Source organism: Myzus persicae, unplaced genomic scaffold (genome assembly GCF_001856785.1).
Source record: "Myzus persicae strain clone G006 unplaced genomic scaffold, MPER_G0061.0, whole genome shotgun sequence".
In the NCBI taxonomy this organism is placed as follows: Eukaryota; Metazoa; Arthropoda; class Insecta; order Hemiptera; family Aphididae; genus Myzus; species Myzus persicae.
In genome coordinates this window covers 71,029-175,043 of record NW_019103036.1, presented here as the reverse complement: position 1 = coordinate 175,043, position 104,015 = coordinate 71,029, and the positions used below count along the sequence as shown (strand labels likewise).

Here is a 104,015-nt window from a genome sequence, read left to right as displayed (position 1 = left end):
GGATTTTGAGTTGCGTCCTTTAATAACTCGGCTGACACCTAGTATGGCGTCTGAATATGATCAACCGCTATAGCATAGAGTTTGTAGGTAATACAATTATAATTTAATTTAAAAATGATTTTTTATTATCACAATAAAATTGGATGAGAAATACATTTTTAATTATTAAAATTATAAACAACAGCATAATATAATAACAGGAGTTATATTATAACATTAAAAAAATTCAATAGGTAATGAAAAATAAATACTTTATATTTTACTAAAATATGGAATATTAATAGGTTTAAACTTTAATTCCTTTCTAGGCGAATATGGAATATCATCAGATCCTTAAAATATATCAATATAAAATACTTAAATACTTTATAATATATTGGTGAGGCGATAATAAATTATAAATACTTGAGCCAATTATAAATTGCTTATGGTTATAAAACTATCATTAATTAATTAATTAACCAGTGATTTCTTTTCTTGAGCTGCTTGTCGCCGCAAGTCAGATGGTATCATGGCAGTGAGAAAGGTTCCTATGACGAGAGTTGCGGCCAAAAATAAATTGGCTTTCTTGTCTCCGGCAGCATTATTTATCCATCCATAAATCAAGGTGAAAACGATGCCGAATATTTGCACCACTGCATTTAGCATTCCGCTGGATGTTCCTTCGGACTCCGGATAGGTCAGTTCAGCAGCTAATTCGTATCCGACTGCTAAATAACCATTCATAAAAAACCTGGAAATGTATAAACACAAAGTTATATTTTGTGATTTGTTTAAAACAAATAACAATCATATCATGATGACCAATATTTTTTTTTCACTTATGTACCTACCCAAGTAGGATTGCAGATAGGTACACAACTGATATATATCCGCAAGACAACGTGAACGAGTAGACTATCATGCCGACCAACGAACAAGCATACACCACTAAAGTCGTTTCTCTAAATGTTTAAAATATTTCACATTAGCATAATTTTACTGCGATATTAAGTAAAATAAAAATATCTTTGCAACACTCACTTGAAAAGATGAGTTCTGTCCAAAACAAAACCACACACCACTGAACCCACCATTCCTGCAACGACGATTGTGAGACCTATCCTGCCGACATCCACCGCGTTATCCTACAATATGATAATAATATTGTTATTTGTTGTATACATATAGATACATGAATGCAAGCATTAATTGGTGTATACGATTATCGTCTAAGCGAAATCGAATAAAAGTGTTCTGAATACTTACAGGAAAATGTTCCAATATAATTTGGTTTAAGAGCGTGGAAATGGCATAAAACGAACCGACATTCATGCCGTATGACAGTAATAACAAGAGGAACCCGTAGTTGTAAACTAGTCTCCACAAAGACTTAATGAAGTTTTTGGGGTCGTTACTACTGGTCGACCTCTGGTTCGCTTGTGCCAAACTCGGTGGTAATGGCGGGGACGGCTTGACGACTGTCAACAGATGAAAATATGATTGTGAGATATTGTGCTGGCGTTAATACAAATATTATTCATACAGTGGTAATCTAGCTTGGAGCCTGGAGGTGTTAACCTACTGGTGTAGTAGTGAGGGACACATTTTTAGAAAATTAACGACGTATCTAGTAAGAGTGGTTTTTTTTTTTTAAATTATTTTTTATAACTCAAAAAATGGTATTATTGTTTGGGCTCAAGATGTCTAAAAAGGTACTTATACAGCATGACAACTCCTGAAAAAACTTGTAAAAATCATAATCAACTTTACATGCACAAAGCAATATAAATACTATAAATAAATAATTGACACTCTTCTTCGATGCACTATGTGTTTATGATAAAACATTATGTTATTATTTAATTTATTTAACCCACACTGTCCACACCAGTTAAAAGTATAATAATATTATTTTGTGAGGTACTTATTATAAACGTCACAAATGTTATCAATTGTTTTTAAACTTACAGCAATATATTAATATAAACACTAGTGTTGAACTTATGGCTGTGGCGTAAAACATTCGTGACAATCCAGCGGATATAGCGTACAAATCGCCGCTGTCTTGAACTAGTAGCGGTGGCAACAAGAAGCCGAGAGCTACACCGAACTGAAAAACAAAACACGTTACTACTTACTAGTATATACTATTGTTAATTAATCATTACGGTGTGTGAAAACTTGCATATATTTACAGCCATATAATACCAGATGGTACAGAATAAATTAAGAATTACTAGCTTTACTTAATATAGTACCTACAGTACATAGAGGTTTACCTGATTTCCAAACACTCCGATTGAACACGCCGTAGACACTTCAGACGGGCCAAACCACACTGCTGCCAGGCGAGCCGGCAGGTTCAAAATGAAAACTTGCGAACTAGCCGCAATCGTTTGACCTAACATTGTCATATAAAATCTGTCTGGACTGGAAGAAGCAACTTTAAACCAGGCACCGAGCATCGTGCCGAACGAGCCGGCTACCATAGCCACGCGAAGACCCTATATAAATATATAATACGGACATAATAATAGTATGCATAGACAATTAATTACATCAACCATCAGGGAGTCAAGACGCATTCAAAACTGCATGTTATGTCAATAAAAAGAAAAAACACAAAAAAGAAAATAACGTTTTACCAGACCCGAGATCCAAAACCAGACTTTTTTAAGGGGTGTTTACTGTTTATGTTTAAGGAGTTAATCACATTTATGTATAATCTATAACTAATATATTAAATACATCATTTATGCTATAATATAATATTGTACCAATGAACAACAGCTCTAGCAGCTGCTCATTTTTTAATCAGTACATTTATACATTTAAAAAAAGAAGTATGAAATGTGCAATATATATTATAATTTATATTCCTAAAGAATATACGTAAGCTAACTATATATGTAATACTTTTTGAGGTCTTATGCCTAAGAACTTTGCGCGCCTAATTGTTTTAAATTGTATTATTGTTATTAAGTTATTTACTTTAATGAGTACCTATTATGTGTGTACAATACTATAATTAAGGAAGAACAAAATTATTAAATAATTTTTTTAATTCTACTATGTGAACAAGAACAAATAGGTCACTATTTGAAAATCGAGTGTTGAGTAATATGATTTACACAAACAATTAATATAGATAAAGGTATTTATAAAAATATTTATTTATGAATCCTAAAACATTTAATTTCATAAAAAAAACATATTATTCGGATATGTATAAATATTATAGACCATTAAAATTGATCCAAGGTGGAGAATAGCCAGGCAAACTCTAGGACTCTATACGTTGTCTGGATTTTTCGTTATTTATTTTTTTTTTTGGTGACTGAAGCGTTGTAAGTAAGTGTACTCATTATTATTTATACATATTAAATTTAACCTATTTATATATATATTTATGTTGTCAATTAGGCTTAAAATAGGTATAGTCGTATGGAATATGGATTATAATATTTACCATCTTTTCTAATATCCACGACGCCGGGAATATCAGTGGTATGTAGGTGACCATATATACGATGGATGTGAAATCCACAGCAAAACTTGATACATCATAAAATTTAATAACCACGTTTGAAATAATGCTGTACTGTATCCATTGTACAGCGTTGATCATCGAACACAGGACAAATAGCACCAACATAAGCCATCGTCTTTTGTAAAGTTTACATTCTGTGATCGTCGGCTGTACGTTATGAGCCCCGGTGACTCCGCTATCCGTTGTGCCGGACATGATTTCTGTTCCTCAAGACCGTTTATCTCGATGTCATAATTTGATCACAACAATATATTAAACTGTTAACAAATTTTCAAATTTTTGTTTTAGTCATTTTGTACTTGACATAAGTATTCTATGTATTATGATGTTACTTTTTGTCAACATTACAGTAACCAATTTTGTCTCTGTAATTATTTAATATTCAAAATTGAGTCAATGTTCTTATGACGTAGTTCAATGGATTATATTATAAATATTTCAAATATGAATGGTGATATGTTAATTTATTTTAAAAATATATATCCAAGTATTCCATCGAAGTATTAAAAAATAAAATGTAGTTAAAATCAGACATATAAGTTGTTTGAATCAAATTAATAATAAAAATCCAGATCATTAAAATAATAATATACAAAAAAAGCGAGAAAGCTATATTATAAATTATATTTTTTTTCGTGAAAATCAGCAGGTGTGCTCTCTAGTAAAAGATTAATTACAATGAAAATAATTAATACGAATTATTTTTATTAGAGGGTACAAAAGAAAATAATAATACTAAATAAAGAAATGTGTGGAATCGATTAAAGAAAGCACCTATTAAATGCAACACGCAACTACATGATACACATACAATATTATACTCCTGTTTTATGTTCACGTTTGTTATTAGAAAACGTTTCTTGTTATTAGGTAACTAACTTATTGTTATTAAATTACTCGTTAACTCTCGATGATATCTGCAATAAGTTAATTGAACTATATAGAAGGCTGCATGTCATAGACTTTTGACCACTGTGTTTGATGTTTAATTACTGACCAATATATTATACAATATAATTTATATTGTCATCACAATCATCGCAAACTGCAGAGAACACAGCGTCGATAAAATGATTATTCTATTTAGGATTCACATAACTACTTAATAAAGTGAATAATAAAGGTGTGAAGTACTAATTGGATAACAATAGCCAATAAGCTCACTGCAAAAACCAATATAATATTATACCCCTAATATTGTGTTCCATTTTTTTTTTCGTTTATTTATATGTAGTAGGTACCAATAATAAAATATGAAAACAAACAATCTTACTATGAAAGATTACCTCTTCACAATTTTATAATTATCTTTCTTAAATAAAATATGTTTTTTTTATTGAAAAAATATAAACAATCTGTACATAAATCTGTTGCTTATTAATTAATATAAATGTGTTGAATTACTTGGATACTTATAAGATAAATAAAAAATATTTAAAAATTGAGACATACATTCATGAAATAACGATATTGAAAAAAACCAATACCATTTACAAAATTCCGGAATTTAATTCGAAGTATTTAAAAAATAATTTAGTTGAAGGAATATAATTAATATGATACTACTTTTAGAGATCTTGGGGGAAATTTTAAATAACTATAGTCTATAGAAGTTGCGTTGATTTCATAGTATAGTGTATACATATTATGTGGCTATTATATTTCTGTGAAGCTTGTGCAGTTTATTATAATTATCACTTATACAAAATGTCAAAAAGAAGACGTTTGGTGATAATTTATTTTCATAGCATACTTGAATAAAGAAAATATATCTAAACTCTCGTAAATCAGCCTAAGAAATATACCAGTTTTAGATGATATTCGATTTTGAAATAAATCTATACATTAGCATTGGAATTTGGTAGTTTCATAATACCCTACCCATCATTCCCTACATTATGTATATTGATCCCTACATTTCATTAATTATCGTATTGTACACCTAACTTGATATTAGATAGCAAGAGACCATTAATCGTATGTTAAGTTAATGTTCATTTTGTGTTGGATTTATGACAGTAAGGTAGTTGGAGTTGTTTAATCAGTTATCAGTATACAATTAAAAATATACACTTTATATTACATTCCCCCACTGAAATGTCCATGATTTCATAAAAGGCATCAACCATTTATTTAAATTAGTGTAACATATATGACAAATCACATACCTATTAAATGTTTGAAAAAAAATTATTTTTAAAGTGAATTATACGTAGGTACCTGGTACCTAATGATAGAATGGTGTACGCTCCACATGGTTGCGTGCAAGTCTACGCAGCTGCAAGCATATGTACGCGCATTATTGAACACTCATTAAAGCTTATGCACAGATAGGTACATTTAAAATGTTTAAACATCATTTAAATGATTTACCAGGATTGTTACCTATTTGTATTAATTTTTTTATTCAAGATACAATTTAGGTACTTTAAAAGTATTATATAATTTATAATATTAAATGCGTTTAAGATACCTAATCAAGTGCAATGTTGAAATGTAAATATTAAGTGAGCCAATTGCAACGGCCAACTGCAATTTGTAAACCAAAACTTTGAGTGATGGATGCTTCTTGTAATTTTCAATTGTAAGCTGTTGACCTCGAAGTTCATACTCTTATAATTAGATTATTTTATTGACTTTTGAGAGTTAGTGTAAGTGTGATGTTAGGCGTTTAGCTGATAATATTTAGTTGTACCGTACATCATGTCATTGTGTGTTTTGATATAATGGAGTACAAGTACCTACTTTAACATTTTGAGTAGGTAGTTAATTATTTAAATTTAAAAACTATCTCCTGCAGTGTCGAATTTAATTCAAACAAATTAAGAAGTAAAATAACTTTTCAATTACAAAAAAAAAAACAAGTATAGTATTAAGTAAATAATCAAAAAATAGGTTTGAAAAATTGCCATGACCAGTAGAGTGGTTAACATACATGTAGAATTGACAAACTGTGAAAAGCCATTAATGTTTTCAGGGGATATATTTTACAATAATAATATTATTTCACATAGACGGAAATCTCTAATGTCATTATAACACTAACAGTAACACTGAGTTGCAAATTTTAAATTGAGATTTAAATTTCTACGGAAGCAAACACTTCAAATTTGAATGTGGGTTGTGGCAAAACGTGGACAATTTATGAATTATTATCATATGCATTATAAAAAAGACCTTCATCTAATTCAACATCTATGGGAGGAGTTTCCGTGCAGTTAAAAGTAATACAATTTATTATTTACTGTAAAATTATCAGAAAACTAAATTATGAATTTCCATTTATTTAATAAATATTGATTTTTAATACCTATAATTTATATTGTATAAATGGTATTTGATTATTTTTACCAAACAGATAAATATTACATCGAATATCATATTATATGTTAATAGATATTTACATACATTGATAACGGTTGTAAACAAATGTTGACAGTAAATAGATATACGATTGCGGAAATCATATTAAAAGTACCTATAGATAATTTATCTAAGCACATCAATTTAAATTCTCACAGAACTAGTAAAATGATAAAATACTAATTAAATATAATAGGTACTATAGTACAATTTCAATCTAATAAAAAACAAAAAAATATAATGATGTGTGGGATATATATTAATTTTTATTTACTTACCAAATATATATATATATATATTTGAAAAATCTTAAAAACTTCCTATTTCATATTCATTATTTGCTAAGACGAAAAAGTGGTTTTATGGTTTAGTATAAGTTTATGTGATTAAACAATTCGTTTTGTGCTTTATTTGATTTAAACAATCAATACATACTTTGAATTATTGTATAACAAGTTTGAGTGTTTTAAAAAGTTACAGCCAGAAGATATGGCGGAGAAGTCGTTGGTGAGTGGGACACTCCTGGCGTGGGGATTAAAAATTAAAATAAATAAAAAGCTATCACTTAGATAATGCATGTGTAACTATGATGTGTTGGTAAATCAGCATGACTACAATCATATAGATGAAACATATCAATATATTCCACCATATGATTTCATAACCTCACATGGTCACGGGTTATACTTTATCCAACGATTTTCAATTCTTAATTTTAAAGATTTTCTTATCAAACTCTTAGGGTTTGGGAATTGTTCTAAATATATTAATTTGATTGATTTTTATAGCAAACATAAGATATACCTAGGTACATCGTACATGCAATTAATTATAATGTTCAACTATCTATACCTTTAATATTTACATGAAATGTGATGATAGCAATCTATTAAATACCTATTGTTTTTTTATATTTAAAACTATAATATAAATGCATAGATTTTTGTACTTGCCATACCTTAGAAATCACACGTATAAAAAACAAAAACAAAGGATCTTGAAGATGTTCAACTCCGTGGCTGTACTGTTAGTGTAGAACAGGGTTCTTCTAACCTTTTTAGGTAGCGAGCCACCTAATATTTTTTTTAAACCTAGCAGACCGCATGCACAATTGTAATACAAACATGTATTAATAAATTATTAAAAAAGTATTAAAAAATACATCCTATGCTCATGTCTCTCGAGACTCAAATAAAGGCGAGACAGGCCGCGGGTTGAAGACACCTGATATAGAATATTAAGATAAAGAAAATATCGGTTATAAATGATAAATAGTTAATACTACATTACTAGGTACCTAATAAAAATTAAATTTTTCACTACATTTATTAACAAATTATTCGTCCTACGATTCAAAATTATAAAATATAGGACAGACAATATATGTTATAGGCCTAACATAAACTATAGTTGAAATAATAATAAAAAAAAAAACATAGACTATAGTTCTTTCGTTGTCAGTTCACAGTTGTCACTATATATATATTGATTTAATAATATAATATATAAAAGAAGGTGTATTCATTGTTCAAAAATGTTTGAATAATCAATAAAATAATATAATATACAAACTACAAAGACAATAACAGTGAAACGTTTGGTAAAATACAAGCTGTTGAGCACTTAATTGTTTAAATATTTGTAGGTTTTTCATTAACTAATACGTTTTGATTTATATTTAGGATTTCTGATAAATTTTCGTAATACGGTGAGGACTGAGTTTATAAGCTGTATTCCATTAAATAGATTTTAATTTTAATTTTATGACTCGGAAATTCATTAAAAATAAGTACCATTATCTCGGAGTGAATGAAACAAAATATAGTTAAATGATAATTTATATTATCTTTTGGATAATTACCACGTCCAGTATTATAATAAATTATACATTGATAGTTAAATTAATAATTTGTACCTATAACTATACAGGAATTCCATTTGTAGATAATTTATTAAATACAATTAGCGAATAGCGATTGGACTGTGTAAAGTATGTTGTTAATTAATTTTTTTGTAGCTTGTTGATCTTGTCATCCTGACAGATAAGCTTCATAGTCTATTGATAACAGTAATAAAAAAAACACACGCATGCTTATTAAAAAGATTATTATTCGTCCCGCGATAATTTAAAAACAAGAGAAAACCTGCATTAATGAAGTTTTTCGTAAGTTTGCAAATATTTATGGAAAACAATTCAAAATCCAAAGGATTAAGGAAACGATAGTCAAATTATTCATAATCGAAACTGTTTAAGAAATATAAGGTATAGCAAATTACCTTCGAAAATCAACATTATTAACAGTTACCATCACCACCGTATAACGAATAATGACTATCATGTACTGAGTAATATATACTATATAATAATATACTGTATGAAAAAAAAGAACAGCATTTAATGATATTGTAATTATTTTAAATACAGTTATGATCAAGCTACCCGTTAAATTACGCGAGCTACGAGTCATAGGTAACACCTAATATCACGTATAATTATGTCTGTTCATCATAATATGTTTAAACTGGTTAGTTGGTACACAATATAAGATAATTTTATGCTCACACAGTAATCGGATTGTTTTGCGTAATTAATACGAACTTTTTATAGGAAGTCATTTTTTTTTTTTTTTGGCGATAATGCATCAATTAAAGGTGGTAGGTAGTAGGTACGGTAGTTTGGTTGTTTATACATTCCGTCTTTCGCGCGAGAAAACATTTGAATATTTCGCAAGTAAAAAAGCACACGGGACGGACGAGACGACGGCGACTACGTTAGACTTCGGATCGGGAGAGCAATTTACACAGTGATTTCACCGCGACGGTAGACGACAATATTAATAACACCGATAAAAATTACAATAAATCGTTATTGGAGGTTTTAAGAGCACGAATATAATATTAATGTTTTGACAGAGACGTAGGTATTTTAAACACATATTCTCGCGGTGTTTCGAAAATCTCCGTGCGCGCGCATCGTGGACATAATAATATTATACGCTAGCACAACAATATATTATTATGCCTGCCGAGAGCAGTGCGGTGGCGTGGTAGGTATATGACACAGTAAGTCGTACTCCGAATGCTAAAAATAATTTCGCGCCTGTTCTGTGGCGCAGCGTCTTGCCCGAAATCTGCCACCGCCACCACCACCAAGCGAGCATTATTACTATTTACTATTTAGTATTTTACTATTATCATTTATAATCATTATTATCATCATCTATACACTCGCGCGTTTCATTTAAGCACCGAATTCGTCACATATTCTTATTATTTATAGAATAGATAAATATATTTAAATGTATATCTACTATTCTCAATACGAGCTGTGAATTGTATTATTGTTACAATTTTAAAATAGGTTTTATATAATTTATAGTGTATATAATACTGAATACAATACGAATCAAAAGTTCCTTATCGCCATACAAATGGTTTTCTCAACAGTAATTGAGTAATTCTTAACAAATGTATGCCGTTAAATTTAAATTATCACAGGAAACTGTCGAAAAAACAACATTTGAACATATAAATACTGTAGAGATAAAGAGATATTATATTCGGGGAGCGACATGGGACTTTTGGAACACGTAGATAATGTTTAAAATATTATTGTGTACATAACAGTTAAAATAATGAAAGGTGTTATAGATTCTTTAACAATTACTCAAAGAGAAGAACCGAATCCAAAATATATGACATATAGTCATAGTCCATAGATTAATCACATGTAATTAAATTAACTTAAGCCATTCATGTATCATACTAAAATATTTAGTATAAATCTTTAAAAATATGTATTGTACTCCAGAAATGCCAATAACCTTAGCAGTTGAGGGGTATATATAAAAAAAAAAAATAAAAGATATTAATTTTCAAATATTTGTTTACCTTCTTATGATTTATCACATATGGTATATGGATGTATCTGTCTAGTCCAAGTCCGCGAGTGTACGTCTACAGGTGCGCGACGGAATACTGAATACTGAATAGTAAACAGATGAACGACCGGCGTAACGCACGAGGACGGCGATATTATTATGATAATAATGTAAACACTAACAATAATTTTATATCATATTATATAATTATTATTACAATTTGATGTAATACCGGTTCTTCGTTGCACTTGGAGGTGGCTGCTTGACCGATGCAGGCTGAAGGTGCTCCACTGGTGGCGTGCGTTTGCCGACTCCCGTACTCCGGCGACGGCGGCAACACTGAAACCGGTTCGGCGGCGACACGGCGGCATAATCGATGACGTCGCGCGTTAGCTGATCGGTACCACGTCTCGGGATTGGACGGACATCGGTGGGATGCGCGCGCTACTCGCCCGGCCGCCCTACAGGTAGACTATTGACTCTCCCGTAGTCCCGTCTGCACTCGTTGGTTCACGCGACTTGTTGATTAAAATAAATAGTATTTTGTTTAAATTTACTGCGGTACACGTTACACTCATTATTTGTATCGTAATTCATCAGGATCAATAATAATATGTATGAAATAGTCATCAGTCATATCTGACTACTTTAATATCAGAATGTGTGTTTGGAAAATATCGGAAAACTATATTACAATTCATAACTTATGAATAATGATGATAGACGATAGTAGTATCTAAGTACCAACTCGTACGGTGTACGCAGCTATGAAATCAAATGTATGTAACAGTTACATATTTACGTCAATAAATTGATATAACAATATAACATAATATTATATACTCATCAACGATCAGACTAACCTACTGGTAGTAAATGCAATAGAATTGAAAGAAATTACAAAAAACGATGTTTGGGCATACTGCAGAATGCAGAGGTATTATATTATACAGAAATGCGGAATGCACACAGCATTTTAGTTGGTTTGTTCTTCGATAATTTATGGTCAGTGGAGGGGTAGAAAGGATCGGCATGATATATATTATAAAAACACTCATTTTTGTCGTATCGGAGCAGATAGGTATATACCTACCGCCTACCTAATGTTTCGTATGAATTTAATTCTTTTATGACAATATTTAAAGTAACAATAAAGATAATAGTAATAATATAACGCCATACCATTATATAGTATCATTCTACCTACGCAATACGCAGTACGCACTGCGACGGCTGTACAGGGGTTCCTGTCGCACACGGATACGGTTCCTATGCCCGTTTCGAAATCACGTCGTTGGGTAATGGTACCCATGCAAGTACGCAACAAGCATATTTTTTTGTGTTACGAAATTAAATATTTCATTCGACATGTGACGGAGCTTTGCAGCTATACCTACCTATGTCATGACCATCGCACGAGACCACGTGGCTACAAAGTATATATGTTTTGTAAGACTGTAATTTAATACTTATAGAAATAGGTATGTATACGAAATGGCTATGACATTGTATTCTTAATAATTCTGGTCTGGTCTCTGACCGATTACAGAGGAACGTGTTCATCACACGAGCTGCAATTTCTATGATAAGTGCAACCTGTAGTGATTTTATACTTAGTACAGAGTCCATAGGCGGAGCTTGATAAATTTATTTGGGGGGGGGGGCTCAAGTTCTAGATTACTTAAAGAAAATAATTTTTAAGAACTTCCTATTTGCTTAAAAATAATCTTGTATATGTTATGTAAAAACAAAGAAATACATTTTAAAAATAAAAACCGTCCAGTGTTCAGTGTGTTGCAGCAAATTATACTTCGATATATATATGAACAAATAAACTAAAATTTATTGATGTATTTGCATAATATTTCAATATTACCTACTACAAATTCAAAAACAATTACTTTCGTTTTCAGAATTATTTCTTTGATTATCTCTGTCAACGTCCTGTACTATTTACAGCGGCTGATTGAAAGGAATAGAGGCCCTGTGAACTATTTACTTTGGAGCGCTTTTTAATCAAAAATATTGGTAAAAATTAAAAACAGGCAAACTTCAAAAGTGAAGATAGCTGACTACAAAATACAAGTTTAATCCTTAAATCCTAACGATTTGATCAAAGTTAATTACAATATTCTGCATTTTTTCTTGTATTTGCAAATTCAGCAATAATATCTTTAAACGTTGATATTTTTTTTGTAACATCATGATCGATTTAAAATTATGTAAATGAATCCAGTCTTTTGTATGAAAGAAGAGCGCATGTGAGTTTTTATAATATGATTACCTCAGTTTAAGTATCTATACACTTTTTTGGTATAGAGTTGTAATAGCCAAGAGGGGTCTTAGAAATTCGGGGGGCATGTGCTCGTGTACCGCGTGCGTATATGTGTAAATTATTCTCTGCTTATATAGGTATTAAGCTAGGTACCAGTAACTCATAAGTCATAACTGATTGATATATTTTAATTTTTTATAATTTTCAACGCCCAAGGGGCAGAAAGTACAATTTTAGTTATATACACAATGATATAAACAATTTAACAACGCATTCAACAATGCATTCATAATGTTTTAAAAGGTTAATAATATTTATATATCTACTAAATCTTAATATATTGTTCATAGGGCTATATATAACAAAATAACGAATTCAAGTTAACAATTAATAACAAATGTTATAGTAGAATGGGTATTTGTGGTATTCTAAAACTAATTGTGTTCAACAGTTCAGGCTCACTATTTTACTCGTTTGTACTTTGTATAGAAACGAGACATCATTATAATTTCTCCACGATGATAAACATTAAAGACATTATTTTTTTCATTTTTCTTTCTGTATCAGATATTGGTTGACCCTATAAATTTAGTTTTTAATCGATACTATACTCGTTTAAATCGTCTTTGAAGTTTTAATACCTTATCAATTTTGTTAACTATACCTATTTAAGCTATTTTTTTAGGGTTCCATATAATATACCTAGTGAATTATATGCACTTGACTTTTGCCGATAACTGAAACGATAAGCGTTTATATTCCGGTTCAGAACCGATTTTATGGCGCCGAATAATTAAATTTGTTCCATCTCATAATAGACGCAGAATTCTATATCATATACCTATAGTGTATCATACAACACTATAGTACAGTTTTACTACAATATCTGTATATTAATACAGATTTAAAATACTCAACACACGTGTGTTTTTTTTATAGCTGCTAACTATATAGGAATTTAGGAAACAAAAAATGCCACGTCAGAAAATATTGAAATTGAAATGTACGAAATATGTCCGATTATGATAAAAACACCTAAAAAACAGTGAGACTTAATATATTATTGATATATCCCAGTTTAAAGTAATACGATAATGTAGTTATTTATAAACATCCACCAATACACCACATCACTATCACACGAAATATTATTATAGACTGTTGCAAAATTATATTGTATTATATTTTTATCATATGCACTTAAATAATATTATAAGCGCTTTGCGCTTACGTAGAGCACACAACAGAGACGATAATAATAGATATCTAATCATGTTTAGGTAAACAAATTATTATGTATTAACATTGTATATAGGGCACCTAATGCATCAATTATTATTATAATATTATACTCGTAGGTATCATACAATTTTTAACTATATTAATGCAAATATCTGCAATTAAATTTGTCATAGACATTTGCTATATTTTATACTTGAAACTGTACTTCTGAAATCTGAATACTATTTTGAATTTTATCTTTTAGTTATTAGCGACTACGCTATATCATTTTGTAGTTGGTAGAAAATATTTAGTATTTATGTATATTATTTGGTATTTCCATTGTTAAAATATTAGAGGGCATTAGCAACAATTTTAAATAGTCAATTGCTACATTTTTGTATTGCATACATCTAATAAATTTATTAGTATTTATAATTTTGAGAGTTGCTGTTTATTTCATTTTACTTTTTGTTATTTATCTATAAGTATTTACTATTTAACATTTGTTATTAAACTATTAATTACGCTACATATTATGCGGGATATATTGACTCCACCGGCTGTGTTTATAATATACATAAAATATTGATTCCACTATTGATTCCATATTGTAGTGTTCATAGTAAGTACTTATTGATTCTACCTAACCCTAATTTTTGAATAAACACAATAAAAAAATAATAATAAGAATAAAAATATTAAAAAATGAATTTGTTTTAGATAATTTTATTTTTTTACTACTTCCAATTTAAAAAAATTAATATTTTCATAAGCATTAATAGTTTTTAAAATATAATGATTGATTAATCGTTCACCATAAAAAATCACTGAATATTAATATTTGTCACCAAGTTTTCAATTTTTTTCTTCATATTTAAAAATATTTAAGTCCGTGGAATCAATCATTAAGTACTTAATAGTTAATAATATGAACAGTATCTGGCGGGATAAAAATCCAGTAGAATCGATATGTAGATATTATAAACAGTAGCCGGTAGAAACAATATATAATCCTTTTTCCAAAGCAGTTATATTGAACTGACGAAATCAATAAGTCCCCGTAAGTGGAGTATAGTCATATGTCCGGGTTTGGCATAGACTGTACCTTCAAATTTTGAAATTTGAATTAAAAAAGGTGATTTTGAGGATAACCGGTATATGCCCATTAGGACACCGAGACGCTAATGAAAACTGGTACAGACCAATTAATTGCTCGGCACCACTGATTGTCCCGGAATTAAACTTTATCATTTATGTTACCAATTTATCTTTATTTTACAATTTTAGACAAAAACGATATTGTTACTTTTAATAAATGATAATATATAGCCAAGTTGATTATGAGTACTTGATTGACTGGCGAAATCTATTTTTAAAATATTTTCGGCCCTGGCGATTGCAATATTATTGTCTATTGACGAATGCTTTCATTGTTTTTCTTTTTTTCACAACAATCTTTGTTGCCGTTATAATCAATTATTTTGTGAAACCTTCGTTATTTTTTAAAAATTATTTAACAATCCGTAGTAGGTTATCATTTATTTAAACATAGTTCATAAATAATAAATCAGTATAGTATCATTTAAAATGTATTGCATACCTTTATACCTTAACCTGCAAGGAATTACGTTTATTTATTTGTACATATGTAACTTTTTTTTGGAAAGGGCGGTATGATAAAACAATTTTAATTTATATATTTGACACACCAAAGTATCAATAACATACAATTTGAACATTTTTGCAAATAATAGTGTTGGTACACATTTTTACTCCATGCACAGGAGCGGTTCCAGGAGGGCTAGGGGGCGCGGCCTCTCCTAAGCCTGTATTTCTAAAAAATTGAATATTTTTTAAATCAAAATAACAAAAAAACATGCTATAATATCGAAAGTTTTCTGAAAATTATGACTTAGCTCTCCCCCCTATGTCTCTGGAGCCGCCCCTGTCCATGCCTTACAGTTTGCAGGTAACCACTGGTCCAAAACAATAAAATACGAGTTATTTTCAGGTTACGATGACATACATCCTTGAAATTTTGTTTCAGTTTATTACCAGAAACGTTCGTCAAAAAAATACAGAGCAGCGCATATGACATACGGTTTAGAAACTGAAACAGATATATTGATACATGCACTAAGTATGTGTGTATAAAATGGCATTTTGATAATGATTTTTTTTTGAGCTATGTACAAATAAAATTTGATCTAGATAAAATTAGGAATTTAAATGTATGTTTTTTGTAACAAGCGGGTTGAAATCGGAACAGATATTTTTGTTTTTCTATAAATCAAACCTACACCGTAAAAATGTATTGTACCTACAATGTAAATAAGCATAATATTATCCATATATTAATAATAATTACGTACAATTGTGGAGATGTTTGTAATGTTTTGTAACTGGTGAGATACACTCGTAGGTAATTAGTGATAATTTCTGATAAACGCCAGCTCAAAAAAAAGAAAAATTAGTGAAGTGTGGCATGGTTCACGAGTTCATGATATTCCTTCAATATGCATCATTATTATTATGCATTTATGCAGTTACAGTAATTATCACTAATCAGTAAAATATCTTTTTATTCGTTTTAGAACCACTTCATGGAGACTGTAATGTTTTCACAAGGCTATTGCCCAAGCTAAACATTGTACAACATCCACACTCTGCAGCTGTATATTTGCATTTATATACATCAGTATGTATAGCATTTATCGTGGATTATATTTAATAGCTGATAATAGTATACGTTATTATTACTGGTTAGTTGTTACAATGTTACCTACGTATAAGTTACAACAAATAATTTAATTAAAACCTCTTAAACTGTGATTTATGAATTATTGATACTTTGTAAACTCTTAATTTTGTACAGATTTTAAACAAAATCAGATTTAAAAAAAAATATTTGCAAGTCGCTATACATTTATTAATTTGTTTTTAGTTAAGTGAATACCTACGTATGCCTACGTGAATACGACACAATAGGTACTATTTAGTGTACAGAATACAGTAACTTGCCAAAAACCCAAGAATTTCATCGATTTTTAACGAATGTTTAAACAATGGATGAATTAAAATAGAATGCTGATATGCCAAATGCTGATAAACATATTAACAAATTGGCACTTTGGCAGCTACTAAATAATCGATTTTTAAGAACAACTATTTTTATAAATTGTCATCATTTTTATTGCATTATTGCATTGAACATTGAATAATTGTAAGAAAGAAATAACTAAACTAACAAAAGAAATGTTTAATAATTATTATTATGGTTGTACCTTGTATAAGTTATGTAACTGATCTTTAATTAAGTAATGAAGTTGTTTCATACGATATGAGTAAAATTCCACTATCGAAGGGGTATAAAGGGAATTGGTAACGACGTACAATCATTAAGTTATCTAAAGACCAAAGGTGTTGAGAAGTATATATAGCATAATAAAATGTCATTAGTGAATTTTCTGATGTACAAATTAATATCATAAATTATTATTTAGTATAATATTCACTAATATTTTTATTTTTAATACTATTACTTACAGAATATACTTAAAAAATATTATTTGTTATATTATTAATTAATACAAACAAATGCACCTATAAAATGTATTACCTAATTAAACTAAATAGGCTATATTAATTATAGACATTTATAGTTTATGTACCTACTATTTAATCTGTACCTACTTTAGAGAAACAGAGTAGGTAGTGCAGTAAAAATATAATTTAATGTATAACTATTTTATTATTTTATATATTATTTTCTCTAAAATTTAAATAATTTGCTTTGATTATTAGTAAGGTATTACTTAGGTATTAATTGGATAAGCCCAAATTAGTTACTATTACATATGATATAAAACAATATACTTTACTCATATTTTAATTAGATTTAATATTATATAATAAAATAGACACTAACTTCATAAAAAATGTGTACCTACTTTGTAACATTTTAAAGCAGTGTTTATTGAAACAATCAAAAATACATCTATATTTTGTTGTATGAATTACTGGGTTTATTATTGTATGTATTTAAGTATACATTAGACATAATATTGCTTATAACAATTTATGCATGAGTTTTTCTGATAACTGATTAAATTACAATTGTCAATTTTACAAGTAAGGATAAACGTAACTTAAATATGATGACTATCATTAATTTTACAAAGTACAAATTAAAGTGAATAATTAAGTATATTAACTATATTATAAATATTGTATACATCAGTTATGCTTCTTAATATCGAAATAACATCAGACTTAAACATAACACGACTAGAACCAAAACAATCTATAGCTGTGGATAGTTTTTTAAAAAGGCTCAATACATTTTTCAATAGAAAGAAATGAAAAATAAATAATTTGTTCTGAAATAGTTTTCCTAACCTTTCTATAAGATCGTAAATTTGGACATTCAACAAAAGCATTGCATTTAATAGATCATTTATAAATAAAATAACAGAGAGCTGTCTTCTTACTTCTATAGACTTCAAACCAATTAACAATTGACAGCCAAGAATGACTAGATATAGGAGTATTAGTGACAGCAATTCTTTTAAACAATCTATATTGGGCTAATTCAATATCTTGTAATGTTGTAACAGTTGTAAGTATGTAGACAAGTTCTGAGACCAAATTATGGATCCAAATTCTACTGTAGATCGGACGAGCGAACAATATAACGATTTTAAGCTTAATATCTGTTTAACATTTTTGGTATTCCTATTAATATAGCCTAGGGTTCAATGCGATTTATTCAAAATTATTTTATGGTTGATCTTAAATGAAAGGTCCGAATCTTAATGTATACATGCATCTTTAATTAATGATACTCTGCTTAATTCATTATTATAAAGTTTATAAATTAACATAATTGGGTTTTTAGAATGGGTATATGAAATAATTTTGCATTTGTCAATGTTCTAATTTGTTCCAAGCACATAATTTTTTAAGTGATCCTGTAGTATCTCAGAGTCCGATGATGATTGAGCTGTACAAAATAATTTAGTATCATCTGAAAAAGTTAAAATGTTATAAAGTTATTAGATCCTAGTGTCAAATCATAAATAAAAATTAGAAAAAACAAAGGCATTAAATGTGAACCTTGAAGAACACCGGCAGACGATACATGGAAATCATTAGAAACAAGAGATGAAAGTTTAACTGTTTGGGAACGGGTTTTGTAGGTAGGAAGTGATCCATGACCAAAATGAACCATTAACATCAAATGCCTTTAACTTATTTAATAAAATACCTTGGTTAACCTTATCGAAGACCTTTTGGAAGTCTACATATATTGTATCAACTTGACAATTTCGATCATATACGATTATAAAAGATATGTTTGATGGGTTAAAAGATTCGTTAGAATGGAATGCCCTGGTAAAAAACCATGTTGGTTTGGGTTTATGTAATTAGGTAATAGCGTTGTTAATTATTTGTAATGATTGCCTCAAATAATTTAGGGATAATCGAATATTTAGAAATAGAACGATAGTTACATATATTACTTCTGTCTCCAGATTTATAAATTGATGTAATAAATTATGTTTTCCAAATATCGGAAAATTACCATTAGTAAGTGAAAAAATTAAATAACAATAATAAAGGTATAATTAATGATTATTTACAAGCTTTTAAAAATGATGGAGACATTTCATCTGGTTCTGTACCAGTTTGTACTCTTAATGAACTTAGAATATCAGTTGAAATCTCAGTCTCCGAAATAAACCAAGAGTTCAAATTAAGATCATAATTATTTAACAAAAAATCATCATATACATCAGTATTTTTGGAATAATAAACATAAACTAAGGATTACTTGATTTAAATCGTGAAAGTGCTAGTTCTTAAATGAATACGATTTTGAAGGATGGCATTTTTCCAGGTAAGATTTATTATATCATCATTACACCATACAATTAAATTTAGAGTAACAGCAAGAACATATTATATACATATTCTCACTATTTTTTGATCGAGTCAAAAACCCTACATTAACCCACCATAGAATCCAATTTATGTTAATAAACTGCTAAGACTTGTAAACCAATATTCTAGCTATTATTATTTAATTAAAAATACACATTATAGCTTACATTTTTCCAGTTTACAAAATATCTTTTACACTCTGAATACATGTTTGAAGATTAGAAAGTTAACAATTCGAAGAATTTCAGAATTTGGGGATACTAGGTAAATCAGAGGTCAGGTAAACGAGTTTATGGTTAGTGTGATAACGACTTAAAATGTTATTATGGTCACAGTGTTATCTTGTAGCCTGTAGGACGATGCAGAGTGAAAGGAAAGACGGGTGCAACTGGAAACGAAACGATGCCTATATATATTCTATAGTATAGATACCGGTTCTGTATGAAATATATCTATCATCTATACCAACATTAGTGCACTACGGTATTTTAATATGATTTGAATTCCAAAAATTCGGAGCAGGAAACCGAGGTGGTTGTCCATGACCTCTGGCCAGCTTGTATCTTTAGTTGTATGTATATGTTTATTTGTCATGATACTAAACTAATAATGGTTTATTATATATAATCTAGAATCTACACAGTGTTATAGTATAATAATGAAATATGAACAAAATTAATTTTTTTTTAATAGAATACATCAACGAATTAATACGTATACGTATTACGGTATACGACGAAGATAGTAATAAAATATTTTTTGTCACGACGAAAGTTTAGTTTTCAACGGCAATAGAAGTGTTGGAAAGCTTTATTTTTCCGTCCAGTGGTTGGACAAGTGAGAATCCCCATAAAAACAGAAATCCCAAAAAGATGGTTGGTGTATCCCCTAGACAACCAAACACTGAAATCTATACCACGGTCCTTACAAAACATAAACCTCTGGTTTTATCTAATAACCTTCTTGCAGAACGCGTAAACATTTTTGAAGCGTATAACTTCCTTGAGAATGGTAGAGTAAATCAGATTCAAGGAGCGTTTAAATACAGGAATACACGGCTCATGGTGCGCATGAGCAATACAGTATCGTCCGCACAACGCAGATATTAGTAACTGATAAGAGCTAACTATAATAACAATAAATAATAATATATATTATTTTATTGTGTCTCAGTGATATTATACCTATTGAACATTAATTAATAATTATTAATATTTAATATTGCAATTTGCAAATTTAGTATATTTAAACTGAGTTATATAATTTGGTACATTTAGTCAATGGTAGGTACAATATTTTTCTTCTAATTCGTGCATAATTTTCCAGTTATAAAATTCTAAAAATAATAATTTTTCATCTAATTTAATTCAAAGTCAATTAAATTTGAATTCAATGATATAATATCATTGTACCTATACAACAAACGATTCTGATTGGAGAGGTTTTTGCTTAAAATTGTTTTGCTTTTGACCACCCAAAAGTACCAACTTGATTCACTTTCTTATCAGAAAAGATGATGAAGAAAATCAAAGCATTTTTATTGTATTAAAAAAAAAAAACATTGTAAAATCAATACATTCATCGCTTTACTCAGAATCTAGAATACATTAGTTACTTTTAATATTTGAAATAATTATTACTTCGAAATACGAATAAATGTGTGACTTAAACAAATATTATTTTAGTGAAAAAACTTAAATAAATACCTGTAATATTATTAAATTGTAAAATGTCTTTATTGATTGACATGCCATGCTCAAAATTTAAATGATCAATCAATTGAGTTTTCTTTTTAAAACTAAGATTACTGTAACTATTACATTTTGAAAAATATGATTTTTCAAAAATAATATTTTCTATCTTGTGGACATTTTTTTATGTCTCTCTAGTGAGTATTTCATTGTAAAAGTTTTATTACAAATATCACAAACAAAATACATTTGTATAAAGAAATAATATATCGTGAAGTACAAAAAAGTTATACACTAGCTACTATAGATCGGATTTTAGTATATCATATTCAGGAATTCCCGCCTATTACATTTTTATAATCTTGCTTCAATCAATATGTTAGAAATAGAAGATGTCTAAATACTCTAAATTCCTATGTCATAAGTGTGTTAATGTGTCAGGTAAAATGTGTTTTACTAGTGACCTTAAATGAAATAGCACCATAAAGATAGCTAAAAAAAGTAGCTTACTATTTATTAAACATTTTAGTTTGCCGCTTAAATTACTGATAACTGATAATCAACATACTATCTAATATCTACATTATGCGCAAGATAGCAAATGCGCAAGCGCACCATGAGCGGTGTATTCCTGTATTTAAACGCTCCTCAGATTCATGGTCTCCACCGTTGCGACTAAAAAGTGTCACGGCCGTTGCTTACTGGATACGAAGGGTCCAATCAGACGATCGGATTTTGCCGGCTGGCAATTAATTTTGATTAATTAATTATTTATTTATAATTGCATAACCATTATAATGAAAATTTTATAAAAAAATAAATATTTAAAAAATGTATATATCTTAAAAGATAGGATACAGGATTTTATACCGTATAAAATGTGTATAATACTATATAATAGAAAAACTATTATACCATACAATACAAAGTTTCATAGACGTATAAATGTATAATACAAAACAATAAATAAAATACCGTACTTTAACATCAAATATCAATAGACTGATATCTGATTTCCCAACTGGTAAAAATGCGACTAGTAACTTCGCTCATGCGCATATCGAGCACATAATCAAGAGACTCGTCGATAATATCGGCAACTAAATAATACACCGTGGCTCCATCCATGATAGTATATGATCTAAGGGTTGCCGTGTTTCTCCTATCATAGTAAATGTGTGATAAGGACATATATTCTTATGTGTATTTATCAATATATTTTTGTTGTAAAAAAAAAAGAGGCATGTGTGATAAGGACATATATTGATAATTCACTTTTTATAGGTTATGTTATAATATAGAAAATAATGTGATTTTATATTATTAAGTAATTAAGTAATAAAAGTAATAAAATACATATTTAATACAATTATAAGTTGTTATACTTAAACAAACAGTAAATAAACCAGAGTCGGCGAACTGATCGGTCGGTGAAAAACGCCACTGTCTGTTTACTACAATCTAATTGTGTATGTAAAAAAACCGAACGGCAGACGCCAGCCGGCAAAATCTAGTCATATTTTATGTTTCTATCATAATAAATAATAATCTATTGGTCTTATATTTGTACCTATAATAATAAATTAATTTCAATTGAACATTTTATTTTTTTATTTTTCCATTAAAAACTTAATATTTTATCAAATTTTTTTCTCGTACCCTTTTGATAAAGTAGTTTTATTTCATCTGCTAATATTATTGTAACACACTACACCCACGATTTTCTTTTTCATGAAATGGTTTTCGAAGAATAGTCTAGTTTTTACATAGATCCCTGTACCTATTACCTTTCCCGTGATCGATGAACCCAAATGAATGATAAAAAAATGGTATATGTGGTTCGTGCAGAAAGGTAATTTCAGTCTTGGACGAAATGCAGTTCTCGACTGGGACTAAAATAGCTCACTTCCTGCCCTTGCCACACAATATAATATTACGAATAGTATAATAATTTGAATTAATTTATATAATAAAATATTATATTATTTTCAAAGTTCAAATCCCAATTTTTATTTATCGTCCATCACTTTGTGTGAGGCCTCTTCAGGTCTGCAGTCAGCATTAATATTGTCAGCAACCCGACCATCATCATGTTGGCCGCCAAATCACACATGATGTTGAATACCCAGCTGTAAATCGACGTCAGGATGAAACCGATCAGTTGTGTGCCGCCGTTTAATAGTCCGCTGGACGTGCCTTTGGGTATTAGGTACGTCAATTCAATGGCTATCTCGAGCCGGCGTTCAGATATTCACTCATGACAGCCTATCTATTGCACGCACTGCCATTTAGATTATATTTTATAATATGTAACTAAATAATACATAAATTGTATATGTATATTAAACAAATATTTTATTTTTATATACTATGAAAAATTATCACACACATGATTGTATACCAGATTGGCCTCAATGTCTTACCTACATTTTTGAACAAGGACCGAAATATTAAAATTTTTCATCAAGCCCCAACCAACTTGAAAAAATTCCAAAAACGTTAACAATTATTATGACGAAATATGATGAAAACATTTTTTTTTATGTATTCAAATACACTAGGTACATATCATAGCGTTTGTATTGAATGTAAAAAAAAATAATAGTAACAATGAAACAAACATTTAACAAACAAATAATATGTGGATTGTGCGTTTGTGCACTGCAGAATATTTCAATGTTACAAAGTCAAAATATTTATGATAAATGAACTTACGTTATTACTTATTAAATTAAAACTGAATAATGTTAAATAAGCTATGATAAAATCCACGTGGTGATTATCACAACGATTAAACCACTGAGTAACACATGTTGAAACGGTGATATTATATGTATAGGTAGTATATCTACTTGCTGTAGTTATGTCTATCGTCTATTAAACAAACTAAATACATAAGGCATAACACGTCATGCTTTGAACCGAATTCCTTATACATATATTTAAACATCTGATTAAAGATTTACAAAATCAATAATATTATTATATACAATTTAAACACCGTAATGATTCACATTTACCTATTAATTAATATTTATTTTGGTACCAATATAATAACGTTGCTCTTTTATTTAAAAATATAATTTTAATTGAATACCATAACGTAGTTATACCATCTAATTAAAAAAAAAAATTGATTTAAAAAAATGAAAAAAATGTATATTTTAATTTTTATATTTCCGGAAACGATTCGACTCTATACAGCCTTAAATACCATATTATATTTACATTATGGTTTCAATTTTTCCAGTTTACAAAAAATCTTTTACACTCTTATCGGACTACCAAAAACATGTTTGAAGATTACAGTAATTTTATGCATAAAAATCATGATTCTAAATCAGAGGTTGTACAAACGAGTATTGTGATATGTAATGTTATTAATTTACTATAGTCGTAGTGCTGTCGTGTAGGAAGATGCAGAGTGAAAGGAAGGATGAGTGCAACCGAAAACGAAACGAAGTCTATATAGTAGATACCAGCTCTGTATAAAATATGTCTACCGCTTTATTCATTATACCCACGTTAGTAAACTACAGTATTTTAATATTATCTAAATTCCACGAATTCGGTGCAGGAAACCGAGATGGTTGTCTGTGACCGCGGGCGCGTTTGTATATTTGTATGCATATTTTTATTTGCTATAGACTCTTAATAATAATATATCATATATTATGTACACAGTATAATAATAGTATAATAATAAAATATTACCAAAACGAATTAGAAAAAAAATAGAATACATCAATAAATGAATCCGGTAACAATAGAAGATACGACGATGATTGTAATAAAATATTTTACGTATAATATAATAATTTATATAATAATATATTATATTATTCAAAGTCCAAATCCCAATTTTTGTTTTTCGTCGATCGCTTTATGCGCGGCCTGCCTCTTCAGGTCAGTCGGTATGAATATTGTCAACAAGAACCCGAAAGTCAGCAACCCGACAATCATCATGTTGGCCGCCAAATCACCCATGGTGCTGAATACCCAGCTGTAAATCGACGTCAGGATGAAACCGATCAGTTGGGTGCCGCCGTTTAATAGTCCGCTGGACGTGCCTTCGGGTATTGGGTACGTCAATTCGATGGCTAATTCGTAGCCGACTGGTAGATATCCAGTCATGAACAGCCTATATCATGTATGACCATATAGGTTTAATTTTATAATAAGTAAATAATATAATATATACATAGTACATGTTTATTATACAAATAATATGAAAAATTATTATACATAATATTATGATTTTATATCTCTTAAGCTACAGTCTTTTACCAACATTTTTGAACTATGGTACAGGCTTTGTTTTTTGAACACGAACCGAAATATCCAAATTTTACAATGAACCTGAACCAAACTTAAAAAAATGCTCAAACCAAATGTATAAGATGACGTTTGTATTAATAGTAAAAATAAATTTTAATAAAAATGAAATAAACAAATAATATGTGGATTGTGTATTTGAACACTGCACGTTCGAATGTTATTATGTCGAAATATTTATGATAAATTAACCAAGTTAAGAATAATTTTAAATGAACTATGATAAAATCCACATGGCGATTATCACAACGGTTATTATACTACTGAATAACACACTTTGAAACAGTGATGTAGCTGTAGCTATTGCCTATAACATTACCTAATATATGCGTTGAACCGAATTCCTGAACAATCAATTTCAACATCCAATTGAAGATTATTAATAATTCTATAATATTATTATATTAAATAAGTAGCTATCAACTTATTTTAAGAAAAAAATGATTTATAAAAATGTATGTTTTAATTTTTTGTACACCAGGAAACGATTTGGCTGCACACATATTATATTATTTTACCCATATTCTGTAATATGAGCATATATATCATTTGTAATTTTTTTAATAGGCCATGAAACGCTTACTATTAAGTATTCTTGTAAAACCACTAAAACCCAATCAAATATAATATATATTATTAGATTAGTCATTAGATAATATTATTTTGGCATACTAAAAAAATAAAAATTTGGCTTTGAGTTCTGACTACTTTATCGTCATATTTAGTATGTGCCTCCTGTGACACGGTACTATTATTTATTAACTATTGTTGGCCCGCTCGAGGAAATAATTTTTGGTAACTCCATCAAACATACATACTTTAAAATTTGAGCCCTTTAAAATGTTACAAATTTTGCCACCCTAGGGCGCTTGCCCCATTGCCATTCCCTTGGCACGGATCAGCTGATATTGCTTTATTGTTTAACATACAATATACAGTGATTAATTATTTCTGGCTGCCAAACTTACCCCAATAACGAAGCCGTAATGTATATTATCCAAATAGATTGACCGTGCGACAAGCTGAACGTATATATCAACATCGAGATCAATGTACTGCCGTAAACCATCAGGGTTGTTTCTCTGTAAATGTGAATCGTCTATTATAATATTTTGCTTTAAAATTGTTATAGAGTTAAATATTATGTAACGTAGTTATCAAAAATGTATAGGTAACAATGTAACTTCCATACTGGATTAAAAATTTTAAGATTAAGTATGCATTAGATTAGACATATAAGATAAATTATGTCAAGTATAATATATATGTCAGTTATTCTATATGACGCCATACATCTAAATAAAAACTAAAAAGGTCAAAGACAATAAATTATTTTTTAAATAGTATATTAGTAATATTATTGTATTACTTGGGTTACTTATATGTTATGAAATAAATTAAATTAATCGTTTAATCGTAAAATTGTAAAATATACATAAATTAGTTAACGTGTGAAAAGTATACATTTCTCTTGAGTTACGTTGCAGGTGCATATCTACTCCTATTAATAAGTATTGAAGTATGGATTTTGTTTAAACTTGAGTAAATAAAGTGTTATAAACTGGATAGAACTGTGATGATCGTTTATATTATTAATTATTTGTAAATATTAAATTTATAAGGTAGGTATATCTATAAATATAACAATTTATTTAATGTATACTGTTAATCATTTGAGTAGCAGTTGAATACATTGAAGTTATTCTATATTATTTATTTAAAATCTGTGAAAAGTTAGTAGTTATCTTCAGAAAAATAAGCTATCGTAATAGATAAAATGTATAAAACATTAAGTTAATGGTAATTTACACTACCTATTGAAATGGTGTTTGAATTCTACCTATGTAACCCTATTAAACTTGTATATACCTATATATATATTAATTACGGTAAGTTTAGAATAAAACTTTAAATTTCTAAAAATATTAATAATCAAAAGGTAACCTACACAAATATTGCTTTTTCCTCTGTAAAATGTCCACATTTTTTAACGTTTAGGACGTAAATACAAATGTAAAATATGTGATTTTAAGTTTTAAATTTTGACACATTACCTTATATTACACAAAATAAGAAATATTCAAACTTATTTAAATTTCCTTCAATATAGGTACAAGATAAAAACGTCAAAAAGTACTTATTACAAAATATGCGATAATAATAATATGTAAGTACTTTAAGATTATGAGCGATGTGAAGAATGTATAATGTATATTGGCTTGTTAAAACAATGTTTTTTTCGTCATTTTTGAGTGGTACTTATTTATATTATTTATGAACATTTTTTTTCAGTTTTAATATTTATTACATAAATATTTGTGTATTATTTATTTTAAATACAAGATGATGACCACTTACTTCGTTTACTCAAAATCGTTTTGTCGTATACAATAATTTTTATTTTTATTGATTTCGACATTAAGATGTCTTATGTCTGGAGGTCAAAAAAACTGTATGTTTTATTATTTTATACTTAAAGTTTCGTTTTCATGCAATAATATTGAAAAAATAGTGATATTTGTAAACGCTGAGTATTTTTTTTTAAACTTTAAATGTATTTTAAATTTGTCAGTATAATAATATGGATAATATCGAATAATATTTATATTTTTTTTTAATTCTCCAATTAAGATGAGTTTTCAGCTATTGTTGTCTAAATGAGATTTTTTAAGCCTTATTTATTAATTAAAACCTAAAGGTGACCATTGTACAAATATAAATAATTAGTTATGATAATACTACTATATTTATTTTTTATATTATGATTTCTCGGAATTTATGATTGAGTTGATGTATCATGTATACGCTCATGGCGTGAGGTAAGGTCATGTACAGAGGTTAATTTATGATTAAATGTTATCGAGTAATTATTCTAGGTACCTAGGTACTTACCGAATAACTAATAAGTAATATAAGGTGTCTAAATTAATAATTGTAAATATTCTAATAGGTATTAGAAAATTATATCAAATAGGTACATAAAAGATAAAATGTTACTTACGTTTAGTTTATATAATAAGTGTCTTACTTATAGAGATGTGTTTTATCTAGAATGTATCCACATATAATCGAACCGCCTAGGCCACATAGTACTAATGTGAGGCCAATTCGTCCAACGTCTTCTTCGTGACCCTAAAATAAAATAATAAATGCACCGAATAACTATGAATTATTTTTATTTTAAGTTTACTCACTGGGAAATAGAGCAAAATAAATTGGTTGAGCAAAGTTGATATCGCAAAAAATGCACCGACATTAATACCGTAAGATATAAGTAATAAAATGTAACCATTGTTTTTCAGCAATTCTTTAACCGAGCTCATGAATACGTCTTGTAATATTGCCGGGTCATCTCTTTTTTTTCTTTGTACAACTTGTGCATTACTTGGGGCTATATGTGGTTCGGCTTGTATGACTGAAATAATATAACGTTTGTCTTTGATGTAAGACAATGACACACACACAGACACACACCCCAGTGAATAATACTTACTCCAAATAACTAAAAAGAATACTACAGTGTTCAAAATAGCGAAGGATATAAACATTTTCCATAGATCATATCCTATGTCTTCTAAATTATCGCTATCCTGTACTATCATCGGCGGTATTAAAAATCCAAGTGCTGCTCCTAGCTAAAAAAAATTGAAATCTATTTAATTTTGAACAATACGGTTAGTTGTCTAGTTAGGTATTAGTTATTTCTATACATATAAATTATGTACACATAATTATATACACATTACACACACACGTATAACATATTATTTTTAAATGTAGGTAGGTATATGAAATTACTAGCTATATTATGGTTTATCCACCTGTTATAACGATAAATATATTATAATTTTTAAAATAATAAATTTAGTTTTTAAATTTATTTAAATTTAATTAAAATTAATATATTATATTATTATATTAGAACATTTTATATCTGTTAATATTTATCAATTAAATATAAATTAATAATATTAGCTAGGAGTAATTGGTATTTTTTTTCCTTTGATATTTCGGTATGATATTTTATACTGGTATGAGTCGGTTACCGAAAATATCGTTAAACCGGTATTTTGATTCGGTATATTTGGCATACTTGACATTTCGGTATTTTAGATATTATCGGTATTCCAGTATTGAAAATATTTTAGTTATATAATAGATTATAGTTATAATTTGATTTATTATTAAAAAGAAGTATACCTATATATTATAACATTTGTATGATTTAATTTACTTCTTATTAAATTAATAAATAAAAATAAAATCTTCAGGTTTATCGATATTTTCAGTGTACCGTTCTTAAGAAAAAGATGGTATACCGGCATATCGACCTCAAACTATGTACCGGTACTTACCGTCGCCCATAATTTTAGCTATGGAAAAATGTATATTACTAAAGAAAAAATAAATCATGAACAACAATAATCATTTTGCTGTATAATAATGGGTTTCGAGTTCCTACTTATATACCATTGAGTATTTGAGTAGATAACTGTAATCAATGGATGTGTCAAATTTGAATTTAACAATAAATCATTGCATACGCAAAATTATTCTTGGTAGAAACTAAAGAAACAGTACGCTATGCTACATGCAGCCTCTATTTCCAAATGCATTTTACAATTTATTACTTACCTATTAATATTTCATACTGAAATCAATATTTTATTTTATTTTTAGCAATACCTTATGTTAATTTAGTTGCCGTTGAGCTAGATTTAGCCAATATAATATCATTATATAATACCTATTATAATATTGTATCGCCTATTTTAATTGTTTAGAAGTTATACGTGAATACAGAATAACAGTATAGAATGGTGTAAGTACCTAAATAGCTTCTTGGAATAAATAGTTTAAAATTATTCTTAATATTTTGAAAATATTATTTCGAAGAGAAAATAATAATATACGATATTGCGAATAGTTTCAATTCGATAAAAATCATTTGAATGACAAAAAAATAATAAAGATAGTTTGTTAATTTTCGTCTATTTCTAATTTCGTTAAAATTTGAGCTTAAAATGTTTATAAAAAAAATGTTGCTTATGAATTCGTAATATTTGTTGATGGCGGTAAGAACAACTTACGAAGATCTATGTATATTTGTAAGTTAAATACTTTGAAAATATGTGTAACTATGTACTGTCGATATTTTTAAATCACGTAATAGGCAATAGCAAACAATGAAGAACCTTAATTAAATTTTACTCACAAACAAAAATGGTATCATATAGAAATCCAAAAATAACTAAAAAAGCAGAGAATTTTAAATATTTATAATTACAGAGCCAAAATACATTGGAAATTACATATTCTAGAAAATGCTAATATAAATATTTTATGATAAATTCTCAACTGTTATTAATTTTTGGATGGAGACAATAAAACAAAATATTTTTCATTTTTTTACGTTTTGGGTAAAAATTTTAGTTTTTTTTTGTTTTTCCCGATTATTTTGAAAAGTACTCTTTAATTTTTTCTTCCCCCCCCCTTATCTACAAAATACATTCTCTTTACAACCAGAAAAAATGCTTCAATAAGTGTTCCTTTCTCAGACGAAAAAAATAATAACAATTAATACAAAAATATCATTACTCTGCTCAGACTAAAAGAATATCTCGAACGATTGATACATGCAAGATCAATGTTAAGTAAGTTACATTTTCATAAGCAACCATACACGCATTGAATACAAATGTATTGCTTTTCACATTTTATGGTTTTGTTATTGATACGCGGTAGTTGCGGCTTAGGTGCTCCTATTATAGTTATGTGGACCCATTTCTATATACTGTCCCCCTATTCATGGCTTAATATAAATGGACCTAATTTAACCAGATATACATTACCGTTACGAGGGCAATGTCGTTAACACAAATTATGGATATTGGTAACATCCTGTCAAAGATTCCTTTATGAAAATATAACTACATAATAGTACTGGAAGATAATGCAGCAAAGTCAAGAAATAATGTAAGTATAGCAAGTGGACAAGTGGTACCTATACTTGCGGTTTGTTATGATTTGTAATATAATTAATCAAATATTTACTAGATTAGATAAACAGGATGTTATTTTTCTTGTGATCGTAGCATAATATTTTTGTATATGTTAAGGTCTAAAATAGAATAACACGACAGGTAACATCTATTTTATGCTTCATAGAACCATTATACTTGTTATTAAATATTTATTAAAAATAAATGGACATCCTAGATGATTAAATTACATACGTAATATTATTATAAGTTATAACTCTACATTGCTAATTTAGTAACCAGGAAGGTACTAATTAGTTACTAATTTGAATGCCTACATCTTTTTTCCACGATCTACAAATGTAATTCTAAAATTAAAAATATTGCAGAATATTAAAATAATCAATTAAATTGAATAGCAATAGGTATATTATATACTCAACTAAAAAAAGGTGAAGAAGTGGATGCCACTCTGTCGTAAATTAGGCATCGTGTGGGTCACTGTAATATGGTCATATGGATATTGATGTGTATTGAAAAAACAATCCCGAACAAAAACTTCTATTGACCATTATTACCCAATATAATATGTTGAATTCATGTTTGCCAAAAATATAGCATTTAAAAATGACATTGGGTGTAATGTGTATAAAATATAATAATATACCTACTTTAAAAGTTTCAAGTATTCATTAATACAATTTTTAAATTACAACAAAATAAATTGTTATTCTTTATTTAAATATCTAATTTCGTCCAAATTTGAACTTAATTTATTTATAAAAAACGGTATTTATATTCTTTTTTAGATTTTTGGTTATAGTATAACTACTTATTAGAAACCTTGTTTTAAACTTTCAATCCTTAGCTATAAATGATTAACATTTTACTCAACTACACAAGCTGTAAATTGTCAAGATTTTTTTTAGAAGTTTTGTCATGTTTTGTCAAGTTTTAATTGAAAAAACTAAAATCGTTCCTACGTATCTTAATAAATTTTTTCAACGAGGAATCATGTAATAAATTTGAAAATGTTGAATGACATTTATAGGAAAAAAGGTAAATAACTGAAAATGTCTATAAATAGCTCAAAACAAGTCAAAATATTTTGAAAATTTTACTATGTATTGAAAATAATAAAATATATATTTGATATAAATTCCATATAGGTATATATCGTTTTATTTCACTATGGCGTCACACAAAATAACAAAATTAATAACGTCAAAAAATAGTTTTACTTAAAAATTTCCATTTTGCCTTAATTTTGTTGGGGTGTTTTAATTGTTTAAAATTGCTTAGAATTTTTTACTTTTGATGCCTCAAAGTACCAGTTACATTTATACTAGCAATTTATTTTTATACCAGAAAATATGTTAAAGTAGAAAACTAAAGCGTTTTTACTGCCCCAAAAGATGGTGACTACTGATGGCAGACACAAAAAAATATACATAATTGTAAAATCAACACATATTCTTAGCTCAGATCAGAATCAATAATGTAGTATAAACAGTAAATTTTAAGCAATAACAGGTTTCGATAAAATCAATTTTGTTTTATTGTTGTTAGTAATTAAAAATGATTAACTATAGAGACAAATAATTTTCAAAATTAACTTTTATGTTAATATTATCTATATTCAAAAAGAATCAAAAATTCGAATTGTTGCAATATAAACATTTATATAATTATACACTGGCATAGTTGCTTATCATCATATACAATGTTTTATTATTGAATTTAAATGGACGTATCCATTGCAATGACCTACTCAATGACTTACGGCACACTTGACATCTAAAACTATACATTAGAACAACTTCCGTGGTTTTTTTTTTAAGGATATTGTTTTATTTTTATAATGGGAATGGAATTTAATATATTTTTATTTATTATCTTAGAAAACCGAGAAATGTATTGCATCTCAATACTTTGACTATTTCCAACGACGCGATGGTATTACATATTGAAATTGACCATTTTATCTAACATTATTATAATCATCGGTTATTTATGTTTGGGTAAAATTTAAATGATAGGTAGTGGACATTTTAGATATAAAATTAAAATTAAAATTTTAAAATTCGAAATTTATTAGTTAATACCAGAACCTACAATTAATTTAGTATTTTACAATATAAGGGTTAGTAGTGTAAAATACTAAATTTTAATTTACAAATACAAGTGCATTTTTAAAATATAATTCTAGGGGTACGAATGAAAGATTGAATTTGTTGATTTATAGATTAATAATAAATGTAAAATTAATTTCTTATGGCCTTGGTATTTTATTAGTTATCACAGATTGTTTTGATATCTATATTGATATTTAACCATTCAACCTATTGAGGTTTTGAAAAGGTTATTGATCCTGATAAAATAACCGTGTATTTGCAGGTATACTATTCATGAGTAATGACACATTTTCATTGATCATACGAGGTAACTATAGACTGTGTTATGTCCTTTATAGTTTTCATATGAAATCAGAATTGTATTATATAGTAGGCACGAGGTACCTAACACAATACTTAATATTTATAGAGTGTGGGTCACCGCATTTTCCTCTGTTCTCCTATATCAACTTGACTGAAAATACGATGGCCCACCCTGTATACACGTAAATATTTGACACGTTACGAGTAATTGATGTGTGGTATCGCAGTATGGTTGTGTCAATATACGACTATAAATATTTATCTAAGCTGGCAGTATTCTAAATATGTTTTGGACATTATTTGTTTAGTTTGTAATAGATTGACAATCCATGATACTATAAAAAATGTAACTTTTTTTTAATTTGGACTTTTTTTTTTATGTGTTCTCATCGGCGTATTGAATCATTAACTCATGTTCCGTCCTAAATAAAAGGTTGAGACGAATTTACCTGGTTGCCAAAAACTCCTAAAGAACAAGCGGTAGATACTTCGGTAGATCCAAACCAAACCGCCGCTAATCTGGAAGGCAAACTCAGGATGAATGCTTGTGAGCACGCCACTAAACCTTGTCCCAGCAGCGTGATCAAAAATCGACCAGGTACAGCAGAAAAAACCTTAATCCATGCTCCCAGACATGTGCCAGCAGCGCCCATCACCATCGTCACTTTAAGACCCTGAAACACAATACAAGCAAATATGTGATAAAGCAGATTATTCGTACATATGCACGTTCTACGTTTAATTGTTATTAAACTATTTTATAACTTCAAAATTTTATAAACATATACTAATTCAGATTTTTAATAAATTTAACACCAGACGCGATTAAGTGAAATTTCCATTGATTTTTAAATATTTAATGTGTAATTAATTTATGATTGGTATTTTGTCGAATATAAATTCAAATTTAGAGATTATTATATATATCTGGGCTGAAGGAGAAGTACTGGCACCATAGTTCCTCCTCCAGTCCTCGATACCATAATAAAAAAAAAAAAGATTATTATATATAATTTATTATTTAGGGTGGGTATTTATGTACTTATACATCCATAGTGATTAAAATAATTAAACGACAATATTTAATAAAAAAAATTGTCGAGCTGAAACTAAGTGTATAAATAATACATTTATCAGACAAGGTATTATTAAATTAGCTATATTGGTTGAGGTTAAATAATTAAATCATGTAGTTGCGATTGATCATCCTGACAGCATTTGATTTGTTAATTTAAAATATTTGATTGCCTTGGGTAATGTGGACCGATGCAGGTTTTCGTTTACAACAGGGGTCGGTAGCCTTTTTGATGTCAAGGGCCAAAAAATAAATTAAAATTTTTCATGGGTCACAATTTGAATACACCTAATTTATTTTATTTTAAACAAAAATGTGTGGCCACATAAAATTTAGTTTATTAAAGTACACAATGTTATGATGTACCTATGTTAATTTAACAATTTATCCATGAACTAAGTTATAATAATAATAATAATAATAATAATAATAATAATAATAATAATAATAAATGTAAAAATTAAATAAAACAAGTTAGGAAAGCTGAGAGCATGCTAAACTCATGATTTCTAAACACGTTTTAATACAACGCAATAAACTAAAATACCATAATACAATTCAAAAATAATTTTTTGGTACCTAACTTTTATATTTGGACATTTGGTCATTTTTAATATTGGCTACTAATTATAAATCTATTTTAAATCTTCATTTTTTGATTTTTTTTAAATTTTGACTAGTATAAGTAAATGTACTTTGAATAGAACCGTGGTTATAAAATCTTAATACGAACATTCGTAACTAGGTATGTATTGGTAACTAACAGTCAGACGGACGGACAAAACTGGGATATAAGGTGTTCTAAAGGTATGTTTAAATTACAAAGTAAAAGTTAATGCAGTTTTCGAATTTGAATAAATATCAACCAATTTATTATTGGAAGGTTTGATTTTCAATGTAGAAATCCTCACTGCAGTATTTAAATGATCATCGGTTATTCACACACATCATTAGGTAGTGAAAAAGTTTGTTCACAATTAGAATATGATGTTCCAAACACAGTTAACAATTTTAATTGTTTTTTATTTTCAAAAGTCAAATATTTCGTTAAATTTTGTTTCATAGAGACTCGAATAATACTGTAAGTTATTGGCAATGGGTATAATGAAACTTGAAAGGCAGTTGTAAGACTTTCGTCAATTTGTAACTCAATAGTTTATATTTATAAGCACTTTCAATGTCATCAACATCAACTATTAAGTTACAGTGGTCATTTTTTTCCTTTGTAGAATATTTAGAAGGTACCTACGTGCCTGCGGGCCTCATCACAATACTCATCATACTTTCTGAGTATATTTAGTATATTATGATTTTCAATAATATTTTATTGTTCTCATACGAACACCACTAATTAAACGGTTTGAAGTCAGTTCGTATTAATTATGTAATTCTTAGATTTCATTCTGGATTCAAGTATGAATTAATAATTTTTAAAGTATTACAATTGTATGTGCCTTGTATATTTTGAGGGTTTTACATATATATATATATATATATATTAAGGATTGAACTACGTTATGGATCCATATAAGTATATTATACTATTTTCCTTCATATTTAAGTATTCTAGCAACAAGTACATTGTCAAAAGTGTAATAATTTAAGTTGTTAAAAAGATAAGATACCTTAAGTATCAGTCATGAAATTTAAAGTTTGGTTAGATCGTAGCAAAAATATTTTTGAAAGTTTTTTCACTTTTTTGATAGAGAAAGCTACAAAAACAAATCTTACGTATTTAATAATATTATGATGCATGTATAAGCATTTTACACTTGATTTATAATTTAAAAAATATTAGATAGGTACAATTAATAACGTTAGAGTAAGACTGGTAACCAGAACTTTTTGGTCCAATTCAGTCCCTAGCTTACTTACTTAATGTAGATACCAATTAACCATCATAATGTCACTTTATATCAAACTTCATGAAATTGCAACGATTTTTGTACTAACATATTTACTAGAAACAAAATTATATCTACCATCAAACCAGGGCTTGGTTCAAGCTGTTGTCGAAAAAACAACATTAAACTGCAAAACATTCTCACATCCAAAATCTCCAGCATTCCTCCATGAACTACACGCCCTAAACATTGCTATCATGCAATCTTGCCAATCCACCCAGAAACTCAAGTAAGTCTCATTTATGTATACATGACTTCATAAACAAAAACGAAATAAACTAAGTATATTAAAATTTAAAATATATAACGGATTCCTGCAAGGTAATGTGGGAATCACTATTGTATATACCGAGGAAGGAATAACATACGAGCTTACACTAGAGTGATCCTTGTACACCGATGAAGCAACTGTTATTGTAAAATCTCTTGAATATGAATTTGAAAAACTAAAAAATAATACTTATCATTTTAAGTTACTCCTTGCTCACAATCAAAGCTATTGCAATAACATTCATAAATGTAATGAGTGATGACCAGAAGCAAAGACTATTCACCATCTTGATTTTCACAGGTCCAAAGGTATCTAAAAAGCTGACATACATTCCAATAATACAGCATCCTCGATCTCGGTAGACAACATTTCGTTCATCACCTTTCACAATATTAAACGAATAATAAAACTAATTAGGTACTTAACAATCCGGCAAATTCTTTGGTCAAAACAAAAAACCAAATTAAATGAAATAAAACCTTCTATTCTCCAGAACAATTTGTACGGAGGAAAGAAAACAACATCAGCAGACTAAGAATATTTAAATCACCCTGCAATGTTTTGCGAGGCGCTTCCGCTTTATTTAAACATGTGCCGTCATACTTTCCACCAAACACATACTCAACGAATGTGACACTAACCGTAGTACCGTGGATAAAGAAATATATCAATCGAATTACACGACGATAAATTATTGAAACCCTTGGGCCGGACCTTCCAATTGCCAATTTACCCTTTAAATCGTAACTGAATAACTGATAAAGTAATTGATTAGTATGAGGTACTTCAACATTTATCATTATTATTTATTATGTATTTTATAAATGTAAAAATATTTTAATATATGCGCATTTCTCAATGGCGATGCAGCTGCGGGCTATTATAATATGTATATACGTAGTTTAACTATGTCGCATGGCTTAGTTCTACCTACTAATAAATTATATATATTATGTATTAACGGTCATCGGGAGCGTTTCATTGCATATTTGCCACTATAGGGTCTAAAATAAATTTTGTGGGTGGAAATGTTGTCAATTTATTGTCGATCAATTATAACAGATCGCCGGATTTCTATCAATTTATTATGTGTATTGTTTATTGCGTGTAGTTATGGCGGATGGTAATAATGTTTTTGATTCTAGTGCTTACGTCACCATCGACGACTATATTATAAAGTCGCATTAACAATGGCAAACAACCACGATGAGTGATGACTATTCACCACTTCCACCACATTCCACTACCAACCAGCTATAGGGGAGGTTACTTCCCATCGGCAGTATTTATAAGTAAAAAATAAAATATGTACTGTATGATTTAAAATATTTTGTTATAATACGTGGTTCTATTCCATATTTGTATCATCAATATGAAGATTGATGACTATGATGGAGTGTTAGTAAAGAACTCCCCACCCCACATGTTATATGTATACATATTCAATTAAAACACCTCTAAAAAACTCTGGCTAGCCCTTGACCACCACCAAAACCACCACCACCACTACCACCACCACCAAAACGACAACAATGATGATGAACGAACGCAATACAACACTAACCAGTCGGTCAAGAACCCAGGACGCCGGTACGACCAGGGGCACGTACACGATCATGTATATGGTGGACGTGGTGTCTATGGCGAAGTTTGACACGCCGTAGAACTTCACCGTGATGTTGGATATGATGCTGTACTGTATCCAGTGCACTGCGTTGGCCATGGAGTAAAGCATGTACACGACCAGAATTATCCACCGGGCCTTGTACAGCCTCAGGTCGTCCTGCTGGAGGCCCACCACCCGGGCGTCGGGCGACGGCGGCTTGTCCACTTTTTGCATAACCGAAGCAAAATCGGCCATCGCTTTACGTGCGTCTGACTGACTTCTTGCCGTATCGCATCAATGCGAACGGGCACGGATATTATTCGCGACTGCGGCGGGATCGCCTCGTGATCGGGTCCGCGTATAATCGTTTTAAACGGTCACAATCACGGTCGGTAACCGCAGTACCTACCAATTTATAATTTACATCGTATAGAGGGGGGAGGAGGGATTCAGCTGATTTCACCTAATCCGACGTATATAGTTTTTTTTTTTTTTTTATCATTTATTATTAAAATATACAATCTGTAAGTATTATTATACAGTACGCGTATGTGATGGAGATGACATGGCTTTGAGCGGCAGGAGATAAGAAGCCGGCCATTGGAGGCGCTTAAGCGTATAAAGTTTAACGGGAAAAAAAATCATTTGAGATATACCAATTTATTACGAGACCGATATGTGTGGATAGATCATGTCGCAAAATAAGACTCGTATATGGTATATAGGTACCTACTATTGTATGCTTTAATTTGATGCTGATAATGTCGTTTATTATCATTTGTCAGTAAATTAAGTATAATATAGAAATAATAGGGCAGTAGGAGACTTATCAGAATATACAGCCGTTGTAAAATATTGAAGTATAGGCGTGTTGTAAACTTGTAACTAATACTCCAAAAAAGTATTACTACCTAAGTAAAATTGTATTTACTATTCAGTAAAAAAAATTACTACAATATAACATTATTAACAATTAGGTGTGATTTATACGATTACAGTACGGGTTTTTGTCCATAAAATTTCTAATTTCAAATGTAAATATTCGTTTTGTTTTAGTTTTTTAACAATTAACAACAAAATTTTAATTATTTACAAATAATAGTTAAAATATTAAAACAGTTATAGAGATGAACACATTTCATTGATAAAAGTTGTATTAATTAAGGGAATCGGATACTGACGATGATACTTTTTTAAGGAGTTTAATATAGGCAATTTCGATATTTTATTTCGGCAGGGCCGTGTAAACGTGTGCTTAGTATCCAATAAGTACGCTATCATTAGAGTAAGTGTATATTGGATTGTGTGTAAAAGAAATAGCTGTGCGCTCCTGTGCGTGCCCTAACATAGCAATAACGGATTACACGAATGCCTAGTATTAATTTTGTTTTTTTCTAGTCAAATGTATCAACTTACTCATCCGATCAAGTTTCTGAAAACATGTTAGAGTTCGTCATATAATTTATCTAAAAACGGCTTCTTTACATTTTTAGATTAATTTTTCCATTTCAATGTTAGGTATTAACAATTTAAAATTCTTAATATTCAAAATTTAAAAATCTAATTTTAAAGGGATAATGAATATTGAATTAAATTACCAAAAAGTGGAAAAGTCATTTTCAAGTAAGCTTTATGAATAGTTCAAAATTAAAAAATGTTTTCGTTTGTGTTATCTGATGATTTGAATAGACGGTGTACAGTTGGCATAAAATAGGTATATTATGGTAGAAAATTCAAGCGGGATCTTCTTGATAAAAATATATTATTTATTAGTTATTACCATAGAAACCTAAGGGTCCTAACAGACGATCGGCATTTATCCTGCAGTCCGGCTTCTTAATAATGTATAGCGTTAGATTGTGGAACCTTTTGTCCTGTAGGTCAGTTCGCCCAGTTCGTCCACTCCGGCATAATTACTGGCTAGGAGGAACACGGTGACCGGCCGACAAAATCCAAAGCATCTGACTTACAGTACCGTGCCTAAAGAAGTTTCGCTTTAAAAAAAATTGACGTGACTGTTGTTTTAGACCGTATAGATGTGGTACTGCGGGTAATGGGCTTATTATGTAAAAATAAAAGATTTTGAGGGTTATTGCTATTTTTACAACAATTCCAAAGTTTATCAAATTCAAAGTATTTAAAATGTACTCAACTTGAAAAATTATTTGAATACCAATACTCAAATAATTTACAACACTGGGCATTACACTATAAACGTATAGGCTTATGAATGATGTCTGTACTGAATTTTCTGAGATTAATGATATCCACATGAGAGTTTTACTCAAAAACTATAAAAAATTCCAAAAATGTACTTTATCTTGTAATTTTTTCAATGATGTGGTATATTTTGACGTTACACATTTATGAATTTATGATTTAAAAACAAATAGGTATCTAATAATATTCATTAATAATCCTTTAAAATGAAGAATTGACAATTAATAATACGTAATGTATTGCAATTTGAAAGTAATTGGCAATATAGAAAATGTAAAACCATGCAGGTACAATACGATACATTGTAATGAATTAAAAAAACGTTCTAAATTTTTATAGTTTTATACAGGAATGAAATAAAAGTATGTAATTGTATAATGTTATCCTAGAAGTATAAGTATAGGCAAACAAACAAACACAATACACAAAAAAGAAATTCATCTAAACAGTGATAGATAGCGCCACATAAATTTATTTCTAGTGAATGCTCCAAACATGAATTACTACCTAGTTATCATAGAGAATCATGCCTAGTCAGCAGGCTAGTTACTGTACGTCCATATTATGTAACTTCTTGTTAAAATCATTGCAAGGAATTCCTCCGAGCATGCTCAATATTACCCCACAGTACGAGTAATACCACACATTTTTATTTTTTGGAAAACAATAAACATAATAAAAAAATACTAATAGTTAACTAAATAAATAATTTTACTTAGATAGACACATAGCCACTATATTTATGTATCAAATGAAAAAAATTGTATGGTACTACTTAAGTTCATATACAAATTATTTTAGTTTAGATGTCATTCCTATATAATATAGTTAATGCTTGTAACATTTATACGACTAGGTAAGTAGTAGGTACTTAAAAACGCGAGTTGCTTATAAAATGAATCATGATTAAATATTTTGAACACTTATTGAGTAATGTATTCATTTTACCTAAACCTACGAATGCAACTAGTTGCGTCTCACGGTAAAAATGTCTTCCGAATTTTGTGGTACATATGAATTGAATCCCAGGTTTTTTTAGCATACGTCATACGAATAATAACTGAGTCTGCGACTAATTAAACATTATTTTAGGTTAAAAATGTTATATTGATTTTATTTAGAATGTTTGTCGCAGGTATTAAATATTTTTAATTAATGTTATAGCATTGGTAAAAATTGTATGATATAATATTTCTTATAAATTCAAGTTTGCCAATTTAGTTTTTCTTCTAAATTATTTCATAGTGTTAGAAATAAAAGTTTCTTTTTATATAGAGTTTATAACATGTATGTACCTACCTCTACCTGAACCCTAGAAAATAATTCGGTCAGTGATGTCAATTAGTTATAAGATAGATCTAGTTAATAGATACAGAAAATCATCTTGAACTAGTAAAAATAAATATATATATATTTTTTATTAGGTTAAAGGCTTCAACAACTCAGGTCATTAGCCTCAAAATATATTATAATATTATAAAATAAACCTATATTATGACGGCTGACTGTCGTTATTATCGAATGGGGAACAATAATAATTAATAATATTGCTAGGTATTGCAGATACGGCAAATATTAATCGAACCGCAATTCGGATATGAGTACCTATATGACCTTTTTTCCTGGTTATATTTGGGACGTAACTTGTACCTATGCTGCCAAATTGCGATTACTATGTTAATATAAGTCCTAAAAATTAAAACTTTTTTGCCGTTATTTAAATTTAAATTTCAAATAAAAATTTGTACTCGATTTAAAAATTAAACTTTTTGGATAACATGACTAAAGTAATAAGTAATATTATTTAGTCATGAAAAAATTGCATACATTTGTGGTACACCACTTCACTCATTTACGCTTAAAATGATCATTAATAATTAATAATAATATACAAATTCAGTTATTAGTTTATGATTAATCACAAAATACGCAATTATAATTTATATTATAGTGTTGCGCAGTTTTATCATACAAATATTATTTTTTTTTTTAAGCTGTTGTTTTATACTTTCATATTGTACCTATAGTCAGCTATAGAATAATAATATAATATTGTAATCTGCTCCTATGGTTTACATTAAATAGAGTTAATATGTTTTAATATTTTAAGCTATTTTCATTATATTTGGCTATTCCAATGTTGCCCTTTTTAATAAAACTGAAAACTGTTGACCTACAATTAGTAGTAACAAGGTAATCGCCAATATTAATTATTAAATTAATAGAAATCAGTCACAATATTGTTGAAAACATTGCGAGCTTATGGTATTAGCTAAAAGTGGTGTTAGTGGAACCACTTGTTTACATCTTCATTATTCTTAATTTGTCGGGAAAATTGCCTGTTGAAAATCCTTTGAATTTTTCAGTCAGTACCTATCTAATGGGTATATTTTTTTTTTATAAATATAAAATCTTCATTTTGAATACTCATATTATTGAATACTTACACACACACACACACACACACACACACACACACACACACACACACACACACACACACACACAAACAAGAAACAATGTAGTGTTCCTAACAATTTTTTTTTCTGGTTCAGCCATAACAGAGTACATAGACTCGTGTAGTCGTATAAAAGAATATACTTTCATTATAATTCACGCGTGTAAGGACCTGCATGAATTATTATATTACTCTTAAAAGCAGGAGTGAAGAAATTTTTTTTAAAGAAGTTGTCGGTGGGTGTCTGTCATCTGAAACACGTATAAGTACAGCATTTTCCAGACGTACTGCCGTGCATGCAAATATCGTCCAACCACAGTTGAAGTCTTCATACACACACGCACACACATATATCTTATAAAGTCATCGACTGCGTTGTACACATATATATGTACACGTAGAGTACGTCTGAAAGCGGCGGCGGAGTTTGATTAAACGATGTGTGTCGTCGTCCGTATAGGTGGCAATAAAATGCGCAATATATGATGTGTATTATATCCAAAGTTCGGTTTCGCGAACACATGCGCCCCACGCACTATATATTATATATTTGCGAGTTATTCAAACATTCTGGAGATTCTTGGACCGAAACGATTTTAATATATCACCTTTGGACGGTAAGGAATATATAATATATGTATATAAAGTGTGTGCATGTGTATATTTATACATATATATTATATTATAATATACACATACACCGCAGTCGTCTCGTGCATATATCCGGAATCCTATTCGTCTTTCACTGCAGCGTATCCGTGCTGTTCTCCGCGTATACCTGTATATAATACTATATTATATTATATATACACGTATACGATATGCGATCGTGTGACTTTCGAGAGAGCAGACGGCACATCGAAAAACCATCAGCATAACCTTCCAAATTATGATTGTATTATTTATTTCCATAATAATACTTATTATTATACTTAAATATACTCACACAGTGACAGTTTAACAATATTTTACACAAACATTGTATCTACGTAAAATGCGTACCTACCTATCTAAATGTATTATAATATTATTTGTTATTATAATCATTGTCCAATAGCTCCAGATATAATATAAGTACCTACTGCACATTATATACAACACTTATAAGTTATAATTGTATAGTTCTATGTATATTATATACGTATTACGTAAACATATATATATATATATATATATATTACTATTGTCAAACATAATATATTATACTATATATAGGTACCTACAGACTACAGACAACAGCACTGAACTCTGCAGTATAGAGTTGAAAGGGAAACAGGCTACAGTGTAGTTTTAGTTTAATTATTGTTTAAAATTTACAAAATTCAGATTGGAACTAGATGTGAAACGTGTTTAAATTTGTTGTATCACTTAATTATATGTTTAGTCGTTCATAATTTCGTTGTCGATGGATCTAATCATTTGTGATTAGGTCATCTCAGTGGGTGACAGCCTCACATCCGCTTCATTGGCCAAACATGCGTAATAGTTACGTCGTCGTTTCGCGGTTTGCCATTGCAGTCTGTCATCGACGATGACTCATCGGCCATCACATTTCATTTGCCAACTTCATCATCTCGGTGGCGCCAGTTACCTCTGGTTTTCCGTTCGTCAGTGGAGTCCTTCAAGTTTCAATAATACTTCAACAACTTGGACTGTGTCCATACCGGTGAATTAATTTCGTACCAAGACGGATATCGAGAAGAATGTTAAGACAATATGGATGACAACAAATTATAGCTTATAATTCTGTGACGATAATATTCCAATTAGTTGAGTACTTTCTTATCGAATATCGACATTGCAATAATCATGATGTTTGTAAAACTCAGGTACGCTAGACAGCTTCGTTTTTATATATTTGACGGGAGAAATTAAAAATTGTTTTCGCTTTGTTAGGAATTCCGAATACAGAATCTATTAGTTTAATTAATGTGATGATAAATGACAGTAGATAAAGATAAGACCGCAATAATTGTGTTTCAAACAACTGAAATAAAATCTTAAAATCGATGACTATTGATCTTCAGGAGTTGTCTGTTTGTTGCACCATTATTAATATATTTTTTTTAAGTATAAGACTTAAATTCTAAAAATAAAATTTAAATTTAATTAAAACAAATACACATAATTTAAGTATGAAAATGTTTTATTCCATCCAAGAATTGAAATAAAAGGACTCGTTGGTTGCACCCATGCTCAGAATTGGAAAACCCAATGTTGTTATGTTAATAATAATCCAATAAAATTAATAGAATATGTCCGTTAGTTGCACTCATTCGTGGATATTCATCATTTTTTCTCTAAATTATCTGTGAAAAATCAAAAAACTAATTTTGTCAAAAATATGTTCTGGTTGTTATATAGCAGACCTTTCAATATTGTATTTGAGCGGCGCAATATATTTATATTAGGACTCTGTACTGTTTCAAATATATAAATGTATTTTTACTAGGTATACATTTCAAAAAACCTAACTTTTTTTTACCCATTTGAGTCATAATAATAAATTATTTCAGTATAGTTATGTGAATTAATAAAAATTCATAAAGTACAGATTTAAATTCAAAAATACCTGGTGAGAAATAATTGTTCACTGTAATGTTAACTATTCTGGATTGACGATAAACTATATAGTATGGAGTACAGTAAAGGATTAATAAGAATAATAAAATGTTACAATATAGTAAGAAAACGCGAGTGTTGCTACGTGGATGAAATGAAACTTCTTTAAAGAGGATATGAAAAAAAGCGTTTATCACGATAAAATATTAAGTTGTAATGGAAAATTAAGACTACGTGTGACTATTTTAGTGACTATGTCTAATACAACCTTGGGTATAACACATTAACACACTGATTTTTGGTGAAGGCCAAAAACTTTTTGAAACCCAATATCGAATTATGTATATTATTGTATGTAGTCAGACATTTTCATTCAATGTATAATATTATATTATACATACTATTTACTCGACACACCGTCGTTACCGCAACTCGGACCAGGTGCATAACAAGCGATGCTCGTTCATATTATACTATACGACACTCCAGCGGTTACCGATGTAGATATTTTATGTCGTACCAAAGCGTAGGTTTCGTTGACCGGTCAAGTAAACTGTGGTGATGACGATTGACGGCTAATCGAAACCGAACTGAAAATAATGTATTTCTGTCCTCGAGTAGTAATGGAAAAGAAAAGAAACAATATACAATGTTGTAATGACGAGTTATTACTTCGATATAACGTTTAAACAGATTAAAGTTAGTGCAGTGATTTGTATTTATTTCTGATAAGCTTCTATAGAGCGTTTTTGCACTATTCATTAAACTTTTACTACCAAAATGCTTGTTATTGGTTGGCGCTTGCTATTTTTTTGAGTCTAGCGTTATAAGTACGTATGGTTACATCGTTAATAACAAATCAACTATCATTTAAAATTACATAAATTATGTAGCGTCATTTGTGATAGTGTTCAGTGCTTATATTCACCAGTGGGGTATTTTTTGATATGAATTATATATTTTTTTTAATATTAGAAAATTATAATATACTTACTATTGTACCTACACCTAAACGAAATCAAGTTTAGGTATATGTACCGAAATAAAAGTTTTAAATACATTGGTATTTATTTCGGTTTTTTGCGTTATACTTACCTACCTAACGATAAATGTTACTCTGGTCACAGCAGGTATGCTTTTTTTTAAACGTTTTCTATCAAGGTTCAAATAATAGCACATTTTATATAAAACAATAAGCATACACAGAGTGATTTTTTAAGCACCCTCACACCCTTTTTATACTTGAACGATCATTGAAGCAGACGTCGCTTAACCCATCATGATTATTTCAACAAGATTTAACTTGGATTTTACAAATGTAACTTGGTACCTTTAGGCTATAATATAGCCGCATAGGTATAATGCACCATTAATATAATAATATATTATTTAAAATAAAAAAAATTCCAAATATATCCAATGACGGTAGTGTAAGCGTGTGAAAAACCAACAATTTTTATCGAGTCTTGAATATTGTAAGTTTTCGACATTTGGCTATGCTATTATCATTATGTGCACTTCTTGTCTGATGAAACGCGCCACGATAACATAGCTTCAAATACTTATAGACGCCCATAGTTCTATGACAGTTGTGTACAATTTATACTGCGTAATTTCACATATAATACCTATAATGGGCTCTGAGTTAATATGGGTTTGTAAAATCCAAGCTGACCATCAAATTTAATGAAAGCGATCGTATATACGAAAACAAACGCGTTTATCTGCGATACGATATTGTTATTATTTATTTCTGTCATAGTGTCGTTAGTGGCCCGGAGTTAGAGATGATATAGTTGGCTAACAGTCTGATGGCAGCTTTTACACTGAGACGGCTTTTGAAACCGATGGTCCGGTATGCATGTTATGTATGAAATCTAATATTTTTGAATGTGAAGCTCCTTAGGTACCTTAAGTTGGATTCGTGGGCTCAGACGTTGTGACTAAAAATCGTCACGGTCGTGGTTTACTATAGACACTATAATAAATAATAAACAAGGGTCCAATCAGATGATTGGATTTTGCCGGCCAGTTGCCGTGTTTCTCCTAGAGCGGTAAATACGTCAGAGTGGCGACTAGCTGATCGGCTAATGAAAAAGGACATTGCATGTACATTATTGTTGTTACCACAATCTATAACTATATACATAAAAAACCGGACGGCAGAGGCGGGCTGGCAAAATCAGGTCGTCTGTTTGGACCCTTAGGTGTCTATGATGGTAATAAATAATAAATCAATTTGTCTTATCTTCCTACCTATCAATTTTTAATTAATTTCAATTTTTATTTTTATTTTTTTCCATTACAAACTTAATATTTGACTTTGATGAACCTTTTTTCATACCATCTGTGAAGAACACTTCATCCGGGCGTACTATTGCAACACTCGCGACTTTTTTTATTTCATACCTATTAAATACATTAACGGCTGCCGTTCACGACAACTTCGCACAACATTTTCGGCGGATAGTGTTGAACGAGTGAACTAAAGTAATATAATATAGAGATTTCACGTCTAATAATATTGTGCCAAAACTTTTTTTTTATTCGTTTTGACCGCAATAAAACGCAATATTGACGCTTTCTATCGGGTCGGAGAGCACTTTTGTTAAGAATTTGTAAAAGAAAATATTTTTATCTGGCTGTTGAATAAAATATTCACACTGCAATAGTTGTGCAATATTAATTATTAATAATATTATAGGAATTATTGTTGGGAATTTGAATTAATTTTGAAATATACAATTTTTTTTAAACTTCACGATTAAAATACATTCTTATGAGAGTTTGATGAAATCCAAGGACATGGTACAGACATTTGAGGTGTATCAGGCGGTGCGTCATTAGTTGATATATGTGTACCTATATATTATTTTATAATGTCGTAAATTAATCCAGCATTCGTGCACATGATTATACACAGCATTGTGGTATTATTGTACTATGATTTTGTTGTACACATATAATGACCAAAAGTTGTTGGAAAGGGGTTGGTATTTAGGAATATGGGCCGCAAGGGGATAGATCCGACCAATGAACGGCAACAAAATGGAGAACGTTACAGTGTAACGTTATTCGAAAGGCAGGCGCGTACGGTTCGCACAAGCGCACACGGCGGCGCATATTATCATACAATAATACAGTTATACACTGTATATGTATACCACGTAAATCCGAGAGTTGCGCACATTATAATATAATCATAATATCCGAATGCAAATATTTTATTTACTGCAATACATTATCCACTCGTAAATAATACGTAATATTATACTCGTTATAGCATTATGGTAAGTATATGTTATTATAGTTATTACTCATTTGTGTATCTATAAGTTAAAAACTTAAAACCATTGTAAGTATAGCCTTATATGGGTACTGTAATGCTTACCATAAATTAATTATTTTCACGACCACACAGTTTAAGATAAAAGACAATAATAATTATAAATTAAAATTTATAATCTCAACTTTTCTCTGACAAAGTTTTGTATAGAAATTGTATAAATCGTTTCTATAAAATATGCTAAATGTATACACGCATATTGCATATATTATATAGGTATTGCGTTCATAGTTCATTCTATTTTCTTTCGAATTTGTATTCCTCATTGAAAATTTAAATCAAATTAAAATATAATTATTTTGGTAAGTTATATATACCTTTATGTTGAAATAAATGATATTGATCGCTTCTCTCGCATTGTAAATTTATAAAACACTTTTTTATGTGGAAAAAAGATTTTATATTTTTGATAACGTTATGGGTACCAAATAGGCAAATACTGTGCTTAAAATAATTTATCCAGATACATTTTTTTAAAATTTGCCTGTTAAAGATAGGTACCTGTTATATATATTAAATACATTGTACCAATTATACCTGCTAATTAATCGCTGAATATAGGTAGTTGATTTTATCCTCATGTATAACACACGGCATAATGATAAAATGGTTTTAATATAAAATAAATATCTATTAATATTTTTATTAATACCTATTAAGGTACTATATATTCTATTATATATAGTTTAGTAGCTGTAATATGTTAACTTATTGTAGTAAGTACTATACAGATATTAATTATGTTCCATTTAAAAACAAATTTACCAATATAATACTTTTGAAGTACCTGAATAATATTATGTATGTAGTATGTATCATCTGAAAATAAGTTTGTTAATAAACTGATGATATCACGCTACGAATGACTTATAGGGCGTTAAACGCGGGTGCTGCATTTACATGTATGTGCGCATTCGTTAGAACCCCTACAAAATTCAAATTGGTTGTGCTCAGTTATTTTCAATTGTTGACTTGAACGATTGTACCTATTATATTATATTGCATGGCCAAAAGAAAATGATAAAGATACGTGTGCCTGCAAAACCAACGGTAGAATGGCATACTCGAAACGAGCAAAAGTATAGTTCGGTCCAACTCCGCGCGTGCCGTACTAACTTGAGGAAATATTATTGTTCTCTTCCTCTATTGTTCAATTATTCGTGTTTAACACTTATGTAAATAAAAAACGATTCATCATAAAAAAAACAATTTTCATGTAGTATATATTTTACCCACATATTATAATATTATTATTTTCCAAGCGAATATTGGTTTAATTTAACTTATAGTATAATTATATACTAAATGATTACGGTAAGTAGGTCTAAAATATACTTAATAATATAACTAATTCCTATAATATAATATTGTAATTATATATTGTAAATCGAATATTACAGGTGTTTTTTTTTTATAATTTTCACCATGTATTTATTCGTTCAATACAACTTGATTGTATGCATTTCAGTATAATTGTCTACTTATCTAACGACATTTCAAAAAATGTATTCTATTTCTTATTGATCATCTGTTATATAATATAATTATCTAATAAATTATCTATGTAAGTCATACTATAAAAATAAGTTGCAACAATCTATAGTACATATATAGCTGACAAATAGCGTGGACTTGAATACTTGATAAAGTTAACACTATATAGCTTTATATATTGCTTATAGGTACTCATATAATTTACATGCGTGTGATTATAAATTATGTAATATTTATAGAATTGTTCATGAGTTATGTTGTATTTTGCAGTCTACGGATGAGTCGGAAAATTCGAATATCCATTGTTTATACAGTACAATTTGAGTATACGATTTGAAGTTTTAATTATAATTGGAAGTGTTTTGTTAACTTTTCCGGTTAAATTTCAAAACTTTCGAACGACGTTCGAGTTAAAGTGTTTAGGGAGTTTCTGATCAACATAACTTTCCAATTGTTTCCGTACAAATTTGGAGGGTGTGTTTTTAACGGGTATTTTTTTTTATTCTCACTAAAATTGAATATATTCACAATGCTAAAAAACAAATCTATTGTTTCAACCAGACCTACAAGACAAAAGAGTGTAATACCCGCCATTTTGTTGTGCCCAGCGTGGAACTTTTAACTCCCCCTATTTTAACCATTAGAAATTATATATAATATATATTCTAACAGAAAAAAATGTATGTCAATGGAGGGAAAATAACGTTTAGTCGATATATAGTACAATAAATAGGGTACTTGGTACAAGAGTGAACGTCCCGCAGAGAGTAGTTCTTTCGAAACTATATAATTTCCCCCTACATTCGATTAAAACTGGCCTTTTATGATATTTTGTGATTTCATAGTCGGCTTAATCTGGTACTTCCGTTTAAAATCTTGATAAACATCTGCCCAAATATCTTATGTAATTTAAAAATAAACTAATCATTATTTGAATGAAATGTAACTGGTAAGCTTTTATGAAGATAAATATATTATTAATTATTATACTCTGTATGTACCTAACTATCTATAATGATATTGTACAATTATATTAAAATATATTATACAAAATACATTTATTGTCTTTGTTAGACATTTGATATTTCTAATATTATATTTTCCGAAATTTGTTATAAATAGGCAGGCACTAAATAATGAATGAATATTATTTTAAAATAAAATTCAACAATATAATACTTATAAATTAGTGCAGTATTTAGTGTATATTATTAGCAACTAAGACCAAGAAGTTTTTCATGATATTACTTAAGTTTTTATCGATCGTGTATTAATAAATACCATTAAAGAAATGTGTAATCGTTATTTTCAAATAATAATGAGCATTTTGTATGGAATCATGTTTGTTTATATTTTTGTTTTTTTTTATAAAAATACATCATTTGAAAGAAATGTTCAATCGGGAGGGATTAATTATTTATGAGACTTTCGGTCTTCGGAGTAATATGTTTAGGGAGAATAGGTACACCCATTACACCCATTTTAGTTTAGCAATATTCAATTCCATAGTGAACATATTTAAGTATTTTGTTCCTTCAGTAAATTTCTTTACATGCAGTGTTCATAAAAATAATATCTAAATATTTTTCTTCACGCGACGAATTGTCTACATTTTCCAGTACTTAATTTTAATAATGCGTATTTTGTCTTGCCATATGATATGTCTTGTTTAAATAATTTCTTGGTTTTTATAATGTATATGAAATAGTAAATATATTACAAAACCAATGTTCAAGTAAGACGAGAAATTCAATACGGTGGATGTATTATTAATATTACTACAATATATTATGTTTATGTGATGTGGAATGTGTGAAATCATTATTGATGGTTTTAACGGCGGATAATGATGTCATGATGGTTATAACTTACGTATAATAATTTCGAGAAGTGTGCCGGTTGCCGGTATACAAGAAAACGCGTCTATACCGGTATAATGATATTATATTAATATATTCGTTGTTTATCATTAAAATATGACGTGTTGATTTGAATGGTCGTTGTTACGCTTGTAATATTATTATCGTGACGATACACATTTGAGGTTATCATCGTGTGCGATGTCAGTGTTTAACTACCTACCCAATAAGTGTTTGCGGGACTGGCACACAATATGATATTGTAATATTCATAATCATACGTTTATAATATGATGATAATAATTATAATAATAATATAATGAACGCGAAGGGATTACGTGTCCCGCCCGCGGCGGCGTGCACCGCTACGGTCGCGTGCAAATAATCTCGCAGACGCTAGTACAAAAGCTATTATGGATAGGGAAAAAAAAGTGAGCCCGTAACGTCACATTAACAGCTTAACAGTATACACTTTAATACGACCGAGTGTGGAGTACATACGCATTATATTATATTAATATAACGTTATTAATAAAAATATTGTGTGTACATGTAATATGGCCGGGGGCACCCGCGTCATCGCACCGTATTATATTAGAATTTAACAGTGATATTATATAACAAAAACAGTACCTATTATAAATATCGTGTACAATAATATCGTGTACGTGTTTACGGCGCGTCCGGAGGCGTTGGCGCAGAATTCCTGAAAGCCCGCCGAAAATGTATTATAGCGACGCCACCGTCATCCCCCAGCGCCGAACGACGGTGGTTGTATATCTGCGAGCGCACGTCATATTATAATATGTGTGTGTGTGTGTGTGTGTGTATGTGTACACTTTTTTAATCCGAGATCGGTAAATCTACTGCAGAGGACAGTGATCACGCGCAGACGCGTCCCTCGCATTAAGTGTCATTATTATTATCACAGTTTGTTATAATTTATGTTTAAATTGTCCCCCTCCTCACACATAATACAACGTTGTTACTATATAATTATTATATGATATTATATTATTGTACGAAGCGTCTATATTTATTGCGCGACGACGTCCGGGAAAATCCATCGAGACCCTCCCAAAAGCAGTGCTGGACCCGCGGCGGGCCCAGCGCCGAGTAATTGTAAACGAATTATTGAATGGGGGGTGGGAATGTGGGAGCTTTTTTCTGCAATCATAAGTAAATTTTGTGAAATGATAGTTCTATTCGATATGGTTTTTGCTTACGCTGCAAAAATTCGAAATTATATACGATGTTTAAGCATAATTGATTTTTAGTAATTTCTTTTTGTCTGATTGCAACTAAACTTGTTACTTTCTATCATATATTAGTGGTCAGTGGTCACACAAGTTAAATGGCATAAAAGATATTATTTACATATTTAAATACATTTCTAACTGTTACAGTAACTTGTCAAAAAATATGATGTCTATAATAAATTAAAGAGAAAACGTGCGAATTGTGAGATATGCTGTATATGAACTGTAATTTCTTAATTCCAACTGTTCTTGCCACGTCTATTATGAAAGGGTAGTTTACCTTGTTTATTTTTCAAGTTGTTAAGTTATAGGTCGGTAGGTACTTACTTACATCATATTATTCATTCAGCAGTTATATAAGCTATATAAATTATAACACATTGATACCGGTACATACAATTTAAATATATTTTAAAAAATTCAAATGGATTCTAAAACAATTTATAAAATAATATTAGCTAAATTTACTAGGTGCAATTAAGCATTTTAATCTTTAAAAATTGAATATTAAGCTGATTTAATTATTATTTAAATGTTTACACTTGAAATTGTTTTTTATTAGTATACTATTATTTCAATATAAAATTTAGAAAAAGAATAACACCCACTACTATATTCGAGATCAATCCAAATTGCAAGTGTTTAAGTGAAAATATAACTTATAAACAAGTCGGGCATTGAAAATTAAATATTATTTACGAATAATAGCACTTTAATGCGTAACATTTATTATAGTTTATGTGTATAGATATCGTATAAGTACGTACAGCTGCAACCATAATAATACTATATGACATAATATGAATTACATATGGTGTTATTCGATGTGATATTATGTATATCATTTCGTTTATGAATACTTAATTTTTCGCTCATTCAACAGTGCGCGTGAGTTAAGTACAGCGGAGGATGTTGAGACTCGAGAGCGTGCTCGTAATGTAACTAAAAACCATCAGGCAAACCGGATAATGACAACGTATTTTGGAGGGTGTGAAAATTAGGCGTTTCTGTAGCAAACACTCGCTGTATAATACCCTTTCATTGATACTGTTATTTATACAGAGAACATACAAACTTGATACAATATAATTATACAGTTTACACCCATGAACTTCCGTCGAGGGTCTAAACTAGTATACGTATTTAAATGTTATAATGATCTGAAATAAAATAAAACCGTTAAATATCGAATGTTTATAATATGATACAGCGCACTTCATCTACCGCGGTGTAGATCATGTACGAAAATTAATGAGTAAAACGTAAAATATAGACTTTTATAAATCCTTTTTTAATTTTATAGACTTCATAGTTAATTGTATGTTATATTGCTTATAGATAAATCTATAAATTAATAATCTTATAATCTTAATTCTTAACTACGAGGCTTTTATAATACTATTAAAATGGCATAAATGTATAAGGTATGTAATTTATATTGCACCCCATAATAGCCCAATAATTTATTATCATTTCGGAATTATCCAACTTTCGGCTAAATATGAAAGTATCTGGAAATAATGTGTCCAGACCACTTTTACTTTTTTAATAATCGTTTTTTTTCTTACAGCTTATTTATTTAGTAAAACTTTCATGAAATACTGTGAAAACGTATATAGTATCATTTTGTTGGGTATATTTTTTGCGTTATTTAACTATTGGTATACTAAATACTTAGTATTAAAACTTTATGTATAAATAATACAAATATAAATGGTAATACTTTTCAATAAAGTTATTTTATAGTTAAAGTTGTTGTTTGGAAACATTTTCAACTGAATTTTCAGTTGAAAAATTGATATTTTGCCAAGAAATAATCGCTGTAAAACTTTTCCCGAACTCGAAACACGACTTGCCGAGAAATATTCACCACGGTATTTGATTCAATATCGCCAAGAGTGTTTTTTATTGCCTGCAGACCATTACCACTGCAATGATACTGTCTGGCGAACCCTTTAAATATCCGACCCTCTGCTTTTTATAACCCGTCACAGTAATAAAAAAAAAAATACGTTCGCGTTTGAAACATATACTCCGTACAAATATATATGCAAATTTACACATTTTCTAGAAATTCATTCTATTACACTTATAACTCGTTCTTTCCAGAACAGACCGATAAAATGACATATTAATATTTTATATTCTTCCTTTAAATAAAACGACATTTTATTGTGGAAGCCAAACCAAATTTATACGAAATAAAAAAAGAAATATTTAAATACTACAGATTATTATTTGTGCATTATTTGAAATATTAAACCAATAAAAAAATATAAATCTAAAAGATATTTTGCCTATTAAAAAAAAAAAAATGAAAATACATGATTATTTTATTTAAGATATTTGAAATTTTGATATTAAAATACATTGGAAGCAGTTTGTATAGTGAAATAAAGGTTGTTAACTTTTAAAGAGTTACAATAGGTGCTTTATAGGCGCTCTATATTAAATCATATTCTCCAAATATTAGTGAATGACACATTTTTATACGTATTGGACACAAGATAATCTGTATGAGTACTACTTCTTAATTATATATATAAATTCTTATTTTATGTACTTAGTTATATGATATAATCCAGAACAATAATTAATTTTGATGCTATGATTATTTTTCCAGTAGGCACCCTGTATCAGTATGTTAACTCATAGTTTAACTACATTATCATAATACCACCTTGATAAATACGTTTTGCTATAATCTCGTAATCAGTTAAATCGGAAAGTTCAATCAATATGCTTATACAAATTAATAAAGTTATAATCAAATTTCAACTGAACATTACAATTATGTACATCTTTCATTTAAACTATTTTAAATCATGCGTAATTTTATAGGATTTATAAATGGCTCCCTCATATAATTTACACGAATTGATTAATTGGGCATATTTTGTGGAAAACCTACAATTTATTGTGGATGAAAATCCAACCAAATAATATTGGATTCATTTAAAACAATCTTTTTTGCTTGAGGTACAGTATACAATTAATAATAATGTTAATAATGACATCAATAACATATTGAGCGTTATAATTAATTATATATATATATTATATTTTACATGGTCACATGGTGTCGAGTAAGAGTAGCTTCGTGCTCAAAAATAGTTGATTCCCGAATTTCCGATGTGTAGGTAAAAGAAGAAGAAATAGCAAAAGGGTAAGAATAGGAGAATGCGACTGTGCGTGAGTGAGACAGGAGAACGGGTGAAGGGAGGAGAGCGAAACGTTTTATATAAGAGGGAATAGAATTCGTATTTTATATTGGTGACGGTGAGGGTGCAGCAGTAAAGTTATTCGAGGACTCGACAACCGGGGCAGAGCTATTGTTATTTAAATGTCTCAATAGAGATCAGAATCATCGTGGCAGGGAAGAATTTTCAATTAATTTATATACACCCGTTTAAAAGGAGACATTTGCCCTTGCCTCTCTGCCTCCCACGTACTGAGTCTTATTATTGTCCTTGTTTCCCACCGCCGCGGAGAGAATTAATTTCGCAGCAAATATATTATTATAAATTTTGTCGAAAGCTTTTATATAAAGTTCGAAGAGTTAAAGAGAGAGAGAGGAGGACTGAGAGAGATAGAGAGAAAGAGTGATACGAGAAAGAGTGCGAAAGAGCATAGGAGAGAGTGAGTTAGAGCGCGAGTGGAAGGTTAGAGGGAAGAATACCTACTTTGTCCCTTTTTGACAAAAGCTCCCTCTGTATATAGTAGTGGTAGTCTGCTGTTTCTCCCATTGTCTCCAAGTCTCGTGTCCTGCTGTGGCGGCGTCCGTTCCAAATTATTATTATTAATACGGCGACGCACCCGGAGAGATATTTACGCTTTGTCACCCTCGACCAATATAAGACACCCTCTCCGCTTCCACCTACTCCTATTATTACTAATTTCAATTTAACACCTACTGCAGGGTCACTGGTGAGTGTGCGTGTGTATAATGTATGTATATGTATACATGCACACATCGGCCGATAATACTTCGTGGAGGGTCGAAGATATCAAGACAAATAATAGTGTTTAAGCTTTATTAAGCCATCCATCCGGAATTCTTGATGCACTTTATTGTCGCTGAATCTTCCAATACATTGTTTATAGATTTCATCGTAACTGCAGTGCCCGGTGCCGTATTTCTATCGTACTAGTAATATTATACATATTTTATTACTATTTAATGATTTATAAATATATCCCTGCAATAAGGGGAACATTAATCGTTCAGTAATCTCACAACGACCCTACGAATATAATGTGTCTCTTGAAATAGATTTAAATTATGTGCGTTCATATAATATTCAATTTATTTATTTATTTTATTCAAATAATAATTAATACATTACATTTAAATAAATTAAAAAATTAAATAGCATAGAAACGATTCCTCTTGAAGCTAAGTTTGTGGTAAATTAGTCATTAAAAATTTCATTTTTGTTGTATAACGTTTAAAATTCTTAAACTCTATTTTTACATACATTCTTATATAATATTAAACTAAAAACTTAAAATGAAAGTTCATCTGACAACCAGTTTACAGTAGATTTTTCATATGTCATAACTCATAATATATAATTAGCCTTTTTATTTATAAAAATGAAAATATTTTGTTTAAGATACGGTGTCATTGTATTAAAACGAGATGGACCAAATAATCTAGAAAATGATTTCCAAAAAGTTTTTTGTATACTCAACTGAATATTATTATAAGCTATTCTTTCACGTTTTTTGACATGTTTAAAACTAATTTTTTTAGGAACACTCTAAACAGCAAATTGATTATACAGAAAAACCTGATTGGTAAAACTTTTCGTTCTTCAGAGTTGGATACCGTATAGCTTTTAAAATATTTTTTGCTTAGACAAATTGAATAGATATATAAATATATTATAAATCGTAGTAATTTCTACTGTGCTTGTTTTTGAAGGACAGTTTTACTTTGTATTATATTTTCAATGAGTATTTACAGTATTTCAAAGAAGTATAATAATATATACTGTATTGAAACATGTATTATGTCTAACTAATAAACAAATTGAAAGTATAAATTATAATAGAGGTATTCCAAACGAGTATTACATTTATACCAAATTGTATACAAAATAAATTGTGCCTCGTCAAATATTTGGAAGCGTTGGCGTATTTTCATACCATCTACATTACTCAATTTAATGCAGTTTCAACCACAGTTTTTAAATTTTTTTAAAACAAGGTACCTGTAAATGTCTATAATATTAATATAAAACTTAAATTAAAGACAAAATAAAAAATAATTTATCGTGTATATTTTCATATGATGCTATAAATAAGGTGATGTTGAAAATATATACGAGTAAATTTAAAATTAAATAAAGAGGTATCATACGCTGATGAATTCTGATGTTCTCCTTATTATTAATTATATTAGTAGTAGATTTTCGATAACTGATGAAGTGACGACTGGTAGCTCATCTAGTCCGGTAATATTATAATAAGCATAGTAATTAACCCTAGTTGCATACCTGAGTTAACATTATTATTAATTTGTTATTAAATTTCCTATGAAAAATACTCATACGAGCCATCGTTGATTAGTTTTTTACAAAACAATTATGTTGTTTACAACGACCGATTTTTGTTGTGATGTTTCCATTGATTAAATCGTATTTAGTGAACTGCAGGTCACAACAATATTGTGAAAGCAAATACCTTAGCAAATTATTTGATTCGAATCCTATTTTTTTTCGCAATATTTGTTGGATATAATAGAGTTTATTAGAATTTATTTATACGTATTGATGTAGCTATATACAATATCAATATATTGATAAAATATGTTCTCACCAGTATCGATATTTGAAATATTATGTTGTTGTTGTTTTTAAAATGAGATTAAATTTCATTTTTACCGCTATATACATAACAAAAAAATATTACGTTTATTTAGACACACAGTTTACGGTTGATCTTGTAAAACGATAAGAGTGTTTAAATCGACCTCTTATTGTTATTCTATCATCTGTTAAAGTAATACGTAAAAAAAATGCTGTTAGCAAATTAGTGTTCCGTTATAGTAATAGTTTGATTGACAGGTCGAATAATAAAACGATTTCCTCCCGATTCTCATACAAATAATATAGGTACCTTAATACAGATTAAAAAAAAAGGTATTAAACATATTATTATAACTCCAAAAAGTGAATTCAATCGAATAAACCAAACAATTTCGAGTTTAGAACACGGGGTATATGTATAAATTAAATTATTATTCTTACATTCGTTCGACTATGTAACTTTTATAATTCAAGTTTAATTTAGGTTTAGAATATTTTCCTTGCGCATATTTCACAAAACATAATATGATGCATAGAAAAAAATCATTTTGGATTTAAAAATATATTAGACTTTTATAACTTGTCACGATCTCTATTTTTGATAAATTACAGACTATTATGACATTTTGTCGTTGGCTTATAACACTTGCTCTGCCGTCGTCGTCTCTCGAAGGGTGGCTCCTCGTCATCATGATTAATTATCATCCTCATCGATTCGTCTGAAAGAAACACCCCACAATATAATATATTTGATTTACTGCTCTCTATAACGGGGAGTTGTTTATACACTTTTACATTTTAAGGTGGCCGGCCGTCTGTAATTGGGTCTTTTGTTGGACCTCAATTGAATGAATCGCAAACGTGAATACTTGACACAACATTTTTTCCCTTTAGTTTATTCCTTCTACTGTAGTAAGTTTTCAATTATTAAATAAACTGTGTTTGAAAACGTTTCGGAGCGGCTATCTGCCAGTGACATTTGTTTACTCTTTCGAGTTCACCGGTGCGGTAATCAAATTCAATTTGCCATGTTTATTTGTTTTTTGGATTCTATTTATAAACACAAGATGTAATATATCTATAAGCGATACAAAAAAAAAAAATGTATTTCGACCTTTTAACTGATAAACATCATTTTTAATTTTGAGGTTTACGTCAAATAAGTTTCGTTTTTAATGATAGGTGTAAAATGTACCTACAATTTCTAATCCAGAGTGTGTATAGACAGAGTGCACAACAATTATGTACCTAATTAATTTGATCGTATGCCTGATTATGAGTTGTGAAATGATAATAAATAGTATAAATACCTATAATGGTTTCATAAATTAATGAAATTGTTAAAAAAGTTCTAGATTAATAATATACAAGTAAGTATTATAATAGTTATCTATTGCCTATTACCAATGAATCTATATGTAATTATAATAGTTACAATTGTCGATCAAAATACTTTTTGCATGGACATAATATTGAATTTATATTTTCTTTATTTCTAAAAATTGTTTATTATCTATAGCCATTGAACATTGGGAAGTAGGCACGACGTTATAATATTATAATATTTGAGTAAAAATATGATAAATAATACAATATAATGTATTGCTATTCTCTAATATAATATATATTTGAGTGAAATAAGGTATTAAGATTTCAATTAAGTTTTTATTTGTCATAATATATACTATATTTTCTCTTCAATATTTTTTTTGATATAATACTATATTAAGTGTTCTTAAAATTACATATTATAATTCCTTAGAATTTAGACTTTAGATCGGAGACCCCTACCTTAAATCATGAATTGTGTCTATATTATGCTTTGAATATATTTTGATTGTCTGAATAATTTCTTTTATCATAAAAATAAGCTACTGTTATGGGGATCGTTGAAAAAACTGCACACAAACATATTTCTATACACGACTGCACACATATTATTATGCTATATTATGTCCTTATACTTAATACTTTGTGTCAAATTAAGCTCTATGGAATTTTTGTCAAGTATTTATTATTCATAACAACTCCTTCTTAGTCCACTCCTCTATTGCCCTAAAACATTGCATATTATATACGTGGTATACATCATGTCACATACAGTCAATTGCTCTTATACATATACCGCTATAACAGATAACTTGCCTTAATAATTAAACGAATAAAAAATTCATATGTTAACCAGTTCAATATTAGTAAAATAGGACCATTTATGTTTAAATATATTTATATTTCATCCCCCAAAGGTACTCGATCAATTTTAGTAAATTTTTTAAATACAAATATAAAGGAAAGTGATACATTTTTGGTACAATATTTGAATTTAAAATTAAAACCTGATGGTAAAAACTAAATACTATATTGTTTTTTATTAGTGAATTCCTGATAAAAAATCGAATACTTTGTTATAAATAAAATATAAATGTTTAATTGTGTTATCACAAATTTATGGTGATGCACGGGAATAAGCAAGTGAAAAGAACTTATTTAGTAGATACAATTATATAGTTTAGTTTAGTTTAATTAAATTATTTTTTTCTTCGTCTGATAATTTATTGATGTAGCAGGTGTCGTTTAGAAATGTACCTGTATATAAATATATATATCATTTAGCCACAAAGGTACACATTATGTCCACATCATATTATATAGGTATCCGGTAAACAATATATTCTGTTATCGTTTAAATGATTTTTGTCCGTGAATGAACAGCGTATTATGAATGTATCGCGTCGGACCCACGTGTAATTCGATCGCAATCGATATTTCGTCGAAAAAAAAGAATGAAAAAAATGAAAACTGAATGGCTGCAGAGTCAAAAGGTCCCGCGAGTAAGGATGGAATCGATATGATTTTTAGCGATGCGCCCACATAGATGACAGTTGTTCCACTTTTGTATAATATTATATTATCGTGTCACTGCGCGTTCAATTATGTATACTATATAAAATAATATTGTCATTGTACGATAATAATCTGTGGCCGAGTGGACCGTGTGGAAACAAAACTACCAATCTCTAATCGCTGTTGGAAATCTGGGTACAAAAAGAAAAAAAATCCCTCTATTCATACCGGACGTATCGATTAAAACAGAACTGTTTCACGGGGACTATTTCAATTGCGGTAAGACGATACACGGTGGTAAATCGGATATTTTATTTTACAGAAAAAACGGAGAGAAAAAAAAACAATAAAACGTGTACTTTTTGTTCTATTTCATAAACTCCATTCAAAAATATGGTCTGACGGTACAATATAATTTTTATTATTATTCGGTAGGCGTTTCCGGCAGCTCTGTGTTTTTTCCTTCAATTTAAACAATATAACTGCCAACTGGAAAAACCACAGAAACAGCAGCACTAGCAGCAAACATATCAATTATCCCATTGTATCCGAACACAAATCGGACACAAAGATACCCCATCGGGATTTCACATATTATATACATACACAATTATTATATTAAACTACGTCTTTTTTTAATACGGTATAATGTTTTAATAATAGCCAACGAGCTACGTTTTTAATTTTTTTTTTTAATTCAATGCTTCGAAATGGGCGGGAACGTCAACGCCCATCTAGTTGGTCCATAAAAACGTCAAATGAAGATATTATCCTGCTTACTAATTAATTACCTACCTATAACATACAAATTATACATAAATGGTTTATACGTTTTTACTCTTCAAAATAATTGATTAGGGGTGATTTATTACTTTTCTAATCTGTATTATATCAATAATCTATATAATATATTATTAACTAACTTTTCTTTTTATACAAATATTTTTAATATTATAGTTCAACGATTACATTATTACATTATTAGATCTTGATAATTCCTTAGAATTTGACTCAACAGCAAAATTGTGTTGAATATCAGCTGTTAAGAGCAATACCAAATCATCGCCGATTCCGTTAGCATTCCTTGGATTCACCAAAAATCAGTAGAACTAAAATGTTCTATTATGAATTCTCAATTCAAAAGAAATCAAATAATAAAAATCAATAAAAATATGCACACTCGTAATTCGTCCATAAAATCTGTGGAATGTCAGTGTTTACAAACTGACATGTTTTTTTTTAAATAAAATTAAATATATAGGAGGTACCTATATATATATATATATATAATTATTTTTTGAAATATATATGACGTTTTAAGTGGCAGACATTTTCAATAATGATTGAGAGCGGAGAAAAATGTAGACCTACCCACTCCAAACTCAGTTTGTAATCATTTAGCTCAAGCACAATATTGTACGGGCATACAGCTGGTATAAATTCAATGACTTTAACATAGGTACTACACACGCTGTCGTCACTACCAAGTAATACATCTATATATATATATATATATACAATTAGATGGTCCAATAACTTAATTGTTTATGATCTTCTTGCAGCAGCAAACGTTTTTATCGAAGGGTTCTCCGGACGATCGAACCCTTATAGTTTATTTAGTCATTAAATTATAATCAAACTAAACTGAACTTTCATAAAACAATTTGTAAAAACTAATTTATTAATCGATATAGTAAATTATGTTATTATAATATGTTACGGTAACGGAAATTCTCTTGAAGTTGTTTTGAATAAAATAATACGTCGTATAATAATTGGTAATTCATACTTAAGATCTTACATGGTTATATAGGTAGAGGTATATACCTAGGTGTTTTAAGTATACAAATGATGATAGATTTCATGTAATGTATGCAGACAACGCAGATAATTTGGATTTACAGATCAAATATGTACAAAAGAGAGACTCCGGTTCATATGAATGCCAAGTATATACATTTTTATCATAAGTATAAATTAGTAATCATAATAATATTAAGAAAACTGTATATTACAATTAAGATAAATAAATATTGAAAATGTTTTATCGACTTAAACAATAAATAAATATTATGTTATCATCTAAGAAAAAGCTTACTATACAGCAGTAAGTACCTGCCCTATAACACGTTTTAAAAATGTAAACTACTGCAGGTATGTAATTTATGAAGTTTTTCAAATTGATTGAATACCTTTTATTGCATAAATAAATAATTCTATTGGTAATTATATTTGTAACTGTATTCCAATAAATAGACAAATGAATTGATTTACAAAACGTGTATGAAAATATGAACACGACTGGCACTTGAAAAAATTAAAAAATAACCTATAACTAGGTAGGTACTATACATACAGAATTGTTTCACTTTCGATACAAGATGCATTAAAAGTTTTGGATAAAATACTAAATAATTTGTTTTTTTTTAAACTTTTAGTTATAAATTACTAAATACGTTTTATTCAAAAAATGATGGTCTAAGTAAAATTGTTAAAATGTCAAATATGCTTCCAAATTATTCATTTAACTTAATGTTTAATATAATTAAAATAACTATCATTTATTAGGGATACACCATCATTTATTAGTTATATATGAATGTATATAAGTATACCTACTTACTTAGGCTAGGTTCACATGGACGCGCGTACACGCGCGTTAGCCCGCCGCAAAACGCGCGTACGACCGTTCAGATAGCTGCGTTTTACACGCGTTGAATAAAGCAGTGTAAGTAAATAATAGATATCAAAGTACCTAGTTATAATAATATTTTAGTACAGTTCAGACATCCATCGAGAATGGACGTAGTAGATGCTGTGTGTTTATGGGTTGTCCACCGAAGGATAAGAAGACAAAGACAAAAAAGGGAAAGAAAATATTGGGTTCATCCAATTTTAAAAACAAGACTTTCTTTTAGTCTGTATATTACCTTGTATCCAAAACTTCGAGAACACAATGACAAATTTTTTAATTATTTTAGAATGTCTATTAAATCATTTGATGATCTATTAGACATAATTAAAGATGATATAGAAGCTGATGAAAATGCAATAAGATATTGCATATCACCAAACGAAAAACTTATCGTCACTTTAAGGTAAGTCTGTGTAAATTATTATAACTAATAATAATTAAGGGAAATCAAACAAAAATGTCGCTTAAATTATTATTTACTGAAACATATTTTTATACTACTTTAATTATAAAACAAAGTAAATTTTAATATAACCATATGAAAGAAAAAACATTTTAATATTAAAATTTAAAACAAAATAAAAAAATCAACCTTTGGCGTTTAACAAAATTAAAAATAAGCAGGTACCTATATAAATAGAATAACTTTATATATTTATTAAATTAGATTTTTATCCAAATATATCAATATCTGATGACTCTTGAGAAATGTCACTGACAGGTGATGGTACTATATTATTTTGGTTCATTTGAGTGTTGTAAATTTGATGAGGCGTACCATACGGAACTGCAGTTGTATAATTTGGATGATCGTATTGTGAATATGCAAATCGTGGTGTATATTGTTGACTGTAAGCTGTGGCTAAATGGTTAGATTGAGAGGTATCTGTAGTATTTAGATGATGAGATTGAGTTGAAACTGACTGATTTTTTAAAATAAGGTTATAAATTTCAATTTTAGTTTTTAAACGCATTGTTTCAGGTACTTTTTTAATTTCCTTAACTAAAGACAAACAAAACAATTTATCTTCGTCTTCTTCTTTTTTCTCTGCGACATTCCTTTGGTTTAAACTTTTTTCAATTATTTTTGCGAAGTGTTCATCAGCAGGATGAAGTTTTATTTTTTTTCGTTGGTGGTTAGGAGGAGTTTTGAAAATACCTTCCTTGTTTGAAGCACTGGGACTGTCTTCTTCAATCAAATTTTCAGTTGCTGATTCTACGTCTTCATCATCACCAACTTCTGCAGTCTCAAAATTACTCTCGGTCGAATTTTTTTTTATGGTAGGCTGTAGAAACTGTAATCTTCCATAGTATAAATATGACGACCTCGCAGACGCTCCCGATCCAGACTTTATTTGTTTCATTTTTTTCACTTCCTTTACATAGCCATCCCGAAGACCTTTCCATCTTTTTTGTAATTCTAATCCTGCAGAAACCAAAAATCGGTGAATCTTGGTAGATATTATAGTATTATACCGATAAACTACCAAACAAATTTTTATGGAAATTTTACTAAATTTAACAATCTAATAATAATTAATAATTATTTAATAATAAATTATAAAAATTCAAATAATAACAACAATATAACATTAAAAATTTGTAGTAATAATTATAATTACAGCCGTTAATATATTTTTTTAATTCTCATGTAACCTAATAGTGTAAAAAATAATAAAATAACCATACAAATTCAAATAATTTTCAAATAAGATTAATTAGGTACTTATATATAGTTATATGTAATAATTAAAGACCGGATTTATATGCATTTTAAATTTTAAAATATGCACGCAAACATGCACTAAAAAGTCAAAATATGCAAAATAAAACTTTATATTACATTTTATATTAGATTTTTATTTTGCAGTGATAATTATTTATAAATTGTATTAAAATGTACATAAACAAAAAATAAGATATAAATATAACAAATATTGGATCATTAGGTGTATATTGTAATAATAATATAATAATAACGATTATTGAGATAATAAAATAATATTAATAATTTGTATGATTTAACAACATATTTATTTAGATTTTTTGTTATTTATTATAATTGATTATTTATCTGCTCAAATAATTCATCTGATAGTTTATTGGATTTAACTGTATTTGTCATTTTAAATAATGAGTAACCGAATAAAGATATAAAATAAAATAAATAAAATCTTTCAATAAATTATGAATAACGAATTATCATAAAAATTAAAACAATAAATAAAAATCAATAATAATTTTTTATTCGAATAATGCCTGACTCTGATCTCCGTTCAGAATCGTTTTCTTATACATTGATACCTATCAAGTCTTTATTTTTATTTTTCAGATACTTGTCAACAGGTTGCTCAATTACCGAATTACACTATAATTACAAAATTGGAATATCTACTTTGAGTGGCATAATACGTCAAGTATGCCAAATTCTATGGATGAAATTAAAGAATATTGTTATGAAAGAACCTAATAAACAGACATGGATAGATATTTCAACCGAATTCGAAAAACGTGCATATTTCCCAAACTGTATAGGAGCGTTGGACGGGAAACATATACGAATTACTCAACCACCAGACTCAGGTTCAATCTATTTTAATTATAAACATTTTTTTTCTTTGGTTTTGATGGCATTGTGTGATTCAAACTATTGTTTTATATGGGTCGATATCGGAGGTTATGGTAAAGACAGCGATTCAGGGTTATATAAAGAATCTACGTTGTATAAAAAATTGACTGAAAAAAAATTAGATATTCCTGATCCTAAACCTCTAACTGATATTGATGATATAAAAGTTCCATATGTCATTGTAGCTGACGAAGCATTTGGTATGACAGAAAATTTAATGAGACCTTATGGTGGTAAAAGTTTATCGTACGAAAAAAAAATTTTTAATTATCGGTTAACTTTGGCCCGTCGATTTGTAGAATGCACATTTGGCATTATGTGTAGTAAATGGCGAATATTGCACAGACCACTAGATGTTAAGATCGAGTTTGCAGAAAATATTGTTAAAGCCATATGTGTCTTACATAACTATGTCAGAGTGAGAGACGGTTTCAAATATGAAGATACGCTTTATGCAGCACCATTATCAAATCTTAATCCAACCTATACTGGTCGTAATGTACGTGATGCTGATACGATTCGAAAACAGTTTACCAATCATTTTATGAATGAAGGTAAATTAGAATGGCAAGATAAAATGGTTTAAATAATTTTCTATTTTTGTAAATTTTAATACAACGTTAATATAATAAAATATAGATTAATTAAGTACCTACCTAAACTTTTTTTCTGCTCTTCCGAATCTTCTGTGCCACAAAAAATAAGCACCAACTCTTCCCAACTTCTTCTCTTCATTGTTCGGTTTGAGTAATCATGGCTTGACATATCCCATATGGCAGGCCTTTTTTCAACTTCATTGATTAATGTGTCTATGTTAATTTCCATATTTTTTTATACAAAAAACACTTTTTTTCAAAGAATAATAAATTTACACGATATTCAAACCGATCACAGTGAAAGTAAATTATAAAGTAGCTATAATATTATTAGAGTGATACGAGTAACACGAGCTGCTCACGGTAACAATCGCAATTGATCACAAAATTAACCCCAGCACAATTCCATCATATAATAACATATTATGTTCAAAAATAACAATAATTGAAAATATACATTTCGATTTAATAACTGGCATTCTTAGAATAGTAAATGAGTCTAGACGGTGTCCTTAATAATAATAATAATAATAATATTATTAATTAAATATTATATTATTTCCTTTATTAATATAATATATTACCTTTATACATTTATTTTATACAAATAAGTGAATTAAAAATGTATATTATTTCGTAAATCGGGTACACAAACACCTAAACGCGCGTGTCAACTGAACGGTCCAATAACGATCAACAGTATTTAATTTCGCGAAGCCACGCGCGTAGACGCGCGGAAATAAAATCTTGCGTCGTTGTCGTGATCGACGCGCGTGTACGCGCGTCTTCGCGCGTCCATGTGAATGATGTATAAGAAACTCGCATATCTAAATACGCGCGATTAATCGATACGCGTGTACGCGCGTCCATGTGAACCTAGCCTTATTCAATATATATACACAATTCAGATTTACGGAACCTATGTAATGAAATCAATTACTTGTATCTATAAACACATACACTTGCAATATTTGAGGTTAGCCACTGGTAAAAAATGATTTGTACTCTAATAACTTATTTTATGAATTTATGATTAGTTTTGTGATAGACTAATGGAAATAACCCGAAGAAAATTTGAAAATTTATTTGAATAAATTATTATTATTTTTATTTTTTGTTAAATTCGGGGCCGAAAAAAAATCTCTAAATTTTTCGCCACCATCAATTAAGACTTATTCTTTGTAACAATATGTAAATTGTCCAAGATATCAAAGCATAAATGTAAATATAAAATTACCTATACATTTATTTTGAGTACATTTTATTTAATAAAAATATTTTTTATTCTTATATAATATAATATTTTTTAGTTTATGTAATTATATGTAATCAACATTCGACAATATACCATTTACTATTTATTTAGGTATATATTAATATATGTCTATATATACGCATCAAATACACAACTGTTTATATTTATTTTAGTATTTTTATGTATGTTAAAGTATTGAAATAAAACAAAATATTTACGGTTGTGCCCAAAATCAGTGAAATTATAATAGTATTATAGAATATACATATAAACATATAAATTTTAACGATAAAAAAATTCAAAGTACTTATATAGTTGATGTTTCGTGAAAAGCGCTCTTATAATCCTTTATAATGAGTACATCGTATACTGTCGATATTTTTGTGGTAAGACTGTTTATATGCGCAGTTTCCGAGGGTTCTAGGGACCCTTAAATGAAAACAATTAAAATAAGGTACAGGTTAAGTTCTGTGGTGGTAAGGGGTGGTGAAGTGGATCACGTGTCTGACACGATCTGGCTCTCGGTTGTAGGAAAAAAATATTGTTAAACTTTAGTCAGAGAAAGAAATCATTAAAAACACGTTTTAAAAGCACCAAGAATCGTAATGGGGGTTTTCTAATGACGGCTGGGGAATGCGATCAAAAATGAGGATATATAATACCGTTCCAGAGTGGAATGATTATTGCAATCTATTTCCAATTAATATCGGTCTCATTCCGGAGTTTCACCATGTTGGGCAGTTTTTAATGAACAAAAACCTGTCACTGGTTTTAATTAAAATTATTATAATTCAGTGTCGTATCTAAGACGCTCTTCTACGTGCTTTTAAATTATTTAAAATCGCACATCTCATAAAAGATTATTGAACATTAATAACGCTGAACCCTTCCGTAGTCCTGTTCCATTATTATAACGTTTTGTTCAATCATAATTTGTAAATACTATGTAGAAAATTAAATTGTACGGTAAAAATATGTAAGAACATATAATACATGTTACATAAAATCAATACAATATTATACGGAGAATAATACAAGTGCTAAAGTAAGATATTAATATTCTTTGTTCTTATACAAATAGTTTTTTTCTAATGATACTCGTAGGTATAAGACGAGATTATGTTTGAGCTCTGCTGGCAATACATTTAACCGCACATTTTACAGAATTTTTAATTTACGTTGTAAATGTAACATAAAAAATGTGTGTTTTTACACATCAGTTACCTGTTCGGTCATTGCTATTTTTGGAATTATAGATTTATATCTTTATCTACTTGACTATCTGCCGTTCCTATTAATAACTATAGGTACCTACGTACTACGTCTATACATATAATATGGGTAGTAAAAGTTATTATACATCGTATAAGATAATTCAAAACCTACCTATGTAATATAGTAATCGAAAAACATTATCAAAATGAAAATAATGTAGTTTGTATAAAGCAGTATAATGCAGCAGTTATTATTGTAAGCGACCAATATTCACACGGGACAAAAACATTTCGATGACAATTGTCTGTCCTTTTGTACGAACCTTCATTATTATTTTAATCAAAGATAAAATAATATATTATATCAAAAATGAATTGATTGCGTTATATATACCTCAGTGATTCGGCGGTGTATAGTGATAGTAATATATATATATATATATATATATGTATACATGTATAGGGGTACCGTAAACTCACCTGTTCGGCGGAGTCGGTCACGTCTCCTCGGGACATGTTCGCTATTGACAACGATACAGTTTTTTAAATTTTTTTTTTTAGCGGATAACAGAAATAAAATAATGAAATGAAAAGAAACGAAACTCGAAGGGGTTGCAGTGATGTGCGTATATCGTGGGAGTGTTATGTAGCGGGTCCGGGCATTAGTGGTTATAATAATATAATAATATATATATATTATTATACATATGCACGGAGACGGGAGAGCGGTGGTGCAGCGGTGGCGGCAGTGGCGAGGGAGGGCTATTGTGCCAAGAACATATAGCCAGTTTTAGGTCTGCCATTGTCTCGGATTGTTTTAGAATTAAACTATATAATACCCGCCCGTGAACCAGGACCAGGGTATAAATTTTGTATATATGGAGTGATTCATAACAGTGGCTGCCAGGAGCATAGTGTGTGTTCGACTCTATTGAATGCGCCGCCGCAGCAGCAGCAGCATTGTGTTTTGTATTATATTAAACTGTGTTCCTCTCTCTAAACGGTTTCCTATTGGCCTTTGTTCCCGTGCGTGCACACACACACACACACACACACACGCGGGCGCGTGCACAAATAATATATATATTATTATGTTATATGTATACGTGTATTATATTATATGTATAATATATTATTGTGTTTATGTAAATATATATATATGCATATATACGTGTATACACCGCGATTCTCTAGTCCTCCCCGAAAGGATGCATCCACTTAACACCCACCGTGGTGTATAAATATATACACTGAACCGCGGACACAGAACTGAGCTTATAATACTATTGGTGCGTTACGTACATATTATTATATTATTATATTATATAAGATGAGGATGTGGTTGGGTCCGGGGTCATTTACATGTGGTCTGCTTATGTCACCCCCGAAAGTAGGGTAGGATTATTATACGTATAAACATAGGTAAATCAGCAAGTTCTATAAAATATCAAGTTGTATAATGAACTGAGTCTTATATTATGATTTATGACTTAAGTTGCATTTATATTTACTATTTTGTATTTTATTACTAACAATAATATTTATTTAGAATAAAAAATAATTTCATTCCAATGGCCAAGTGTACATTGATAGTGGGTAAGCACAACAAAATATTACATAAGAAAAACTACATTAGTCATTTAAATTATATACATGCTTTTAGTTTGAACAAGAGTAGAAAAAAAAATCAAAATATTACATAAAGTTAATATAACTTGATTACACAATGTAGGTAAGCGATATACTAAATGAACTATTGATAAATCATTTTAGTATGGTTATTTCATTACATTATTATTTTTATTTTTACACATTTTTTCTAAAATTGTACGAATGGTATAAATGATTTGATTAGCGAGAAGAGAAACGACGCAGGTATTTTCCGAACTAAATAAAATATTGCTCGTATACATTGTTGCAAGATGAATATCCAATATTGCATGGTCTAAAACCCTTCTTTTAATTGATTGTTGAAGATGAAAAATATTGTTATTCGAGTAAAATTGTTGTTATGGTGCATAATATCATTTATTAAAGTTTGTTGCTTTCCATAATAATTTACTCAACTTTTACCGGTTACAAAAGACAATTTTAATATTTTACAAAACTCTTTTTACAGAGCATGATTTTACAGGACTCTATACATTATGGAAAATACTTTTATTACATAGAGTCCCAATTCATATACATGTATTCATATATACTAACATCATTATTATCATCGGGATAGGTATGCACTATGCATAGTAATATTCAAACACGGTGGGCTACAATGTTTTTTCCATTCTTTTGATTTTTTGTTTTTTTGTTACTATTATTTAAACCTAATATCCAAACATAATATTTTTCATCGTCCATGATAATCTATAGTTGGATGCGTTTTAGAGACATCTTTCTTTACATAGTCCTCCCAGAAAAATCGTCGTCTTCCCAAAAGTCTTAACTATTCTTTCAGATTTTCCTTCAATATTATCTTCCTCAAAGTTTCTTGTATTTTCTTTACATGACTTGACCATTCCAGTTTTTTAATTTTAATTTTCTTTGTTAGCTATGTATAAAAATGGGAAAACACAATGGCCGTCCGTCTATATTTTTAGAAATAAAATATTATATATATATCGTTTCACATGAGTGACCGAAGCCTTAAGTTGTGCATTTATAATCCCCGCCTCCGCCTACTCCGAGTAGGGGCTGTTAATTTATCGCAAGAAATATCAAACGGGTTTTCGCCATTTTTACTTTGCTGTTTAAATAATTGAACTTGCATATATTATGATTGTATTTGCAAGAAACCGTTTACAGTAAGTGAGTAGGTACATTAGTATACTCGACATGATTATTATTTTCGTTTTTCAATTGAGACGCTTTCCACCGATAAACGTTTCCGTGTAACTTTTATAGAGTGGCATTGTGTTGTGCAATTAAACTTGTTTATACAGCGTCGAACAAAAAAATGGTTTTCTTCGGGTTACTTTGATTTAAAAAAAAATAAAAACGTTAATGGCTACTTAAGAACGCTTTTACGAAGTTCTGAGTAAATGTTATTATCAAGCAAAATTGGATCGAGCTTACACGTGGTAACAACTAAAGGTTCAAGGCGTCTCTTATGCAATATTATTGTAATTCATCCCTATTTAGCTTTGATATTTTCACCCTCGACGTGAGCATTATAACTTTAATTTGTTAAAAAGTTAGGTCGAAATGTTAAAAAGGTTAAAATATGTCAAACACATATAAAATCGTTAATTACGATTTATGACAGCAAAACCTGTACATTTTCTGATATCCTATATTTTATTATTTACGCATACCTATTGTATTAAAGTGCAAAAATGTATTACTATTTAATTTTAGAAATTAGTTTTATGTATACTAACGTGATCGTTTTTGTGTAAGTCCTACCTGTATGAGATATTGATATACGAATGGTCGTAGTTTTTAAACGACAATACAATTTTAAATTGCAGTAGGTATCTCTAATGGAAATGACTAATTTTATAGTCAGAGTGTCGCACAAACAGTTGAGTACAATAGAATATTTCTATAAATCGTTAAATGGATTTCATCTCTCCCTCGATAAAGGTACGGAATCACAATCGTCACGGAGCACGAAGTTCTGCGGTCGTAGTTGTAAGACGATAGCTCGGCCCATGACCTAGAGAAATATATTTTGCTACCTAATGAAAAAGCTTATATTTATGATTATTTTTTCATTGATCATAGACCATAGTAACATCGGCTACTAGGTCATTAGTTCTAATTTATATTGGAATCGCATATATTTTACATTAAAGTAAGTGCTTATATTAAGCTATATAAATCTATTTTCATTAGCAAATTGATGATGTTGATATTTGGTTCGAGTTGAGTTTGTAGGGTTAGTTTGTAGATTAGGTATGCGGTGTTTATTTCTCAAGTTTTCGAATTTAAGGCATTCAGTTAATTTGTGTGACTGAGTATTCTACTCTACACGATCCGCATACATAGGTGTGGGCCGCTTAAGTTCTAATTATTATTAGGTACTTAATTGATACACTTGAAAGTATCATACGATTGCTTGAAAATAAGCGAGTCCGTGTCTTTTGGAAGTTGAAAACAAAACATACATACTCGATATGTGCGTTATAAATGTATATAGGTACACGCATAACGTGAACCTTTAAATTGTATAATATAAATAGGTCCCTCCTATACCGCTATCCGCTTGTCATCGACTACCGCAATTCATCATCATCACATTTTATTGGAACACTCGAGAATATATACGAGTACGCCGTAGCGGTTTTTAAAATCGGCGTGTTTCCCTCCCGTGTTATATATCATCCCCGCCGACAGTCATACACTCGTAGGTACCAATATATATTATATGTATACAGTGACCCCTCAATCATCGCCGTCGACTGCAGGCCAGCAACGAACATTTCGACAACAACGATAATAATATAAATATTATATTATAATATTGTTGCGCCGGGGTACACGTATAAAATATTTATAATAATAATAATATCATATATTATCGGACCGATTATGCTGAGGGTCAGATATACACACACACACACACACACACATATACATAAATAAATACTACACGCATCACGACCATTATAATATTGTGTTGTATTATTACGTGTGTGTGTGTGTATTTGTGTGAGTGTGTTCGGCGTATATAATATTGCATGTGCACGAGATACAAGTATAATGTGGTGTGCGCGGGTTCAAGTGCCCTCGTTATAAAAGTTTCTGTCCGAGTATCAAAAAAAAAAAAAATAATAATAATCATAATAAAACGTGCCCACATACGCGTGATTGCTCTTTCGAGTGTCTCCGCTCCTCACTGCCCCGTGATCGCAGCAAAGACGGTGCAAAAAATTGAACATACAAAATACGAATGAAACATATTTTCCAGTCGCGGATGTCACTGCGGTGGTGGGTAGGCGAGCTGACGGCACGCCGTAGAGGGATATAACGAGCAGCTGTTCGGCGTATATAATATTATAATGTACAACTATAGTACAAGTAGGTACAATAAATTAACGACGACGACGATGATGATGATCATCATAAAAGTAATAATAATAATAATACGATATAATATAATCGTTTGGGCTGCAGCTATCATCCCTGCGAGTTACCCCCTTTGCGTTACAAACATATGCATTATGCACTGTGTACATATAGATAGTATATAATAATACCTATATGTATATTATACAAATACCACGCATTTTGCCACCATAATAATATATAATAGGTACACTAATTATTGTATATTAATATTAATATTATTATTATATATGTGTATTAATATATTAATTATTGTAAAGCTAGAATAGCCAGATACTTATTTTAATAATATAATCGATAACTTTAAGGGTTCTATATTACATTAAAATTAACCATGATTAGAAATTTGTTTCTACAAAGTACAAAATTCACTATTTTGATACTCACTGCTGAGTGACTTTCATATACATAATTTTTACGTTCCACCATATTTCGTTTGCATGCTAACTTAATTCAATTAATCATAGATGAACAGAGGCTATTATGGTTTTGACACCGTAACGATTATGCTAAATAAATTACTTGTAAAATACACGTTTAAAATAAATGTGTAAGAAAACATACTTTCTGGTTAAAAATGAATACAATTTTTTTACAGTGAATAACATGGTTAACTCTCCATAATATAACATAATATATATAAGCATGTACAAATTCCTTTTGTTTAAATATAATCACAAACCCTAATATTTAATCATAAGAAGTTTTCTCACCCGATCAACTAGTGCATATCATAATTATTGTGACACTGGGTAAATCGATTTCTATAGGTGGACCACAATGGTTTGGTAGAAAACAAAAAAGGTAATTTTTTTAAATATTTATCCAGAACATAGGTACTCATTGAAACGAACGTCGGCACTACCTACTCACTACAAAACAGATGAATATCTGACCATTAGAAACCAACTACGTACACGATATAATTTGATATGTGTACATACAGTGCACCCTTTTTACGTTGTACTTTTTTTTGTCCACTCTAAATAAAGGGTTAAAACTTTGCTTGTTTCCCAATGACCTTCGTCAGTTCATCTGCCACTCATTTTTTTTATTCATAACTATAATATACATTATAGTATTCTACACAGACGTACACAAATAAATGTGTGCATAATATGGAAATATCAGATGTTCCTATACATATAATCATCATAATAATATTATATAGGTAGGTACTCGTATATAGGGTAAATGTGTTTAAACCAAGAAAAAAAAGATTCCACATGACGAGAGAAGGAAATAAACGAAACGGTAGACGGAAAATACGTTCAGTCACAATATGCGTATAATATAATATATATTTTTCCAAAAATTGAGTACAAATGGTTTAATATTGTATTTTTCGGTGTATAAGTTACCAAAAGGACCGCCGACGTTTATTGCATGTTTAGTAGACGTATATACGATGTAGTATACATTCTCCAATTACATTTTGGACGAGGGAGGAAAAAAGAACTCAAAAAGATCTATCTTGGTTGTTAGCGATGACACATACATATACCATATACAGTATACACGCGTATATAATGTACAAGCGATCCATAACATTTCAAGTGTGTTCATTTTATTGTGCCAGAGATTTCTTTTTTGCCCTCTGTAAAATGCTTTATGATATAAAATATTATATCGTGTACATATATGTTTGAGACGTTTAACCATAGTCTATAAGGAGGTGTACCTACCCGCAAATATACATGACGACAAGCCTTTTGTCCCCTATAGAAAACGTTCTTAAAAAAAAATAACAAGTTTACCGCATTGTTCGTGTATGCAACTGTACAGATACTTAAATGTTTTATTTACGATGTATTCTGCGGTTGTCGGTATGGTATTCCATTTTCTGGGAATAATGCAATTTCAAAGTTGAAAAACGTCAGAAGTATAATTATTTATGCACATTATACTTTATGATTATTAACTTATCACGAAACATGTACACTTTATTTTATTTATGAACAAAATAAACCTACAATTAATTCAATGACTCAAAACTTGTACCTACAAGTGGTATATAGGTGATTGATAATTATTTCTAGTTTTCAAGTTGACACTACGATTATAATTAAAATAATTAAATACACATAAAATGTATAAAATATATTATATAAAGTGTAGTATATTAACTGCGTTATAACACTGAACAAAATACAATATTATTGTAATACAACGGTTAAAATGCTCTTGTAGCTCATCGTTAAAAAACAAAAAAATATATACATTTCTATTTAAACATATTGTGTACGGTATTTAAATAATAACACTGCCTATATTATCATAACATACTTACAGCATACCCATTAAGAAATTGCACCCGCCAACCTATATGACTATACCTATTATTATTACGATCCGTCCACACGAACACTTCTTCGATCGATACTTAAATGATTTTAAAACAATAATGGCGTAAAACGTGCAGTCAAAGTTATTCTAACGCACGCCGCTCGCGTGTAAAAAGACCGTCGATGGTCTTCGACTGCTGCTGCCGTCTACATGTCCCGATCCAGCTCCACACGCGGATGCTGCAGCTTATTATTGTTCGAGGAGAAAAAATATAACCAAAAAAAAACCCGTTGAATCTATATACCTTCTGTACCGCGTCTGTTAAAAAAAAATGAACACATTTTCTAAACCTCGGCGTGTGTATATACCTGAGTAAACAGCACTGGACCGCGCGCGTGTTTGCGCAGCCATTAACGCGCCGCCGCCGTCCGGTGCAGAGTAACCAAGTGTAACCAAGTGGCGAGCAAACAGTGTATTAAAAAACAAAACATGTATACATAATCATTTTTAATTTATTCCCGTGGTCTTTTAAGGAAAGTTAGACATTATTAAGGCGTGTACGTCTACCCGTGAGCGGTACCGTGCAGAAGACAAACACTGTACATATATATATTGTTATATACCTATATTTATATATATATTATTATGTTAAGTATTATTAAGTAGCGCACTAGCCATCCACGACTGCTGTTTACGAACGCATAATCATGTTCCTCTGGTCCATAGTGTGAAACTGTACTTATGGTGCAACACATACAATATGAATGTAACTCCACTGCATTATAATAGTAAGTGGGTATTATATATTGCTGTATTGTAGCAACTTTACAACACGGTATTTCATCCTAAAATATAGCTTTTTTACGAATAATTTATTTGATATTTATTTTTTATAATATTTTTGACATTACATTAGTGTCATTTTATTTTAATAATGCTCATGGGTTATATAAAGTTTCATTTTTTATATTTTGGGGGTGGGGGTGGTATCGGAGTACTCACCACCTATCACCATTGTATCTCTACACGCCTCGGTCATGTATAAACGAAACCGACCGACGAAAGGGGTTAAAATTAGTTTTAATTGGAGACCGTTGCCACGATGTAAATAAGGGTCGGGTGAATGTCTGTGACACAGGACACACGCGGAGTGATTTGATTTTGAATAGGAATTTTTCAAGTATAGTAGAGGATAGATTTAAATGCGACTTAACGTCCGTCGCAGTTACGTAGTACCCATGCCACGTGGCCGACACAACAAACAATAACACAACATTATTGTCAACACAAATCTAAGATTAATTAAATTCTGATTTATCGTATCAACCAATCTTGTTTTTATCCATTGTCCTGCTATTGAAGTTTCTGGCGTACACGCACATATATAATATGTATAATAATATGTACATAAATATTATAATATATTTTATTGTTTGTCCAGAAACACCATGTTCGTCCCACATAAATCGCGGTTCCATCCCATCGCGTATTTTTTGTTGTTTTATTGAATAGACTATACATACGATTATTTTAAGAGAGATAATTGACCGATATCGATTTTATATTCGTTCTGCAGTACGTGTTTTATATGAAATACAATCGGTTTAATTAAACGCCTACAAATATTTTGTATTATGAGGCTACAATATTTAGTAATGCAGTCTCAACTCACAATCAAATTAATATAATATTTACTTAAAAAAGGTAAACGTACCCATTCGTTGTTGACGCATGACTGTGATAAATTAATTTATACATAACATATGTATGGTTTGATACAAATTTAATTAAAACGTCGTATTATTTTTGGATATTAAATAAATAACTTAAGTCAGTACAATTAGATAAATATAACGTGTTGAATGTTGATACAGAATTTTCAAGTTTTTATGATAGTAATGCATGGCAATATTCAATGAAACATGCAAATATCATACAACAACACAAAATTATACGTATACCAACAATCATCATTTTTTCATAAAACGATTTACATCAATTTATTCAGTATTGCCTATTTTTAATTAAAATAATATAAAACAATTTTCAGCAGAGCATGTCCTTTTCAAGTAGAATATGATGTTAAATCGTTTAAATTTTTAAATCTTAAAATAATTTCTTATTTAGTTTTATATTATAATAATTTGTAAGTGTTGTTTATGGATGACTGTTTATAACAAAGCTATAGTTTAAATATTGTATTTTTCTATTATTTCTTCATAAACGAGATTACTAAAAGTTGTGTATCCTATACTCTTAATTATATACAGTAATTAGTAATATTGAGCCCCTTAAGTTGTAGATCATTTTATATCAAAAATATCTAAAGAAAAAATACTATAATTCTTATTAATATTTTCTATTATATCGTGTAAATAAGAAAATTGTTTACTTATTTGATGTGTAAATTTAAATTAACTTTATAGTGTATATTATACCCATACATGGGTATTTAATTAAGTATCAAAATTTGCTCTCCAGATCACCAATAGATACCTATATAATTAATAGTCGTCAATATTAAATTTTAATATTTCAAACCAAAATCCAGGCTTATACCAAACATTTTGTCAAAATAAATTTCATAAAAATAATACTTAATATTATTGTTATAATTTGTGAAATAGGACTTTTTCATTTATAGTTACAGGTAAAATAACAATTGATAAACCTAATCTTGCATAAAACGTTTAGCGTTTTGTCAAACTGTGAAGTCAAGAAAATGATAGTAAATTGCAAATTGCATAAAATAATCCAAAACTAAAATAAGGCTAGGTACGTAGAAAAATTACTATTTTAATTAAATATAAATTAATTAATACTATCGAATATTGAATCTAAAATAAGTAAATACATGTTTCAAAAATTATATAATTGAGTGAACTGTGTCATATAGTTATGAATCCATTTCATTCTTCATAACTTTACAGTACCTTTTTGATTGTGTGAATCACGGCGCCGGGGTACTTTAAATAAGCATACAATTATTGTTTTGTGTTGGTGGAATATCCAGGTATCGCTCGAAATCTCAATAAGGGAAGTTACCTACACTTTCAGTGGATTTTGACCTAAATATCGGCCACAATAAGTTTCTCTAAACAGTCACTTTATATGTGTTCTATGAATAAATCGAATGGTTCAATGTTAGTTTCAAATTCACTTCAGTGGGATTCTGTAATATAACGGAACTAAAACACAATGGTAGGATTATGTAATAACAGCGAGGCATCTGTTCAAGTATACCAGGTAATGTAGGAGTTAACCATCCATTAGTCAATTGTTTTAGTCAAGTGATATTACTGTTTAACCGTGTGTGTATATACTTTCCGATGGACTCTGAAAAAAGATATTTATTTTTGAACAAATAAACGGTATATAACGCTGTTTTCCAAATTGACTTTTATAAATTTGATTTATAATTCATAATATACTCAGCTCACATTTGAAATATATTACTCGTTTGTTGTTTGAAGAAATGAAATTACGTTTATATTCAGGAAATATAATTTAAAATAAATATTGAACAAATATTGATATGACATTCAATTTTGATTTAATATAATGTAGTATATCTATGTTAATAGTTAACACATAATATTTTATTACTGTATCCTCCAATAAAATAACTATTTTTTATCGATTTAGATCTATCAAAACTTGTAGTACCTACTTAAATATTTTCTTAAAAATTAAGTTAGCTAATACTTTATTTATTCAGTTTAATTTCTTATAAATTCAAACTCTTAGAATAGTATTTATAAATATAATACATACTAGACTATAAAAATATTATTTTTGTTTTTCGATTAATGCCGGTGAACTCTTGATGGTGGTTTTGTGTTAATTTATTAATTTAATTTTTGAAGAACTCAAAAGAACCTATGTCTCTATACATACATTTATATATTAAAAAAATTATTTTACAATATGTATAAGCCGGAATAAGTTCGCTTTTACCACTTATACATTTCATCATTGGTGCGAGATTGTATAATGTTGACAAAAGAGGTGTCGAGGGAAATTGAAAAACGGTATCACGATAACAATGGAAATCGCGAGGGAAAAAATAAGAGAAGTTGCTTCGTCACCGATATACTATAGTATATAATATATATATAGTACATTGGGTATTTTCAAAATGTATTTCAAGGAGGACGGGAGGTGTGGTGCACGAGTTAATCAGATTTAAATTGAATCGCATGTACCCAGAAAATTGATATTCCACTGCGGTTGACACGTCTATTTGCCCCGCAGGGTAGGGCCTGTGGATACTCTTTGACAAGTCTGCTGTGGTGTAATTGGAACATCCAGTCCGTAGACCGCGCCGCAAGGTAGAAACCTTATTAATTTGGCAGATAACACCTCCGGTTTTTCCACCCTGTCACTATCAATTTTCGCTTTAGCAAACGTGTAAAGTCGCGCCCCCTTTTCCTTTCACTCGTTGCACCACTACAAGAGTTGTAATATCTAATAATACTGTTAAACAAAATAATGTCTGCCATTTGGGTTTCACCACACAGCCGTATACCTACTATAAATTGTAAAGAAAATACACTTAAACAACGACTATTTTGGTCGAAGATCGATTTTTGTTTATAATTTATTCATATTTATATTCATGACTAAAAAGTATGCGCAAATAAACGATTATTTTTTATGCTGATAAAATTAAATATTATTAAACTAGGTATATAAATATTGTTTTTTATAAAAAGAAATATTGACAATCATTATTATATCTCAAATATGATACAGAAAAAGAATGTAATGTAGGGCATAAAAACATTTTAAAATTTTGAAATCTATATAGAGATCTATAGGTATGTGAAGAACGGCTTTATTGTCATGGTGTCATCGATGGAGGCAAAGACATTAATCTACATACAGAATACGTTTGAAGTGGAAATAATATAATATAATATATTTAAATGTGGTTAAATATGAACAGATGATATTTAAATGGTCAAATGTATGTATCTATATTCCACATATCAATTTCATTGTTTGCTATATTGGTAATCTTTTACTATCTAAAAGTACCAGTATGGGGAACCTGTGTGTTGTGCATTAGGTGTAACTCGTTATTAAGTAGGTCATTGTAATGGAAGCATAGGCAGAACAGATGTCATTAAATGGGAGAAGGGGTACAAAAAAGGGGTGTATTTAAACAACAGAATTATACATATTATACTACTGTACCTATACATATTAATTATTAACTCTTATATTTTAATATTTTACTCCATTAATATAGATAATTAATCAAATATCTTATGAGTTGTATGGTGAAGGTTGGAAATTGCTTCCATTGCCCCCCTCCTTGTCTTTGAATGGAAGTGTTAAATTTAAATCTAATGAAAGATCATTACAACAATTCCGGCCAAAGAAGTGTTGTAGTTAGTGAGGAGGGGGTGGGTGTTTTGGTTTTCTCGGGTATATTTATGAAAAAAAAAAAAATGTATTAAGTGTTGTATTTTATAAAAAATATGTTGTCATATAGTTCTATTCCATAGTCCTCACAAGTTGTATTCAAATTTAAATTAAAAACACCCCCTAAAAAAATCTCTACTATAAGCGCCTAAAGCGGAGACGATCTGTCAGCCTATATATATTTAAAAGTCTATTTAAATATATATAGCTATGTTATGATAATTTATTTTGCTATGATTAGTAATATGGTATAATTGGGAAAAAGCTTAAAATCAATCCAAATATTTTGACCATGTCATTCCATGTCGTAGGAATAGTAAAATACAAGGATTTACCTACTTAAAAATGACTGATCTTCATGCATCTTTTTATAGGTTATATTGATAATTATCTTTTTTTTTATTAAATACCTATCTAATTTCGTCATTTTTTAACTTCAAATTTCTATGAAAAAAATATGCTTTTATATTATTTTAATTTTTGAATTTAAATTTGCAAATACTTATGAGGAATCTATTTATTACATTTTTAAGCCTCAGCTACAAAAATTGAACATTTCTTAAATTTTTAACTATAAAACAATTTTCAAATTTCAGTGATTTTGATGAATTTTGTGAAAATTTGATCTCCAAATTTAATATATATAAAAAAAAATGTGTTTGTTTTCGTTCTTCTTCTATAGACTCTAATAGACTATTGGATCGTTTTCAATGAAAACGTTATGTCAATCGATTCATTGAGACTCAGGGCGGGTTTGTAGCTTTGATTCTCGACTCAAATCGAAAAAAAAATTGTTTTTATAATATAGGGTTGTCATTGGTTACAGATAAAGTAAGGTATATTATAGTATATATTGTTATAACAATTCATTATAGTTTTTGCCATTCGCTCAAAGCCTACCATACAATTTCATCTGACTATTTCTTGTTCCTTATTCCGTAATTTATTTTTTATTTAGATTGCAAATGAGGTATTTATTTATTTTTGTCTATTTTTTTTTTTTTTTCATCCCTTCGAAACTCACAACAATTGGTAAATCTACCAGCGTAGCATGGAAAAAGGGATTACGAGCTATAGCAAGCAATGCGGTTTCAGATCGTTATTATGACACAACTACTCAAACATGTTCTATTCTGAAAAGTATTCTGCTGAAGTCGAATAGTGGTCGAGGTGGTAACATTTCTTCAATCACCCTTACCATCAAACAGTCACGTTACTAGGTTACCTAGTTAGGCACATATGATAATAACTGATATAATGATGTTTCACGAAATAAAGCGGTTGTTTACAAATTTATAATTATTATAAGTCATATTTTAAGCATCTATAATAGAAGTCATTATACGTACTCCTCAGTCCACACCAAGAATATCTGGATATTATATTATTTGTAACTGGTAAATGTTTTCTAAATCAAACGGTGATACGTCTTCACTGTCAATTACCTAATAGTATATAACAATATAACATAATGATATAATATGTTTGAATTTTCTACATATACTGTGTGTATCTATATAATCAGGTAAGCCTGGAGAAAAGTTTAAAGAGTAATCAACTGTACCCTATGTCGCTATGTGACCGCGCTTATGAAAGCACTTGAGAATTTTAAATTAATTATAATACGCAATTTAATTTATCGCCGAATATTTTTCTGACAATATTGTCAACTTGCATGATAATATAATTTTTTTCACAAGACTTATTACAATTGGAATGTTGTTAATATATTATATACGTATAACATTAAGTTATACATTTAAATGCATAATATACACCACACTCATCAGAATATGTGTATTTACTTACAAACCATTGTGTGACGATATAATATTTTGATGACTGATGAAAACCTAAAATATGAAATGAGCACGTGTCCTCATTATGCATATAATGCAGCTGCCTCGTTCTTTGCCAACGTCACTGAATTATTTTCACTCGACTTTTGTTTCGAACAAAACATCCAGATGAATAATGCGCACTCTGCATCATGATATTGAAAATAAACTTTTAAACTCTTCGTATTTGATCATTGGTTTTTTCGTTTTGAAAATTTAAATGACACCTTTTCGATATTTTGTTACGCTGACTTTTTTTCAAAATGATAGTTGAACGTTCACTATAAAAAAACGTTTCTGTATCAGTTATCCCGTTTAATAACGTGCCTGCCGTATTTTTGAGTGCCTTATATATTTGATGATTTGTGACACACTCAAAATGTCAGTGTACGATTACATGTGTAGAACACATTCTGAACAATAATAATATGATGATGTGTGAAGATGAGCGGGGTGGCTGTAAATCAATATAAAAAGAACAACGTTGATTTCGACCAGTGTTACACTCCTGTGGAATCGTATTTCAAATGCGGGACGAACGAACAAAAAAAACTTCAATAGTCAATATACTACATTTTATTTAAATTTTAAAACAGTTTATAAACACAGTATAAGCAAACGTTTGTATTTTTAAATAAAAAAAAAATAACGTAGAAATAGTAGAATCCTATAATAATAATAATAATAATAATAATAATAATATGTTTAAGTGCTACGGCTACATTCCGAACACAATTATTATAATAATAGGCGCTTAAAATAATATTAAATTTATATGTATAATATTAATTACTTATATTGAGTTTTATATTAATATTATTTACAGTCACTCATCAATACTTTGCGCATTGATATTAAATAATACTGTAGTAGTACGTAAAGGTACATGTTATACCATATAAACGCAATACACAAACAATGCCAGTTGAACAATTAACTGCAAGCGCGTGTATGTGTATAGCTTATTGTAGTATTATATTTAATAATAATTGTTTGAAAGAATTATCTTATAAAGAGATGGCGAACATTTTAAATTATTCAAATACATTTCAATTTAACGCTATAACTGGTTTTCTAATATTTACATACAAGCATTTAGCTGATATTTTTCTCTTTACATTGTAAATAATTACACTAAAACTCTAAAAACAATTTTCTCAAAGCAACCGTACCTATTTGTACTGCTGTATAGGTACACGTAATTATTACAAAAATGTAGGTAATAACTTTTGTTATAGAAAATGTATCTTACAAAACGTAATATTATATAGGTACTGTAATATATATTTTATAAAAAAGTAGGTACTCAAGGAAGATCTGCACGTGTTGAAATTCAGAAATCGTAATTGTTTCTACACTATATTCGAACAATTCAGCTTTTAATCGTTCACCCCCTGCGTACAGCAATTCGTCGTTTATAGTACGCCGTCTTCTATATACACTCGTATAATATATGCGTCCGATATTAAACTACTCAGTAAATTCACAAATGCATTAATGCTGTTGAATCAAATAAAATGCTAAATGATTCATGTATTGTATAATTACGTTGTATACGCACCGAGATCGAGAAGCAGGAGGATGAGCAGGATAAGAAGAAGTAGGAAGAGATAAATTTCCGAAGGTTTCCCGGATTACTATTTTTTTTTTATCAAAAAACGTTAATTGCTGTGACCATCTGATCGTTGCTCTACAGTCTACACGATGGTGTGTGGATGTGTGGATGGATGGTCGGAAGGATAGTTGGATGTATGAACGGATGTGCGTGGACGGGTGCGGATGCGACGCTGCGATGCGTTTTCATCAGTCCGAGTACGACGTCTTGTCGGAACCGGGTGACGGTGACCGCGGTGAAGTCGCTGCCTGGTTCAGGTGGTGCGACTGGTAGGTCATGGCGTGCGGGTGAACAGTGGTGAGGTGGTGCAGTTGCGGCTGTAGATAGTGGTGAATCGGTGCTGTGAGGAAACGGGGCGCCTGCTGTTGTTGCTGCTGCTGTTGCTGCTGCTGCTGCTGGTGGTGATGGTGGTGGAACGACGTCATCGCGGCCGCGGCCGTGCACACCGTGGCCGCGGCTGCGGACATGGGCGAGAACGCTGAGTGCGAGTCCATGAGCGACGGATGTCCTATGGTCGGCAGCTGATCCGATGAACACATCTGAAACAAGCGACGTGCAGGTCGGGTGTTACGCGTGACATGGACATATCGTATAATAATTGTTAAGCGTTTGTCGGTACAGAATGTGGGTGGAGGTGGCGGGTGTGTGTGAGAGAGAGAGATAGTGCTAGATTGCTATTAAACTTATGAATGCAGCATAGATAATAGCTGTAGCTACAGACAGATATGTATATAATTATTTTAATTCTTATTAGTTATTATACAGCGCCACGGCGGACGGGCGCGCATGACGCTGCAGTGTATTCTCATGTACCTAAAGAGAGGACGACGACTACAACAATAATAATATAATATTATTATGTACCTACATATTACGGTATAGTTTACACATTATAATATAATATAGGAACCAATATTCTTTACAATATGGCCGCGCGTCAAAAGGGATCGACCCTAAATGCGTTTTCTTTTTTAACATCATTATAATATTATTGTGTCGCGTACGAAAAAAAATAAACTGTACGGGTGCGCGTACATACAAATTGACAATATAAATAATACATCACAATGTGACGTGTACGTATAAAGGGTACGAGCGGGTATTTTTTGAAAACCCGACTACACCACGAATTGTCGAATTATAATAATGATAATATGCTCGAGTAAGCGTCGAAAATCGGGTTCTCCCGTGAGCGTGTACACCGCGTTAGGACGAGAGCTGTTAAAACGGTAAGACTAGACGCCATTATCACCACCATCTTTGGTGCATAATCAGATAAGTATTTGATTATTTCATATATTATTATTTGGATATTTCAGTTTAAAACATATATAAAAGTAGGGAATAACGGTGACCAGAAGTGTACCGCTGTTAGAAGAGAAGTGACTTTGCTACATCAATGAATGGGATGATATAAATATATATATAACGATTAACATTTAGTAGTGGATTTTCTTTTGATATGATGATAAATTTATTAAAAGTTGGTAAGTAAAAAAATTCATCATTTTACAGTACTCGTTCAAGCAATATATTTTGTATCCATTTAACACGTTTTCCGCGTATTACAAACTTCGATACAAATATTCATTATAGTTGTTGTCTACAAACCCTGTTCGATTATTGCCGTCATTTATATTTTTGTATACCATTATGATACATTATAATGTCAGTCATCGATATTATGGTCATAACTAGGGCTCGGATTTAAATGTCCTAAAAATTTTAAACTTATAACTTATAATTATTATAGTTTTAGTATTAAATACGTCTTTACAACTTCAGAAAAAATTGAACAACACCTAAAGTTTTTCATAAATGTTATATTATTTTAACTATGCCAAAACGTAAAATATGTTTAACGATCTTGAATTAAATTTATAGAGAGTTTAAAAAACTTAACATGGATTTTAGTACTTTGGTGGTTTGTATAAATTCTCAGCGTATTCAAAAATTCGCAGAACAATTTATTGAACTAGTAATAATGTATTAATTATAGATATCAATAACTTGATGTGTTCAATACAATATACAATAAGTATAGGTAAGCCATAAAGTAAATATTAAGAATTGGTAAACTTCTATTTCACGTATGTTTCTATTAATACTATAAGGTTTATGTTATTTTTCTTAAATTACGATACATAGATCTTATGCATTGTATGCTTGGAAACTATTTACAGGATGTGCATCTTCGACGGTCAGATAACTCAAACTGCTGCCAATTTTCCGTTAGGTTTTTGATTTTCTAAATGGTTTCGATTTGACTATACAATACAACATTAACCTAACCTAACCTAACCTTTGCAAACGAATTATGGTGTCGTTTATTACGATAGCGTGCAGCGTGTTTCTTAAACCGAGTTCCGCGGAACCATGAAGTTTCGTGAATAATTCGAAGGGGTTCTATTACTCTTTATTGATTGGTTATTAATATTAATTTTTATAGAGGTTCCACATGAAAAAAAATATTATTGTTTGGCGTTCCGTGATCTTAAAAAGTTTAAAAAGAGGAACACTGGTCTACCTAATGCGTACATATTAGGTATATAATGTAGGTGTGGTACTTACCATGAGTTCGATTGCGTGCAATACGTCTCCGTTGCACCTCTGCAGCACGTTTTCGATGTCCACTCGTCTCTTGTAAGGGAAAACGCGTCGGAGTACATCGACGGCCGACCGTCCGGCAGAGTTGACTCCGGCGGCTGCGGCTGCGGCGGCCGCGGCGCTCGATTCCAGGAAACTGGAGAAATTTGGATAGTTCGACGGCAATCGGGAACGGTCGGGTTCGGTCGGCGAACTGGAGTCTCTCCGTTTGGGCAGCGACAGGTTTTCCGGGGCAGCTTCGTTGCTACTCTCGTTGCTCTCCACCTATTAAATATAATATATTTATAGATCATGTAGACTGGATGAGTAAGTGTGACAAAATGTTTGTTTCTAATGTTTACGTATAGGTATAACATTTTTAGAGGCCAAACCTATTAGACAAAACCATTCACATATTAGAATTTGTCTCGATTGATTACCCATAAACACATTTAATTTAGTATTTCAAGTTATCAATATGTTTAATATTTAAATTTAATTTTAGAATGGCAATGCAAGAAACACTTATAGTTATAATTTTTAAATACTATTGTGATATAAGAAAGTTGGAACTGATTAACATTTTACACCATTAATATTTTATTTCACAAGAGTACCTACAATATAATTTTGGAGAAAATCAACCCTAATCAAATATATATTTTTCCTCGAAATTATGAAAATTAACAGTTACTAAATGTTATGTGCAAGTATCATTCACATTATGAAACACCATAATCTCATACTTTATTAAAGTTCTATTATTTTAAAATTCTCAACTACTATACAATATAGTTTCACCTAACTATAATTCGTAATTAGTATATGTCTTGCCACTCAGTGGAAAGAACATATTATGCATGTATAACCACAATTCATAATAATAATTATCTATATATTTTATATACGAATGAATGCGACCATAACGCAACTATACCTAGTATTGAGTAAAGTTATTATAATTTTATTCGCAATACCTATTATACTATAAACAAAAATTGAAACATCAAACTTACCTCCGATCTCGTGGGACTGTTGAATTTGGCGGCAAATTGTGTGGACGTTACTTGGGTCGGGGCGTTCGGCGATACGCTGGACGATCGGCTTCGTGTGTTTTGATCTTGTGTGCCAATTGTTTGGTCGTGTTTTGCATTAATGGATTCTTCCGAACTGAGGCGCGCTCTTTTTTCGTCTAAAATCGGGCAAAATTCGAAGTTGTTTAATTAATGAATTCGGAGACGTATAACTGCATAAGGAAATACGAAAGTGCGAATGTTTGAGAAAAAATCCTTATGGATATTGCAATGTTATTATTATGTGACGAGAGTACTTGACGTGTTGAACGTAATAATATTATTATTTCAATTAATTTCATTTTTCTTGCGCTAACCAAATGCCATGCGTGTCAAACAGCATTCAACTCTTATCGACCCTTATACATATACTTAAAAAAAAACAAAGTGTATACACATAATACAATAATGTCAGTACGGACGAATACAACATATTATTTATAAAAGTCAAAGGTATACAAGTGTAGAGTATAATAATATGTGGTTAAAAAATAATTATTATTATTGACAAATCGTTAATCACGTTCGATTTGTATGTGCGTTTAACGTGTACCTATATAATATTATAATATCATTGGGAAATGGAATAAAAAAAAAAAATAATAATAATACGTAACGTTTCGAGGCTTATATATTATATTGTGCGTGAGTACGAGGTGGAAAAAAATGTTTAATAATACAACGTTCGTCGAAGATATTCGAGTGTATAATCATGTATATGTGTATATTAAAGTGTGTATGTACATAGGCTTGTATGGTGTATATGAAATGCGGCAATTATTTTTTTACGGCTGAAAAAATAACACATCGACGATGTAGCGGAAGGGCGATGAGGGTGTGGAAGAGGGCGCGAGATGGACGGACGCGGGGAATGCGAGAGAGTGAGTGAGAAAGAGTGAGGGAGCATTTAAACTAACGCGGGGGTGGCGGGATTATAATATAATAATATGTCTAGTATGGCGATCGCGCTCTTAAAAGCCCGACAACCCCCTTTTGCCGCGGGTGCAGTACACCGCATAAGTGCGGAGTGAATCGCCCGAGTACATTATAATATACAAAATCTCTATTGTACAAACTCGGCTGCGGGATTTCGTTATTATTGAAACGTTTAAATAGGTACCTGCGCGGCAGTTGTTTTCTGCACAGCCATATATGTATATATATTATGTAGTCGAGTATATAATAATTATGTAGGTGAACTACCACTGTGTACATACATAATTTTATAAACATATGAATATTAAGTCAGTAAGTCACAACAGCTTATGTACAATGTTCACATATAAATATACATAAATATATATATCATACATGTATACGGTGGTTCAGGCTTCGAGGGGGGGGGGGCACTCGACGCTGTACAATTATTGTTTACGCAGAACTATAATATATCACGACCATATAACCAATTACCCAACTTCCTATAATCCTACCATGTATTATTATATTATACATTATATTTGTACCATCGAGACTACGGTATTGTTATTATTATATTATTATTATATTACAGGTATACGTAACTTTACGTTTAACGGTGCTTTAACGAGTTTAAGGCGTACTTGAAAGTTAAACGTTATTATTTTTTAAAAACGGTTTCTATATTATATTGTCATTATTACCACTGCTATGTATAATGTTCCCGGAACTAAATTAAAACCAAAAAAGCGCATTAAATTATAAAAACACAATCCTAAAAGTTATTTATTATTGTATATAGGTACTGTATTTACCTCTATTGTATACATATTTATTTGAGTTATCAGAGGAAAACAAATTACAAATAATAAAAAAAAAAATACTTGAATAAAAGTATAGTTAAAATTACGTAATTTTTCAAATGTAATGTGAAAATCATTATTTTATACCTAATTATTATTTTTTTAACTATTTCTAAATGAAATATTCTCATATGTCAATTTCAAAAATATACTTATAATTAAAAAAAATAAACTTTACGTGTAGTAAAAATGTTCTATGAAAACTTTAGGTATACATCATAGTCGAGTTAACAAAATATATAGTTGTACAGAATTATCACAAATATATAGTTTCATGCAACTTTTATTCGCAAGTTTATGGGTACCCACATACTATAGTTTATCTCCTTATAGCTTATTATTTTTTTTTAATTGCAATATGTGTACCGTTTTCGAGTGCACTCTAGTCTTTAAGTTATAATTTTTAACAACAATATATCGAGATAGTTTCATGTAGTCGTAAGCATTTCTATTAAGCTGCGATTTTTAACCCTCGGCAACTGCTCTTTTAACATAAAAAAAAACATAACGCCACCCTTGGCATACTCAACCACTCAAGTAATATAATATATACGTTTATATTTTTTCACCGTCTTTTGTTTAAATGAACGGTGGTTTGTATTCGTTTATTTTTAATTTAATAATTTGCTAGAAAAAAAAACACTATCTCGGCGAAGAACACAGTGCGTAGCTGATATTGTGACCAAGTGCATTTCAAATGATATTATTGTTTTATCGTGTAATATCTGCGGCAAGCCAAAATTTGAATCTGTAAAAGCAATTACTCAGCTACCACTTTTTGCGAATCCTTTCCACCCCACGAATAACTGCTCAAGCGTTTAAACTCGTAAGATAACATTGTGTAAAACCACGTCTTTGGAACATTCATACAATGTTATCTGTTTAACAAAAAGTTTAAAGTGAGTTAAGGAGGGTAAAGAGTAGAGGTTAATTGGTAGTTGTGTTTAAGTTGTGTGTGCGTTGTTTTATAATAACCTCTTGGCCACCATTGTGAATGTACGCATACAACGCGGCTCTTAATAAGAAACACCCTTCCCCATAAAGTATAATATAATATGCCCACGCATACATGTATAAGTAAATATGATATATACGTACACACACCTATATAATAATACTCCCGGAACAATGAAGACGATTAGGGGTGAGTTGGAAATCGTATATAATATACTTAATATAATAATGCAAGCAATTGAGGTCAAGAAGAATTCTGCGGCAATAAAAGAGGAATTCGGATAATGTTACTAGTGGTTATTATGTGTGCGGCGTGTGTACGTTCATATATACATCACGCACAGTCATAAACAGGGTCTTCTGTTTTCCTCGTCACCCTCGTTATCAACGACAGCCCATAATAATTATTATATATTTCCTTCGGTTGGCAACATAAAATATTTTCGCAGACGTCATCGATCCACCCGTCTTGCGTCAATTAAATAATAATATATTATGTTCCTTTATTTTATACCGTAGTTTTGTGCGTAATGAGTATATTATCATGGGCATGCAGTGTGGTTAGAAAATGCCTAATTTTTTTGGAAAATATAATTATTATTATGTGTTATTTTTGAAATATTATGACATTTTCACTCTTCGAAATTTGTAGTAAGTTTCCAAACTAAGTTTGGTGTTAATATAGTTGTATAGACTATTAAAACTGACGTATTTTTTTCACATAAAAATGTATGCAACAGAATGTCAAGCACACAAATAAGTAAACACGTTATTCTTTTTTTGACTTCGTATTTCAGTAAATGCGTCCACGATTCAATGTAATATTATCCTTCGCTATTTAAACTATGGGTGAAAATGAAATTGTGTCTATGACGTATTGTTAATTTATGTAATTTAATTTTTACTGATAATTATTTTGCGTGACATAATAGAATCACAAATCCAAACGGGTAAACATGAATATAAGTTAGGGATATAATGTTTTTAACAATAATTCAATAAACTTCTATGCCAATGAACGAGTGTGAAATTCGTTTAGGGATGTTATAAAAATAATATGAATATACCTGGACTTGATCTAGCAGCAGCTGAAGATGACGACGATGGTGGTGGGTATATCAATCCCAGTTCTCTGGCCTCGTTTTCCTCTTGAGCCTGTTGCCGCCTTAGAGCTACTTGGGCGGCCATAACTCTCTGTCTTTCTGCTATCAATGTACATTTTGCACAAGCACAATCTCTCCAACGGCAGTAGCGTTTATGTCCCTAAATAATAAAATAATACTATTTATAATTCATAGCTATTTCAGAGCTTCAGACATAATAATATACAATTTTATTTGAAAATTGAACCACACATTTTCTACTTCTATAGGCACATCTTATGATATAAAAGCATGTCCAAAGCGTGAATATAACCTAACCTAACCTAGTCATTACGTCATAATTATTTTAAACACAATTTAAAATATTTGAATTTATTGTAATAATTATTTGTTTTACTAATCAAATACATCTGAGAATTAATAATCAATGGTTTTGCAATATTTTATACACGGCCTTTAAATAGTTGTACTGAATGTTAAATCAATATTAGTTCAATGACTTATAATAACATATTTTATTAAATATAACACCAGTAGTTGAATATATTTTTGAATGACTACAAATAAGAGAGAAACTCAGAAAATAGCAACCACAATTGCTTATTGTTTTTTAGCTCCTTATTTTTGGTTGAAAACCAATATTCATTCATATTCATGAGATCATCATGACATTATGCATAATACATTACACATGTTGTAACTATGTATTATATGTATAAGAGAGAGCGCGTTATTATTAATTATGTAAGTACATATTGTACATACAATATACATATTTAATATTTATGTAGGTACTTACATTATTCATAAATATTAGTAATAATATTTTATTATTTGATTATAATGTGTTCAACAATATAAAATAATTTTGATTTTTTAATTTAATGGGTTATTGCGCCGTAAGTGTCCTACCTATTTGTATGATTGTATACGTATAAAATATCACATAATTGGGTACATTTATCTGAATACATTTTTAAAGGTCAATCAACACTCCAATTACATGAACAAACAAATTTACTGATCTATTGATTCACTATCTTCACTGAATTTATAAATAAACATACATAGATTTTTAAGTCATTAGGAAATACAAATAATTTACAGAAGTGGAATATGCTATTTAAGTCATTAATACGTAATAAATGAAACATAATTATGTAATTAAAGCGATTTAGTTAATTTATTAATTCTCACTTACAAGTAAATTTGATTTAAATTCAAGGGATTTATTGTTCATTAAAATGTTAATTTCTGCTATTTGACGTATAATTGTAAACTTAAACGCGAACAAAGATTCAATTAATGTAAATCTTAATTTATTCATATGCCATGTAGATATAAAATATACAATATAATATTTCACTAAAAACAAAATAAAATAAAATAAAATGTAATAATACTTATTTATTTTAGACAAGTTTACTAGACAATAATTGAATTTGTCATTATTATGTTAAATTATTATATGCATAGTCTTTACTACAAATAATTACATTAAATAAAACTGTTTTCCGTACTGAGGCAAAATAAGTTTAATTAATGTTCGCATATTGAATTTTCATTAAAATTCTGAATGTGTATGCAAAAGCAAATAAAACACAAGTTATTAATTTTAATGTATGAGCAAGTTATGTAATTACGATTTAATTTACTTATTTTTGAGTTTCAAATTTATAGTTACAACCGTGTGTACGTTTATATTTGATTTTTATACAAAAGTCTGTTAAATTAATGAATCAAGGTATACTTATACATTTAAACAAAATATTGATGTTAATTGTGTATGCACAGAAATAAATAAGTTTGTCATCATTTAGCCTACAACAATTTAAATTTACAATAAATAAGGGCAACTTAAAGTTACCTAGTCTTAGTTAGTAGTGCTTTTCAAGACAGTAAATGTACAAAATCATTTTGGTTTGTAAATCGTTACGATAATATAACATATAATTGTACAAAGTTGTGTTAAGTACGTCGAATTGTCACACGTTTTATGTATAATATTTCAATCAAATATGTTTTGACAGTTTAATTAAATGCACCTATATTAAAAAGGTGTATAAAAACAAATGCTCTACAACTCCAAATTATTATACAGACATACAGTTAAGCAAAACCTCAAGAAATAATGAAGTATAGTTTCAATGAAATTAAATAAGCGTTGGTTGTTATTTAAATTCAATTACATAAGCATCAATGAAAGTGAAATAAAATTCTGATTTATGTTGACAGAATTGTGTTCGCGTTAAAGAGCTGCTTTTGCATTTTCTCTTATATAGTAGGAAAGTATATGAGTTCCTACATAAGCCGTATGTATTACAACCATACAAGATTTATTTAAATACGTTTTGAGTATCGACAATGATAAAATATGTGAAATTCGCGGAATATTTAATTTTTTTAAATTGTATTTTAGTTATTACATGTTAAATAATATTTTTTTAAAGATTGCGACACGTGAACTTAGCAACTAACAATTTAAATTGTAACTCAACTGCCAATGTCAAGATAACTATACAACAATTATTTTAATTTACGTTAGTGCGCAATTCAGTAACACATATCGAAACTAAATAAGTAATCGGTATCTAGATATCACAATAATTAGATATGAAATAAAATAAATAAACTTTTTATTTTTAACTATAGGTTTATTCAGTTGTTACTTGTTATGTCTAAAAGTAACTCTGAGAAGACTACCAGTACATTGATATTCTTATATTTACTATAGTAATAATTTATGATATGCATTGGACCTTATATATTACATATAAATATATTATTAATGGAATAGTTACATATATTATATTTTAATAATTATATAGGCTCAAAAAGATTGATTGGAACAACATGTAGTATTAAGAATTTGTACTTTATACCTTTATTTATATGTATCAGTATGATTGCAAAGTACAAACAGGGTGGTTCACCAAGAATTCTCACCCCCGTATATCCTATAATTGTGCATATATTTAAATTCTGACTATTGTAATTTTTAGATCCACGCACTTAATGTTCATACGTATTTTTGAATATTTAAATGTTAAATACCCTTCAACGAGTATTTTGCAATATATCTACAATCTACTGCAAAATTTCTATTTTTCTTTATCACTGTAATTTTAGATAATGTTTATTAAAATGTTGGTGCATTTAGATTGAAATTTGAACCAGTGGATTTTGTGTTATTAAACTTTATGTTCTAATCGTAACAAACAATATAGTCTTTAGACTTTAATAGTAGTTTTACATAAAATAATAAATATTACAATTGATAACCCCTCATTCTTTCTAAATCTATTAAACACATACGTCATGTTTATCCATGTATCTATTTCAAGCTTAATACCTCAGAATATATTTGTTTGATATTAAATTTATTAGCACCAACATATTCAAAAAAATTCACGACCTTAACAATTTGAACAAAAAACTTTGTATTGTACTCTATTTTATTGGGACACTTCTTAAATGTTTCATAAATCTAAGTATTTAAGAATAAAGCCTTTATCGATACATCTAAAATTTCAAAAATTAGAGTTTGAATAAATGTATTATTATAAATTAAAAGTGGAGGGTGAGAATTCTGTGTGAATTATCCTATACATGCATATTACATATGTTATAAATGACGATCAAAGAAAGACCAACCTAATCTATAATTTTCTTTACCATCTTAAGATCAATAATTTTGTTCGTATACGACTAATATAATTATGGGTACAACACCGATCACTAAATAATACATTATACATTGAACTTACAAAATTAGGAAGTATGTACTATATGCGAAGATGTAATCGGATGTATGACATTAGACAATATGAATTATAGAGATATTATAGATGCAGGTATGAGCATAATACATTATCAATGACTTACAGTAGTTAGAGAGTATTGTACATATAATACTTTAGAAGTCACAATTATTATGAAACTATTCTGAAGGACTGCCAGGTACATCAATTTAAGTTTCTTCGTTTTTAAAACTTAAATAACTACTATTATACCGAGTGCCACATCTATTGAAATGTCGAAAGCAATTTTATAGTAGATATATTAGTATAGTTAGTACAAATAATATGAACATGTATTGGTGTATATATTACTTGCAGTGTTCAAAAACATGGTGAATTTCATACTTTATTTGGTATATATATTACGTATATAACCTATAAATAAGATTTTAAAAAATATATTTAATTTTTTTGAACAATAATGTGCCTGCCCTCATAATAATAGGTAATAGGTACGTGACCTTACTTATGCCAAAATATCATTGTATCATTGTACAACACCTACAGTGTAGTGGTTCGTGGAGAACGCGGGGGGTTCTAAACCATCCTCTCGCCAATACGATTTATTTTTTCCTGCGTTCGCGCCCCCGCAGCAATAGTCGGTGTTTATACCGATATATACCTAGGTACATTATTACATAATATTATAACACGGACACACTCACTTTCAGGGCCGACACGACTCCGTGGTTCCTGCACCGGGCACACTTGGGCGTCCGTTGGTACCGCTCGGACGCTCGCTGCAAAAAGAACGCGGGAGACAGTCCTCCGAGAGCGGGATGCTGCGACATGAGGGCTGCGGTCATGTCCACACCGCTAGGCAAACTCATCGTTACTGCCGACGGTTACGCTTTCACAACAACGCCCGGACCATCTCGGGCCCGACCCGCGGTCGTCGTCTGTCGGGCGGGCGCGGCGATGGGGCTGGCTCCTCCCCGGAACGCCGCAAAGTCCCGCCCCTCCGGCACGCGTATATTTATTCTTACAGTACCTAGCTCTTCCGCGGCGGCTCTACACACACACACACACACACACACACACACACTATAAATATAATTTTATATACTATTATTATCATTGTATTACTTTATGTGTATATATAATATAATATATACATAATATATATGTATACATTATACATCGCTTTCGTTTGTATTTCGGCTGAACAATAACGCACACACTCGCGGGCGAGTATAATAATTTCAGGTGAACAGTACATAATATCGTATAGGTATATAAAGCACGTACACACGCACCAATATATACGCGACTATTATACTGAAATGATATAATAATAATAATAATAATAATAATAATAATAATATCACGTACACGTCCTGCGGGGTAAATCGGCGGAGAGGGCCACGTCGAATCACCGACCGCGTTTACCCGGCCAAACTCCACCCAGTTCCCCGCTGTGTATATATATATGTGTGTGTGTGTGTGTGTGTGTGGACCGGTGTAAGTATTGTATACATATATAATGTACATATAATATATACCTAGGTACTGTAAATGTGTATCATGCAGCATATCTACACACATACACACACACACACACATTATTATGTATAATGTATATATACAGGTTTACGCGTATGTAAATGGACATAATATATTATTATATAGTTATAAATATGTGTCCCAAGATGAGGCGACATGAATACACGTGCGATATTGTGCGTATATATTATTATGCGTAATGTATAAAATATATAATATCATATGGATTATGGGTATATAAGTATGTTTATATATATTATATATATATATATATATATGTCATACCCATATAATTTACATTTTTGTCGGTTATTGTTCGATCCCGGCGGGCTACATTGGTACCTATTATATGTATACATGTAAATTGTATTATTATATTGTATTATATACATATATTGTTATAATAGTCGTACCAAAAGATCTCCTGCTATGCATATCCACGATCCCCACACCACGGGCTATATTCACCAAACCACAAGCACAACACCCGGCCTCCACTATATCAATACTATATAATAGTTATTATTATTATTGTTATTTTTATTAATGCCTGTATATAATATACTGCAGGTATTTTAATTTATAGTACCTATAAGGCTATACGTAGGGTCTCATACGCTCCGTATTTTAAGGGTTTGTCTCGTATTTGAATCAATAGCATCCCGGTGACCAGATAAAATGTTCTAATATCAATATAGGTACACTATAATATAGCATTTTAGCTCCTTACTTTGAATCATTGAATTTGCCGGGGTGAAAATGAAGGCACGAATTCCAAATTTGTGGTTACGAATAAATACTAAATAATAATTAAAACGCCTAACAATAGGTAACACTTAATCGATAACGCACAGGACAAGCCGTCTCTGGGGAGATTGGAATGTTCTATAAATAGAAAATGAGGGACCGGCAAAATTGTGATTTAGGCCACTCAATACAGTCCATCTCTCACATTACAAACGCCATGCCTTCCCCGTTCTTTTATGTATGGAACACTGGAAGAACTCCACGAAGTTACTGAATAGGCAGTCAACTGGATAAAGGTAATTGACAACCAAATGTAGAGACTTAGACACTTTAACTACATCACCGGAAAGTTACACTCAGTATTAAATTCTTAATAATATGTGGCTTTGTATTCTGATAAATAACTGTAAAAAAATATGTACCTATACCCTCCTACAGTAATAAGCATTATAAATTATAATAATCATTGTACACAAACCTATCATATCTATTGAATCTATTAATTAAAATATTTCACCTAGAAAATTCTGCGATAAGTTATTACTTCCAATCTCTAAACCACCCTTATCAAATTTCCAGTGAACACCACTCTTTAAAAATTGTGGAAATGCAAACTAGCTTTCTATGAGGCTGTACCGAAAAAAACAAGCACATCGCTTACTGAAAGAGGACACGAACGAAACTAAATTTTACGCCTAGCTCGCATATGCTTATATTTTGTATTTTAATTTCTTATATTTTCAATATTTTGATTTTGGTTGCATCACTTGAAATTGATTTCACAGTTCCAGGAGTCTTCTGAACATAGGTATAGTGATCGATATTTTAACACCTAATGTAAATTAAAGCTAATTAAAACGCTTTTCTACATGTGTGATAATAATATTTATCTCTTATCTATAAGATAAGTGACTAGTTGTATCACAATATTGTACTACATATAATAAGTAACATAATAATATTAGGATTACAATTATAAATTGTTAATTAACTGTTTGACTTGATGCAATTTTCCAATCTATAACATTTGAGTACGGGCAGCGGAAAGATATAATATTAGGGTGTGAGCCTCATACCAGCCGATGACCGATTTTCAATACCTTCAAAAACAATGCATCTGCTGCGTATACATTTCTCTAAATCCATATACTTAGGCAAACCCGTTTCCTGTTGCCTTAACCAGCACTCGTGACTCGTGATAACTATTGCATCTATCAGACTTGCAATTATGGTTATCGACTAAAGATACCAACGCTCAACAAACAATAGTTGTTTAATGGCTTTGCTAGATGAGCACACATGTATGCATGCAGCGTCTAAAGTTTGATCTAGTTCTTAGCGTCTAGTCCACTGTCCACTAGCCACAAGGATTAACAAATCAGAGACTAAGGAACATAAGACAATCCTAAGGTCTAATTAGGACCTAACATAAGAACAAGTTGGCAATCGCATAAAAAAGTGCTAGTGTGCGACTATATGAATAAGTGCTCTAATCTCATTATAAATAATAACACACAGTATCGGGCATCATTTGTTATTTTATAAACACCGTTCAAAAGTAGACATTTCACTATTATACTTGTACTATATATAATTTTTGTTAAAATAAAATGTTATAAAATGTACAATTAAATTTTTTACAATGGCTAATAATAAAAAAAAAAAATGGACAATAATATTTGTTTTATTTTTGACTCCCCCTCCCTCTGAGTAGGTTATAGATATATTTTAGTAAATCGTTTATTTAATTTATTACCACGATAACAAACAGACCGTGTTTAAATACCCACTGAAATAGCTCGACCACTTGTATGCCATATAACTATTATAGTGTCGTCGATAAAAAGAGATGTTTTGGCTAAATAGGTATCCGAATTCTAAACCACGGCTATAGCTGTCTATAATAATAGCCTTCTGTCTAAACTTTTTGAATCAGTTGATAGTAGAAGTGATAAGTACCCCCGGAGATTAAAATTTCATATTTTTTACATTTTATCGTCTGCACTTTTAAGAAAATTAATGGCTGTTTAATCTGTTCTATGTAAAATTAACCGACTTTATTCGACAAATAAATAAGCGTCCTTGGTTCCTTCCTCGGCTGGTGACAAAATTTTGTGTTTTTTTTGTTTGTCAATTTACAATTGACATACAATATAATAATATGCCCGTATTAGATAGTCATTGTATATTTTTTTAAGTTATTGATTTTATCTATAGATTTAATAAATAATAATTTAAACTGAAATTTACATTGATGTATCACAATTTAGGTGTACCTATCTTCATGGAGATCTTGGCAAATATTTGAAAAGTACTGGGAATTTTTATTTTTGACTCCCCAAAAATATCAAATAGATACCAGATTCCCCTACCAGAAACCTTTATCAAATTTGCAACCAGAGCATATTTTTCTACTAAAAAAAGTGTTTTCACTTTGCAGACAAGGCCGTAGCCAGGGGGGGGGGGGGG

General features: G+C 29.7%; 6 protein-coding genes across 10 annotated transcripts in view; 2 read left to right on the top strand and 4 right to left on the bottom strand.

Annotated features, from left to right (window-relative positions):
• Nucleotides 1-289: 289 nt before the first annotated feature.
• On the bottom strand, nt 290-11,064 carry LOC111033648 (feline leukemia virus subgroup C receptor-related protein 2). The gene is made up of 8 exons (XM_022314497.1): nt 10,787-11,064; nt 3,452-3,789; nt 2,262-2,486; nt 1,951-2,092; nt 1,249-1,460; nt 1,024-1,127; nt 834-944; nt 290-733 (listed from the first exon to the last, which is right to left on the bottom strand). The coding sequence occupies exons 2-8, from the start codon at nt 3,725-3,727 to the stop codon at nt 454-456; spliced, it is 1,350 nt and encodes a 449-aa protein (XP_022170189.1). The 5' UTR covers nt 3,728-3,789; nt 10,787-11,064; the 3' UTR covers nt 290-453.
• A 173-nt stretch (nt 11,065-11,237) lies between these two features.
• Nucleotides 11,238-17,107, top strand: LOC111033649. Of its 4 annotated transcripts, none has more exons than XR_002604448.1 (3): nt 11,238-12,212; nt 16,323-16,415; nt 16,870-17,107. XR_002604448.1 is itself a non-coding variant. In XM_022314499.1 (3 exons), exons 1-3 carry the CDS (start codon nt 12,048-12,050, stop codon nt 17,004-17,006), a joined length of 408 nt encoding a protein of 135 aa, XP_022170191.1. In that variant the 5' UTR covers nt 11,238-12,047; the 3' UTR covers nt 17,007-17,107. The 4 variants fall into 4 exon arrangements, 2 of the variants coding, with proteins under 2 accessions (XP_022170191.1, XP_022170192.1); XM_022314499.1 differs by having other exon boundaries at nt 11,238-12,225; XR_002604449.1 differs by lacking the exon at nt 16,323-16,415.
• Nucleotides 17,108-25,067: 7,960 nt separating this feature from the next.
• LOC111033651 (feline leukemia virus subgroup C receptor-related protein 2-like) lies at nt 25,068-39,871 on the bottom strand. Its single transcript, XM_022314506.1, has 7 exons — nt 39,478-39,871; nt 35,113-35,337; nt 29,738-29,879; nt 29,439-29,659; nt 29,273-29,376; nt 27,213-27,326; nt 25,068-26,050 (listed from the first exon to the last, which is right to left on the bottom strand). Exons 1-7 carry the CDS (start codon nt 39,772-39,774, stop codon nt 25,753-25,755), a joined length of 1,401 nt encoding a protein of 466 aa, XP_022170198.1. The 5' UTR covers nt 39,775-39,871; the 3' UTR covers nt 25,068-25,752.
• Nucleotides 39,872-66,011: 26,140 nt separating this feature from the next.
• On the top strand, nt 66,012-69,453 carry LOC111033658 (protein ALP1-like). 2 transcript variants are annotated; one of them, XM_022314517.1, is made up of 3 exons: nt 66,012-66,472; nt 68,402-68,931; nt 68,998-69,453. In XM_022314517.1, the coding sequence occupies exons 1-3, from the start codon at nt 66,174-66,176 to the stop codon at nt 69,282-69,284; spliced, it is 1,116 nt and encodes a 371-aa protein (XP_022170209.1). In that variant the 5' UTR covers nt 66,012-66,173; the 3' UTR covers nt 69,285-69,453. The 2 variants fall into 2 exon arrangements, with proteins under 2 accessions (XP_022170209.1, XP_022170208.1); XM_022314516.1 differs by having other exon boundaries at nt 66,016-66,472; nt 68,402-69,451.
• Nucleotides 66,672-70,121, bottom strand: LOC111033659. The gene is made up of 2 exons (XM_022314518.1): nt 69,355-70,121; nt 66,672-67,495 (listed from the first exon to the last, which is right to left on the bottom strand). Exons 1-2 carry the CDS (start codon nt 69,521-69,523, stop codon nt 66,741-66,743), a joined length of 924 nt encoding a protein of 307 aa, XP_022170210.1. The 5' UTR covers nt 69,524-70,121; the 3' UTR covers nt 66,672-66,740.
• A 17,720-nt stretch (nt 70,122-87,841) lies between these two features.
• Nucleotides 87,842-104,015, bottom strand: part of LOC111033647 (doublesex- and mab-3-related transcription factor A2-like) — a 73,587-nt gene continuing 57,413 nt past the window's right edge. The window contains exons 2-6 of the mRNA XM_022314496.1: nt 99,962-100,307; nt 95,461-95,656; nt 91,602-91,777; nt 90,571-90,870; nt 87,842-88,538 (exon numbers count right to left, since the gene is read on the bottom strand). Coding sequence (XP_022170188.1) covers nt 88,188-88,538; nt 90,571-90,870; nt 91,602-91,777; nt 95,461-95,656; nt 99,962-100,126 — 1,188 coding nt within the window. The 5' untranslated portion in view covers nt 100,127-100,307 and the 3' untranslated portion in view covers nt 87,842-88,187. The remainder of the gene's footprint in view (nt 88,539-90,570; nt 90,871-91,601; nt 91,778-95,460; nt 95,657-99,961; nt 100,308-104,015) is intronic.

Bases quoted from the DNA above. Each gene is read 5' to 3' on its own strand.
- LOC111033648 (XM_022314497.1), bottom strand. From the start codon at position 3,727: ATGTCCGGCACAACGGATAGCGGAGTCACCGGGGCTCATAACGTACAG. The intron at 1,128-1,248 runs GTAAGTATTCAG...ATCATATTGTAG, and splicing joins TTATATTGGAACATTTTCCT to GATAACGCGGTGGATGTCGG. The intron at 734-833 runs GTAGGTACATAA...ATACATTTCCAG, and splicing joins CTATCTGCAATCCTACTTGG to GTTTTTTATGAATGGTTATT.
- LOC111033649 (XM_022314499.1), top strand. From the start codon at position 12,048: ATGCCCGTTTCGAAATCACGTCGTTGGGTAATGGTACCCATGCAAGTA. The intron at 12,226-16,322 runs GTAAGACTGTAA...ATTTTGTTTCAG, and splicing joins CTACAAAGTATATATGTTTT to TTTATTACCAGAAACGTTCG. The intron at 16,416-16,869 runs GTATGTGTGTAT...TATTCGTTTTAG, and splicing joins TATATTGATACATGCACTAA to AACCACTTCATGGAGACTGT.
- LOC111033651 (XM_022314506.1), bottom strand. From the start codon at position 39,774: ATGGCCGATTTTGCTTCGGTTATGCAAAAAGTGGACAAGCCGCCGTCG. The intron at 29,880-35,112 runs GTAAATTCGTCT...AATTTTTTTTAG, and splicing joins TAGGAGTTTTTGGCAACCAG to CTAGGAGCAGCACTTGGATT. The intron at 29,660-29,737 runs GTAAGTATTATT...ATATTATTTCAG, and splicing joins ATTCTTTTTAGTTATTTGGA to TCATACAAGCCGAACCACAT.
- LOC111033658 (XM_022314516.1), top strand. From the start codon at position 66,174: ATGGACGTAGTAGATGCTGTGTGTTTATGGGTTGTCCACCGAAGGATA. The intron at 66,473-68,401 runs GTAAGTCTGTGT...TTTATTTTTCAG, and splicing joins AAACTTATCGTCACTTTAAG to ATACTTGTCAACAGGTTGCT.
- LOC111033659 (XM_022314518.1), bottom strand. From the start codon at position 69,523: ATGGAAATTAACATAGACACATTAATCAATGAAGTTGAAAAAAGGCCT. The intron at 67,496-69,354 runs GTAGGTACTTAA...TGGTTTCTGCAG, and splicing joins AGAGCAGAAAAAAAGTTTAG to GATTAGAATTACAAAAAAGA.